Source organism: Physella acuta, unplaced genomic scaffold, assembly GCF_028476545.2.
Source record: "Physella acuta isolate Inbredline_101_S28 unplaced genomic scaffold, ASM2847654v3 ptg000465l, whole genome shotgun sequence".
NCBI lineage: Eukaryota > Metazoa > Mollusca > Gastropoda > Physidae > Physella > Physella acuta.
The window spans coordinates 189,363-325,000 of NW_026731984.1; the positions used below are offsets into that span (position 1 = coordinate 189,363).

The window sequence follows — 135,638 nt, forward strand, 5'->3', positions numbered from 1 at the left end:
TTCTTTAGCATAACCCCCAGAACATAATATTGGTTTATTTTTTTCTGGATACAAGATGATTTAATACTAATGAGTACTTACACTACCCCCCCACCCCTATCCCTTCCACCCAACCTCTACTGCACACACACACATCATAGGTTTTCATATTGTACCAAAACATATTCTTTAAATTAAAAAAAAAAAAGGTTTTGTCAAGTTACTGTCAAGTTTCTCCACTAGTGGGGCAGATGAATCACTGTCTACAGGTAACGAGATAAGGAAACGGTAGTATAACAGCTTGATGACAATACAGGTAGCATGTCATCAAATGTTGGCTGTGAGAGAAGGTAGTGCTACATTATTGTTCTTCTAGGTATTTATCTTTGGGCTTGTTGTTCTACGTGTTTCGCTGTGGGCTTGTTGTTCTATGTATTTCTCTTTGGGCTTGTTGTTCTATGTATTTCTCTTTGGGCTTGTTGTTCTATGTATTTCTCTTTGGGCTTGTTGTTCTAGGTATTTGTCTTTGGGCTTGTTGTTCTATGTATTTCTCTTTGGGCTTGTTGTTCTATGTATTTCTCTTTGGGCTTGTTGTTCTAGGTATTTGTCTTTGGGCTTGTTGTTCTACGTATTTCTTTTTGGGCTTGTTGTTCTAGGTATTTCTCTGTGGGCTTGTTGTTCTATGTATTTCTCTTTGGGCTTGTTGTTCTAGGTATTTGTCTTTGGGCTTGTTGTTCTATGTATTTCTCTTTGGGCTTGTTGTTCTATGTATTTCTCTGTGGGCTTGTTGTTCTATGTATTTATCTTTGGGCTTGTTGTTCTAGGTATTTGTCTTTGGGCTTTTTGTTCTACGTATTTCTTTTTGGGCTTGTTGTTCTAGGTATTTCTCTTAGGGCTTGTTGTTCTATGTATTTCTCTTTGGGTTTGTTATTTTATTAATGCTGTTTTGGCTGTTTCAAGGTTGTCATGATTTCTGACCTTAACGTTGACATTAGATTAATGTTGACCACAAGGATGACATTAATGCAGAGGCATAGCGACCCTTCCCGGCGCCCGGGGACAAAATTTTCGATTTGCACCCCCCCTCGAGATTTCGATTTGCACCCCCCCTTCAAACTTTCGATTTGCACCCCCCTCGAGCTTTCCATTTGCACCCCCCCCCCCTCAAACTTTCGATTTACACCACTCTCAACCTTTCAATTTATCTTTCCAACCCATTTTGGCGCCCCCTAAGGTCGGCGCACGGGGACATATGTCCCCCCCCCCCCCTCGCTACGTTACTGCATTAATGTTGACCACAAGGATGATATTAATGTTGACCACAAGGATGATATTAATGTTGACCACAAGGATGATATTAATGTTGACCACAAGGATGATATTAAGGTTGACCACAAGGATGATATTAATGTTGACCACAAGGATGATATTAATGTTGACCACAAGGATGATATTAAGGTTGACCACAAGGATGACATTAATGTTGACCACAAGGATGATATTAATGTTGACCACAAGGATGGTATTAATGTTGACCACAAGGATGATATTAATGTTGACCACAAGGATGACATTAATGTTGACCACAAGGATGATATTAATGTTGACCACAAGGATGATATTAATGTTGACCACAAGGATGACATTAATGTTGACCACAAGGATGGCATTAATGGCCAGAAAGGTGAAATCAATACTGACCTTTTAAGCTGACATTAATGCTGCTCATTAGCCCTGGAATAAATGCTGACATTACCTGAAAAATATGCTGACATCAATGTTGCTTATTAATTAGGCTGACTATGCCGTTGGTAAACAAACTACAATGGTCTAGACTCACCAGCAATGGAGCTTTGGGGCGTCTCTCCGGGGGACGGAAGGGGATAGTCTCCCCTTGGTCACGTCCACCGCCCCTCACCCTGGACGAAATAGAAAATAATTACATTTATATAGAAAATATATACTTTTACCATAATCCGGAAGTTTTAGGTGCCCCACCCGGAAGTTTCCAGCGCCCTCCCCTCCCACCCCCAAAAGAAAAATATCTGAAAGAAACCTTCCTCTCCACGCTAATGATTCATTTAATGAATGTAGCAAGGAACATAACTTACAACCCCCCCCCCCCCCCCTCAAGACGAACACATGTAACCTCTAAAATTCATTTAATAACAAAAGTATTTAAGACCATCGTTTCAATATGCGCGCTGTATCAAGGAGTGATCATAAATACAATGTCAGCCGGTGCGCACCCTCTCCTTCCCCACCCCACCCCAGTGACGCCACAGTTTATGTTTAGCCTTCAAATAAACAATGGAAGAATTTCAAACATTTTTGTCCAGCCTTTCAGTGCACGAAGTTGACCCGTGGTCTTTACAATCAACATCTGGTGGGACAGGTCGTGCAGGTGGGCTTACATTTGTACCCTGTGTGGCTGTGCCAAGGTATGTAAGAGAAACGCTGTAGTAAATGTAATAATACACCAGCAGTAATTTTGACTTTGGCACCACGTATTGACAGACACGTAGCCTTTTAGACAGAATGTGATTATTCCAGACGTTTGCAGTACTCGTAACTAAGTAAAGTATCCTTTCAAGCCTAAAAAACAATTGGGCAGATGAAGTAGAGTTCCGTCTGTTTTTGGTGACTTGGGCATATGGAGGAGTAGTGTGGTCAGCGCTAAGCCCAACCACATTTGCTTTCCCTAACGTGATACAGGTACCCATAGCTGGGTGGACACAGACGTTGTACTGACACAAACCGGATTTGAACTCGAGACTTTCGGGTTAGCACTCGAATACTCTACAATCCGACCACGCAGTCCATTCCAGCAACCTATATTGTATTTTCAAGTGATCTCAAATTTAAGACATTCTCTTAAGGCACCAGAGTTATGGGTAATTTTTTTTTTTGAAATTGTATTACCACTCACCCTCGTCAGAGGCGTAGCGACCCGGGACAAACTTTTCAATTTGCACCCCCCCCCTCAAACTTTCGATTTTCAACCCCTCAACCTTTCATTTTATTTTTCAACCCATTTTGGCGCCCCCTAATGTCGGCGCCCGGGGACATATGTCCCCCCGCCCCCCCCCCCCCCTCGCTACGCTACTGACCCTCGCTCAAGTTTGTTAAAATCCGCCTTCCAATGCTCGCCCTATAACAAGGCCGACAGAAACGATTTATCTACTGATGTAATAATATTTATTGGGTCTCAGGCGCAACGAAAAGCGGACATGCACAACACGGTGCAACTAAATTAAAAACGATCGATCTAGTGTTTTGGTGCGCAGTCGTGCGCTATCGTTAACACGAGTGTGACGTCATTACCAGATTATCAGATGGGAGATAACTTTTGATTGAAAATGCTGTTAAAAATAGTTTCAAGGCTGAATACATTCACGTGGTGATAGATTTTTTTCTTATCTGGGCGAGTGTAAAGAAAATTAGGTCTGTTTTATCAAAGGGGAGTAAATGCCGGCGTTAATTTACAAGAAATCAAAACACCTGTGCGTAATTGGCAGGTAAGTTCACTACTTTTTTAGAAGTTAAATAAGACAGCATGGAGCAGCGAGGCCTAACAGTAGAGCGCTACACTGCTAACCAGGGTTCAAGTCAGTAGAATGTCCCTGAGTCCACCCAGCTCTGATGAGTACCCAACTCACGTAAGGGAAAACAAAGGCATAGTGCTGATTAAACTATCCTTTCTTATGCCGAGGTCTCTGTAGCAGATGAAACACGAACGTGAAAAAATGATGATGATTATTGTTTCTGTCTCTGAGCTGTAAACATTGTATGAATATCGTGTATTGTGATTGTGTGTTTTAGCGGTGGACATCTGAATATAATGAGTTGTAGTTTGTATTTTTATTGTTTTTGGTTGTAGACGTTTTATCAACATCTTTTGCTGTGGGTTGTCTGACCCTGTGTATTCGACCCAAAGTACATGTTCCTATCTAAACTACATGTACTGTTGACCTAACTACCTTACTGAAGGATGGTAAACTCTTATCTTAAACTGAAGTGTACCCCTCACTTAACTACATGTAGTGTTCACCTAACTACCTTACTGAAGTAGTGTAAGCCCTTATCGTAACCTGAAGTGTACCCCTGCCTTAACTACATGTAGTGTCATTGTAACTGCCTCTATTATGTGTTCCCTTAAAAAGATAAAATGCCTCAATCATAGTGAGAATAGTAAATCCTATTTAAAAATACGTTTCGATGTAGATGGCAATTAAAATGTGGTATGAAGTACTCTTTAATAACATGTTCATTCAGAATATTAGATGACAAGTTCAAAAGGGTTGGGAAGAAACTTTGTGTTAATAGCCCATGATTGACTGTAGTAAATTGTCCTTTTGAGAAAAAAAAACATTGCTTATTTAGCAGCTTTATCGGCAACCTAATCCTAAACCTCATACCCACAACCCGAAACAAACACCCCCTAAAAAAAAAAAAAAACAACAAACAACAAATCCCACTTAGCCCCCAGACATATTCTGCTCTAAAACAAATATAATACCCGCATCTGTACAGTGATACATTTCATCTAGCCATCTCTGCTTTGGATCGTGCACAATAATACCCCACACCACAATCCCACCCTATAGCGACAACCTGCCTATATGAATATATATATATATATATATATATATATATATATATATATATATATATATATATATATATATATATATATATATATATATATATATATATTGTTACGTACCCCCTCTCTAATCCTTTCCAACTAGTCAGGGGATCGTAAACAAGAAGAAGAAAAATAAAAATAAATAAAAGCCAACTTCAGTAATCTCTATTTATTCGCCACAAAATACAACATCTAACATTAACCCGCCACCGAAGTACAACAATCAGAAATATACACAACTAAGTACTACAACAACTAAAGTCCTTAATACGACTGCCCTACTTGTCCCTAACTGTCAAGCCTAGCCTAGGTCTAGTACATCTCGTGGCTTTCCACTAGCTCACAGAGACGACCCATGTCTCCTCTAAACCTAGCTATCCGAGACGTCCGTCCGTCTCCGTGTGTGTGTCCCGAGTGTCTGTGTCGAGAGTGTCTCTAGTCTCCGGTCTACCCTCCTAAAGTACTCAAGTCGTCCCTCGCTAGTGTGGGAACCTTGTTAATCGAGCCTGACCCCCAGGTCAGGTCAGGTCAGGACATGACCGTCCATCTCGGCCCTGTGCGATCTGGAAGGTTTTCCCAACCGTAAATCACGAGTTCTTGGCCACGTTAATAGCTCGGACCCCAAGACACCAGGTATGCATCGCCCACAGCGTGGTAACCAATCCGGTGTGGCCGTCACGGCCCAAAGGTTCTCACGGCCTGTGCTGGCCAGTGCATTAACATGCCTAAGCATTTCATTTTAATTACCTGGCCCTCCTCGATGGGACCAAACCCAGGTAAAGTTCACTTGGGGTCGTAACACCCCCACCCTTCAAGAAATTAATTCGCCACCACATGGTGAATTAATTGAACATCTCTTACTAGACAACCATCCCAATCTCACAATTCCTCAAAAGTCCCAGAATAAACCTAAATGGGACTAAATCCATTTAACATAATCATTACTAAAAAGATAAGAAACGTGGATGATTTAGTCACAATAACAAGTTTGACCAAATACCCCAAACACAATGTCATCAAACATAGACATCAAAGTAAATAAAACCGCAAATCTGCAACACATATGTCACTGTCGCAAATAATCTCAATGTTGAAAACAACAGTCTTCGTTTTACTGATAATTACGTCATCAGTCAACAAAACCTGTCAATACAATTAAAAACTGTCACGAATTCATCATCATGTAAAACATCAATAACAATTTTTTTTTCAAACAAGACATGTAAAAGGTACATTCTTTAAGCCTAAAAACAGTTCATTTTGATTAGAACACTTGCATCCTGGGAAAACATGAAACAGTCTATCTTGGGAACAGTTCTAATAGGTTTGAAACACAAAGGTACACATTGTCATTATGTTTCCGTCTTGCGGGTCATCATGAGTCCGTAAATATAAATCTTTAGCCGAACTTTATACCGGCGCAGCACAATTTTAGTGACAGAGTTATTGTCCGTCCACAACAACAACAACTCGCACATAAGGCGTGGTTTCACAGGACTTCTTGCAGTGTAGCCATGTTTTGACACGATGTTAATCCTGAACATCGGGTCACACAAAGAGGGAACGATTACCCGCCCCGTCTCCATGAAAGCGATGGGGTATGCGCTCGCATGTACGCACCCTCGGTTGAAGTGACCCGCTGAGGTCACCGTCTCCAGGTTGTTGGTCTTGACCGGGTCGGTCAGAAAACCATAAATCACCTCCGTGATAAGGGGAGGGAAGCCTGAGTTAGGCTCAACTCCTAAACAAAAGGTAACGACTTTGCGCGTCACCGCTGACAAAAGATTCACCGTCTCCACGATCTCTGGATGTAGAACACCATCCACGTGACCTCCAGGTGAGGTCATGGCCTCCAGGTTGCTGGACTTGGTCGGGGAGAAATCAAATACTGCTGGGATCATGGGAGGACAGCCCGTGTTAGGCTCACCTCCAAGACAATGGGTAACAATTTCGTCTGTTACCGCGGCTGGCAGAAGATTCGTTGACTCGTCTAACTGAAGGTGTAGGTCACCATTCACATGACCTCCGGATAAGGTCATGACGCCATCAAGATGACAAGTAGTAAGGTCTTGATCAGATGCAGTTACTGGTTCAGGTTCAGACGAGGACAGCCTGTTCTCATGGGTATTCACTCTCTCGGTGGTTACCGTGATTTCAGCGGTGGTTGTAACCACTGGTTCTGATATTGACTGCCCCTTTTCATGACTGGTCAACATCAGAGTGGTTGCCGTTATATCATCGGTGGTTGTATCCACTGGGTCAGATATTGACAGCCCCTTTTCATGACTGGTCAACACCAGAGTGGTTGCCGTGATTTTATCTAAACCAATAACTTGCTGAATGCCTTCAGTACTTGTCGGCACACAACTCTCAACTCGTAAGCTATCAGCACGTTTTGACGTTTGTGCTGGTTCTGCTAGGTTAGAGTCGACTTCAGGGACTGAGCCAAAGCTAGTGGCAGCCTTAGTCTGAGACTGACAAAACTCACTACCTACTCTATCAGACAACAAACTATCTTCATCTCTATACCGATTCTCGGAAACTACTACACTAGCCTGAGGGAAAACAGAGACAGATTCTGGAAAGTCAAACAATCCACTAAGATGCGCCTCCTCCCATAGCCTAAGTAAATCCCGTTCCCTCCTGATCTCTAATAGTTTCACTTCATGTCCGAACAGTTTCTCTAAACTTTTAATGTCAATTTCCTTCCAAGATTCCGACATGAATATATCCCTCCTGATCTCTAACAACTTATCCTCTTTTTCTCTCGCGATCTCTAACAACTTAGCTTGAAACTTCCTCTCAATTTCTTCAACCCTAACACGTCCGATCTCATAATATTCTATCGAGTCTAGACACTCCTCCTCTAATCTACCTGTATTCACTAACTCAACACAAATATGATCTCGTAGAACTCTATCTCTATCCGACACATCAACCTCTAGTCCTAGCTCCTCAACTAGACGCAACAACTCTACGCGACAAAACCTGTCTAAAACTTCTAGAGTTGGACACTCCATAAAACTCATTACGTCCATGATTCACACTTACGGAACTTATCCAGCTAAATGGTGGCGGTTAACTACAAAAAATGTGGCTTACAACAAAAACTTTAACTTAAACATTAAAAGTAGGGCTATCACCTTTGACACTTGAAATAGGTAGACACCAGCTATACTGGGCCAACCAAACTAAATATCCAGCTATACTGGATCACAAACGATTTACTCACGTATACTGGGAATTGACCCTCCAGCTATACTGAGCAAACCAAACAAAAATTACGAATTTATTCACGTACCTGGGAATTGACCCTCCAGCTGTACTGAATAAACCCGAACACTCCAGTTCCACTGGACCAAACAAAAAACATTCAAGTATACTGGGCATTAATCCCTCCAGCTATACTGAATAAAAATAAAAGTTCCAGCTCTACTGGACCAACATAAAAAGTGTCAATACAAAGGTGATAAGCTCGCTACTTACTCAATGTTTGGAAAACTCTCCTGATTCCGTGAACAACTTTACTCTCACTACTCCTAAAACTTAAAACTAAAACACAAGCTCGTGAGCCCCCAACTGAAAATGGCATCAAAAGAAACTATTCAACTCGTTGTCTGTCCTATCCCGGACGAGCCCCCAATTGTTACGTACCCCCTCTCTAATCCTTTCCAACTAGTCAGGGGATCGTAAACAAGAAGAAGAAAAATAAAAATAAATAAAAGCCAACTTCAGTAATCTCTATTTATTCGCCACAAAATACAACATCTAACATTAACCCGCCACCGAAGTACAACAATCAGAAATATACACAACTAAGTACTACAACAACTAAAGTCCTTAATACGACTGCCCTACTTGTCCCTAACTGTCAAGCCTAGCCTAGGTCTAGTACATCTCGTGGCTTTCCACTAGCTCACAGAGACGACCCATGTCTCCTCTAAACCTAGCTATCCGAGACGTCCGTCCGTCTCCGTGTGTGTGTCCCGAGTGTCTGTGTCGAGAGTGTCTCTAGTCTCCGGTCTACCCTCCTAAAGTACTCAAGTCGTCCCTCGCTAGTGTGGGAACCTTGTTAATCGAGCCTGACCCCCAGGTCAGGTCAGGTCAGGACATGACCGTCCATCTCGGCCCTGTGCGATCTGGAAGGTTTTCCCAACCGTAAATCACGAGTTCTTGGCCACGTTAATAGCTCGGACCCCAAGACACCAGGTATGCATCGCCCACAGCGTGGTAACCAATCCGGTGTGGCCGTCACGGCCCAAAGGTTCTCACGGCCTGTGCTGGCCAGTGCATTAACATGCCTAAGCATTTCATTTTAATTACCTGGCCCTCCTCGATGGGACCAAACCCAGGTAAAGTTCACTTGGGGTCGTAACAATATATATATATATATATAATTATATATATATATATACCTCCCCATATCATCTGCCTGTCTAGGAGATTATCACCCCCCCCCCACCCAACAACACATACACCAACATCATAAAACAAAGGTCCATTTCAGCTCTATCCAAGATTACAACCTTACATGTTTACACAGAGGTACCAGCGCGTGGTGTCTGGCTATTACAAGAGCTATGACGTCTGATGCTTGGACCCAGGTGTATTTAGAATAAAATCTGATACCCCCCTCCATCCCCAGAACGTCTTAGGGACATTATTTTTACATCAATGTAACACGTATTTATATATAAAAAAAATAAAAACATCATAGGGTGGTGGTAGTGGGGAGGGGTGTGTATCTAACCCCCCTCCCTTCCTTCAAAAAAAAAACCCAAAAGAAAAAAAACAAAACAACCAACAACAACAACAAAACCCACGGTGTTTCTTCTCTACCACCCACCAGAACATGGTGACATTGACTAATTACCAAAAACACAAAAAAAACAAAATCTAAATCAACCAAGCAAAATATATTAATTAGGGAAGCAGCACGTATTAATTAATTATCACAACAAAACGTATTAATTAGCACAGCAAAATATATTAATTAGTACCAAAGCTTGCATGCAGAAGAAACAAAACCTACAATGCAACAGTAAACAGGTAGGCTTAGAGACTTAGAGACGGCTTAGAGACGGAAGCTAGCTGTAAGCTGTCCAACACAGTTCTACAGAACAGCTCTTGTTTGTTCTTATTTTAAGCTTGTTGATGGGATTTTTCATGTGTTTATGGGGGTTTTTTTTGCAGCATAATCTTTGGCATACTTGGGAAAAATAAAGCATGATAAAATTAGAAAAAAGCAAAACCTTGCACGACGTTTCGTTAATCAGACTTATCAGAGTAATCAGGAATGGAGGTCATGTGGCATCATGATTAAATGTCATGTGGCATCAGGACTGAATGTCATGGGGCATTAGGGCTGAATGTCATGGGGCATTGGGACTGAATGTCATGGGGCATTGGGGCTAAATGTCGTGGGGCATTTGGGCTGAATGTCATAGAGCATTTGGGCTGAATGTCATGGGCATAAGGGCTAAATGTCATAGGACATTAGGGCTGAATGTCATGGGGCATTAGGGTTGAATGTCATGGGGCATTGGGACTGAATGTCATGGGGCATTATGGCTGAATGTCATGGGGCATTAGGACTGAATGTCATGGGGCATTATGGCTGAATGTCATGGGGCATTAGGACTGAATGTCATGGGGCATTATGGCTGAATGTCATAGGACTTTAGGGCTGAATGTCATAGGAAATTAGGGCTGAATGTCATGGGGCATTAGGGCTGAATGTCATGGGCATTAGGGATGATGTCATAGGGCATTAGGGCTTAATGTCATGGGGCAATAGGGCCGAATGTCATGGGGCATTCAGGCTGAATGTCGTGTGCCATCATGACTGGATGTCACGTGGCAGCAGTACTAAATGCCACAGGGACGTCAGGGCTACGAGTCATGTGACATCAGGACTGTATGTTTTGAATTAGTGAAAAATTAACATTTCCCAGTCCACGACAAAACTTTATTAGTGAAAACGGTTTTACTTATAAGACACACCTTTCAAACCCGACACTCATAGTTGAAGTAGAGTTGATAAGTTTATTTTACCAATGTGCTAAACTATCAATTTCTCTACAGCCAGCGAAATATATTTTACGAATTTTATATTTCTATATCCACAGTTTGGACGGCAACAACGTGGACGGCAACAGCGTGGACGGCAACATAGGGGGGAAAAGGTTGAATAAATCAATATCTGTGGTTGTTAAACTGATAGTTCACCCAAAACGCCAAAGGAGATTACCACATCTTTAGAACCAGCACTTCTTTGCTCTTTGAGAGAAGAAAAAAATCTAATGACGTAGTGGGCGTTGTCACGCCCACATGTTACCCTATTATTTTGTTTTTCAGGAAGGAAAAAAAAAGAAGAAAAGAGAGTTACGTCCCCTTATCTAAGTAAAAATTATGACTCCCGTTTGACCTACATTCGTTGTTTTGGTGCAGGCGGTGAGTACTGAACTAGGTCACGGAACGGATATTGACCCAGTTACATTTTTTTTTTTGCTGATAGTATTTACATACAAGGTTTGCTAGAACCATTTATCACACATTGCTCGCCCCTTTTCGATTACCCATTCGAATTTTTTAAAAAAGATTTAGAAACACATATCGTAATAATCGAATTGACTGTATGTTTTTAAAATGTGATGCATAAATTATTACATTATAATAATATGAACAAGTTAAAGTGAAGCAGTTTTCCCTCAAATTTATATAAAAAAAGACCGTATATACCACTTTTTAAAGTCAAAGAATGGCAAGAAGCTTGGGATTAACGAAACAATACATTCTTTTGCTTCTTAATTTAAAAAAGTATAAATATGTACAAATATAAATTTTGAACAAATATCATACTAATGAAAAAAATGCACAGCAAATTCTAACAACAAAGGCATTGTATAATTAAGAAAATTCAGAAGTTTTTTTTATGGTTCACTTTAGCTATTGATAGAAAAAGAATGCCTCTACTGTGTCTAAAAAAAAATTGAAAGTGTAACAATATGAAAAAAAAAGTAGTACTTGTTACTCAAGGATAGCTAGTCCGATGTCTTAAGTGTCTTGGTTATGAAGACAGCTTTAGTTTAAGGGACATTGAAACTGTATTTTATACCAGTAGCGTAGCGAGGGGGGGGGGGGACGGGCGGGGGGGGGACATATGTCCCCGGGCGCCGACCTTAGGGGGCGTCAAAATGGGTTGGAGAAATAAATTGAAAGTTTGAGGGGGGGGGGGGTGCAAATCGAAATCTCGAGGGGGGTGCAAATCGAAATCTCGAGGGCGGGGGGTGCAGATCGAAAAGTTTGTCCCCGGGCGCCGGGAAGGGTCGCTACGCCTCTGTTTTATACTGCTACGATACCGAGGGCTACCTCTACACAAATATTCCCTATAATATTCCCATCTGTATCAGAGAGACAGCGAGGTACCCTAAGCAAACATAAACATCGGGTGCCGAGCGAAATTCGACTCTGGGAATAATTCCGTAGAACAGACCACGGCCCTGATTTTGTTCCCCCAGTTCGATAGAGTTCTCCTTTCTCCTGCCTTGACCTTGACCTAGAAATACGCTCACAAACAACGCCATTTTTCATTCCTCTTTTTGTATTCGTATATTTTTTTTCGTACAGATTTTTTTCCCCAACGGAAACTTCCAAAATAGAAGTCGAGGATGACTGATCTATGCAATTATTAGTGCAGTAACGTTCTAGGTTTTATATGGGACAGTTAAATGTTCAAATTCAAAAAGTAATAAGTTAAGTACCATGTCATTAAGTGGTACAGCCACCATTATTCAGTTAGTAAATTATAGAGTGTACCTCCTAAAATAAATGTCGAACAGTACACTGCTGTAGATGGAACGGCGTGGCCTAAGCAGTAGAGAGCTAAGCTTCCTAACTCGAGTTCAAATCCGGGTCCAAGTCAATAGAACGACTCTAGGCAAAGTACTGACTAAACCCTCCCTTCATATGCTGAGGTAAAAAAACATGAATTCTACTTTATCTGCCCAACGGATCGCTAAGGTCCTAAAGAGGATTCTTTACTTTTACTTTTTACGCCGTTGTAGGTTACGGCAGAAGCGTAGCGAGGGGGGGGGGGGGGCGGGGGGGGGGGGGGGGGGGAGGACATATGTACCCGGGCGCCGACCTTAGGGGGCGCCAAATGGGTTGGAAAAATAAATTGAAAGGTTGAGTGGGTGCAAATCGAAATCTTGAGAAGGGGGGGGGGGGGCGTGCAAATCGAAAGTTTGTCCCTGGGCGCCGGGAAGGGTCGCTACGTTTCTGGGTTACGGAGGAGATCTCACGTCGTAATGCAGCTGTGGAATGGTTTACATCGTAGTTCTTGGTAAGTGGTTCCATGTCGTAATGGAGTCGCAGAATGATAGTTTGTGCGGGCGGTGCAGCGAAAATAATAATTTAAAAGGAAGATCTAAGTCAAATAATGAAAAAAAGAAATGTTGTTTAGTAGTGCTTTAAATAGTGTGTGAATCGTGCATTAAAATTCTGTTTTAAATATGAGAACAAAAAAACAACAACAGTAAAGTTCTGTGTTTTAAGTGTGAGAAAAAAATCAGTAAAGTTCTGTGTTTTAAAGAAGAGAACAAAAAACAGGAAAGTTCTGTGTTTTAAAGGCAGACAATTTACTTGTGCCCAAAGATGAGCACAAAAATCATGTGCCGTAAATGAGAGCAGCCCACTTTATAATGGTACAAACAAAAATGACGTAAGCTCGTGCGGGCAGACTCCAGTACCGTGCCTTGTACATATCCACAACAACAAAGGAACATTAAATCCGTCGGTCACAGCTGTTGTTCCCGTGTGTGTGTTTGTTTTGTTCTTGTATGTATGTGTGTTATTTCCGTGTGTATGTGTTGTTCTTGTGTATATGTGTGTTGTCCCCGTGTGTGTATGTGTGTTGTCCCCGTGTGTATGTGTTGTCCCGAGGTCTAGCTTAGCGTGACCCATCTGGTTTATGGTGTAGGCCTACACACACGGAGAACTATTTTCGATTTTATTATTACCACATCTTTCAAACAACAACTTTTACAGCACAGTTACCTCGCTTTACAACATATTTACCTCACCCTACAACAGTTAACTCACCTTACGATACATAATCACATCGCCTTAAAATTAAATAGTTAACTTACCTTGCAATAGTTATCTCACTTTACAAAACAGTGCTACCGCACATTTACAACTCACAATTACCCTACCTTACACAAAAAATCTACATCACCTAACAAAACAGAGTTACATCAATTTCCTAACAATGTGCGCAGTTGTCAGTCATATTTCGCCATAACTACTGGTGTCCATAAACTTATTTTTTCATCTGCACTCTACTCTCATATGCTTAGGGAATTCTATACTGCTAGCCTATTGTTCACTGTGTAGTTAATCAAAAAAGTTAACTTCCCCTGCAGAACAAAATATATGTGAGGATAGAAAAAATTAACTTCCGCAAACAAAACACATGTATTTGGATCGAAAGAGTTAAAATTCTCTTGCAAAACAAACTTTTCAGTGCTCCTAAGCAAGGCCAAATAGTTGGAAGGTTTGGCGGCAATGCTGAACGATAAACAATCAACAACATTTTAAACGAAACGTGATTCTCAAAAGTGCGAAAGTGCGAAAAGATGAAGAGCCTTCTCAGTGTGTGACGTCACAAGATATTCCGGCCGAGCCTTGCGGAGAGAGGTTTTGCTTGTACCTACGAGTAGCGTATGGAGATGAGCAGTGCTAGAGTAGGAATTTTGTTTGGCACCGATTACACGTGAAGTCTAATGTTGGCATAGGTAGGGCTAGAATTAGAATCAACAGTTCCTAAAATTAGCAAAGCTATTTTGGTTAATAAAAAAAAACAACGCAAATTTTGAAGAAAAAAAAAATAGTTTTATTGTTTTCAGATATTTTTTTTTCTCACAGATAGACTTGAGAGGTGGATTAAGAAAATTAGAACAAAGTTCAAAGTTCACACGGAGGTCATTGGTGTTTACCTGTTCACGTCCCGGATGACGGGTCACGTGTCAGTGCCGGAGCCAATCCGTTAACCCCCCCCCCCTACACACACACACACACACATACACACACAGGTTTAACTCTGAATCTTTCCATTTGTTTTTTCCCTTCTGACACCTTTGAGTTCTCCAGCAGCTGGGGACTCTACCATTGCAGGTGTATATGACTTGGTTTACCCTGTATGGATGATCTGGTACCATTCAGTCATAAGTCAAGTGTAGCCTGTTGTGGTAACTCAGGGTGTCTCTCTCTCTCTCCCCCCCCCCCCCTCAACGTTTAAAAAAAATTCAATTTGAAAGTTGTGTAGGCCTATATTATAAAACCGAGAATCACCATTTTTCAAAAAGTTAAAGAATGAATAACAGCAGTTACACGGCTTAAACAAAACACATATAACTCTCGATGAGAAGACAAGCATAGTTAGAAAACAAACGTATAATTGTGCCATTCAAAAAAATCCAATTATATAGCATGGGGCAGGTGAAGTAGAGTTCACCTGTTTCTGTGACCTAGACATATGAAAGGATAGTGTGGTCAGCACTATGCCCAGCCGACTTTGCCTTCCCTAACGTGAGTTAGGTACCCATCAGAGCCTGGTAGACTCAGGGATGTTCTACTGACATGAACTCGGATTCGAACTCGATCTTTCGGGATAGCAGTCTGGCTCTCTACCGCTAAGCCACGGATTAACTCTTTACATGGAAAATGGGCCTCATTGCCTGATCAAAATGGGCCGTATAGCCTGATTATTACTTCTCTTTGGTGTTTTCTTATGGGTGTCTGCGGTCCATTTTGGCAGGCGCCGCCCCCTCCCCCCACCTCACCACAAATCCAGATAAAGCCGTAGGTAAAAAAAAATCAGCCTTCTAATTAATTCAGAGACAACGCCCTCCCCGATAATTAATGATAAGACAGCCAATCAAGCGCTGACCTAGGGTAATATGATCTCGTTGATGACCCAATGACGTGAATGTTCCAGAAACTCAGATCTAGACCACCCAAAACACCTGGCACTTCCGGTGTGTTAAAACGGCGCAGTGTCTACTTCACACATACTGTTTTCTCTCATTAAGGTCATTAAGCTTAATGAGCCAATCAACACCGAACGTTCGAGACAAACAGAACCAGACGGGTTGAACCTGACAAACAAAAGTTGGAAAACCCAAAAATAACAACCCGGGTTTTTTTTGTGGGGGGGGGGGGGGGGAGGGGGGTCATCCAGCCAACCCCCATCTCCCCATTTTTATAATAAAACCTAAAGTTATATAGCTATTGCTATAAGTAATACTTATCAGGGTTTGTTTCAGCCATTTTTCTATGTACATTTTTTCACTTTCTATTTCGTCGAAGTTGGGAGGGGGGGGGGGGGGTAATACTGTACGGAAACAGTGTACATTGATATGATATAGCAGTAGCGTAGCCAGGATCTCATGGATGGGGGGGGGGGGGTCAAATTTTTACTCGGAGACAAACTTTTGATTTGCACCCCCCCCTCAAACTTTTGATTTGCACCCCCCTCAAACTTTCGATGTGCACCCCCTCTCATACTTTATATATATATATACCGAGGGGTCTATGGGGGGTTATGACCCCCCTGCCTACGCCACTGTGATATCGTTCTTCTGATACAATATTCAAAGCCCCGTGTCATGTAGCGATCAGTATTTTGATCTAATCCTGTTAATACTAACGTAGCTTTAAGGGTCCTATGTATAAAATAATCAGCCAGGGATCCCCCCTCCCACGTTCAACCTTAACCCGCCTCTATACCCGAGCTGAAACGAAGAACAATTAAATACAGGTAACTCTTAAATACCAGGGCATGTCAATGTTAAAACGCAATAGGCTTTTGACCCTTATAATCGTTTATGTTGCTTGAACGCACCCAATCGATCGGCACACACAACTCGTCACTTCATTAGCCGCGAGAAGGCAGAAACAACACGGTCGGAGGTTGAACGCGTTAAGACCACGTGGGTATCTGGTGTGAAAGCTTTTGTCGGTCAACGCCTTTAGGGGTCAGCCAATCAAACACGTCGACGTTACAATGTCGTATTGCGTCGGACGTGTTGAGGCCGTGACGTCAGAGCGTGTCACCTGGACTGGACGTGATACCTTGTGACGTCATGTTTGAATGGTGTGTACTTTTCCGTTGTGAAAAGCCTTTAATTAACTTTATGGGATCGTGTGTGGGCAAGAATGTACGAGTATATTTTAATGATATTATTTGAAAGAATACCACAGGCAAATATTTTTATTTTGTTTGGTGTAAAATATGGTGCAAGTGTAGGCGATAGAAGCATTAGGTTTATTAATGGAACGGTGTGGTCGAATGGTAGAGCGTCGGCTGCTAGCGCTAAGGTCTCGAGTTTATATCCCCAAGGCTGAAGAACATACCTGAGTCCACTCAGCTCTGATGGATACCTGACCCACGCTAGGGAAAGTAAAGGCGGCTCAGTAAGAACCGGAAGTGGTCATCATTAAAGGAATGTTGGGGAACTTTAATCACACGACCACTGACCACGTGCGTCACGTTAATCCACGTTCACATGACTCCGCGCTCACATGACTCCACTATCTCATGACCTCAACGCCACGTGATTTTACTATTTTATGTCGTCACTATGTAATGACGTCATTGACACAGCACGTCACTACACAAAAAAACCTACGTCATCAAGTAAATTTTCAAAAATATCCCCCCCCCCCAAATCAAACTTAATGTCTAATGCAATGTTTTAATTTCTGCACACACGCATGCCAAGGTTACCATAGCAACCAGATCCCCAAAGTCTTCCTTCGTGACGCTACAATATGGAAACAAATTGTAAATATGGATTTCTATTGCACTGCCCTAAAAACGTGTTCACTTAATTAATTGAATACATTTAGTCCTGCCTGATGGAGCTGCTATGATTACTCGATTAAACTCCACGTGAGGGTTATAGAATAACTGCCCATGCAATTAGTCAGGGTCTATGTTTAGATGTTTTGGATCCTTGAAAATATTGTTACACTTTAATTTTGAGAACAACAAACGGAAGTTCGTGAAAAGTTAGGAGAAAAAAGAATTAAAAAAGACTAGGAGTTATAATAGAAAAGTTAAAATAAATCAAACACAGATAGTACAGTGTATGCCTAATATGTTAAAAATATTTAAAAACTTTGATTTTAAAATTTTAGCCAAAAAAGTAAAATTTAAACATTATAAAGTACTAAAACTTAAAAGTATACAAATTTAAAAGGTGGCAGATAACTAACTAGCCCCATTGAAAAGTTTGATGTAAAAAAAAAAAAGCAACAACAATTAAAGTAAACATTAGGGGCCATCCATAAATGACGTCACGCTTTTTTGGACGATTTTTACCTCCCCCCTCCCTTCCGTCACACGCCGTCACAAAAAGCCAGAACCCCCCTAAAATGACGTCACACCTCAGCCTACAACCCCCCTCAAAATTGCAGTTGAATCAATTCCTATTATAATTTATTAAAACTGTTTTCTAAAACGCTAAATAACGTCTAAAATTCGAATTCTAACATTTCTTATCTATAAAGCAAAAGTGTGACGTCGCACCATCTGAACCCCCCCCCCCCCTCCCCCTCATCACACATCGTCACAAAATTACCGACGTCATTTATGGATGACCCCTAATATAATTGTAAAGTACAAGTAAATAAGACAAACAAAACAAATGAATCCCTGCTAAAAAATCTTCACACTACAAATCTTTGACACGAGAGGTTAATAAACAAAATATTAACAGAACAAACATGTAAAATTTAACGAGTATCCCAAGAACTACCACTAAATAACTCTGAAGCCGATACATTAAAATAAAAAAAAAATTAAAACACTCTACTAATGAGCTCATGTCTAGCTTTGAGTTCATGAATTCGTACTCACCGCGCCAGTCTTATTACCTGCATGTACAAGTAGCAGCATTTAGTGGGCGGTTCATTCATCTCTGCTGGATGCCATGGGGAGGGTACGGGGGGGGGGGGGGGGGTACTGAGAACTGGCGTAGGAAGAGCAACCATCAATGACGTCGTTTAAGGTTTAAGGGCACCTGTGGCTTCGCGAGGCGCGGGGGTGGGGGGCGATGACGTCACGACGGCGGTCAGTCTATGCGAGGAATTAAAAACATGCATACCTGGGAATAGAGTTTGAGGGGGGGGGGGGGCTCTCGGAATTGACATCAAGCATGATGGGAAGGTTCCGACTTAGACTACAAGTGTGTGTGTGTGTGGGGGGGGGGGGGGGGGGGAGTGTGGGAATTATCGTGATGTTTTATACCTTTAGTTTTAGTATTGCTAAAAATAAAGAGAACCATAGTATTAGGGGATGGGTAAGCAGATTTATGACGGATCAAGTTGGGGATGGGGGGGGGGGGGGGCGGTGTTTGACTTTTTGAGGTGAGTTATGATAAGAAGGAGGTAGGGGTGGGTGAAACTGCATTATATCGGTAGACACATCTGAGTCCGCGCAGTAGTTTCGCACTTAATATGCTCATGTGTGTAAATATTACCCGTATGTTTGTATAGTTGATGATTTGTCTTGCTCTAGATCAGGGGTCTCCAAACTTTTCAATCCGAGGGTCGCATTAACTATCATATTTCAGTTCGGGGGCCAGTTTCTTCCAGGCATGTCTTTGATTTTTCTGGGCAAAGTTCCTCAGCCATCACCAACAATTTTCCTTGGACAAAAAGATCTCCGCGGGCCGGATGAGAGGACTTCGCTGGCCGCATCCGGCCGGTCCGCGGGCCGTAGTTTGGAGACCCCTTCTCTAGATTATAAGTTTGGGGCCATTAATTTATGACTTGGCCAAGCATTTAAAAAACTAGAACCTGCAGGTAAATAAATGTGTGGCCGCAGTGTGCAGGTATGAGCAGAGTTTAAACATCGGGATGGGGAACATCCTCTACAGATGTGCACATCAATCGTGCAGAGTTTCTTTCAGGCATCTCTTCGGGAAGGCAGTACTTGACTCCCTTGAACTAATTTGAATTTTTTTTTTGATATAGGAAATAAATAATTAACCAGCATTCGCCCTTCCCCCGGGAAATATATATCAGCCCCTTCCTCAAAAAGTTTCAAGGACCTCCCCAACCCCCTATAAAAATGTCTGAAAGAAACACATCATTCGTGTACCCTGGAGGTGGCTACAGAAGTGGCCACCCGGAAGTTACGTATCAGGATGGCAGCGCTTTGAAGTTGGATGGTTTATTGACCTAGTACGCTTGGTAGAAAGTCGTTTTATCAAGCAATGGTTGTAGGTTCGGATCCGGGTCAAACCGAGTTTTTTTCGCTATTCAAAACGAACATAACGACAATATAAACATACCACAACATCTACCCACTTCACAATGGTATCGTAGACATGTGTACCTCTGCTGTCTGTAGCCAACGCATTTACACTCACACGTGTGCTCGAACACACATCCACGCATCTACACACACAACCACAAAGATACCTGAAAGACATTCCACCAAACATTCAACCCCATAACCCCTTATCCACCAATCCGGCATGCCACAAAAAAATAGAATCAAGCTCTAATCAACAACGGCCATAACTAAATTATATTCTAAATAGACACCCCATGTCACTCCTCTAAGATATATCCGCTTTATATCAACATACCGATATTCAAATAAAACACAAGAATAATCTCTAAACCAAAACGCTTTGCTTATGCCGCCATCAAAATTTAATAAACGGTGTTTTGGCGAAAACTTTTTGGCGCGATAAACAATCTCATTTCTGTAGGTAAAGTTCTGACGTTTGCAATGCTCGTTTTTTTGCGTGTGTCAGATAACTCACACCGTTATAAATTCAACTCAGCAATATGAGCCTCGTTTGGCTGGGAGAACGTGCGGATCCCCACGAAAACCCGGGGTGAATACATTTTAAAAAGCGCCGCAGGCACTGATTAGAGTGACAGGTCGTGTATCATTTCTAAAGAGCTTGCTGGTTGGTTGGTTTTTAATCCTGGCGTGCTTTCTAGTCAGTGTTCTTTTTAAAAAAAGTAAAGCTGGTTTTTAATTGTTTTCTTACAGTACCTGTACGTTGACCTATATGTAGACCAACTATAACCTTGACCTCAAGGCCGGCATCTCACCTTAACCTAAATGTAATGCCAGACAGCCTAAACAACGGTAAATAGGTTGTAATTAATGAGCTCGGGTGTTGTTACTTTTAATCAGAAACGCGTGTTAGAAGAGTCATTAGTATGTCATGGTTGATTAGCTAAGATGAGGGTGGGTATTTAATAGACATGTAGGCATAATAGACATCACTTTCAATGAGGGGTGAAACAGGTTTGTTTATCCGTGTTTATCTGCTAAGGGTGGTAATTCGGGGTTCACAGAAAGATGCGCAACGGAAAAAAGAGCAACGAATAAAATACTTAAAAAAAAACTTTTTAAAAAACCACGTTTTTCTTGTGGACTAAAAAGTAGAAAATAAAATTTTCTTTTGTGCTTCCTCGAGCTGTGCAGGTTCTTGTGATGACTGACAAAAAACGTGGGTACGTTCACCATCAAATTTCCCGATCCATCTGCCCGACCCACGTTTTTTGTCAGTCATCACAAGAACCTGCACAGCTCGAGGAAGCACAAAAGAAAATTTTATTTTCTACTTTTTAGTCCACAAGAAAAACGTGGTTTTTTAAAAAGTTTTTTTTTCAGTATTTTATTTTCTCCTTTTTAGTCCGTTGCTACACATGAAAAACGTGGTTTTTAAAAAAGTGTTTATAAATACACGGACTAAAAATCTTGAGCGACCAGGATTCGAACCTGGGTTGTCGCGGCCACAACGCGAAGTACTAACCACTATACGATCACGGCCAGCGCGCTCACATCGATTGGGGCCGAAGTAACTGGGTCAATAGGCCTCCAGTCTTGTCGGTATCTTTAGAAATCATGTCCTCAATTTTATGGTCCTTGGGGCGTAATTAAATTATGCTAATTACGGTCACTAATTGCTAGTTTTTATGATTGCATCTGAAATTGTTAGGCGAAAGTAGCATGCATGCCAAATTTCAGGTCTCTAGAGCAATCAGAAGTGGGCTAATTTTCGATGTCAATTTTAACAACAAACATCCAAACAACCAAACAAACAAACAAACGCGAAGCTGAGTTAAGAAAAACGTGTTAAAAAAAGAGCAAACAGAAAAAAGCGCAACCAGAAGACTTGAAACATACAGGGGCTGACGAGGACGAACGCTGGTTAGCCTTCTTTATAATTTCTATATTTTTCCTCTGCCACTTAAACACCCCAGTCCACCCCTACCGGGCCACTTAAACACCCCAGTCCACCCCTACCGGGCCACCCCTACCGGGCCACTTAAACACCCCAGTCCACCCCTACCGGGCCACTTAAACACCCCAGTCCACCCCTACCGGGCCACTTAAACACCCCAGTCCACCCCTACCGGGCCACTTAGACACCCCAGTCCACCCCTACCGGGCCACTTAAACACCCCAGTCCACCCCTACCGGGCCACTTAAACACCCCAGTCCACCCCTACCGGGCCACCCCTACCGGGCCACTTAAACACCCCAGTCCACCCCTACCGGGCCACTTAAACACCCCAGTCCACCACTGCATCGGACACTTCCAACAGAACTAGGATTAACGCAAAGGTTAGGGTTAATTTGGCGTTAGTTTTATATGGATGAACCCAATATCACGCACTAGTAAAAAATGTAAAAAATAAAAACAATCTTTAAAATATAAAATACAATACCGCCATTTTTTAATATATATATCTGCTCCACTTATAGCCGAGACGTCCTACTTAAAACTCTATTGTGTTTTAGCCTAACCACTCAGATGACAAAAGCATCGTGTTTTGTTTACAACGTCACGCACTATAAAACAAATCGGTTTGGCTAAGTACCGAAACGAACACAATACTCTTGAAATGACACCGGTCTATTTTTAGTCTAAACCTTGCAGTTCTTTTGTCGACAACACAAAGACTGCTTATAATGACAAATTCGGATCAAAGCTTCTAACACAGACCTCTGCTGTTTTTAAAACATTTTAAAAAGTTATAACAAATCAGAAACATTACACTACCACTTAACTCAAGGGTGTACAAAAATAATCTTTTAATTAAAAATTGAAACCTTGATAAGTATTTGTCATAAAAGAGCCCACCCCCACCCTAAATACAAAACACACAGCTAATGGGCGCCCATAGTAGTGGCAGAAGGCGGTGAGGAGTGGTAGGTGGTTGCGGACGGAACCGGGTGACTTACGCATAAGCGACATCACTGATCATCCTTTATTGTAACGGAAGTCATTGTTAGCTATAAGACTAAGAGAGGGGTGCGGAAAGCACCAGGTAACACCCCACCTAGTGACGCCACGGGCGTTAACCATAAGCGTTGATCGCTCTGTGATCACCAATATAAATTGATAAAATCCCCAATAAAATATTGATCCAGATATGGTTGATTAGCGTTACATCGATCTTTTCGTAATTGATCACCGCTAATTAAATGATCGGGTTTGATCGGGCCTTAACATAGCATTGTCTCAGGTAGGGTTGATCACCACTAATACACTGATAGGTCTCTGATTGATCTCCAATAATACATCGATCTGCTTGCGATCGATCACCAACACTTCCTGTTGAAATCTACACTCGTGTAGTGTGTAGTAAATCGGGGCCAGGATTTTTGTGGCGTGGATTTGGAGGTCACCCAAGTAGAGTAAGGGTACCTTGTTTGTTGGAATAATCAACGGTTCTAGAAGTATTCTATGGGTACCTTGTTTGTTGGAATAATCAGCGGTTCTAGAAGTATTCTATGGGTACCTTGTTTGTTGGAATAATCAGCGGTTCTAGAAGTATTCTAAGGGTACCTTATTTGTTGGAATAATCAGCGGTTCTAGAAGTATTCTATGGGTACCTTGTATTGGAATATTCAATGGTTCTAGAAGTATTCTAAGGGAACCTTGTGTATTGGAATATTTAACGGTTCTAGAAGTATTCTAAGGGTGCCCTCGTTTCTTGGTAGTCAACGGTTCTAGAAGTATTCTAAGGGTACCATCGTTTAATGGTATTCAACGGTTCTAGAAGTATTCTAAGGGTACCATCGTTTATTAGTAGTCAACGGTTCTTGGGGTTGCAGATAAGTTCTTTGGTTTAGTGGTGAAGTAGAGCAGATAACTGTTATAGAAGTATACAGTGAAGGTACCCACATTCAGTGGCACTCGATGAGCCCAAATGTTCTACACTACACATAGCACATGTAAACCTAAACATACCTTGTACTTGTTCTATCTAGTTTATCGAAAGGTCATGACGATTTGCTAGTTGATATAAACAATCACAGTGTCAATGTACTAAGATGACGATTTTAATACATAGTGTTGAAACTTTAAATAAAAGAATCTTTTTTTAAAATATAGATAATTCGGTGTATTAGTGGACATAAGTTGTCGTAATGTAGGATAACTGATCATAGATCTTGATGTACTCAACACTGAAGTGCAGCTGACTAGTTAAAATAAACTTATTTTACTCATCCTGCGATGGTTCAAGCAAAATCTGACCTTTGAAATACAATAATGGCGTTCAATGTTTGTCATTAAGTAACCTTAGTTCAGAGTTTAGGGTTGTGGCTAAAGTGGGTAGTAGTTTAGAGTAGCAGCATACCATTCAATATTAATTTAGGGAAATCCAGTTGTTCTATAAATAGGAATTGAAAGTATGGCCTTATTAGTGGGTGGGTCAACCACAACAATTTTCGGATTTAGGAAATTACTCAGATTTTTTAAACAACAAGGGCCAAACTTTGATCCATGATCACATTTGAGAAGTTTCCTAGATTTTAAAAATAAGCTTTTATGCTGTTAACAGTGTATGTTTGTTTGTTGACTTGTTTGTGAATTTGAGGCAAATTAAGTAATGCAATTTTATCCCGCTTTAATTAAAATCTCTTACATAATTTAGCCAAAAACGTTTTTATCAAATACCTTTAAAAAAAATTCTTTTTTTCCGTGCATTTAAAAAAAAAAACCTTTTTATTATAAATGGTTTTTATATTAAAAATTCGTTTTATCTAATAACGCATGTTTTATCTTGATCTTTGATCAAATTCGAGGAGTTAACCAGATTTTTTTCTAACAACACAGGGCGTATCTTGATTTTTGATCACGCCAAATCTGGACACAGGTTTTTCATCGGTGTAAAAATAGTTTCGCCATCAAAATAAGAAATAAAAACTGGAAACAAAACAAAACTTATCTGATTGCATTGGCGAGCTTGTTTACAAAACATGTTTTAGTTAGGCTTTGTTTTATCACAAACAAACAAGTTTGTTGATAGTTTAAAATGTAACAGTTATATAACGAGAGTGGGCGGAGGTCATTCGTGGGATGTGGGGGTTGAGGAGGGGGGTGGGGGTGGGACGGAGTTGTCTGACCCAAAGTTCTCTATTATGCTGTTACCCTTTCTACACTGTTAGAAGAAAGTTATTTCACATTTAAATTTTTTATAATTAACTTTAGTGTTAAAGCGAAAATCTATTTTTAAATAAGCCCAAAGAATCATATTTAGACCTGGCGATTCATCGGGCAGATGAAGTAGAGTTACTATGTTTCTTGACTTCGTCATATGAAGAAATAATGTCGTTAATACTTTTCCCAGCCCATCAGAGCTATGTGGACTCACGGACATTTTACTGATTTGAACCCGGATTCGAACTCGAGACTTTCGGGTTAGCAGTCTAGCGCTCTACCGATTATGTTACGCAGCCCCATCATACTTATAAGTATTACGCTTTAAAACAAAATGAAAATAATGAAACAATAGTAAAGAAATTTTTATTTGAAAATCTGTACGTGGTTATGTTCTTGGCTTCGATGGGTTAAGGATAAAATTTGACGCTACAGTTAAAAGAAAAATATATTAAAATAATTGTCGGTAGGCCTACATATTATAGATACATAATGAGCTAGAGATCTGAAAATGGAACTTTACTTTTATAGTGACTTTGTGGTGTGGTAACCTAGTCAGGCAATGCTTAAAGTTTTTTTTGCAACTAACTATTATAATAATATATCGTTAGGCGTTATATATGCAGCGACTGTGGAGTAACAAGAAGATGTTGGGGTAGGGAGGTGGGGTATTTATGCGTATACATGTAGGCCTATATGGATTGTGTAGTCCCCCTCCTCGATAACATAATCCTTTCTACCCCACTGTACAGCTTTGCTTTAAAAAAAATACATAACTAATCAACGAGTGTCCACAGGAAACAAGTGTCCAGCTAAATCTTAGGAAACAGGTCAACAGTTTTATCCTTACCGATTTAGCGTTTCTTCTTCATAAGTGACTTAAGGACACTTTCCAACCCTTGACCTTTCCCCTCAGCATACCCACTCATAAACATTTGAAATAGCCCTCCCCCAACGCTAAATACCCCCCCCCCCCCAAAAAACAAAACAAAAAAAAACAACCAAAACAACAGCAAAAAAAAAACAACAACAAAAAAAAAACCGAAAATAACTCTACCCCTTCTACTATCACCGATAAACGTGGCTTTGGTATCTGTCGACATCTTGTTGTAATCACGTGACATGAACCATCTGAGCTAAGGGCACACGTGGCCACTTCATGTTTGTAAACACAAGCCTCGCGACAACAGCCAACGGCTAAAGATGATTGGACGAATTGGATGTAACAATAAATAAACAGCCAATCATAAATGCAGGTTTTGAAAACAAACAAAATTCATCGATTAAATCTGAACTTTTAAGCCAGTATGTGTTTAGCTGCTGTATTTGTTACACGCAACTAAATAACAAGTAGTATCTTAACAAGTAGAAATATAAAAATGGATGCCTAGTGGACGCATTTGTTATAACAGTGTTCAGACCAGAGGCGGCGTTAGGAATACGATGATCCAAGCGGGTGGAAGTTTTAATCCAAATGGGACATGAAGCCAATAGTCCACTAGGTGTATAGAACCGATAATCTTCACCGGTCATGGAACCGATAATCCACACTTAGGAACGATAATCTTCATGGGCCTAGGAGCCGATAATCTGCACTGGTCCTGGAATCGATAATTCCCACTTAGCCTTAAACGATAATCCTCACGGGGCCTAGTGTTAGTTCGAGTATCAGTGGGCCATCCCCATCTGGCCCGATGCCGTATTTTTCTTTATACACAGGCCAGATAAATTTCGCGAATCTGCGCATGAATTTAGTCCGCAATATTTGCTTTTTTGTGATCGATAAAGTTTTTTTTTTTTTTTGTTTTGTTTTTTATTTATTTAAACGATATATTTTATCGACGATGATAATAATAGTCATAATGAGTTACTTACTTTGATTTTATCCTCTACTCCTTGTGGAGCATAATACCTCACCATAACCTTCCAATTTGGCCGGTTCATGGTTGTTGATTGTGCAGACTTCCAAGACATCCATGCTGTCTTCAGTTCTTCAAGAAGACTCCGCCTCCAGGTCTGTCTTGGGCGCCCTCTCTTTCGCTATCCCTTGGGGTTTTAATTCAAGGAGACATGAAAAGGCTTTAGATAAAGATAAATTTAATTTATAAGGTAACAAATTAAAAGAAAAAAATTCGAAAAATATTTCTCCATGCGTTCATTTTTAAACATTACAGTTCAGAATTTGGAAAAAAACAACAACAGAATTTAATATTCTAAAGTTTTCCAAATGGCACCATTAAAGTACAGTTCGTGATATTTTAAAATTTATTCATCGTTTAAAAATAAAATCCAATTTCAAATTTCATTTGTCTGAACGTAAACAAAATACGAGCAAAAAAAAAAAAAAAAAAAAAAAAAAAAAAAAAAAAAAAAACAACCATGTGACGTCATTAAACCCGATACTGCCAGATTTACTCGCGTTAAATTTGTGTTGATATTCCTGGAACATCTTTATTGTCTACCGAAATAGACACATCGTGTCTATCACAACCACAGTAAATGTTCTTTTATTGTATAAAAATAAATACATTTAAAAAACAAAAAGACCAGCGAGTTAATATTTGTTTCGTTTGTTTTTAAAGTTCAACATTCTAAACTAATTTTTAATTATTGATGTCATTGTCTTAGTATAGCTACGTGTAATTTCACTTGTGCTGATCAGCTTCATCGTTATATACTTCGTAACATGGGGGCCAGTGTTTCTTTCACTTTCAACCATCTCTCCGAGAGAGGGCGGGGGGGGGGGGGGGTAGTCTGAATAGAAATATATACTTTAACCAGTGTCGTCGTCCACCCCCCCCCCCACGGAAATTTTAAGTGGAGCTTCCCCGGAAGTTTCTAGTTTGACGTGTAGTCCATAAATAATGCCACACAACGTTAGCTGTTTTTTTACCCCCCCCCCCTGTTTTTTCTCTGTATAGACACATGACATCGAATCTTTTCAATACCCATCACCCCACTTACCTAAAATTACAATAGTTATAAAAAAAAACACCAACTTTCTTTAGGTTTGTCCATTAAGAAGAGGCGTAGCGAGGGGTGCAAATGGAAAGTTTGAGGGGAGGGGTGGAAATCGAAAATTGAAATTTTGTCCCGGGAATGGTCGCTACGCCTCTGGGGGGTGACACCATTAAGTGCCGCACCGGGTGACACCCGACCTCGCTACGCCACTGCCATTAAGTATACTAAATTGTTGGTAAGTCCCAATTATCATAGCACACACACGTTACCACTTTGTCAGAAAAGTGTACCCCCCCCCCCCTCAACTACTTTTACAGTGTGACGCGATTGATGGACTCGTACGTTCAAATATACATTCAAACCCGACTATAAAAAGTGTAATTCAATGGACCACAAAACCTGGAGAAATAAAAACATGCTGTATCTGAACACCTTTGCCAATATGAAATGTTTCATCTGCCCATATAAAACCACATTCCATTCATTTGAGATTGCCATCGCGTGCACAACAAAGCGCGCCCCGTCTGGCGGTCAAAGTCTAACACACAAAAACAAGCACCGGAACAAGCCCATAAACCAAAATATTTTCGTCGGTAAAGTAGGTCAAAGTTCGCGTGTGAACGCGCTACCCAGCCGTGTTCAAGAGGCGGTGTTGTTGTTTTGAAATATCCTGCTGTGCTTGCAGTTATCCGCCCTTTGTTTACACAGAAACTAGGTCAACGGTGAACTGTATTTGATAAGTCAATAACATTTCGTTAAACAATATTTGCTGGTCGTATCTTGGTATTGATTTTTAAAATACTGATTTTCAAAAATACCCTGTTTTGAAAGCAGTAATTATACAATTCAAACATACTTTCATACCGCTGCACAGAGAAGAGATTGTGAACATATTAGATCTACTATATGGAATTAAAACGAAAAGGCTGTGTTGGTGGTTTATCGTTAAGTGATAATTAAATTGTGTTATATTACGATAGCGGGTTGTTCAGTGTATTTTTCAGCCCCCCCCCTTCCCGAGTCACGAAGCACGTCTCCTCCACCCCCCCCCCCTCACGAACGAAATATAATTTTAAGGAAATAAAAACTTTTACCAGTGTCCGCTTCCCCCCTCCCCCCGAAATGTTTTTGCTCCGCCAAAGTTTCATGTGCCCCCTCCCTCCTCCGCAGAGAAAGTAGTTAAAGCTGTTGCTAAGTTTGCTGAGCTCAATCTAGTCCTCCAACCGACAGTGTGGTACGGGTTGGCCTAGTCTACCAACCAGCAGTGTGGTATGGGTTGGCTTAGTCTACCAACCAACAGTGTGGTATGGGTTGACCTAGTCTACCAACCAGCGGTGTGGTATGGGTTGGCCTAGTCTACCAACCAGCAGTGTGGTATGGGTTGGCCTAGTCTACCAACCAACAGTGTGGTGTGGGTTGGCCTAGTCTACCAACCAGCGGTGTGGTATGGGTTGGCCTAGTCTACCAACCAGCAGTGTGGTATGGGTTGGCCTAGTCTACCAACCAGCGGTGTGGTATGGGTTGGCCTAGTCTACCAACCAGCAGTGTGGTATGGGTTGGCCTAGTCTACCAACCAGCGGTGTGGTATGGGTTGGCCTAGTCTACCAACCAGCGGTGTGGTATGGGTTGGCCTTGTCTAACAACCAGCGGTGTGGTATGGGTTGGCCTAGTCTACCAACCAGCGGTGTGGTATGGGTTGGCCTAGTCTACCAACCAGCGGTGTGGTACGGGTTGGCCTAGTCTACCAACCAAACCAACAGTGTGGTATGGGTTGGCCTAGTCTACCAACCAACAGTGTGGTGTGGGTTGGCCTAGTCTACCAACTAGCGGTGTGGTATGGGTTGGCCTAGTCTACCAACCAAACCAACAGTGTGGTATGGGTTGGCCTAGTCTACCAACCAAACCAACAGTGTGGTGTGGGTTGGCCTAGTCTACCAACCAAACCAACAGTGTGGTGTGGGTTGGCCTAGTCTACCAGCTAGCGGTGTGGTATGGGTTGGCCTAGTCTACCAACCAGCGGTGTGGTATGGGTTGGCAACAGTGTGGTATGGGTTGGCAGCAGTGTGGTATGGGTTGGTCTAGTCTACCAACCAGCGGTGTGGTATGGGTTGGCCTAGTCTACCAACCAGCGGTGTGGTATGGGTTGGCAACAGTGTGGTATGGGTTGGCAGCAGTGTGGTATGGGTTGGTCTAGTCTACCAACCAGCGGTGTGGTATGGGTTGGCCTTGTCTAACAACCAGCAGTGTGGTATGGGTTGGTCTAGTCTACCAACCAGCAGTGTGGTATGGGTTGGCCTAGTCTACCAACCAGCGGTATGGTATGGGTTGGCCTAGTCTACCAACCAGCGGTGTGGTATGGGTTGGCTTAGTCTACCAACCAGCGGTGTGGTATGGGTTGGCATAGTCTACCAACCAGCGGTGTGATATGGGTTGGCCTAGTCTACCAACCAGCTGTGTGATATGGGTTGGCCTAGTCTACCAACCAGCGGTGTGGTATGGGTTGGTCTAGTCTACCAACCAGCGGTGTGGTATGGGTTGGCCTAGTCTACCAACCAGCGGTGTGGTATGGGTTGGCAACAGTGTCGTATGGGTTGGCCTAGTCTACCAACCCAACCAGCGGTGTGGTATGGGTTGGCCTAGTCTACCAACCAGCGGTGTGGTATGGGTTGGCCTTGTCTAACAACCAGCAGTGTGGTATGGGTTGGTCTAGTCTACCAACCAGCGGTGTGGTATGGGTTGGCCTAGTCTACCAACCAGCGGTGTGGTATGGGTTGGCATAGTCTACCAACCATCGGTGTGGTATGGGTTGGCCTAGTCTACCAACCAGCGGTGTGGTATGGGTTGGCCTAGTCTACCAACCACAGTGTGGTATGGGTTGGCCTAGTCTACCAACCAGCGGTGTGGTATGGGTTGGCCTAGTCTACCAACCAAACAGTGTGGTATGGGTTGGTCTAGTCTACCAACCAGCGGTGTGGTATGGGTTGGTCTAGTCTACCAACCAGCGGTGTGGTATGGGTTGGCCTAGTCTACTAGCGGTGTGGTATGGGTTGGCCTAGTCTACCAACCAGCGGTGTGGTATGGGTTGGCAACAGTGTGGTATGGGTTGGCCTAGTCTACCAACCAACAGTGTGGTATGGGTTGGCCTAGTCTACCAACCACGGTGTGGTATGGGTTGGCCTAGTCTACCAACCAACAGTGTGGTATGGGTTGGCCTAGTCTACCAACCAGCGGTGTGGTATGGGTTGGCCTAGTCTACCAACCAGCGGTGTGGTATGGGTTGGTCTAGTCTACCAACCAGCGATGTGGTATGGGTTGGCCTAGTCTACCAACCAGCGGTGTGGTATGGGTTGGTCTAGTCTACCAACCAGCGATGTGGTATGGGTTGGCACGTTAACACGACAGTACCGGTGACACAGATCTTCTTGGGCTACGTGCTGACACGTGATACCCGCCACAGTTGCTCGCGACAGCTGCCATTGTTCGTGCACTTGGTCGGTTGAAAGTCGTCTGCAAGCGACTAGGTCAGACTATCGGCTTGACCTTGAAAATCGGTACAACATAAACACCAGGTGACCTCAATAGCTTTGTTTTTATTTTTTTCTGTCGGTCGTTGTTCTGGGTGCTTAAAGCGGCGTCATGTGCAGAGGCGTAGCTAATGCAAAACTGCAGCTATAATGAGCTTTTAATTTTTTTTCAAACCCGTTTCGCCGCCCCCCCCCCCCTCCCCCCCCCCCCCGGGGACATTTGTACCTCCACGCCCCCATTCGCTACGACTCTGGTTATGTGTGTAGAACGTTTGATGTAGACAGTGTAAGACTGATATTAACATTCACGATATTGGCTTATGTAGATTTGTTAGAGTTTACGGAATAATGCGATTTGCGAGACGATTTGGGACCAGTGCATTTCTGTCTAATCCAGGTATGGGCCACCAACTACAGCTCTCCAGAGTTCTTTGTCCTGCTGTAGTATGGGCCACCAACTACAGCTTTCTAGAGTTCTCTGTCCTGCTGGAGTATGGGCCACCAACTACAGCTCTCCAGAGTTCTCTGTCCTGCTGGAGTATAGGCCACCAACTACAGCTCTCCAGAGTTCTCTGTCCTGCTGTGGTTAGGGCCACCAACTACAGCTCTCCAGAGTTCTCTGTCCTGCTGGAGTATGGGCCACCAACTACAGCTCTCCAGAGTTCTCTGTCCTGCTGTGGTTAGGGCCACCAACTACAGCTCTCCAGAGTTCTCTGTCCTGCTGTGGTTAGGGCCACCAACTACAGCTCTCCAGAGTTCTCTGTCCTGCTGGAGTATGGGCCACCAACTACAGCTCTCCAGAGTTCTCTGTCCTGCTGGAGTATAGGCCACCAACTACAGCTCTCCAGAGTTCTCTGTCCTGCTGTGGTTAGGGCCACCAACTACAGCTCTCCAGAGTTCTCTGTCCTGCTGGAGTATGGGCCACCAACTACAGCTCTCCAGAGTTCTCTGTCCTGCTGTGGTTAGGGCCACCAACTACAGCTCTCCAGAGTTCTCTGTCCTGCTGGAGTATGGGCCACCAACTACAGCTCTCCAGAGTTCTCTGTCCTGCTGGAGTATGGGCCACCAACTACAGCTCTCCAGAGTTCTCTGTCCTGCTGGAGTATGGGCCACCAACTACAGCTCTCCAGAGTTCTCTGTCCTGCTGGAGTATGGGCCACCAACTACAGCTCTCCAGAGTTCTCTGTCATGCTAGAGTATGGGCCACCAAATACAGCTCTATAGAGTTCTCTGTCCTGCTGGAGTATGGGCCACCAACTACAGCTCTCTAGAGTTCTCTGTCATGCTAGAGTATGGGCCACCAAATACAGCTCTATAGAGTTCTCTGTCCTGCTGTATAGGCCACCAACTACAGCTCTCCAGAGTTCTCTGTCCTGCTGGAGTATGGGCCACCAACTACAGCTCTCCAGAGTTCTCTGTCCTGCTGGAGTATGGGCCACCAACTACAGCTCTCCAGAGTTCTCTGTCATGCTAGAGTATGATTACCATTATCTTTAAACTAAAACTAACACACCTAAAAATAATTTAAAAAAAAAATGAAGTCTAAATTACAAATCTTCACTATACAACTAGACAGACTTTAAAACTTACTTTTTTCCAAACTCTTTTAAACAAAACCCATACCATTTGTATGTACCATTTCATCAGAGCCACCCGATAAAAGAGCATTGCACAATGACACAGGTAAAGAGAGTGCGATTGACATTAGAAAATTACCTGCAAAATGTTACAGCTATTCCAGATTCAATCGATGACGATTTGTTCGTGTATTTTTTCAGCCACCTGATGTCTAAAAATAGGTTAGCGTTTCACAAATAGATTAATAACAATAATAATGCTCTATTTGAGAACAAGGGTAAATAACGCAGGTGTTTGAAGAGGTAGATGTCCTGATCAAGTTTAACTTGATGTATGAGTTATATCGAGTTTATGAGTGATATCAAGTTTATGAGGGATATGAAGTTTGTCACATCCCTTTTGTATGACTGGGTTCATGGCACAAACTAAAGGCAAATGCAAACCACATTATTGGTGATTTTACAGTCTTTTATTGATATCAGATAATATAGCAGCTACACTACTAGAACCACGACTTCAGTTTCGTCATCTCCTCGCGCTCTATCTCCCTCTCTCTGCTTCCTTTCCTTAGCGCATGCGCACACCCATTCTATATTTTATATTCATATCGCCTTTTTAAGATACACACTCGAAACATACATTCATCTACATTTAACTGTTACAAAGTTTATGAGGGATATCAAGTTTTAAATCCGATGTATGAGTGATATTAAGTTGTGGGTGATATCAAGTTTTAAACTTGATGTATAGGTGATATCAAATTTTAAGGTTGATGGTGTGTGGGTGACATCAAATTTTAAGCTTGATGTTAAAGTTTGTAACTAATAGCCCCATTTAGTCGCAATTAGTCACTTTTAGACACCATTCATTACAGTTCTAAATCTTTGTCACAGTTAGTCACCATGTATCACAGCTAATCACCATGTATCACAGTTAGTCATCATTTGTCACAGTTAGTCACCATTTGTCACAGTTAGTCACCATTTAGCACCATTTGTCACAGTTAGTCACCATTTGTCACAGTTAGTCACCACTTGCCACATTTAGTCACCATGTATTACATTTAGTCACCATGTATTACATTTAGTCACCACTTGCCACATTTAGTCACCATGTATTACATTTAGTCACCATTGGTCACATTTAGTCACCATTTGTCACATTTAGTCACCCATAGTCCCCCACCTAACCCCATAAGATGCTATGCTACTTAAAAACCAGGTTAAAATATGTCAACTTGCCGCTCCTTGCCGGAAAAAAAAAATTCCCCACGTCTATAAATCTTAGAACGTAAGACATAATAAAATCTCCCAGTAAGTTTTGTCCAGTAATAAGGCTATGGCTATGACCCGTAGACCGTAGTTCTGGGGTCGGGGTTATATCACCGTGTTTCGATTTGAAGACAATAAAATCTAGGCCTGTCAACAGCCCTCACCAACAGACACACCCCCCTCCACAATCACCCCTCACATATTTGAATGCTACAACCACAATACCAACAGTTCAACAATTGGTGCTATTTAAAAAAGGAATGAAACCAACCGGTTGTGGTCGGATTAAACTCGTCACACGTGTGACGTCACGAATGGTATGCTGAGTTAGCTGTTTTTAATATTTTGATGAATGGCCTGTAGGAGGTTTGGGCCTGGGTAAGGGGGGGGGGGGGGTAATCAACATTTGCTGTGATATATTTTAACTTGAATTGGCTCTAGAAGGGTTGACTAAGGGGAGGCGACTACGGTTGGCATGATATGATATTTTAACTTGAATTGGCTTTAGAAGAGTTGGCTAAGGGGAAGCGACTACCGTTTGCTGTGATATGATATTTTAACTTGAATAGGTTTCAGCAGGGTTGAAAAAAGAGGAGTTCACCACCGTTTTCACAGTGATACGATATATCAACCAAACAGTTTCTTACTGGCAAATCTTCGGAGGGGGGGGGGGGGGTAAAGAAAGCCTATCTCCTCCCCCCCCCCCCCCCCGAAAGAAATGGAATTTAGCACTGTCCGCGCCTCCCACCGGAAATTTTAGTTCCCCCCCCCCCCCCCGGCGAAAAAAAGTGTGAAAGAAACACTACAATTAAACTTGCATAAAGTCCATAAAGAAGGGTTGAAAGATGAGAGGCTAACCCCGTTTGTAGCATGATCAGATATATTCACTTAAGGAAAGGGAAGTTTAATGTTGAATAGAAACGTTTTTTTTCCCTTTACAAAAGCAAACACGGTGTTGAAATCTGGGTCACCTGTGTGAGGTGTGTCCACGGTGTGTCCTCTGGAATGGGGTACTAGAAATGTAAATAGTGTAACGCACATCGCTACATGACTGTGAATATCCAAAATACGTAAGCTTTTATTTCGTAGTAGCACACAGGAAAGGAAGGGTTAAAACCAGAAGCTATAAAAGGGGATTTCATGGGTTGTAGAGTAAAGGGTTACGGTACGGTGGTGGGAAGGTCTATGGTACAGTTTTAAAGGGTTATAGTCTAGTTGAATTTAAAGGGTTATTTAAAGGGCTATTTTCCAGATAGTCTATTATAGATTAGTCTATTTCAAGGGCTATGGTCCAATTGACTTTAAAAATTAAAGGTCTATGGTACAGTTTTAAAGGGTTATAGTCTAGTTGAATTTAAAGGGTTATTTAAAGGGCTATTTTCCAGATAGATTAATAAAAAGGCTATTTACATGGCTATTTTCAGAAAGATTAATAAAAAGTCTATTTCAAGGGCTATGGTCCAATTGACTTTAAAAATTAAAGGGCTATGGTCCAGTTGGATTTTTACAGGGCTATGGTACAGTTTGATATAAAGGGCTATGGTCCAGTTGGATTTTAAAAGGGCTATGGTCCAGTTGGATATAAAGGGCTATGGTCCAGTTGGATTTTAAAAGGGCTATGGTCCAGTTGGATTTAAAGTGTTATTTAAAGGATTACAGTTACTCCAGTGATATATTTGCAAGCAATGACGTACGTCTAAAAAAAGTCATTCTGAAAGCCAATCTTACTGAAAACTCATGTAATAAAAATATTATAGACGAGTCGTGTTGGGTTTTCTTTACGAACACGTCGCGACTAGTCGGCGAAACTGGAATGTTCAAACTAAATTAGAAACAGTACATTTTTAATAATAGTAAAACAATTAACTTGTCAGCAGAAGCAGCGCCTTCCGGATTGGGGGTCTATATATGGGCATGCTTAGTTCGTGTCTATTTCCCCCTACGCCCCCCCCCCCCCCCCACCACAAAAAAATTTAGCTTCACTAAAACTTGGAATTCAACCTAACCTTTCCCCAAATGTCCATAAAATTAATTACTTTTAAAATTCTATAACCCCTTGACCTTAACTGATAACCCACATAGCGCTGATGTGTTATATTTATTTTCTATTTCATAAAACAAACACCGAACATAACTTAAAACAATAAATCAAGGAGGGAACGCTGTTTCGCTGGGTGAAGTCTTGTTGACATAAGACTTACTAAATCATTAACTTGCTTGTTTTACATACTGAAGTATGCGATAGCGGGTTACACAATTTTTCCGGAGTTTTTGGGGTTCAAGGCTATGGGTCAAGTTCAAGGCTAAACGTTAGTTTGAAAATGTTCATAAATTTATTGCACAAGTTTTGACTTAACCGATTTCAGAGCGGCGGAATGTATGTGCAAACAAGGGAATGTAGACATAGGGCATAAATCACAAGTCACAAGATGGAAATACCAGGTTTTATTAACGTGGGTTATGAGATGTAACAGCGTGGTTGATTGGTTGGGCTGTTGACACGTGACACAATCTCATGACAACACGACATGGTATTGTGCAATATTCGCAACATTTAAAAAAAAATTAAATAAGGGGTTATCCATAAATGACCTCACGCTTTTTTAACGATTTTTACCTCCCCCCCCCCCCTCCCATCCGCATTACGTCGTCACAAAAAGCCAGACACCCCCCTAAAATGACGTCACACCTCAGCCTACAACCCCCCTCAAAATTGCAGTTGAATTTTAAAAAAAACAGCTAAATTTTTCCAAAATCTTGTCTGAACTCTGTCAAAATAGAGTATTTTAATCAATTGTTATTACAATTTATTAAAACAGTTTTCTAAAACGCAAAATAATGGTTACAATTCGTTTTCTAACATTGCTTTTTTATAATGCAAAAGTGTGACGTCGCACCATCTGAACCCCCCCCCCCCCCCCCCTTCCCTCGCCCTCATCACACACCGTCACAAAATTACGGACCCCCTCCCCCCTACGAGTGTGACGTCATTTATGGACGACCCCTAAAGAACCATTAAATAAATCATCAAAACAAACACTTTATGTCTTAGCTGAACTCTTTCATACCGTAGACCAGGGTTTCCCAACCCCGTGCCCGCGGGCGCCATGGCGCCCGCTGAACGATTCGTATGACCCCGCCTCTCACTATTCGACAGAGACAGGATTTTTTTCATAAACATTATTTTAAAATATGATTTATTTTTATTCATTTGTTACAGTTTTAATTTTTTTTTGGACTGCCTAGGTGTATTAAATATGTTCAATACTTGTCCCAACTTGTCTAGTGGCAAGCCAGACTGCACTATTTACGCTAGCCTGGAACGGCTAGTGCCATTTGCACATCACACCTTGTACATGCAGAAAACCTTTCTTTACGTTTTATAACTACATTTCTCTGTGTGTATGCAATTTGAAAAAATGCCAAATAATTTTATTATTTTGAAACATTTTTGTTTATTACTTATTAATACATTATGACTATTAGAAAATAAGAAAATAAATTATGGGAAAATGACAAGTTATGGAAGGAGTTTGTCGATTTAAAATAGGTGGTGCCCGCCACCCTACCGATATTTTAGAATGTGCTCTAGAGTAAAAAAAGGTTGGGAACCCCTGCCGTAGACTTTACATCAAAACGACCATGTACTTTACAAGCCGTCGGCCACACTACAGTCGAAGACTTAAAATTTGCGATCAAAAGTCAACGAAGCCAATAAATCGACGGTAGCTTGCTGTTACACAACTCCTGCACATGTCAGTGCGCATGCGTTAAAATCTACTTCCTCTGTCCACTAACCATATCAACCTGTAGTCATTATTATGTATACATTTAATATCTGTTGTCTTTTTTTGGAGAAAATATTTTAGATTGCAATAATTACAAGTGAATTTCCTAATTAATTAAGCTTATAAAATATTAACTAATTTAATTAAGCGAGTTTTTTTAATTTTTAATTTTTTTTTTGTTAAATGACACATTTTCCTTCTCCTTTTCTCGGTCGGAAATAACGACGAAGATGCAAGTTAAAATATCGTGTATGCCCATGCATATCAATATATTCACATAACTAATATCGCCAATAACATTATTTCAAGCAAAAACCTAACCTTCACCCTTACCCAATGTCCTAGCCTTAAACTCTGAGCCTAAGCTGTTACCCTAAACTTAACCCTAAGCCTTAACCCTGCCTTGTTTTTAAATCGCATCAGGTTCTGTAAAACAAATGTGTGAAACAAACCCAACGATAACTATCACACCTACACTCTAGACACATTTCAAAGAGACCGTTGCTATGGTAACGGTCAAGAGCCAATTAGAGGTAAGCCTTTTGTCTCCGTCAAAAAATCAATAAAAAATTAAATAAAAAAAAACTGGTGAAAAATCTACTCCAACGACTACCTGTGTTGAAAGCCACTTTTTGTAATCAACCTCAATCTGACTTGTAGAAATAAAAAAATAAAAATAAAAATAAAATATAAAGCCATTAGTGGCACAGAACGTATGAATCACGCACGGTGGGTTCATAACAAGGCTTTTGGTTGTTTTTGTTTTTTTGTGTCTTCAAACTACGTAAATCTTGCACGGTAAAACATCAGCCTAGTTAGAGTACAGTTAAAATGTCATTCTTCTTCGTTAGGAAATAATATCCCCCCTCCCCCCACGGGAGATTAACTATCAATTTAATTTCGCTAGGTAACCATAGAAACTAACTCTTCTTAAAAAAACGCATTCTCAAATAATTTGACAAAAAATAATATTACATTTTTTTACCTTTTATAACCTTTATTAAGGAGTAGGCATACAATGGATTCCTTCGTTAATTTAATATTATCACTTAATTAGGTAATCTATTATCACAATCTTCCGCATGCCTTGGCTAGTATTAGGGGTGGGCTAGCGGGGGGGGGGGGGGGGGGGGGGGGGCAGGGGCGGTGGTGCAGCTATTGTTTACCCTGTAATAAATTATATTTTCTTCCTTACAGTGCTCACCTTGTGTCACGTGCTCACCCATGTTATGACACCACAGATCTATTTTTAACCCTCGATGTTTCACGTGAGTGGTAGATAATGGAAACCATCACAGAACATTTGAGATCGTCACACACGGTCTACTTTCACTTAATTAACGTTGATTAGTTAAATATTAATACGAATTCTTTAATTGAAAAAAATATATGCTTCAGCCCATGATTAATTACATTTGCATTTGAAGAAGAAAATGCTTACAGAAATTTTTTATATATTTCGTTAATCGTTTAATTTATTCCACCTTCCAATTCTTTAAGAACAAAAAAAAATGTACATTTTACATATTCAACAGTAAATAAAATAATATTTTAACCTAATACGATTAAAATAACAATATTTTTTTATGAAAAAAATTTATGCACATTTTCCGTGGGCTTTGTAAAACTTTTATATTGTTACTTAATTCTGCTATAAATTACAACGCGGAAAGACTTGACCTGTTATGACGTCAGCGCATGCGCCCTGAGGTGACGCATCCTTTTGAGGATAGCTTATAAATGAAAGTAATGTATTAGTCTGCCCAACGAAAAGGATAACTCAGTTTAAACCTCTGTCTCATGGTTCTGATAAGAAAGGGCGTACGTTTGCACTTGCTGGCCTGATCACAAAAAAAAAAGAAAAACAGCTTAAAGTATATTTTATAAGATAAATAAAAAAGCAAATTTACATTAATTGAACAGTATATGTTAATAATATAAGAAGATATTGGAACAATAAATAAATATAAAAAAGCCTAGAATTACAAATATTTTTCTATTTGTGTTTATACTTTAACTACATTTTATAACCTACATAATAAAAAAAAGAAGGCCCAGTACTGATAAAATCAGGGGAGGTAAAAATGTTAATATTTAATTTTTTATTTTTTTTCCATTTATTCAATAATTTATGTATTATTTTAGATTTTATGATCCGCTGTAATAAACATAAAATAGGTTAAATTAGAAATTGAAAACATTTTTCAAAATTAAAGATTGCCGAATATATAATTAGGGTGTTATTTAAAAATTATTTAATAAATTATAACCTAGCCGATTAAATGTAAGTTACTGGATTAGAGATTTTCTAACCCAATATATCGTCCAGGTACTCATTAGAGTATAAAATCTTTACTTTACCCCAAAAAAACTTTATTTGAGGGCTTTCTTACATTTGAGAGCCTAATTTTCAATATCAAATCCTAGGGAGAAAAAGTAGGTCACCGGTGGGGCGGCGGTCTCTGTGTATCTAAAGTCGAAATAGCACTATACAGTATACCTTAGTGGCGCGATTAACACGCCCGGCGATATACTTTAAAATAAGCGCAGCAGTTCCTATGTATTGTGTTTGTAGCTAGTTAAATTTGAAACAAATGCATGTTCTATTTGACAAAAAATAAATCTTAACAGCTAAATGTTGAATAATTGATGAAAAATGTAGTCATAATTTGATTAATTTACGTAAGTTATATCAATCCACATATAATTAACTTTCAAAAAGATTCAATAATTTGCTAACATTTGAATTTATAGTATTTATTTTCATTACATCATGATATAAAAAAATGCATAAAATATAAGTGGCATCATTTCGTGGCATATACCAATATATAAGTGATCTAATGCATTGACTTTAAGTTAAAAAAAAAAAATTAACGTCATTTCTGCTGTATTACACAATCGATCCCAATTTCAGTGACCTAACCCCGTGGGTCTGTAACAGAACCAAAGCAGACGATTAGCATCAGGCCCAACACGTTAAGCGTACCCAAGCAGACGACAAAATCAATAAACCTCAGCCTCGGGAATATTTGTTGCCGGGCGTGCAGGAGGCCGACCCAGACGACATTACAGGGCGGGAAAAAAAAACAACAAACCAAAGCAGCAATTTTGAGTAGCTTGGTCTTTTTGTGTGTGTGTGTCGGTTTTCATTTCTAAAAATTGTCATTTTGACTTGAAGAACTAATCTAAGTGTATGTATTGCAAATAATCAACTTGTATAGAAATACGTGTATGATCATATATATATATATATATATATATATATATATATATATATATATATATATATATATATATATATATATATATATATATATATATATATATATATATATATATATATATATATATATATAAAGTAAATTTCAGCTGAAAAGCAATTGTAATGGTTATTGAGACATCAAACTTTGCCAAGTAAATAACAATGTTTACCCCCCCCCCCCTTCTTACATGGCGACACATCGAGCTGGGGGGGGGGGGGGGGGAGGACGAAAAAATAGGAAAGAAATAGGAACCGCTGAAAAGAGGGAGCAAATAGGAAAAGCTGAAAAGAGGGAGGAAATAGGAACCGCTGAAAAGACTGAGAGTATACCGTGGAAAGGGGCAAAACTCTGACAGAGACCTTAAGCTCCTCCAGCACCCTTCTCAATACGACTTCTGAATTTATCTACATCTCATTGTCCAAACTTTCCTTCAGTATGGTGGTCCTAGAAGGTCACTGAAGATATGGTGGTCCCAGAAGGTCACTGGTGGTCCCAGAAGGTCACTGAAGATATGGTGGTCCCAGAAGGTCACTGACGATATGGTGGTCCCAGAAGGTCACTGACGATATGGTGGTCCCAGAAGGTCACTGACGATATGGTGGTCCCAGCAGGTCACTGACGATATGGTGGTCCCAGAAGGTCACCGACGATATGGTGGTCCCAGAAGGTCACCGACGATATGGTGGTCCCAGAAGGTCACTGACGATATGGTGGTCCCAGAAGGTCACTGACGATATGGTGGTCCCAGAAGGTCACTGACGATATGGTGGTCCCAGAAGGTCACTGACGATATGGTGGTCCCTAAAGGTCACTGGTGGTCCCAGAAGGTCACTGACGATATGGTGGTCCCAGAAGGTCACTGACGATATGGTGGTCCCAGAAGGTCACTGACGATATTGTGGTCCCAGAAGGTCACTAACGATATGGTGGTCCCAGAAGGTCACTGACGATATGGTGGTCCCTAAAGGTCACTGGTGGTCCCAGAAGGTCACTGACGATATGGTGGTCCCAGAAGGTCACTGACGATATGGTGGTCCCAGAAGGTCACTGACGATATTGTGGTCCCAGAAGGTCACCGACGATATGGTGGTCCCAGAAGGTCACTGACGATATGGTGGTCCCAGAAGGTCACTGACGATATGGTGGTCCCAGAAGGTCACTGACGATATGGTGGTCCCAGAAGGTCACTGGTGGTCCCAGAAGGTCACTGACGATATGGTGGTCCCAGAAGGTCACTGGTGGTCCCAGAAGGTCACTGGCGATATGGTGGTCCCTAAAGGTCACTGACGAGGTCCCATTGTCCGATCATGAAACAGTTTTCGTCTTTGTTTGTCGGGGCACGGATTTATGATAATTAATTCAGTCATTAATTAGTGCTGCTGATAGAACTCTTCAGTGTAAGAGTTTATTCACACCTCCGGATCACGTGATGGTTACGTGACAAAATGAAACCGGAACGCCATTGTAATAATGGCCATGTAATTCTGACATTTTTGTGTGTGTATGTGTGTGTGTGTGTGGTGTGTATGTGTGTGTGTGTGAAGTTTTAATTAACTTTTCACTGTTTTTCATTGAAACAAGTGTGAGTGTGTGTGTGTGTGTGTGTGTGTGTGTGAAGCTTCAATTAATTTTTCACTGTTTTTAATTGTAACATGTGTGTTTGTGAGTGTGTGGCGTGTGTGTGTGTGAATGGGAAGTTTCAATTAATTTTTCACTGTGTTTAATTGTAACATTTGAGGTGATTTTTTCCAACTAAGTACCATATTGTTTTACGACATATGGCCCGTTGCCTTTGACCCCAGCCTGCTCTTTATTTATTCCTGATGGTTTCCATAGAGAACACCTCTTTAGCCAAATCTTAACCCTATCTTTAACATCCAGAGTTTCTTCCATGCATCTCTTCGAGGGGGCGGAGGCCCCCCCCTCCCCCCGAATGAGATGGAATTTATATAGTAAACATATACTTTTACTAGTGTCCGCCCCCCACCTCCCCCCGGAAAATATCAAGTGCCCCCCCCCCCCCTGAGAAAAAAGTCTGGAAGAAACACTGTTAACATCTAATTGTACGTCTAAACTCAGCTTTTACATAAATTTAATATATAAACTTTCATAGTTATTTCGGATCCTTTTTTACGTCTAAGTCGTGCACAACCTTAAGTCAGAGACGTTCGAAGCCTGACTAACAAGACGTCAACTACCTCATTTTCAAGACGTTCACAGCCTCAGTAACCGAGATGTCTGTAGTCTCACTAACAAGACGTCAATAGCTTCATGAATTAGACTTGCATAACATCATCCCAAAGACGTCCACAACCTCATATTTAAGACGTTTAATGCTCAAAACGTCCATAGCTCCATATACAAGACGTCCATTCCTTCATAAACAAGAAGTACAATCTCCAGCCAATAACGCCCACAGAAAATTTCGCAACCTAAAAAAAAACGTTTCCTTTATTTTTCCTGCAGATATTTACTCTGTTTACTTTCAAACGTGTCAAAGAAAAACAAAACTTTTTTTTAAAGTACAGGAATTAATTTGTCGAATGTCATGAATTAATTAACTGGCGACAACGGATAGATCAAATCATCTTTTGTTTACAGCGGTCTGTAATGTAGGTCATGATGTCATGCACATGACTATCCATGTTTTTTGACGTTATACGTCAAACTGAAGGGGTTGTATGACCCCCATGTTTGTTGGCTTCATATGTCAAAGTGAATGACCCCCCCCCCGCCCCCAACATCCTTGTTTGTTTGCATTATATGTCAAAGTGAAGTGGTTGTATGAACCCCCCCCCCCCTCCCAACATACACGTTTTCTTACATTATATGTCAAAGTGAAGGGGTTGTATGACCCCCCCTCCCAACATACACGTTTTCTTACATTATATGTCAAAGTGAAGGGGTTGTATGACCCCCCTCCCAACATACACGTTTTCTTACATTATATGTCAAAGTGAAGGGGTTGTATGAACCCCCCCCCCTCCCAACATACGCGTTTTCTTACATTATATGTCCCCCCCCCGCCACCCATGATAGTTTACATTATATGTTAAAGTGAAGGGGTTATATGACCCCCCCCCCCCCGCCACCCATGATAGTTTACATTATATGTCAAAGTGAAGTTGTTGTATGAACCCCCCCCCCCCCTCCCAACATACACGTTTTCTTACATTATATGTCAAAGTGAAGTTGTTGTATGAACCCCCCCCCCCCTCCCAACATACACGTTTTCTTACATTATATGTCAAAGTGAAGTTGTTGTATGAACCCCCCCCCCCCTCCCAACATACACGTTTTCTTACATTATATGTCAAAGTGAAGTTGTTGTATGAACCCCCCCCCCCCCTCCCAACATACACGTTTTCTTACATTATATGTCAAAGTGAAGTTGTTGTATGACCCCCCCCCCCCCCTCCCAACATACACGTTTTCTTACATTATATGTCAAAGTGAAGTTGTTGTATGAACCCCCCCCCCCTCCCAACATACACGTTTTCTTACATTATATGTCAAAGTGAAGTTGTTGTATGAACCCCCCCCCCCTCCCAACATACACGTTTTCTTACATTATATGTCAAAGTGAAGGGGTTGTATGAACCCCCCCCCCTCCCAACATACACGTTTTCTTACATTATATGTCAAAGTGAAGTTGTTGTATGAACCCCCCCCCCCTCCCAACATACACGTTTTCTTACATTATATGTCAAAGTGAAGTTGTTGTATGAACCCCCCCCCCCCCCCCTCCCAACATACACGTTTTCTTACATTATATGTCAAAGTGAAGTTGTTGTATGACCCCCCCCCCCCTCCCAACATACACGTTTTCTTACATTATATGTCAAAGTGAAGTTGTTGTATGACCCCCCCCCCCTCCCAACATACACGTTTTCTTACATTATATGTCAAAGTGAAGTTGTTGTATGAACCCCCCCCCCCCCACTCCCAACATACACGTTTTCTTACATTATATGTCAAAGTGAAGTTGTTGTATGACCCCCCCCCCCCCTCCCAACATACACGTTTTCTTACATTATATGTCAAAGTGAAGTTGTTGTATGACCCCCCCCCCCCCCTCCCAACATACACGTTTTCTTACATTATATGTCAAAGTGAAGGGGTTGTATGACCCCCCCCCTCCCAACATACACGTTTTCTTACATTATATGTCAAAGTGAAGGGGTTATATGAACCCCCCCCCCTCCCAACATACACGTTTTCTTACATTATATGTCAAAGTGAAGGGGTTGTATGAACCCCCCCCCCCCTCCCAACATACACGTTTTCTTACATTATATGTCAAGTGAAGTTGTTGTAATGACCCCCCCCCCCCCTCCCAACATACACGTTTTCTTACATTATATGTCAACGTGAAGGGGTTGTATGAACCCCCCCCCCTCCCAACATACACGTTTTCTTACATTATATGTCAAAGTGAAGTTGTTGTATGAACCCCCCCCCCCTCCCAACATACACGTTTTCTTACATTATATGTCAAAGTGAAGTTGTTGTATGAACCCCCCCCTCCCAACATACACGTTTTCTTACATTATATGTCAAAGTGAAGTTGTTGTATGAACCCCCCCCTCCCAACATACACGTTTTTCTTACATTATATGTCAAAGTGAAGGGGTTGTATGAACCCCCCCCCTCCCAACATACGCGTTTTCTTACATTATATGTCCCCCCCCCCGCCACCCATGATAGTTTACATTATATGTTAAAGTGAAGGGGTTATATGACCCCCCCCCCCCGCCACCCATGATAGTTTACATTATATGTCAAAGTGAAGTTGTTGTATGAACCCCCCCCCCCCCCCTCCCAACATACACGTTTTTCTTACATTATATGTCAAAGTGAAGTTGTTGTATGAACCCCCCCCCCCCTCCCAACATACACGTTTTCTTACATTATATGTCAAAGTGAAGTTGTTGTATGAACCCCCCCCCCCCCCCTCCCAACATACACGTTTTCTTACATTATATGTCAAAGTGAAGTTGTTGTATGAACCCCCCCCCCCCCTCCCAACATACACGTTTTTCTTACATTATATGTCAAAGTGAAGTTGTTGTATGACCCCCCCCCCCCTCCCCAACATACACGTTTTCTTACATTATATGTCAAAGTGAAGTTGTTGTATGAACCCCCCCCCCCCTCCCAACATACACGTTTTCTTACATTATATGTCAAAGTGAAGTTGTTGTATGAACCCCCCCCCCTCCCAACATACACGTTTTCTTACATTATATGTCAAAGTGAAGGGGTTGTATGAACCCCCCCCCCCTCCCAACATACACGTTTTCTTACATTATATGTCAAAGTGAAGTTGTTGTATGAACCCCCCCCCCCTCCCAACATACACGTTTTCTTACATTATATGTCAAAGTGAAGTTGTTGTATGAACCCCCCCCCCCCCCCCTCCCAACATACACGTTTTCTTACATTATATGTCAAAGTGAAGTTGTTGTATGACCCCCCCCCCCCCTCCCAACATACACGTTTTCTTACATTATATGTCAAAGTGAAGTTGTTGTATGACCCCCCCCCCCCTCCCAACATACACGTTTTCTTACATTATATGTCAAAGTGAAGTTGTTGTATGAACCCCCCCCCCCCCACTCCCCAACATACACGTTTTCTTACATTATATGTCAAAGTGAAGTTGTTGTATGACCCCCCCCCCCCTCCCAACATACACGTTTTCTTACATTATATGTCAAAGTGAAGTTGTTGTATGACCCCCCCCCCCCCTCCCAACATACACGTTTTCTTACATTATATGTCAAAGTGAAGGGGTTGTATGACCCCCCCCCCCCCTCCCAACATACACGTTTTCTTACATTATATGTCAAAGTGAAGGGGTTATATGAACCCCCCCCCCTCCCAACATACACGTTTTCTTACATTATATGTCAAAGTGAAGGGGTTGTATGAACCCCCCCCCCCTCCCAACATACACGTTTTCTTACATTATATGTCAAAGTGAAGTTGTTGTATGACCCCCCCCCCCCTCCCAACATACACGTTTTCTTACATTATATGTCAACGTGAAGGGGTTGTATGAACCCCCCCCCCTCCCAACATACACGTTTTCTTACATTATATGTCAAAGTGAAGTTGTTGTATGAACCCCCCCCCCCCCTCCCAACATACACGTTTTCTTACATTATATGTCAAAGTGAAGTTGTTGTATGAACCCCCCCCTCCCAACATACACGTTTTCTTACATTATATGTCAAAGTGAAGTTGTTGTATGAACCCCCCCCCTCCCAACATACACGTTTTCTTACATTATATGTCAAAGTGAAGGGGTTGTATGAACCCCCCCCCCTCCCAACATACACGTTTTCTTACATTATATGTCAAAGTGAAGTTGTTGTATGAACCCCCCCCCCCCTCCCAACATACACGTTTTCTTACATTATATGTCAAAGTGAAGGGGTTGTATGAACCCCCTCATCATCCATGTTTGTTGGCTTCATATGTCAAAGTGAAGGGGTTGAATCAGGGTGTTGTGGTGATATTGGATGTTATATCATTTAATATAAATAAACGACTAGGCTGTACCCGCCCATTGACCGCTACTGTATATTGTATAATGGAAAACAATTGTTCTGACTTTTATTGTTTTACTCTCCCTGGCCATTCCGGTTGACTTCAAGAAGAGGTTGAGGACGGTTTTGAAAAAAAAAAATTGAATTGATAAAATAATTCTAAACGGCTTGTCAATGGCTTATATTCAATAAAAAAATATAAAAGTGAGTGTAGTCAGGGGTTCCCAAACTGTTTTAATGCTTTAAAATGTAAATATAATTTTATCGCTTTCCATATTTTTTTTAAAGATATAAAAAGAAATGTATTATTACCTAGTCGTTTCAAGCGTATTATAGGAAAGGCTATTTTTAAAAAAAAAGTAGTTAGATGTACGAAGCATTATATGAGTAAGTTGGAACATTTTGAGAAGCGCTGACCTAATTTAAGGATTCCTTATAAGTGCATCTTAAAAACTCATCTGACAAGTTTAAAAAGGTTAGTGGCTTGTCGTAACGTCTTAGGCTTATGGGAGATAACTTAAATACATTTTAAATGACACAAACGCTGTTTAAAAAAAAACAAAAACAAAACAAACGTCTTGATGATAAATTTTGTTGTAGTAAAACGAGGCTATGACGTCAGCATGGTATGACATTGTCGAAAAGATGGATGGTGTTTGTGTGGTTTTTAGCAAGGGGTTTTTAAGTGTAAGTAATGAAGGAAATATGTGAAGTAATTAGATCTAGAAGCTATGGAGGAAGTTGTTGTTTCTGGGGATCTGGGGGGGGGGGGGGGAGTATAGGCAATATAACTATTAAAAGACCGTCTAAAGGTTGAAATGATCTTTTCGGACATTATGAGGAAGAAATGGAATGGGCGAAAAAGAAACTGGAATGGACACGTTTAAAAAATGTTTGCATTTTTGCCGATGTCCAAATGGTTATAGTAATATTTATATTAATTGTCAAGACAACCTATTTGCTACCAAAAAAGCGAGATAACAAAGATAATTGACACTGCAAATATAGTTTATATGAATGATAGTAAATGGAAGAGTTTTTAATAAACTCAAGCTTTATACTTTACATCATCACCATCACCTTTTCCTGTTTATGCCCAAGACTCATGGGGCAGATGAAGTAGAGTTCATTTGTTTCAATGACCTCGGCATATGAACTGATAGTGTGATCAGCACAGCCGCTTTATTTTTCCTAACGAGAGACATTCTAGTGACATGAATCAGGAATCGAACTCGAGATTTTCGCTTAGCAGTCTAGCGTCTTTCCACTAGGCCACGACGTTTTCTTTAAAACTAGCTCTAATAATTTTGTTAGTTATGTAAATAATTTGAAATTTATTAATTAAGTTATGAGGAAATTTTAAACCAGAGTTCAAACCGTCCTGATAAACATAAATAATCAGAAGTACGTCATAAACTTCAAATAGGTCACAAAGGTCATGACCTCGATTGGTTTGATCTCTGATTTTGTTTGTTTACTTTCAATCAGATAAGATAAAAAAATTATTTCTACGCTGTCTAATCAGCTTGTCTGAGTTGACACGTGATCAGCCGACCGCAGTCAATGAGTGGACGCGGATGGAGTCACGTGTCTTGTTCTCGTGACGTCACACTTCTCAACAAAAAATATAGTTCACGTGAACAAATTTGGGTTCACTTAAGCACACGTTCATAAAATACCCACCTCCTATTTTACCTACCCTTGCAGACCATGGTGATCGAACTTAGATGATAAAACATGACAGAGACGTAGCTACCGATTCCCGTCGACCGGGGCGAATCATCAATGTTGCGCCCCCCTCCCCCACCCCCTTTGGATATAATTTTTCCCCGCCCCTCTCCATTAAATTTTTTGTTATGGTGTAACACAATTGATGTATAAAACAGTTAAATCTATCTGTAGAGCCATATATTATTCTGTTTTCTCAACTTCGACTGTGTATATTGCATAATTAATGCAGCTCCGATTGAGCTTTTTTTTTTTTTTTTTAAATTACCGTTTAACGCCCCTAAGTGTCGGCGCCCGGGGCGGCCACCCCACCCGCTCTCCCCCTAGCTTCGCCTTTATCACGTGACTGCTACCTCGTAAATTTTGAGTTCCGGGGAGAAGTTCGTTCAACGTGAATTAGTCAGCTCACTCCGGTCTAATGGATAGCAGATGTAAGGTGGGGAAAGTAAAACAAAGATGGGCATCTCACTGACCACACTACCCCCTTCAGATGCCGAAGTCAATGAAACAGGAGCTCTGTGATCGATATTCTAAACATTCCACGTCATAGTAATTTGTTCTCAAAGGGGGGGGGGGGGGCATCAAATACTAAATAAAATCAAAATAAATTCTTTGATAAATCCCCCCCCCCCCTTTCCTGCGGGTAGCGTGGTAGAGAAAAGGGTGGCTTAGAAAGGGATGGCCATTTGAAGAGGATGGTGTTTAGAACAAGTTGGTCATTTGAAGAGGATGGTGTTTAGAACAAGTTGGCCATTAACAGAAGGTGGCCATTAGAAGAGGATGGCCTTTAGAAGACGATGGCCATAAGAAGAGGATGACCATTTTAAGAGGATGGCCATTTTAAGAGGATGGCCATAAAAAGAGGATGGCCATTTTAAGAGGATGGCCATAAAAAGAGGATGGCCATTTTAAGAGGATGGCCATTTTAAGAGGATGGCCATTGTAAGAGGATGGCCATTGTAAGATAATGGCCACAGTAAGAGGATGGCCATTTTAAGAGGATGGCCATTGTAAGAGGATGGCCATTGTAAGAGGATGGCCATAGTAAGAGGATGGCTATTGTAAGAGGATGGCCATTGTAAGAGGATGGCCATTTTAAGAGGATGACCATTGTAAGAGGATGGCCATTGTAAGATAATGGCCACAGTAAGAGGATGGCTATTGTAAGAGGATGGCCTTTAGAATAGGATGGCCTTTAGAATAGGATGGCCATTTTAAGAGGATGGCATTTAGAAGGTGGTCATGAACAGAGGAAGGCCATGAAGAACAGGGTGGCCATGAGCAACAGATGGCCATGAAAACAGGATGGCCATGAGTATTGAATGCCCATCCTCTCCCGTCCACGCAGGCTACAGTTGTATCCCACTCGATGATCAACAAGGGACTGCACTCCCCCCAATCGATGAACGTCATCCCATGAAAACAAAAACCCACGCATGCGTGGCTCACACCCCCGCGGGCAAACACACCCACTTGACACGGTCCTAACATTACCGTTCGACCCGTTGATTGATTCTATTGATTAGATTGGGTCAGTCAACACGAGGGCATGGAACGTGTTATTCATCCCATCTGATTTATATCTAAAGTGACCTTTGAACTCCCACCACCAGTACGCAAAAAAACCCCCACACAAATCCTAGCCTAATTCCTCATTAAACAAGGAGATGGCGACGTTAATCCACGGCTTAAAACAAAACATTTGATAAAAACAAAATGACATTAAACATAATAAAAATAAATTGGATTTTGCTAATTACTTTTATACCTCACGAAATACTTCACAAGTAATAACGTATTTCAAAGAGCGCGCAATAATATTTAACAGTGCCGTCCCCTTTTAAATTAACGCCATGAATTTCTACCCTAGGGCGACCCCCCTCCCCCCCCCCCTCTCTCTAAAAAAACCCCGTTGGCGTAGAACCGAATAGATAAATATCAACCTTTAAAAAATAACAGAGATAGCAAACTCCACTCTAGACCATAAATATTCTAATAAATATTTATAGTTGTCGAAGGGGGAGGGGGTGGGGGGTCTACATAACTGGCGTAATTTCAGTTAAATTTTACCCCCCCCCCCCCCCCTCCCTCCGACATTTCCCTCTACGTTAAACATGTATCAAAAGGGAAACAAATTACCCTATATGTGAGATGCCTGGGGTCATAATTAAGGGACCCTGTGGGTGGTGGGGTGGGGGGAGGGGGCATTAGGAAAATCAGTGTTCGAATATTAATTAAGTAATTGCAATCCTAACAGAAAAAAGCCTAATTTAAAAAAACAAAATCAATAAAAACGTATAAAATATGTAAAAGAAAAAAAACAAAACAAAATACAGAAGTTGATGCTAGTGGCGTCACAAGGTCGTGTGTCACCCGGTGCGGTAAATACAGATGTCACCCCGTCAGAGGCGTAGCGACCCTTCCCGGCGCCCGGGGACATACTTTCAATTTGGCGCCACCCTCGGGAGCAAATTTTCGATTTGCACCCCCCCTAGAACTTTTCATTTGCACCCCCCCCTCAAACTTTCGATTTGCACCCCCCCTCGAACTTTTCATTTGCACCCCCCCTCAAACTTTCGAATTGCACCCCCCCCCTCCTCGAACTTTTCATTTGCACCCCCCCTCGATCTTTTCATTTGCACCCCCCCCCCCTCAAACTTTCTATTTGGCGCCCCCCCCTAAGGTCGGCGCCCGGGGACATATGTCCCCCCCGCCCCCCCCCCCCTCGCTACGCCTCTGCACCCCGTCCCCCTTCTAATAATTGTGCAGTTTTGGGTTGGTGTCTCTCCTCTGCCTTAATATTTATTTTATCAAAATTAACCATTGTTTTGACAGTACATTTTAAGATAATTCGATTTGAAGTCACCCCCTAACTTATGTCATTGGTACCCCCCCCCCCCAGCATCTGGTTGACGCAGCATAATCCTATCTCACCATCCACATATTTTCCAGAAATGATCATTTGTTTCAATCCTAAACCCCGCCTTTCTTAGTTATATATGGATACCCATCCATCATCCCATCCCAAATCCAGAATCAAGTAATCTATTTTTAAACACTTTTGTTTACATTGTTCTGCCCCTATGGACATTGACCTTTCCAACATTCATCACACATGTTCCCCCCTATTTACAACCTCAATATGTATGCACCACGCTAATTACATCATCGGGAATTTCCGATTTGAAAAATAAAGAAGGCGTTCACGCAATAATAGTTTGTTTTGTTGGGCGCGTTTTTTTTTTTAAAGTGCGAACCAATCAAATCTTCAGATCGCGAAGGGAAAAAAAACAACAAATCATGTGATTATGACTAAGAAAAACAACAAAATTGCCGATGGCGCAAACCATTCAATAACAATATAACATATGCATGTCATTATCATAAATTGACCTACTTGTATCATCAGGGCTGGCTGATGGTTGTGATGAAGGCAGCTGTGTTGGACATTGGCGTAGGCAAGGGGGGTTAGGGGGGTCATAACCCCTCCCATGGACCCCGACTCCTATATATATATATATATATATATATATATATATATATATATATATATATATTATAATATCTAATATATAAAGCTCAGTTCTGTATGTAATGCATTTGTATGTCGTTGGAATTGTACGAATTTAAGTGTTAGAAAATTATCGTGCGCATTTGTCTAAATTTATGAGCTAAAAAATTACCATTGAAAGTGTTGGGAAATTATTTTCATTTTTCAAATTACAGTAATAATTGTCGGCATGTTCATTAAACACAAGTTTTAAAAAAATATCATCTTTTACTAAAATTCTAATTATGTCTTTATTTAGTCCTATAGCACTTACTTCCCTTTGATAAATTAGGGAAAACACAATTACTTCCCTTTATAAAACCATTGCATTCCGTGAAAATAATTTACTTTTTAATTACTTTGTTTTGGTGTTGGGAAAAAAAAATAATTACATAATTAGCGGGGATTGATCAAGTGCAAATGTTGTAGGTATTTTACGGATAAGCTTGGAGTATTATAATTGTTCATCAAATTGAAACAGGCGCGTTCGTTTAAGTGAATGCAAAAGACTATGAATAAGTTGGGGTACTATAGTCGTTCATTAAGCTAAAACAGGTGATTCCGCCCCGGGCGTTTATGTTCGCGTTAGTGTTTTCTTTGTGTTTAGGTGGGTTTGCGTTAGTGGTTGCGTTTTGATTTGGTTCGTTTTTGTTCTTTCTTTTTTCGTTTTTGTTTGTGTTTTTTTGTTTGGGTTTGTATTTGTGTTTTTGGTTGGTTTTGCGTTTGGATTTGGTTTGTTTTCGTTTGCTTTTTCGTTGTTTTTTTGTTTTGTTGGTATTGGTGTTTGTGGTTGGGTTTGTTGTTAGGTTTTTGTTTTCGTTTGCTTTTTTGTTTGTTTTTTCTTTGTGTTTGTATTGGTGTTTGTGGTTGTGGTTGGGTTTGTTGTTAGGTTTTTGTTTTCGTTTGTATTTGTAATTGTGTTAGCGTTATGTTTGCGTTTTGTTGTTTTGGTTGGTTGTGGTTTGGGTGGGCAATGCCGGGTTTATGATGATTACTAAACACACAGGTAATGGTCTTTAACAGAAAGGTTTTTCACAGAAGCCAGAGCAGGGCCTGGCCGGGACGGCTAGTATATATATATATATATATATATATATATATATATATATATATATATATATATATATATATATATATATATATATATATATATATATATATATATATATATATATATATATATATATATATTATATGTATGGAAACATTTTTGAACCCCTCCCATGACAAATTCCTGGCTACGCCACTGTGTTGGATCAAAGAAAAGGAATTCGTCTTGATGTTTTGTAAAGTGCACACTTTAAAGAAAAATATCGAAGAAACGGTCGAGGTTTCCGTCGGTCGGAAAGAAGTGACAAATGACTGTCTTTTAGACATTGCAAGCTACTGATCACATTTTAACGTAGTCTATTCGGTGTCAACTTCATTTTGAATGAATTACGAAAAAGTAGAAAATCAAACACATATTTTAAAAATCTTTGTAGTAAACAGCTTTTAAATGTACTGTTAAAAGTTTATTATTACAGAGATTTCTTTTTACAAGCTTTTATTTAACTCACTTCCTCGTCAGTCTGTCTGTCTAGACGGAAACGCAGGAGTGAAAATTCGGACAGTTCTACTTGACCGATACGATTCACAGTTGGCACGTGGGTCAAGACATGAAGACAATGCAATCTGAAACTAAATTTGACTTAATTGGATGCCTAATTAATTTTTTATGAATTAATAAAAATTTGGACCGAATTAGTAGGCATGTCTAGCCAACCACACCACACGCGTCATCACCTTCAATAGCTGCGCCATCACGTAATGGCTGCGTTCAAAAACCATTGCGCGCCTACTGAACGTCATGTTCAGTAGGCGCGCAATGGTTTTTAGTCATGTAACTCTATTGTAAATAAAACATGTAAAGTACTGAAAAAAAATTCATAAAAAACGTTTTAATAACAAGCTTTTATGTAATGATGCACTAAAAAGTAGAAAATAAATTATAGACTACTATTTAAATAACTATAAAGAAAAGCGTGGGTGTCTTCCTTAACATTAGTAAAGGTATCCAATAGATACTAAAGTGACCCACGCTTTTCTTTATAGTTATTTAAATAGTAGTCTATAATTTATTTTCTACTTTTTAGTGCATCATTACATAAAAGCTTGTTATTAAAACGTTTTTTATGAATTTTTTTTACAAGCTTTTATTTAACTCACTTCCTCTGTCTGTCGTAAGTCTAGACGGAAACGCAGGAGTGAAAATTCGGACAGTTCTACTTGACCGACACGATTCACAGTTGGCACGTGGGTCAAGACATGAAGACAATGCAATCTGAAACTAAATTTGACTTAATTGGATGCCTAATTGATTTTTTATGAATTAATTAAAATTTGGACCGAATTAGTAGGCATGTCTAGCCAACCACACCACACGCGTCATCAATAGCTGCGCCATCACGACCACGTAATGGCTGCGTTCAAAAACCATTGCGCGCCTACTGAACGTGATATTCAGTAGGCGCGCAATGGTTTTTAGTCATGTAACTCTATTGTAGATAAAACATGTAAAGTACTGAAAAAAAATTCATAAAAAACGTTTTAATAACAAGCTTTTATGTAATGATGCACTAAAAAGTAGAAAATAAATTATAGACTACTATTTAAATAACTATAAAGAAAAGCGTGGGTGTCTTCCTTAACATTAGTAAAGGTATCCAATAGATACTAAAGTGACCCACGCTTTTCTTTATAGTTATTTAAATAGTAGTCTATAATTTATTTTCTACTTTTTAGTGCATCATTACATAAAAGCTTGTTATTAAAACGTTTTTTATGAATTTTTTACAAGCTTTTATTTAACTCACTTCCTCGTCAGTCTGTCTAGACGGAAACGCAGGAGTGAAAATTCGGACAGTTCTACTTGACCGATACGATTCACAGTTGGCACGTGGGTCAAGACATGAAGACAATGCAATCTGAAACTAAATTTGACTTAATTGGACGCCTAATTAATTTTTTATGAATTAATAAAAATTTGGACCGAATTAGTAGGCATGTCTAGCCAAACACACCACACGCGTCATCACCTTCAATAGCTGCGCCATCACGTAATGGCTGCGTTCAAAAACCATTGCGCGCCTACTGAACGTGATGTTCAGTAGGCGCGCAATGGTTTTTAGTCATGTAGGCCTAACTCTATTGTAAATAAAAAACATGTAAAGTGCTGAAAAAAAAAATTCATAAAAAAACGTTTTAATAACAAGCTTTTATGTAATGATGCACTAAAAAGTAGAAAATAAATTATAGACTACTATTTAAATAACTATAAAGAAAAGCGTGGGTGTCTTCCTTAACATTAGTAAAGGTATCCAATAGATACTAAAGTGACCCACGCTTTTCTTTATAGTTATTTAAAATAGTAGTCTATAATTTATTTTCTACTTTTTAGTGCATCATTACATAAAAGCTTGTTATTAAAACGTTTTTTTATGAATTTTTTTTATATTTGTTTTTGTTTTAGTTTACAAGTCCCATAGAACAAGGTCTTAGACCGTCCCTGAGTCCACTCAGCTCTGATGGGTACCTAACTCACGTTAGGGTAAGTAAAGGCGACTGGGCATAGTACTGACCACACTTTATATGCCGATGTCACAGAAACAGGTGAACTCTACTTCACTTTCCCCGTGAACCGTCAGGTTTGAAAAGCAACTTTACATACTATAGAACAAGGTCAAAATGTCCTTGGGTTTATGATCAAATCTTGTAACTCGATTTCTACCCACTTATAATGTAGCGATTTGTTTTAACTAATCAGAAAAATCCATTTCCAATGACAAAGCAAGAATATCTAATTTTTAATCTAATTAAAAATTAAATTAGTCCTTTAAAAAAATTAACTTTGTTTAATAAAAAAAAGGAAGCTAACAGGATTAAGTACAGGTGATCGCTTGACCAGCCAGGTGATTAAGGTAAGATGTTGTTGACGTATGTTTCCACACCTGATCATGGACGTTAATAAGATGCAGATTATTGTTGATTGGAGTTGATACCGCAAGCTACTGACCCTGTATTATGGGACGGTGTGGTCGGGTGGTAGAGAGCTCAACTGCTAGCACGACAGTCTTGAGTTCGTATCTCTGTAAGGACTCGTGACTGAATGAGTGCGCCCAGCCCTGATGGGTATCTGACTTACATTACGGTAAGTTAGGGCGGCTGCGCAAATTACCATACAATCATTCATTATCCGTGGCCAAGAAACATACATCATCTACTTAGATGATCCTGTGTGTAATAAAGGGGAACTTGACGTGTTTTTTTTTTTACTTTAGTGATCGGTTTTAAGTCGTGTGAATTTTCGATCGTCCGTCTGTCTGCCAGCCTGTCCGCCCGTCTGTCCTTTTATTTGTCCGTCTGTCCGTCTGTCTGTACTTCTGACATTCCTTTTGTCTGACCTTTTGTCTGCCTGTGTGTCCATCCGTCAGTCCTTTTGTCTGTCTGTCCACCCGCCCGTCTGTACTTTTAACTGTCCTTTCGTCTGTTCTTTTGTCTGTCCTTTTGTCAGTCTGTCTATCCGTCCGTCTGTCCATTTGTCTGTCTGTCAGTGTGTCCGCCCGTCTGTCTCCTTTTGGCTATCTGTCCGTCTGTCCTTTTGTCTGTCTGTCTGTCTGTCCGTCCGTCAGTCCGTCATCTTGCAGCCCGTCAATCTGTTGTAACAGTCACGTGACAAGAGATCCACACCAGCGATAAAAGTTCTAACGTCTTCCCGGATCGTCTTTCATAAATTAAAAATTCATCATCGTCATCATCATCGTCATCATCATCGTCATCATCATCTTCATCATCATCTTCATCATCATCGTCATCATTATCGTCATCATCATCATCATCATCATCATCTTCATCATCATCGTCATCTTTCCTGTGGACTCCCTATGACGCTCTGGGACTCAACCAAACCTCTCCATCAGACTTGTGTGTGATTCTTCCAAGTTGGATCCACGTCTTTCCGACAGCTTATACTTTACTGGTAACTGATTTTTTAATGGTGTCACCCCCCCCCCCCAAAGGCGTAGCGACTCTTCCCGGGGACAAATTTTCGATTTGCACCCCCCTCAAACTTTCGATTTGCACCCCCCTCAAGTTTTTCTCTATATGTTTTGCTATTTTTTGCCTTGGTGTCACCCCCACCCCCTAAATGGTGTCACCCGGTGCGGTCCCCCCCCCCCCCCCCCCGCTACGCCTCTGGTTTACACACATAGTTAATATAATCTGTTTCTAATCCAGCCTCATTTGCACCATTGTATTTTTCCAATGGTATTTTGCAAGATTTTTCTCCATAATTTGGTATTGTCATTTTTTTCAGGACACTTAATGTTTATAATTAGCTAATACATATTGTTAACCTCTAATTTGAAATCATTATCCACCGAGTGTATCAACTGACAGAACAGGTTTCAAGGTATTGCACCACAGGTAAGCGGTCACAACAGGTAACCCCCCTCCCCCCACCCCTACCCCGAATACCCGTTTAACAAAAGTTAACAAAGGCTACCCCCTTGCAGTCGAGCGCTAGGCCGAATTTGCACCCTACATTTTCTTTTATTAGAGTCAAGCCAAACTCAAATACCCGATTCTATAATTAGAATTGAAAAAAAAAAACTCGGATTGAAACGCAACGAAGCAAATAGTGTCAGCATTTAAAACTAGTTTTGGCCACCCTTTTGTAGCTATCGTATATGTTTTTGTGTGCACTGTGTATGTGTGTGTTTATGTGCCATACGATTTTTGATCTTGAGTCGTTAGGACGCCTTGATTTGATTTTTTTTTACTTAAATGTATGTAAAAAACTGTTTTTAGGATACAAGGCTACGAGCTGCAAGTGACCTTTAAAGGTCATAGACGTCACGAAGGGTGAGCAAATATTACTTAACATTCGTGTTGTAGTTATGTAACTGGTAGGCCTCGAGGTTCGATCGCTATGCCTCGAGATTCGATCCACGAGCTTCGCGGATATTAAAATTAACTTTCATGTTTTAAAACTCTCATCTTTACTAGACCCCCCCCCCCCACTCATCCAATCATACAAGTATTTCACGTCGTCACTAAACTATATAATAAAGTAAATTATTAATGTAAAGTGTAGATGCGATTGTTCATATACTACTACTTAGTTACTGATTAGGTTTAGGCTTATAGTTAGGTTAAGTGTTGGTGTTGTGTTTGATGCTAAGCTTTTAGTTAGGGTTAGGATTAAGTTTCGGTTTCGGTTTCATGTGTGTGCGTTAAGCTTAAGCCTGGATATAGCTGTGGATTTAGATTAAAGACTTAACTTAGGATTATGTCGGCGTTTAGCGTTATAATGAATGTGGATAGGGAAGTGGTTGGTGAACCAAATATAACGGTTTCATTTTGCAATGTGTCGAGATGTGTACGTGTGTGGTAGTGTCCGTAATGCCTCGATGTGAGAGTGTGTCCAACGGTTACTGTGTGTCCTTAGTGTGTCTTTATCTGTAAAGTGTGTCCAGATGTGTCTCTGTCTGGTAGTGGCAAGTGTGTCTCGGTGTGATCGTGTGTCTCAGAGTATCCTAGTCTTGAGCTGTGTCCTAATGTGTCAAGCGTGACGGAATCTTGAGGTGTCCCGATTTGTCGTAATGTGTCCAAGTGTGATTGTGTCAAGAATGCCACGGTGTAAGGGTGTACAGCGGTTACTGTGTGTATTAGCGTGGCTTTATGTTTGAAGTGTGTCCAAATGTTTCCCTGTGTGGTTGTGTCAAGAATACCTCAATGTGAGGATGTGTACTAGAACGTATGTCTCAGTGTATCCATATATATATATATATATATATATATATATATATATATATATATATATATATATATATATATATATATATATATATATATATATATATATATATATATATATATATATATATATATCAATAGTGTTGCTGTGTCCTTGTCTATCAAGGTGTGTCCCAGCTTGTGTTTATACGAAGTCATCTTTTGAACAGCTAAACTACCAAGTTAATTTATTTGAACAAATAAAAAATCTATCCCCTAAAATTCGTACCTGTCTTTCTCATACCTGAGTTGTTTACTTTTAATTCAGGCGCCCGTCCCGTGGGCAACTACCACATAAAACCACCCCCCCCCCCCCCCAACGTTTATGAGGTCAGGGACAACACAATGTACATAATTTTTCTCTATACTCGATCACAAACCTCCTCTAATAGGCCTAACTGTGTACACGACCGACCACCCCTCCTACCACCCATTTTGAGCACTTTTGATGTTAGGTACAGTGTGTAACGTTGCCTCCCCATTGATTCACAGCTGTCCACATACATTCTATCCACCTATCCACAAATCTCTTTACCCCAATCCACTTTTATTCATAAACATTTCACTACCCATCCACCATTATCCATATACCTTCCACCACCCATCCATCGTTATCCACAAACTTCCCACATCCATCCACCATTCTCCACCAACTTTATCCACCTATCCACTGTTATCCACAAACTTCCCATATCCAACCACCTTTATCCAAACCCTTCCCCTTTCCATCCACCATTACCCACACCTCCACCATCCATTTCCACCTACCACATTATACACATTATCCCAACAACACCAGGTTTCTTCAATCCGCAACCCCACTCCTCACCATCCCACCCCACCCCAGCCCTCCCCGACCCCAACCCCTCTCCGCGTGTCACGAAAGCGGAATAACTCTGGCATCTCCTAATTTCACGCTTGACTGAGCACTGTCCTCCTCATTAGCTGTCTCTTATTTATGGCTTGATTTCTGGAAAGTTCCGCCATCTTGACCGCCCCCCCCCCCCCAACACCCAAGTAGTTTCTCCACGTGACAATACCTGTTATCCAATCATTCTGGGATTCGTAATTTAACTTTTTAGACAACCAAGGACACTAAGTACTCTAATGTGTCACATATTCAACTAAGCACGTGACATTACGTCATGTCTGTCATTAAATCTGTGAAAATATGTCATGTCTGTCATTAAATCTGTGTCATTAATTTTTTAAGGTTGTGTCATTGTAGTGTGTTTTGTGAGGTTGTGTGATGATAGTGTGTCTGTGTGTGTGTGTGTGATGGATGGTTGTCAATATTTGATTGGTGTGCGGGTTTGTGTGTGTTTGTGCGTGTTTATGTGTGTGTGGGTGGGCAATTATTCTGCCAGTTCAGACACAACGTGTTTCTTTATGTTTTCTTTTCAAAATTTCAAGAACATAAAAAAAGTCAAGTTCCCGATGAAGATTATAAATTGCTTGCACACGATTTCAAATATTTCTTCATGCTCTGGTTAGCTTGTGTAGAATGTATATGTCAAAACTACGGGCTATTTAGGCAGAGGCGTCACTAGGTTGCGGTGACACATGCCGAATTTCAGATAAATTGGTCGGTTAGAAGTGTTCGAAATTTCGCTCGCCCGTTTTGATCTATGACAACAGAAATACAGACATGACGGTGAAGCAAGTTAAATAAAAGTTTGTAAAAAAATCGAAAAAAAAAAATTATAGAAATTTTGTTTTGGTGTCACTCGCTTAGATGGCGTCACCGGGTGCGGTCTGCACCTCTGCCCCGCCCTTTGACGCTACTGAGTTCAAGGTTAAAATGTCATGTCATATGACATCGTAGCACACGACATGACATATCCCAATACAGCTAACCAAAATGACATCCGTCCTAAATTCCGTACTCCCTTACAAATGACATGTTAAGGTGTCGACCTCAGGTTAATCCTAGAGTGTTTAACGTTAACCCCCCCCCCCCCCCCTTACACTTTCGGCTAACCTCAAGGTCAACTACCTTATCCACTAACTTGAAATATCTTACCGATGACTAATTAGAGACTAATCGATGTGGGTTGATTAAAGTAATTAGGTTTTACCTCGGTAAGGCCGGGGGGGGGGAGGTCCTGGCACACGTAGGTTCATTAGCAAGGGGCGGTGACCACAGTGTGACCTGTTATCGATAGCGCTAGACGATTCATCACTCACCTTTAACGTCCTTCGGCTGTGAGCGACATTTAAGTAGTTTCATTATTTATTTACCAGACCCCGATTTTTTGCAATCAACCTCCCACTGTTTACGCGTGTTAACATAATTTAAAATACAATATGGAGTTTAACTGTTTATCAGATAGGAAAAATAACTTTATATTATATTTTTTTAACCGTTAAACTTATGGTATGGTATTGCTCTGGTTTAGCACTCATGGTATCGTGTATGGTACCTTTAACCTCAGGTATTGTCCACCTACTCATATAGCATACCCACACAAATCCACACACCCCTCTCACCTACACACTACATCGTCTTTGATGCTCTGGAATACTGGACAATGGCTGTCTTCGGCGCCTCAATCCATTCAATCATACCACACAATCCCCTCATTCTCTCTACAACCCGCACATTCAACACTCACCACCAATCAATCCTACCCTAACCCGCCCCCCTCTCTTTACAGCACCAGATTCTACAGCCTTCCTTCTAAACCCCACCCCTCCCTTTACAACCAGACCACCACCCTCCCCACACCTTCTGACCATCCCACCACACCCTTCCTTTTCCAAAAACCCAACCCCACACCTTATCGTCCAACCACCCCGCCCGCCCACCCTCCCATCCACCCCATCCCAACCACTTACCCTCCCATCCACCCCACCCCACCCCATCCCAACCACCCACCCTCCCATCCACCCCCACCCATCACACCCCTTCTAATCACCCCACCCCTCCCTTCCCAACCACCCCACCCCACATCACCCAACCACCCCTCCCTTCTTTTTCCATCCACCCGAGCCCCTTCCAACCCCCTCCCCTTCCAAACAATGACCTCATCACACATCTCCCAACACCAAACACAGGCTGTTTGCCACTCATTCACTCACACCATCCCCCCCCGCCCCCCACGCACTTGTTCAGGTACCACTGGCCGTCACTGCCAAACAGGAAGTGACGTCGCTGATCAGGCCACTTGATCGCGTCAATCACGTGGTGTAGTCCAACCGGAAACAATCACCTAATGGTGACATCACACGCCGAATGGTGACATCACACGCCGAATGGTGACATCACACGCCGAATGATCTCATTACAACCCAATTACTTCTTCAAACCACACTCCATGACACTGAATTTTTGTCATGACGTCATCAAAATAAAAATAAAATTTCGATTAATTTTCCCAATCTATAGCGCTTGACTCTAAGGGGTTGTCCATAATATTAAAATGAACTCACGGAGCAATAGTCCCAGATTAAGGCATACACTAGCTAAGTCGTATTTCTTGAAAATCTAACATCACCCATTATCACAAAGTCTAGACCCCCTTTCCCCATTAGTGTGTTACGTCATTTATGGGCAACCCCCTAATTCCGAGTATTGAAAAAAAAACCAACTATTTGCAATAAACACACCGACTGCAAACAGAGGTCTCCAGACGGTAGAAAACTCAGCTTTATTTGGTTCAATGCTTCTTATTGATTTACTAGAATCGATCTACTTAGAACAAGATCAAACTTCTTTGTTAGAGACACGTTACGTAAAAACTCGAATTGATCATTACTTAAACATTACTTAAACATGATCTAAATATTACATAAACATCACTTAATTAACGTGAAGTTGTGGTGCGATGTACCGTTTTTCTGCTATGGGGGGGGGGGGGTAGTAGTCAATAATTGACGTCATACTTTTTACTCTGTCTCTCTCCTCGTTGCATATCATTACAAAAATCCGACCCTTACTCTTCACACACTGGTGTGACGTCATTTATGAACTCTTCGAACCCCCCCCCCCCCCCCACCACCCCGTAGCTGATACCCGAGGTTAATTTCATAAGTCATGTGAGTTATGAGTGTTGTGAGTCATACGTTTTGTAAATCATAAATCATGTATGTCATAAGTCATGTATGTCATAAGTCATGTAAGTCATAAGTCACGTATGTCATAAGTCATGCGTGTCATAAGTCATGCGTATCATAAGTCATGCGTATCATACGTTATGCGTCATAAGTCATGCGCGTTATCACTGCATGGTATAAAGTTTTGTTTTTAAAGTTTCATCACAATAAAATGTCAATGTGGTCAAGTTTGGTCAGTATTGTCAGACTTTAGGAAATAAGAAAACATTACCAACATCACAAATGTTATAGTTTAACTGGAAAATGACTTGAACTTCTTCTTCTTCGTTCTCTGTTATTATATTCAATTTGATTCCTCCAATATAATTATAACGTGTCAACATTTTTGTGTCAAATGGCCCGTTGAAGCCAACTTTAGCCTGATTTTCTTTCTGATTTGCTTTCATTGCTTTTGTACAACCAAGAACAAACTACAAGACAGCAGTTGTTTGATTTTGGAGTTTTCTCTCCTAGATTAGTCGCGAACGAAACTCATCTGCATGGGGATCCGAACTCGGGGCTTTTGGAACTAGGAATCATACGCTCTCACTCCCAACGACACCATCACCATGGGTGTTGAACAACTTATTAAAAAAAAAAACAACTCCGAAAAAAAATACCTGCTAATTCCGTACCCCCCCCCTCCCCACCATAGCTAAGGGCTCCATGCTTAAGGTGGGTGGTGGGGGTGGGGGAGAGATCTTCAGGTTCTAGAGAGATGGACGGGGTTGTCTTTTGATCTTCCAGACGGTCGATATATTTCTGGAAGATAAAAGGAACTAATTAGTCATATTGTGACATACGACTATCACGTTCCTGACATTCAAATGTCACTGTATTGATTACATCACGCGTGGCATAAATCAATAACAGGGGGAAAAAATTTGTCTAAAAATATAATCCATGCCCCAGCTAAATTCTAAACTAGCTTTTGGAATGTGTGTTTCGTTATGTAAATGAGGTACGCTGAAATCTGTGTGTGTGTGTGTGTGGGGGGGGGGGGTTGGGGTTGTAAGAACTGGGTACAAGGTGGTCGATGTTTTCAAGGGGGGAATACACCTCGATTTAAAAAAATAAAAAAATAAATAAAATACAAAATTTTATTATTTATTGCAGTTTTTATATTTTTTATTTTGCAGGAAAAAAAAAACGTTTTGAAGATAAAGAAAAGTCCATCTAAACAGTGATAATATAGTTCTTGTGATATTTTGTTTTGAAAAAAAATCGCCAGGATATCAGAATAGAGAGAAAAATTTGAATTGAATCAATTGTTTGTAACTAGAACAGCAAGGAAATCAACGTCAATTTTTGCCATGAAAAGTTTGGATTAAAATTACACGAAAACAATATTGTAAGACAACAAGAATCATCGATTAGAAGTTAATGACCAAAAGAAGAACACCTGTTTTTTTTATAGGGATAAGAGTTGACTTCTGGACTTTGTTAAAAAAAAAAACTACAAATCTGTTACAAACTTTGACCTCTGAACTCTAGTTCAGTATGTTGCTGAATGACATCATTGGATAATTTCCCCCAACGTTGAATGTTCATCTGTTTAGCTCAGCGCTGTTTACATATAAAATGTTAACTTTTGTTACTTTTCTGTTTCCATACTGACCTTACGGACAGGTCTCAAGAACTACTCAAATAAAGCTGCATGTCAAAATACGAGTGGGAAAAGAATAAAAAAAAGAAATAAAACAAACCTTGACCCTAAACACACAGAATGTGTAACTTCAAACCGGTTTTTCACGAGTTTTGCGGGTAAGCTTTTGACATTTGAAACTTTTCAGTATAATCTAAGCATACATTTTAAAGCTGTATTTGATGAAGACATATATTCGAAACTATTGGCGTAGCCAGGGGTTTAAGGAGGGGGAGAGGGAGTAAAAAGCCCATATATAACCTTCAGACATCTGTTTCGTATTACAGTAGTTGGCGATTATACGTTCGTGCCTTATCTTAATTGTCAACTAGCTTACATTTTTAAAATTATTATGATATATATATATATATATATATATATATATATATATATATATATATATATATATATATATATATATATATATATATATATATATAATATATATATATATGTATACATATATATATATATATATATATATATATACATATATCATATATATATATATATATATATATATATATATATATATATATATATATATATATATATATATATATATATATATATATATGAGTTCCAAAAATACATGTTTCGATGTAAAGCGTCAACGAAGCATGTTGACTCTTAACAAATTCGTCTGACTCCTTACAATGATTTTGTAATAAGCAACTTCTCACTCTCTCCACTTCCCCCCTCCCATCCCCACACACACCTCCAAAAACCGTTCTACCACTAGTCAACAGGGTGTGATATTTACACAGCCAGACAGTTCAAATGTAACACAACTCCAGTCGAGGTCAGAAATTGAGGTAGAGAGGGGTGCATGAGGGGGGTGTACAACTTAAACTATATAAAGTGGGTCAGTTTTTTCCGTAATAAACAACTTGCTTTCGTAATGCACAATTCAGTTTGGTATTCGATTCCGCGTTTTATAAAGATCGGCTCATGATGATTACAACAGATGAGGATTGTGTGGAAAGTTTTCAGATCTTGAACACACCCCGTTCGGCCGTGGCGTTCAACAAATAAGAAAAAAATATATCATCTCCTGAAGATGAAAAGTACATTTTACTTCTAATACTTTACTTGTCTAATTCTATTTTACGTGAGTATTATGTAGGATATTACTGAGGACGCAACCTGTTCTAAATCAAAGGATCGATATCTGTTTTCTTAAAACTCGGGCGCCGAGTCGTCGAGTACGGATGTGTTCAAGCAACGGAAACGTTTATTTAGGTCATATTTTGGGATCGTGTTTTTTCCTTTGACAACTTGAACGCATTTAAGGATACGAGACAGTGGCGTATACTGTTGGGGGGGGGGGGGATTAATCCCACTCCATGGACCCTCCCCCCAAATAGTCGCAGTCTACTAAAGTTATAACTATTGGTGGCATCGCATTGATTTATAGACCAATGTTAGGTTCTTAAACTCGTTATGATACAAAAAATAATTGAAAACACGCCCACACAACAAAATCTTTACTTCGCCACTGGTAAGACATAATTGTTGTCGGTTAATTACTAAATCTAAAATATCCTGTTGACAGTTTTAGTACTTTGTTTATGTACTGTTTTGCCCTGGTTAAAAATAGCATAGAATACTGGAAAAAAAAATTCATAAAGAAAATTTTGATCTATGATCAAGATTGGGGGGGGGGGGGGAGGGGTTCTTTTGAAAATTTTCCGGGCCTCTTGGACACAAGCAGTCAACCCTTTATTGTAGCATTGTAAAACAGTTCCAAAACACTGTTTCATAACACAATCACTTGGATAAAACAAATCATAACACAATAACTTATATAAGCTAAACACAATGTTCGCTCTCTATTTTTAAAAGTTTACATAAGTTGAAGAAAATTCTCACTTGATGTGATTTACTTGAGGGTGAGTCACGTGGTCATATGCTAGCACGTGAGGGCATGTCAGCGAAATGGGCTAATTTTAGAGTTGACGTTTTTTTTTCTGTGTCCGAAGGGAGGGATGGTGAGGAGGGGGGGGGGGGGGGGGGGTTCGGGGTGTGGCGATATCGTTCAATCAAGATTGTGGGGACAACAGAAATGTATCAGTGCCAGTCGTGGTGGGATGGACGAAAGAACGGTGTAATTAATTAATTAGTGGTGATTAACAGGGTGATTAGGTGAGGGTGTGGCGTGTGAGAGAATAGTGAACGACACACTGACGGGTAGGATAGGAGGGATAGGTGGGATAGGTGGGGATGGGGATAAGTGAGATAGTTAAGGATAAATACATTTTACGTATCACACACCACTGTAAGAACCCAAATCACCAACCCCACACACCGATATAGAAACCCCAGACACCAATATAGAAACCCCAGACACCATTATAGAAACCCCAGACACCAATATAGAAACCCCAGACACCATTATAGAAACCCCAGACACCAATATAGAAACCCCAGACACCAATATAGAAACCCTAGACACCAATATAGAAACCCCAGACACCAATATAGAAACCCCAGACACCAATATAGAAACCCCAGACACCAATATAGAAACCCCAGACACCAATATAGAAACCCCAGAAACTCCAGATGATGTAGAAGCCATAGACACCAATAAACCATATACCAGACACCTTTTAACAATCTCGGTCAACAGCCATATTTCCCCATTAAGTTTTATAAACACGAACTTGTAACTCGGTCAAAGATGTGTCACCTCAGTCGCTCATCGATCTCGTCATCGATCAATGTCAAGGATGCGCAGAGAAGTAGAGCTGTAGGTATGAGTGGGTTTGTGTTTTAGTAACCTCCTGCTAATAAGCTTGAGTGATTTTGTCAAGGATGCAGTGGCGGAACTAGAAAAAAAGGGCCACCCCGCAAAAAAAAAATTCTGGGCCCCCCTCCTATATATATATATATATATATATATATATATATATATATATATATATATATATATATATATATATATATATATATATATATATATATATATATATATATATATATATATATATATATATATATAGCCTCTCTCTCTCTCTCTCTCTCTCTCTCTCTCTCTCTCTCTCTCTCTCTCTATATATATATATATATATATATATATATATATATATATATATATATATATACATACATACAAACACAGAACACAAACATTGGATACTTATTTTTGGTTTGATCGGGTTTGAAAAAAAAATGTCTTTTTTTTTTCAATTTAAACTAATTACAACATGTCATGTGTGTGCGTGCATTAGTCTGTTTTGAATTTTTTTTTTCTGTAATACAGCCGATTCTCTAGTAAACTAAAGGTTATGCCGGTCAAAAAAAAAATATATATATAAAATGTGAAAACTTTGTATGTGAAATGGTTTCTCGTGATATGTTTATTTTTATGTTTTTTCGTAGTTATATTATTTGTTTTAAATATATTTCCTTTTTATGCCATGTTAGTCTTTAGTTTGTATTTCTTTTAAAATAATAATTAAGAGGAGTAATTGCTTTTTTATTTGTTTAGTACAAATATATTAAAAGGAGCTTATGAGCACCCCTATTTAACTATTTAAAAAAGGGAAATAAGTCATGGAAGTGTTTTGAACGTTTCCTATCTTTCACTCTACAGCCCAGGCATATTTTTTTTTTACGCAACAGCATGTGTTAGCTATTGTATAACATCACAAGTCTAGTAGATCTGTTTGTAATTGACAAATGCTATTACCGTCAAGTCAAAAATGCAAGAATTTTTTTTTATTTGTAACTATAAGATTTTTTTATTATGGTCGGCTATGGGCCCCTAAAGGCGTGGGCCCCCCCGCATTGCGGGGTCTGGCGGCACTGTAGTTCCGCCCCTGCAAGGATGCGCAGAGAACTAGAGCTGTAGGTATGAGTTTGTGTTTTATTAACCCCCTGCATTGATTGAGTGATTTTGTCAGATAGTGTTACGCAAGGTCTGCACCAGGGGTTGTTTACAAATGTCGTTGGAGGGGGGGGGGGGACTTGAAACTTTTGGGGGAGGGCGGACAAAATTTTCCGAAGTAAAGCCTGAAAAAAAAACACAGTATATAATGAAGTCCACGAAATGGGACGAGACGAAGATTATGTATTTCTTACGGTAAATATGACAATATTTATATTTTCGTTGGAGTTGAGACGATCTATTGTATTAAACATGAGTTAAAAACATATCTGAACTATTTCAATGTTTGCTATTTTTATAATATATTGAAAAACATCCATAGACGCGCATGCTAAAAAGATCAAGATTTCCTGACATTTTACTATTTTTAGCCGAAGGGAAGAACTGCGAGGAACCAAGAATCCATTACTGCGCATGCGCATTAAAAGATAAACAAGGATCCCCCCCAACCATTCAGTGAATGATCGAAACGTGTCTAGTCGCGTCACGTGAACCGTGACGTCTGCACCAGCTGACGATATATAAACAACACACTTTTTTTTCTTCCTTTTTTCCGGAGTTGTTTTTTGACCTACTTAGTGGCACACTCAGCGCGTGCTGAAAGTGCTCACACTTTTATTGTTTCGTCAGCGATGTTGACACGCCTGAAATAGGTCAATACCAAATATAGATGTGTTGTTGCTTTTTATAGAAGGCTTTGTTAGGATTTGTCATATTAGATCCACCTAAAATAGACAAAGACAATGGAGAGATAAGCAGACATTACTCAATCTGGTTCTGTTTGGTTAGCCGTACCCGCAGAATGGATTAGCTGGTTCAGCCGATAAGGTCGGATTTAGGATAAGGGTGGATTAGGGTATATGGCTAATCCAAAAGCTTAATACACAGCAATCAACTTCATTGTAATACGCAACAACACAATCAAGTACATTGTAATATACATCAGCAACACAATCAACTACAGTATATACACAACAACAACACAACCAACTACATTGTACTACACAACAGCAACAACACAATCAACTACAGTGGAATACACAACAACAACACAATCAATTACAGTGTAATCCACAACAACACAATCAACTATAGTGTAATACACAACAGCAACAACACAATCAGCTACAGTGTAATACACAACAACAACACAATCAACTACACTGTAAATTACAACAACATAATAATCAACTACAGTGTAATACGCAACAGCAACATCACAACCAAATACATTGTAATACACAATAACTACACAATCAAATACAGTGTAATACACAACAACAACACAATCAACTAAAGTGTAATACACAACAGCAACAACACAAATCACTAAAGTGTAATACTGAACAGCGAGACAATCAATTACAGTAAAATGCACAACAGCAACACAATCAACTTCATTGTAACACACAACAGAAACACAACCAACTACAGTGTAATATACAACAGCCATACAATCCCACCATCCCATGTCTCACCGCCTCCCCCCCCCCCTCCCACAGAAGTAAACAATCACCTAGCAATCCCGTGACACTGTTTACCATTACACCATCTTCCCTCAACCACACCACAAAAATAACAAACCCCAATGTCAATAATACCACGTGATCTAATGCACCAACACAATATATTTACTTACCCACGTGTCATATTTACTGCACGACTTCTATTGTTTATTTTGTTAATTACGACATTAAGAAAACGTCTCACCATCAGTCACGTACTAACCTGTCATGTAGGCGTCGGTCATTCAACTCATGAAAGTTAACTTAATTTTTTTTTCTGACATATTTTATGGTGAAAATTAACACAGGTCAGTAACTGTAACTGTGGACGCAATTTTACCCAACCTAAAGCCCCCCCCCCCCTCCTTCCCAACCCAAACCAATTCAAACATTCAACGAAGATTCTTTTGTTTGAATTTTTAAAAAAAATGAAGATTACTCGTCCCAATTTGATAGGTGCGTCATATTTATTTATAGGAAACTAATTCTGTAATCATCTAAACTTAACTACTAGCACTAAGCCTAACCCTAAACAAACGTATTACTGTAAAACCCGATCGTTAACCTCTAACTTAACATAACTCACTTATCTTTCAAATCTGAATAATAAAAATTAACTTGACTAATTAACCCTGACTGTTATTTATAATTTTGAAGTGCGGATTGTTTTTCTTCTTCTCTAAAGCTGGTAGTTACGGAGCGTCATCAACATCTTATTTTCCAAGCACACCTTCTTGTTTTGTAGAAACAAATGAATGCAGGAAAGAAACAACCTTCTGTGAGCTGCCGCAACTTCCCTTGTTGCATCATTTTTGCATGTTTACATACGCAATGCACCAAAAATAATAATAATAAACCGACGCTACTCTCTAACAAAATGTTTACGTTCAGCACAGTACAACTAGCTGAACTTTGTCACTCGCGGCGTCGGGAGCATTCGGTTATTTCCGTGAACGATATCTCGGTCGCCGATCTCGCCTGACCCAGATTAAAAAAAACAAGAGGTTGCACAACGCATGCGTGTCGTTTGTTTGGGTCGCCATGTTTGGAGAGATTAAAGCAAACAAACATGTATACGGTTGGGGATCTTGACGTATTAAATAACACAAATTTGATACATTTTTATATCCACCCCTACTCTATATCAAATTACATAGTACAAGCGGCTTATATTAGAGATTTCCATAGGCCGCCGTCTCTCGTATTATGGCAAACTTCAACACAGTTTTGTATTACTAAACATGTGGTTTTAAGAACAACAGAGGGTACTTGTTGTAAAGACTTATTTTTGGTCTAGAACGCAGATTATGAACGCACTGTTTCAACGTATTGATCTAACCATTCTAGTTTACAAAAATAAAGAATACATAAAAATTCATTGTCATGGTTATATTATTTGAACCTATATATTGGCATATTCAAAGTGTGTCCCGGAAAGGGGGGGGGGGGGGGGGGAGTTAGGGCTAGGTGTTAGAAAATCTCGCTCTACTCTCAACCCCCCCCCCCCCCCGAAACGACAGCTGCTTCACATTATCCGGCTGCTGTTGGCGAAGTCATGTCACTTTGAAAGCTTTCAGTTTCAATATTTGTATTCCCAAAATCTTTAATATATATATATATATATATATATATATATATATATATATATATATATATATATATATATATATATATATATATATATATATATATATATATATATATATATATATATATAATTAAAAAGTTAACAGTTTTTATTTATAAAAATTACAAGATGTATGCTTCGTCACGTTCCTTAAGGCAATCCCTCCCCACCCCGCGAAAACTCATCGAACCCCCCCCCCCCCACCCCTCCATTTCAACCAGATGTGACTTCATTTACTGACGACGCCTAAACACAACACACCACCTTGGTAGAGAGTTAAACACACCACGCAATTAACTGTGTACAATTTAAAAAAAAAATGTTTTTGAGTGAGAACAGAACTAGGGGAAACAACTTCACACACAAAACATTTAACAACGGAAACACATTTCTAAAAGCCCTCGGCGACCTTCTACCTCTTAATATTAAATACACCCCCACCGTATACACACACACACACACACACTTTCCCATCCCCCCCCCCCCCCCCCCCCAATGAATGTACCCAGACAAGTGGCCTTGCACTTGACCAGATTTTTATCCCAGTACTCATCTCTGTACTTGACCAACAACCAGTTTAGTTCAAGTTGTTTGTTTTTCTTCATTACAAGATATTTTGGTGACGAATATTTTGATTGACACATCTGTTGTTTAAATTTAAAGAAATAGAACCATGATGTTTATTTTTATACTGCCTTCTCTAATAAAGATGAGTTGACGTGGTTGCACGGTAGAGCTCACGGCTAATATACCGTAAGTCTCGAGTTCGATTTCCATCATGTCGTCCTTTTGAGCTGACATGGTCGAACGGTAGGGCTCACGACTAATATACCTTAAGTCTCGAAGTCAGTTCCTGTCATGGAGTCCCCCCCCCCATACATATCTTATAGGTGCCTTACTTATAAGGGGAAGTGACAGGAGGCATGGTCGACAGCTAACCATATAAACTTCGCATATGCCATATGGTCCCAGAACCAGATGAACTCTACTTCATCTGCGTTATCGACTCTCGGTGGATTCCCTTATCGGCTTAGATATCCAAATAATACATTTCATAACACAAAAGAAAAATAACCTTAAATAAAAACACAACGCATATTGGTTATCATAAGAGAAAAAAAAATCGATAACAACAAAATCAACAACAAAAGATATTAAACTTACGATTTACATAACTATAAAACATAACATGCATTTATTTGCGGGAGATCGTATAAATAAGACAATATCGTCATAAAAACACATGTTGGTTATAATCAGAGAAAAAAAAAACAATTCGAAAAACAAACAAACATCAACAACAAAAGATATTAAACTTACGATTTACATAACTATGCAACATAACAGGTATTTATTTGCGGGAGATCGTATCAATATCGTCATAAAAACCTACCACATGGCGCGCTGGAAACCCGCATCCATGTTTGTTTACACACGGCCCCTCCCACTTATCATGCAGGTAAATCGCCATCAGATAAACACCAACTCACTACCTACAGCCATACAAAAACACTCAATACGTAAACATCAATATTTTAGGTCGGCGTGGTCGAGTCGGTATAGCTCATGGTTGCTAAACCGAAAAGTCTCGAGTTCGAACCCTCGGGCAGATGAGGCTCGTTAGCTGGGGACAGCCACTCTTCTAGGAGAGACAACTCCAAAATTAAACAACTGCTGCCTTGTAGTTTGTTCTTGGTTGGACAAAGGCTATGGAAGCAAACCCAAAAAGAAAAGCAGGCTGAAATCGGAGTCAATGGCCTTAATGGCGCATAACCAGTTGAACAAAGTTTCGAACAAACCCACTGGCAGATAAATCTCGACCCCCTTCAACACTAATAAATAAGAACGAAGAAGAAGAAGAAGAAATATTTTATGTGGAGTTGTTGATTTAAATTTAAACAATCACTAGTCAAGGGAAATAACCAAGTTAATTTTAATTTAAAAATAATTAAAGTTTTATTCTTCTAAAAATCAATTAAGTATTAAATTAACGTGAAGACTGGAAATTGAGGGATATATAATGAATTGGTTATTTTGCAGGTTTTATTGCACTATTTTTTTCTAGTTTTAAACAAACAAACAAACTGTGCTACCTCGTCAATGTAAAGAGCTTTAAAATGAGAAACTTTTTATTTAAAAATTTACTCCATAAAACATCTATTTTGGTGAAACTTTCAAGCAGCTAATATAAGCATTCATTTATCTTAAATACTGTAATATTTTCAACCATAAATACAGTACACATACACCCTCCCCCCATACATTACAGCTATACTGCCGAATCCACATACGCCACACATCTTCTTCCTTAAAGGCATTAAGTGGTCACTGCGATATCCTTTACATATCTTTATTATTTGAGTGGATTTCCTCCATTTTCTCCCATGATTTTCAACTTCCTCCCCCGCCCTCTTTTAACACCCATCCATCAACCGCCTCCAGGTATTCTTTTATTACGGGCGTCTGGACGTGGGGATTAGGCCTGGGGAAAATGGCTTTATTTAAAAGGTACCCACTCAAGGTCATGACGGGGCTAAGGGACGTTCAGTGCTAGACCCATAAAGATCACCATCCTATAGGTCTCAGTGGTTCTCACTACTGGTACCCTGGACCTTACACAAAGGTCACCATCCTCTAGGTCTCAGTGGTTCTCATGTCTCAATACTGGTACCCTAGGCGTTATAGGGATGGGGACGTTCAGTGCTAGACCACAAAGGTCACCATCATATAGGTCTCAGTGGTTCTCACTACTGGTACCCTGGGCGTTATAGGGATGGGGATCATTCCTTGTTAGGCCACAAAGGTCACCATCATGCAATAATCAGTGGTTCTCAATAGTGGTAGGCATACTTGCGGGGTCATAACTTGCATGGTATTTGACATAGTATAGGTATGAACCGCTTAAGGCTGGGGTAGAAGCATAAATAACATCTGTTTTTAAACAAAATAACATGCGCTTTAAAGCTGAAATAACATGGGCTTTAGTTTTAAAATAACATGGGCTTTAATGTTAAAATAATGTGGAAACAGTATGGGCCTTGAAGCTGAAATAACATGGGCTTTGAACGTGAACCAATGGGAATTGAAGCTGAATTAAAATATGATTTGATGGGAAAAAAATGGCCTTTGGAGCTGAGATAAAATAAGCTTCGAAGTTGAGAGATCGTTAAAGTTGAATCTGTGTGAGCCTCATCCCAGATAAACTCTACTCGACCTGCGCTATCCTTTCCTGCCTAGTGTTTGACTTGTTCTCATCATTCAGGATAAAAATGATAAGAACTCTGTGAATAAAATCATCAATGTTTTGGAGTACTTAAAATCGCCCCACCGAAACTTTGGGGTTTCCCAAAAAAACCAAAGAATTTAGAACCTTCCCTTTAGAAGATCACTGATTACCAAGCTAAAAATAGATTCCGCGAGATCACGAAAAGAAGGCGTTTTCTGGCAGATGCTCAGGGCGGATGAAAAGATAAACACACGCCCCTATTGTTTTAATTTGGACTATTTTTAGAGCGATCTAAAAAAAAAAAAGACATTTGGTCCTCATAAATATCTCTTGCCGTTTCTATCCAATTATGTCTAAGCAAGGGGCGGAACTCGAGGTCAACTATTTGAATTTTATTTTAAGTAACGAGGAAGCTACAATAATAGATTTTATATTATTTTAGTGGAGTATTTTTCACGACGGTAATTAGCTGGCATTAAGCCGGTATTTGCTGGTACGTACCCAGTTTGTGGCATGTAGCTGGACTCTTAAAGTCTTTATTTAACCTGTATTTAGCTGGTATATAAAATATATAAAAGTGTTAAAAGTGTACATTTTCTAGATAAATTCCATTTCGTTTGTGGAGGGGAAGGGGGGGGGGGGTTCAGTTCAGCCAGTATTCAGCCAGCATTTAGCTTATATCCAGCTGGTATTTAACTGGTATGTAGTGGTAGTGCTGAAGGTCAAGGAAAGAGCTGATCTAAAGTTTCACCGTGGTTGGTCTAGCTAGACGGAGATGGTGATATCTGTCACGTTGTTGTCTAGACAGTCGTGTGCTGTCTCTCTGCTGTCCGACAGCACAGAAGCTGTATCTAAAATTTGTGACAGCTCTGTCTGGTCAATCAGAAATCCATATTTTTAAAAATCTTAATTAAAAAGAGCTGTGATAATTGATAAGATGGGAACTACTTACGGTTGGGGTGCGGACCTTTGATTGAGCAACCTTCTGTTTATAAATATACATACATATATATATATATATATATATATATATATATATATATATATATATATATATATATATATATATATATATATATATATATATATATATATATATATATATATAAGATAGTGCACCAAAGGCCCCTCGCAACTAGGGTTTCTTTCAACAAATTTTCTCCATGTGATGGAGGTGTGAGGAGGAGGGGAGGGGGGTAGACGCTGGTTATAAAAATATATTTACTCTTTATAATGTATATATTTTTTTCATTTCACCCGAGGGTGGGGAAAGCGGGGGTGGGGAAGTGGGGGGGGGTAGACTTGCTCCGGGGAGAGAACGGGCAAACAGCCACGGCACGTGACTCGAGATACATTTACATACCGTAGATAAACATCAGACACACACCGATAGACCCAAGGACAAAGGTAAAGTCTACACCAGCCGTGGTAGACAGTCGGTCGTTACGACCTGGGTCTAGAGGTGACTCAACCCAACACGTGACCGTACAACGTGAGCGCTTGTGTTATTGAGGCGCACGTGCTGGGTGAGCGGTCCTCACGAGGATGTCCGCGGTGGTTCTTTTGATCGGTGGCAGAGTTTCTTTCGGGTATTCTTGGGGTAGGGGGGTGGTCTGGAACACGTCTACCGCCTCCTACGGAATAAATGAAAAAAAATATTATTTATATAAAACAAAATATATTAACAAGCGCCCCCCCCCCCCCCCCAAAAAAAAAAGAAAAAAAAAGAAACTTTTATTACCCCTTTCACTGAGAGAAATGTCCAAAGAAACCCCGGATCGTTGGTTCTGGAACCTGGCAGGTCAGTCTCTTATCTGTCTGGATCTGGACTTTGGTCTCAGTTCCAAATGACATCCTTCCAACTTTTGACAGAGGCCCTGCTTTCATTTCTACCGAAATTATTTTTTTAACCAAGTGATTAGGCTATCCATCCCCTGCAAAATCAAAAGGTCTTTGCAAAAAGGAATGTGTCAAAAGGTCTTTGCAAAAAGGAATGTGTCAAAAGGTCTTTGCAAAAGGAATGTGGCAAAAGGTCTTTCCAAAACGAATGTCTCACAAGGCCTTTACCAAAATTTTTTATATCGAAAGGTCAGTATTAAATAAAAAGTCTGTATCAAATTGTCTTTATCAAAAGGTCTATCTAAAAAAAAGTATCAAAAGGTCTCTTTCAAAAGGTCTTTGATAAAAAGTCTTTGTCTATATAAAAAGAATTTGCTAAAAGATTTATATCATAAGGTCTATAGTCTATGTGAAAAAAGTAACAAGTTACATTGTAATTTAAAACATTTAAAAATCAGCACTAAGTACTTAAAACAGACTGGCTAATTTAACCTGATTTGAAATATCAATTAATTAAACTTTCAAATAATTGTTAATAGTTTTTGAAGTGATAAAAGTTTACCGTGAAAACCAAACATACTGGGACCCTTGTAATATGAGAAAATGTCGGCCTAGCCTGTGGCGTTATTCAGGTCCATATTATTGAACTGTCCCCATTTTCCATATTCGCATACACGAAAAGCCAATGCGTATAACTGAAAATCTGAATTTGTGATATATATATATATATATATATATATATATATATATATATATATATATATATATATATATATATATATATATATATATATATATATATATATAGTGTATTTTGATATGCTTATGAGACTGACTATTCCTATAACCAATGATGTTTTAACCGGCTTTTGCCTATAACCGTTAGTATATCCTTATGATTCATGAATTCGATCCTACTCCACCAGCAAGTTTAAACTCAATACGAGACAAACCTAAAGTCGGTAAAATGTTAGGGGTCGGGGTAGAGTTTCTTTCAGGCATCTCTTCGGGCGCGGAGCCAACCCCAGAACAACGTCTCCACCCCCCCCCCTCCCCTCTGAACAAAGTAGAATTTCTATAGAAATCTACTTTTACCAGTATCCCCCCCCTACCCAGAGAATTTAAAAAAATGTTCCCCCGAGAAAAATTTATGAAAGAAACACTGGTTGGGGGTGGGTCTTAAGGAGTGGGGGTCTATACCTGGGGGTGGGTTAGACGTTGTTGATGGATTAAAGGACATGTGACAGTAGCGAGGGGGGGGGGCATATGTCCCCGGGCGCCGACCTTAGGGGGCGCCAAAATGGGTTGGAAAAATAAATTGAAAGGTTGAGGGGTGTCGAAATCTCGAGGGGGGGGGGGTGCAAATCAAAGGTTTGAAGGGGGGGGGGTGCAAATCGAAATCTCGAGGGGGGTGCAAATCGAAAGTTTGAGGGGGGGGGGTGCAAATCGAAATCTCGACGGGGGGGGGGGGGTGCAAATCGAAAAGTTTGTCCAGGTCGCCGGGAAGGGTTGCTACGCCTCTGATGTGACGTCACATTCTGTGCGGGGTCTACGTGGACTCCAACACTCTCGCGAAGATTAAGGGGAGAGAATGACGGCGTGTGTGGGGGAAAAATTAGCCGTATCAAAGATAAGCTTGAGTTATGTGCCCTTTATTCGACCCTCGACATTAGAGTTTTGGTTAACTTTTGACTAGTGGTGGGCGTGGGTGTGGGGGGGGGGGGGGGGGGGGGCTAATTGTTTTCTACCGCCATTTTCAAATATTATTATCCAGCGTAATTATTTGACTGGCTTATTTTTTTGTCTGGGGGTTTTGGGCGTACCCGTAAAATATTTTGTTAGCCGATAATTGCACCATAGCAATGGACGCTGATCAAATTAACTCACATTTAAAGGTAAAAAAGCAAAAACAAAACGAGGAATATGTTTTTACTTTCTCGTATATACGTAGTATAGAGAAAGTATTGTAATCGTGCAAAAAAAAAAAAACGAGATTTTTACAAATCTCGACGTTTTACACCTCACTGATACGGAAAAACATAATTTTGCAATCTTGTCCGTATGTCTGTGTGTGTGTGTGTGTCTGTGTGTGTGTCTGTCCGTGTGTAAACACGATAACTTGAGTACCGTTACAGCTAGGTTGATGAAATTTCATATATAAGTATTTTATCAAAATCGTAGATCCGTATCAACTTTTGAGCGATTTCCGATAACCGGAAGTGGTACTTTTCCTACTTTGAATTTTTCAAAAGCCTATAACTTGAGTACTATTTCAGATAGATAAATGAAATTTCATACGTAAGTAAAAGATCTAATTCTCTACCTTCTATTAAATTTTGAGTCATTTCCGTTGACTGGAAGTAGTACTTTACGCTACTTCCGATTTATCAAAAAACTAATGTAAATTTTAAAAGTAATAATAATATTGCGCACTATTATGCGCTTTTTTATTTCGCGTTCACTTGGTGTGCAATTAATTTGTCTACGAGATTTTATTCTATTTTTAAAACTTTAAGTATTTAAAATGGATTAAAAATCATGTCTATAGCCCGAGTTCCCATCCCCTGTTGTTTTATATAAGAATATTCGAGAAAGTTTAGGGGAGATCACTCCCGGTTTATTTTTGTGACATACAACAAATGGAAATAATTGAAGGAGAAGTTGCATAATTTAAAATATTTAGAGAACATTACTTTAAGAGAGTTAATTTATACGGAAAATAGTAATATTTTAACACACGTTAATTTGTTTGTAGAACTGATAGTAAAATTGATATATTCAGTGCATTTAAAAGCTTAATGCTATAAAGGTTTTTTTATATTTATTTTATTTTCTGATTTTTGGTGATTCCTAATTTATGAAGCCAAAACGACTAAAATATTTGCTTTAGAACACCATCGGTAGCTCGCAATACCTATAAGACGATTTTCTGCTCCTTGAAAAGCAGCCGTTCGGGACCATATTTTACCAGCGATAGCAAGTTCTATCTATATTGTGTGATTATTTAACGATTTTTTAATTTTTGAAAAATAAAAGGTTATAAATAATATAGATTCCAGCCTAAAATTGTTATATATAAATCCATTAGGAGAGGGTGAAAAATATGAAAAGACAATTAATTAGATGTTTAATTTACGACTAAGACTGTATGTCTACTAACATTAAGCATAGGAATCTATATCGGCTACTGATGTATTTGTTTTTCAACTTGATAATATTAAAAAAAAACCTACCAAACTATTTTGTTTAGAACTAAAGCTCTATATAATTTTTACAATAGCAAATAATAACTTAAAGTTGTATCTAATACTATAATGGGCCAAGTTCGCACATCTCTCTCTCTCTCTCTCTCTCTGTCCGCAAAAAATTTTCGCCGGACATCACGTCAGAAACGGCAGCGATATATGGAGAACTTTATACGGACTTTTGTTGAAAATAATATGTTAGATGTTTTAAATGTATAACCACAATTTTATTTCAAGAAGAAAAAATAGGCTTAGGCTTTCGAAAACATTGAGAATGTGAATGCTTAATTAATTCGCCCGAGGGTCGGTCTACGACCTCAAGAGTTATGAAGAGGTTCCTCCGTGGACATTTTTTTTCGATTTATAGCTCATATAAGGTACCGGTCAGTCGAGGTCAGTTCTGACCCCCTCATCGTAGACTTTTCGGCCAACCGGCCCCCGTGCTCTGTCGCCCCAAGGCAAGATCCTGCCAAATTCGAAGCGCCTGCGGCGCCGGGAAGTGCCCTATCGGACACCCGACAATCTAGATCTAGATCTAGAATCCTAATTAAATTTTTTTTTTTTTTAAGTTTAGTCCGAGCAAAATAAATAAAAAAAAATACATTAACCAAGTTGACTTGGTGGGTCTCGAACCCGCACCACCTGCGTGGTTTATAGTACACTAACATCTCCGCTATTTAGGAACATTATAAAATACAGAGAATGAAAGACGTATTTTAAAATCTTAACTTACGCGAATATGCCTATTCTTTCAAATTAATTTTTTTATCCCAAATTAGCCAGTTCCAAACAAAGATTTTGTATAAATAAATGTTATGAGTTTAGGCCAGAAAAATTGTATTGTATACATTTCATAGTGTACGTAGATCTAAATCAAATTTGAATGAAATAGTTCATTTCTTTTTTATTCTAAACACGGCAGATGACGTCATTAGTAAGCAATAGTGTCGTCACAGTTTTATGCGTTCTTTTACACATCTATTAATGCTTTTCCGGTTGCATAAATAATACTGTTTCTCTACATTCGAATACGCCTTGATTTTATATTTTTCTTCTTGAAATAAAATTGTGGTTATACATTTAAAACATCTAACATATTATTTTCAACAAAAGTCCGTATAAAGTTCTCCATATATCGCTGCCGTTTCTGACGTGATGTCCGGCGAAAATTTTTTGCGGACAGAGAGAGAGAGAGAGAGAGAGAGATGTGCGAACTTGGCCCATTATAGTATTAGATATTAATACTTTAAAAGAGGTAATATAGATTCCTAAAAAAGTAAGCATTTTTCAACTAGAGAACGCCCACCTATCTTTGTAGTGTGTTCCGTACTGAATTAAAATCATCTAATTTACGATAAACTCGACTACTAGATATGCTCTACTACATTTACTACACATATCAAACTTCGATACCTAAACATAACTAGACTCGATACTCCAGAACTTCGACACCAACTCGTTTAACTTCACCAAGCTCTACAAACGGTAATCCCAATCAACAACGATTTCACTGGACTTACTACTACACCTTAACAGTCAGTATAATTCGATACCTTAATAACACAAGAATCAATACTCCCGAACTCCAGAACTACGATACTTCATCACCTGCATTTTCATTTCTCTATTACCTATCAGATTCCACTAGATTTTTAACTACACAACAGCCGAATAAAAATTATAACACTTTAACACTTCGATACTTTATACCTACGAAACCATATCAGCAACAGCCTTCCGCCGTTACTCCCAAATCTAAACGATTCATCAAAACTTACCAAACAAGTGACAATACTTTGGACACCGCGACATTACATAACTATGTACACCAGACTTATTTCTAATTCAAAGTCAGAGAAAACGAGACTTAAATAACCGTTTGAAATGTTCGAAATTTAAATAGCGAACTTATTTAATCGTTTTCTACATCAATTATGTGACACCAAATTAAAAAGGCAAAGTGACTGATAAAAAGCGCCCCGACCTTTCCAAATTAGGGATGTGGGGTTGCATTTTCACCATCGCAAATAAAAATAGGCCTACATAGACCTAATTTTGGGATGGGGGTGCAAAATTGATAGTTCGTCCTGGGTGCGTAATAGATCGCTACTCCTTTATAAAAGTTATTAACTATTAGGTACTTTTTGATAATGGCGATTAAACATTTTGCGCCCTCCTAGGGATGGCGCCCTAGGCGATCGCCTAGTTCGTCTTATGGGTAGCGCCGGCACCTGAGTATCTGGGGAGATTGAACGAAATCGCTGTATTAGAAGTGGGTCAAAATTGAGTTTCAAGATTTGTAACAACCCACAAACAAACAAACAAAAAAGCAAACAAACAGACTATGCGAACTAAAAAAAGCTTGGGAAAAGAAAACTGCATAAAAAGAAGACAATTAAGTTAAAATTTCACAAGAGTCCAAATAAAATTTTCAATTATGTTCATTGTTGCATGTTACCAAGCTTTTTACGTCATACGTTTTTAGACAATTTGCATAAGATATTTTGTAGGCTAGGGTACAGCGTGGTCGGATGGTAGGGCTATCGACTATTCACCAGAACGTCTAGAGTTCGGATACCGGGCTCAAGTCTGTAGGACGACACTGAGTTCACTCAGCTTTAATGGGTACCTGACATATCAGGGAAACCATGACGTCTGGGTATCGTGGTTGTAGTTAGATGAGAATTTACAGAGGTTACACAATTTCTTTCAAAGTTGTTTGCGACCTGAGTAGTCACTAGTGCGCAGGTTCCCAAACGTTTTCGAGTGGCGACCCCGTTTTATAAAAGCCAAGCACCCGCGACCCGTACACAATTTAAAGAAAAATAGTTTTGTTCAGTTTGGTCTACAACTCGGCGACCACCCAAAATAAAAAACCTTTGCAACCCCTATGGGGATCGCGACCTGTAGATTGGGAATCTGTCAGTTTCTTTCAGGTATCTCTTAGGGGTGTGCGGAGCCCCACTCCCACCGAAGAAAGTCTACCGCCCCCCCCCCCCGAAATAAACGGAATTTATGTGGGAAATATATACTTTTAACAGTGTCCGCCCCCCGGAAATTTTATTCCGCACCCTCCCCCCTCCCGAAAATTTCAAGTTCCCCCCCCCCCCCCCGGAGAAAAAAGTATGGAAGAGACATTGGAATCCGTGCAATATGGTGTTTAAAAGTTGCAACAAACTAACTTTTAACACGGCAACTTAGAAGTTGCAATAGGGCTGGTAATTAGGTCACCAACCAGTTCTACGGCTCATTAAAACCTGCATGAGCCATAGAACTGATTGTTGACCTACTTACCAGCCCTATTAGCTTCCACACTGTCCAGCAACTTCATGACAAGACGAAACTGTACTAAACTCTCGTATCCAGCTTGTATGCTGACCTAGGCAGCGTCAATTGGGTTTGACGCAGGGGCGTAGCGAGGGGGGGGGGGCTGCGGACCGCACCGGGTGACACCTTTTAAGGGGGTGACACCAAGGCAAAAAACAGCTAAATATATAGAGAAAAATTTGAGGGGGGGGGGTGCAAATCAAAAGTTTGAGGGGGGGGGGGTGCAAATAAAAATTTTGAAAGTTTGTCCCCGGGAAGGGTCACTAAGTATCACCCGACCTCGCTACGCCACTGGTTTGACGTACCCTAAGTCAACCTGACACAGACATGACAACAAATCCTCCTTGATTACACCATTACAACATTGCCTAATAACATTTCAACATTGCCTAATAAACCGGATACAGAATCTTCTCGAATAAGACCGTGATTGAAGTTCAAGGTCGAGCTTGCTCTTTTGTGCCAGCGGTATTCGTTTTGCTTGACAACACAGCTCAAAGGTCAAGGTTATCGGTTGACCTTGTTTTTGCTCTCCGCGTTGGTCGACGGGTAATGAAAAGGGGCGGGGCTAATGTATAGGTTTATGTAGGTCAGTAGAGAGTACTTCTGGACCCTTCGATCAACTTTTTCTCACACTCTCAGAAAGTGGGGAGAGGGGGGGGGGGCTGGTCAATGTTTACATCGCTACATTTTAGCAAGTTGACGTCAGCAGTTGATTAGTTCAAATAATTAATGTCATAGGCTTAGGTCGAAAGGTCACTTTGGCGATCGCTGGGTTAGGTCATGCACTATATGCCACACGCTTAAGAGGTTTTACACTAGAGGTCTTACATATTATGTCATTCAATATAAGGTCATAGTTTAGAGTCATACACTTAATGCTATACACTAAAGGTCATACAACTTAGGTATAGACTACAATTTATAAACTTAGATCCTAGTGATCATACATGAGAGTCTTAGACTAAAGGTCATACACGTGAGGTCATTTGGGACGGCGTGACCTAGCGGTAGAGCGCTGGACTTCTATCCCGTAAGTCTCGAGTTCAAATCCGGGTTCGTCAGTGGAAAGTCCATGAGTCCACGCAGCTCTGATGGGTACCCAACTCACGTTAGGAAAAGTAAAGGCGGCAGGGCATAGTGCTGACCACATTATCCCTTCATGAGCCGGAAGTCAAGAAACATGAACTCTACTTCATCTGCTCAATGACTCGCTAGATCTAAAGAGGAATCTTAATTTTTTTTTTTTTTAATCTCATACATTTAAAATCATACACTAAAAGTAACACACTCAAGGTCATACACGAAAGGTCACAGAGCTAAAGTTTGAAAACTTAAGCTCATCTCTTCAACGCAAAGGTCACCCTCATAACAAAGATTTACTTCTAATGCTAATTAGCAGTCGGAAAATTATAACACTAATTAGAACGTTCTAGACAGTATACCTGTCATCGTGGAGGTAAATTTTATGTGAGAACATTAGAAACTGGCCCAGCCAACAAGGAACTCTTGTTTGTTTACAGACGCTACCTTGACCTACTTAAACAACCTTTCACCCAATTAATTAAAATCCGTTTTTATGGGTCTGTTTACGAGCCGTCTGAAATCTTATAGCCTGTTGTGATTCTAAGCGCCTCGTTTTCTTACCAGTCATTTAAAAATCTTCGGATGTCAAGTTAACCCATAGCAGACGAAACTTGTTGGTCAAGGCTACGTGTCGTTTAGCAATTAGCGCGGATTTTGTAGTCCCGCAATGAGATTAAATTAAAGGTAAAATTAACCAGGAGTGATCTCCCCTAAACTTTCTCGAATATTCTGATATGAAACAACAGGGGATGGCAACTCGGGATATAGACACGATTTTAAATCCATTTTTAATTACTTAAACTTTTTAAAATGGAATAGAATCTCGTAGAAAAAAGTGAACGCAAAACAAAACACACACATACAGACACACATACACACACACAGACATACGGACAAGATTGCTAAACTATGTTTTTTCGACTCAGGGAGGTGTAAAACGTCGAGATTTGCAAACATCTCAATTTTTTTTTGCACGGTTTTAAGGCTCTCTGTACTTCGTAAATCCGAGAAAGTAAAAACCAACCAAACGACAAAGTATTCACACGCAGAAAAGAAGCTTCCGTGTGTGTATTAGCTGGGAGAACTCTCTACATTTGCCCTACTTCATACTTAAAGATATATATATATATACATATATATATATATATATATATATATATATATATATATATATATATATATATATATATATATATATATATATATATATATATATATATATATGTGGGTGTTCGAGCTATATAATCTACATATTATCATATACACAGGCGCAATGAACATGCAAACACACATGTGTATGTAAACGTACACGTACGCGTACATGTACACGTTTGTGTGTATGCATATCTTCAGGGCCGCTACGCAACCCCCTAGAGCCCTTATGTTGTTAAACATATAGGTGGTTGTTTAAGACCGACCCATTCTCCGTCCCAACATCCCAAGCATTGATGAGACTTCGCGATACTTATTAGTGTCCCCAGGCTCAGCCTTGACCGATGAAATATGCTGGAATTGTTTACCAATTGTCCGAAAAGGAAACGTGCCCTCAAGTTGAAATGAAGGTTGCGCATTGAACTACCTGCATCCACACACATACCCACATACCAAACATAGTAGCACACATACACCAGAAAGTACATAGAAATGTAAAAAATTACATTAGTACCAGTGGCGGATTAAGAAGGGGGCTGACGAGGCAGCATGCAAGGACCACCTTCTTTTAGACGTACAATTATATTTGTTTGATATCTATAACAAACATAAATAGACCTGTTGGTTTAATTGTTACATTGGGTGTAGGGATATTTTCCAGACAGTGACTCCTATCAGCCCCATCCCCAACTCTACTTAGGTCATAATAATTGGTTGCCTTCAATATTTATCGTTGTCTTTAATATGTTGTTGTTGCTGTTTTTTTTTCAGCGTGGCTAGTACGTGTATGAGTACCATCGGTCTAACCACAGAGGTCATAGTTCAGCAGGTCAACGACGCCCAGTTGACCCCTATCTACGCACTGATGCAGCGAGTCACATGTGATGAAGGTATTTTAAATTCTTGCTCTATTCACCCCCCCCCCCCCCCCCCAAGTCAAACCTTTTCTCGCGTGAGTCGTATTTTACCTGTGTCATATTAAATTTTTTCTTACTTTAAGCACTCGTGTCTCAATTAGCACTTGTGCCACTTAAAGTACCTGTGTCACATTGAGCATCGGTTTCACTTTGAGAACCTGTGTCATTTCCAGCACTTCACATTAAGCACCTGTGTCATTTCGAGCAACTGTTTCACTTTTATAATAAAAGATTTACTATCTGAGCCTTGGACCTTTTACCAACCACTACTACCGCTAAGAGGGAACATAGCTCACAAGACACCTTGACAAATGTCTTTTATTCTTGTTGCAGGTGTTGGCTTTGACGTGTTCGACTCACAAGACACCTTCACCAAAGACTTGAGAGAGCACTACAACTACATCATAGCCCAGAAGTCGGACAGAAAAAACATGGCGTCCGTCATCTTAAAACGGAGCCGGTTTTACCGGGGCGTGAAGACGGCGGACCTTATCATCGTAGTGGAGCCGGAATTCCGGGGGTTCGGAATACCCATAACGGAATACTGCATCCGGTTGTCGGAAATTCAGGCCGTGAGAAACGGATTTGTTGGGGTGTATGTGGATACGTTTGAGGAAAACGAGGCTCTGGTGAGGGTGTTTAAAAAACTGGGCTATTCTCAAGTTGCCAGGTTGCCTGGGGATAAAAGTGACAAGACATTTGTCATGAGTAAATTATATTTCAAAAACCTGGCCAGTTTAACGATGGAGCGGCAACGAGTTTAAGAGATACGGAAGCCACGTGATTATGATTATGTTAATTAGTGGGGATGGCCGTTTTTAATGCTGTGATATAATTAGGTTAATTTGCTTCTGACGATATTTGTTGAGTTATCTGCGCAAGGTGTTAAAATATTGATGTTTTGCAACGGTGATTACGATCCTTATATTAGAAAGATAGAAAGAAAGATATATAAGAAAATATAAAGAGAGAGAAAAGGGGGATGAATATGGGATGTTTATTTTGTTATACTTTGTCCAAAAGGTTTATTTTATATTATAAATATAGTTTTTTTTACAAACAATTTTTAAAACCTTTTTTACATTTCATTGCTACTATTGCTCCATGTTGATGCATATTATCTCAGATCTCATAACTACATTGACAATGTTGCTGCTTTCGTTTCTACTGTCTCAAAAACAAAACAAAAAACTTCCATTGTTTTTTTGGTCTAAGGGAAGATACAACATGATGTGATCTGATATATGATCTGATAAGTAACAGTTTTTTGTTTTTGTTTTATGCTGATTCGTTTTAACTCAGGTATTCTAGGCCTATATGGCGCGTGTTTATGTGTTGAGGAGGCGGAGACATACTTAATGTACTCACAACAGGAAGCATAGTGTACCACCTGCTTTAAGAAAGTGGTACAAGTTGGTCGAACGGTAGAACAGACGTCCAAATTAAGATCGAGCTAAGGTTTTTGTCTTCGAAACCAATCCATCAAATTGGAAGAGGAAAAATAAGTACACGATCGCTATGATTACAAACCTAACCGTTAACTATGTTCGCTTGTGGAAATAGACAAACAAATCCCATTATCAAATTCGAGAATTTAAAAAAAGGGCTGCCCCCCCCCCTTCCCCAAAAACACACCACCTAGCTACGCCACTGCTCATCACATGAAACACACCTGTCATTGTCGTAGATACGTGTTCAACCTCAAACTATTCTTGGCCTCGTTTGCAATGGAATGTTAGACGTTCAACTTTAAATAGCATGAGTATAGACAAAGGCGCAGCTGATGGGGGTGAGAGGGGGTGTCCACCCCAGGCAGCACTATTTAATTAAACAATATAAGTTAGAATTTCCAGCTCAGAGGCGTGTATCATCGCCATTGAGTTTATTCTATGACTCTAAAAGCCGGTTCTATTCATGGGCTTGTGAAAATTGTTTCTGCACCTGTTTGTTGATGTGAAAGATCACTAGCTACTCTTTGAAAGATATAAAATAATGTATATAGAAACATTGTGAATAGAAAAAATATTTGATATTTGACTATGGTTCGCTGCACAATTTATTGTTTTTGAGAATTAAAATATATTTTTTATAATTTAAACGTGTTACATGGAAACTTTTTTTTAACATTAGAATCATCATGACTAGCACCTCTATCCCCTTTCCCACTGACGAATGATGTGTTTTCACTTGAATATTCTTAGCTTCGTCCACTTTCTCTCCAGATTCTCTTCTCATCAAACCATTGCTGTTCTTGAAATAAAGCCAGGTGCATATATATATATATATATATATATATATATATATATATATATATATATATATATATATATATATATATATATATATATATATATATATATATATACATACATGACTCAATGAATGTTAGGCAAATGCTGCTTACGCCATGTTTTACAGATGTCTGGAATTTTATTATCCGTCCACTTCCAAATCCTGTTCCTTGTAATAAAGACAGATAACGAGACAGATAATGGGACAGATAATGAGACAGTAATTGAGCTCTGCTCTTTACCACGTGCAAACAAAGCTCTCAATGTTAGCGCCTCTTGCTACACGTCAAGTGTGAGCTAAATATAGCAGCGCTCGAGTGCGTGTTGACATTTGTGTATTTTAGCACTGCTGTCTACACAAATCCGTTTTCTTAGTGCTAGAGAATGTATATATATATATACACACATATATATATATATATATATATATATATATATATATATATATATATATATATATATATATATATATATATATACATATATATACATTATATATGGATATTAAAACTTGCAAGCGAAGAGAACTCCTGAACGATTTCCTTCTATTTAGTTACTTTCTTCTTCCTAAACCATCTAATTACCTACTCCTATTTTTAGGTCAAAGTATAAAACTTAACATAATGATACACGTTTTAACGATTTCAGTCCTTTAACATTAATGAATGCTTGGTGATCATTTTAATTGGCGTAAATGACATTTTTCTTTTAAAAAAAAATTAATTTATTTTTTCCATTGAATCTGTCAAAGTAGCGTACCTTTAATTATTTAATAGGACGCTCACAGCCAGATATTTAAGTGTTACCGGAAGTTGTGTAACGTGGAAGGGGAAATAACTCCGAGTTTCCACTATCTTATATCCTGTTCACAGATATACATAAACAACCAAGGCGAGATTGGGCAGTTAACAGAAACCCTTAATTCGTCCTTGAACTTGGATATCTGCGAAATTTGCAGCTAAAGCGTTTTTTTTTAATATAAATAAAACGCGGGAAAGGAGAGAGGGGGTAGGGGTTGAGTATAAATAGTTCACATCTCATGTTACAAGGGCCGATGATCTCATGGCACGGAACTGGTGAGTGGTCACTTGAGTGTGTGGGTGGACACATACCAATTGGTGTGTCGGTTTAACATTGGAGTGGTAGGTCAAATGTTGACACTACAATACGAAAACAGATGTACAAGAGTTCGGTATAAACATAGAGTTGGCAAAATTGTACTTGTGTGTATGAGTTTGTATGTGAAGGTTAGTATGTGTGTGTTAGTGTGTGTCTTAGTGTGTGTGTTAGTGCGTGTTAGTTTGTGTGTGTTAGTTTGTGTGTTAGTGTGTATGTGTTAGTGTATGTGTAAGTGTGTGTGTTAGTGTGTCTATGTATCAGTGTGCGTATGTTATTCGGTGTGTTAGTCTGCGTTTGTGTGTTAGTGTGTGTGTGTGCCAGTGTCTGTGTTTGTGCGTGTTAGTGTGTGTGTTAGTCTGCGTTCGTGTGTTAGTGTGTGTGTTAATGTGTGTGTGTGTGTCAGTGTGTGTGTTTGTGCGTGTGCTAGTGTGTGTGTTAGTCTGTGTTTGTGTGTGTTTTAGTGTGTGTGTTAGTGTGTGTGTTAGTGTGTCTGTGTATCAGTGTGCGTGTGTTATTCTGTGTGTTAGTCTGCGTTTGTGTGTTAGTGTGTGTGTTAGTGTGTGTGTGTGTGTGTCAGTGTGTGTTTGTGCATGTGTTTGTGTGTGTGTAAGTGTGTCTATGTTTGTTTTAGTGTGTGTGTTAGTGTGTGTGTATGTGTGTTAGTGTGTGTTAGTCTGCATTTGTGTGTGTTAGTGTGTGTTAGTCTGCATTTGTGTGTGTTAGTGTGTGTGTTAGTGTGTGTGTATGTGTGTTAGTGTGTGTGTGTGTGTTAGTCTGCGTTAGTGTGTGTTAGTGTGTTGGTGATGGACTGCAGCAAGCAAGAATTTCACCAACTACCAACTACCCTCTTCTAATGGGATCAGGATAGAAACAGGTCAACTCTAACTCCTCTGTTCCATAGACAGCATGATCTGACATGAGACAAAACTTTACTATCACATTTTTACAAACATATCACTTTTTACGATAAACGTGTTTCTAACACTAAAAAAAATAAACCGGGAGTGATCTCCCCTAAACTTTCTCGAATATTCTTATATAAAATAACAGGGGATGGGAACTCGGGCTATAGACATGATTTTTAATCCATTTTAAATACTTAAAGTTTTAAAAATAGAATAAAATCTCGTAGACAAATTAATTGCACACCAAGTGAACGCCAAATAAAAAAGCGCATAATAGTGCGCAATATTATTATTACTTTTAAAATTTACATTAGTTTTTTGAGAAATCGGAAGTAGCGTAAAGTACTACTTCCAGTCAACGGAAATGACTCAAAATTTAATAGAAGGTAGAGAATTAGATCTTTTACTTATTACGTATGAAATTTCATTTATCTATCTGAAATAGTACTCAAGTTATAGGCTTTTGAAAAATTCAAAGTAGGAAAAGTACCACTTCCGGTTATCGGAAATCGCTCAAAAGTTGATACGGATCTACGATTTTGATTAAATACTTATATATGAAATTTCATCAACCTAGCTGTAACGGTACTCAAGTTATCGTGTTTACACACGGACACACAGACACACAGACACACAGACACACAGACACACACACACACAGACATACGGACAAGATTGCAAAATTATGTTTTTCCGTATCAGTGAGGTGTAAAACGTCGAGATTTGTAAAAATCTCGATTTTTTTTTTTGCTCGATTACAATACTTTCTCTATACTACGTATATACGAGAAAGTAAAAAAACAAAAAAAAACCCAAAAAACAAAAACAACAAAAATATTTTTTTTATAGCGTATGTTCATTCGGTCAAATATTTGCACAACTTGGATTCGAGCCTGGTACTTTGAGATTACTTTCTGCACAGGAATATATCTGTGTTAGGTTTCAGAGAGTAATATTATCACGAGACTGAAAACGAGGCTAATCTCGCCTAACGAAATGATAACGAGGCTAGCCGTCTTATCTTATCGTGTGCACGTGTCTGGTGCGTGTTGTGGTAGTGAAGTGGTCAGTTTGGTGATGCTGTATTGACCAGTGTGGTGGCGTTTATCTTTGGCGGGGTTGTTAGTTTAGTGGATGTGTGTGTACTTGGGTACCCGTTTGGTGGTTGAGGTATGCAGACAAAGTCACGTGAGAGGTCAGCCGATCTTTGATTGGTTAGCTAAGACGTGGCCGTGAGATGTAAGCGGGCACGTGTGCGTGTGTGTGTGTGTGTGGGGGGGGGGGGGGGGTGGATGAGGTAGAAAAACCCCAGGGGAACATTTTCAGGAAACAGTTTTAGGAAATAGATGTGACTAAAATACAAGAGTACAAACAAACACATTTCAACAGCTGATGTTAAGCAGTGATCTTACTTGGACACAGTGGCGTAGGCATGGGGGGGGGGGGGTTAGGGGGGGTCATAACCCCCCCATAGACCCCTCGGTATATATATAAAAGTATGAGGGGGGTGCAAATCGAAAGTTTGTCCCCGGGTAAAAATTGGAACCCCTCCCCCCCCCCCCCCCTTGAGACGATCCTGGCTACGCCACTGCTTGGACATAAGATGTTGAGTGTACATGTGGTGTTGATGGAGTGGAAGAATCTCAGGGTTTAATACTAGTTCCATTCGTGGCGTCACTAGGGAGCGTGAAAATTAGTATAGCGCCTGGGGATGGCACCCCACTTGTAAAAAAAGAAAAGTGTAAAACAGCGTAACTATCATACTACATTTCTCATTAGTAACTAATATAATTCGCATGTTGTAATTAATAAAAACTGTAATTACACGTGATCCTCAGCCGTTACCTTAAAAAGCTTTGTATCATTTTCTAAGATGCCCCATCACCCCCCCCCCCCCCCCCACACACACACCCTTGTAATAACATATCAACCATGTACATGGTGGCGGTCACGGTACTAGTCAGGTGAGCTGGTGTTCACATTTAATGTTTACAAACACACTAGGATGACGTTTCTAAAGGCGGGTCTGGTTGGTGAATATTTTAGATTTCTTTTTATTTTTTATTTATTTTTAATTTAATTATATATTTTATTTTGCCGAGTGGCCTTTTTTAAAATGGCTTTTTCTAAATACCCATTTTGGCGTCATTTGATTTTCGAATGGCCTTTTACAGTTGCCTTATTACTTGAAGTTATGGGGAGGCGCGGTCAAATGTTAGAGCGTTTGGTTGCTAGCCATAAGGTTTCGAGTTCGGACTTGTGACTGTAGGACGTCCCTGAATCCACCATGCTCGGATGGGAACCTGACTTACGTTGGGGAACGTAAGGGCGGGGTATAGTGCTGACCACACCATCCCTTCATATGCCCAAGTTAAGAAACATATAAACTCTACTCTATCTGCTCCATTTATCACTAGTTATAAAGAATCTTTACTTTATTACCTGAAGCTATACACTACGTTAAAGCTGGAGTTATGCTTAGAATGTGTACATCAATGTTTACCTTTTATCATGCCCACTGTTATACCTGTATCTATGAACACAATTGACTGTTTGTTGTAGCCTTGTATGCTCACTCTATTTATTCATGTATTGTAAGTTACGTTCAGTAATTTGCTACGTGGATCTTCTTTTTTCTTCTTCTTCGTTCTTAATTGAGATTGTGGTGGAGGATTAAGACAACAAGTCCAACTTCGTGAACAAACCGGACTGTGGTCTCCAGTTTGGCAGGTGCCCCATATAATTTTTACGTGGATAAATAAGGCAAAAATTAATCAAACTCTGAATGAAACAATTGAACCACTATCGAAAACTTCACAATCAGTCTATCAGTGCGTTATGGCATGTGGTGATGTAATCAGTCAATCACAAGGACAAGTTCGATAGTGTTTGACGTCATATACAGGGTCGTATCAGATATCGATGATATCGATTGGGTTCAAAGTATTGACTGACTCAAACAGTAATTAATAACTCGAGTAAAACACTGATTAGAAGATAAGAGATTATAATTATAACTTTTTAGTTAATTAAAAAAGTAAATGGTGTTTACGTCAAATATTTACTAACGAGCCGGCCCGCGGCATAACATACGCCGCTATTGAGTTGTTGTTTTTTCTACTTTTCAGTAATTCATAGTTTGTGAATTCGATAGTACCAACGCTGCCACTGAAAATATTTCTTTAAAACACTATAAGTAGCTCGTTAAGGACCATAACCCGCCCCTCCCCCCCCCCCCCCCTACGTTTAAAATCGTTTTAAACTAAATTATCTGCCCCTAATAGCCGTCACAAAACCCGGCTCTGCTTGTAAACATTTAGAGTGAACACAGCTCACTAAGACCATGTAGGGGTGGGGAGGTAGGGAGCGCGTTTACAGCTTGCTTTCTAGCGTCTCCCAGAAGAGAATTATATATATAGATATTTAAGACTATGTAACTTAATAAAGGGAAGAAACTACTCACGCAGAGTGATCTTATTAGGGAATATTATGTTTTATTGATGTACTGAGCTCATTTAAATCCCCATCAATGGGGATCAGTTCCGAGAAATTTAGGTTTAAAGTTAGGTCAAGGCCATGACCTTGTATTATGTGGCCAGCTGATATTTGATTGGTCCGGTCAGGTAAGGTCACAAACGTTAGTGACGGGGTGATATGTAAATAAAGTGTAGGTCAGCTGGTCTGATCCATCTGATTTTCATCGTGTTTTATTGAATGGCTCTTCTTAATGACCTTTTCAAAAAGACTTTGACATTTATAAAATGTTATTTGGGTGCTTATGTGTATGGACTTTAGAGTTACCTTAATAAAAAAAAAAGAATTTGTGAATTGATCATATTATGTTACTAATGAAAAAAAAAACCCAACATATTTGTTATTTTCCTGGATAGGTTATTTGTCCAATAAAGAATAACATTTTTAAACGTTTTTAAAATGCAATTATATTCTCTGTATTAATTCTATTTTATATTGGGGAAGGGGCATGTGATAGGGCTGCCACCGCTCCCCTGAAGGTCTGCTCTTGTTTTGGAATCTAAGAAAAATGACTTACATCTCGATCGCAAGAGAGCTTGACATATATCATCTATCTATAACCCTTATGTTCTGTTTTAAAATTAGTGTTTACAGTTAAAAATATTTAAAAGAATATTTAATATATTTAAAACAATGTTTCGAGTTAACAGATTTTCAAAAAGTTCTCTGATTTAATATACTCAAGTGCTACAACCTCCTCCTCACCCACCCTCACCTACCAACCTTTAACAGCTGGCTGTGGGGAAATGAAAAGCTCACGATAGATTTACCTCCCTTTCTCCGACCTTGTTTACAACGAAAGAAAAGGATCGATGGGCGTGTATATTTTTAGTAACAACCAAGGGAAAGAACTCTAATCAGACGAAAATGTAAACATTGAGCAGAAAATTAAGGCTCACGTTGTGCTGCGGAGGGAAAGTAGGCCACGATTTTGGAAATAAACAGCATCTTGAGGATAATCACGTGACACGTGTCAAGGTCAGACCATAACCTGAGACAACGACAGCCTTACTTTCTTCAGTACGATATTTATCGTGCTTGTGCATGTGTGTGTATATCAGGGGTCTCCAAACTTTTCAGCCCGAGGGCCGCATTAACTGTCAAATTTCAGTTCGGGGGCCAGTTTCTTCCAGGCATGTTGTGATTTGTCTGAGCAAAGTTCCTCAGCCATCACCAACAAAGTTTTTTCCGTGGACAAAAAGATCTCCGCGGGCCGGATGAGAGGACCTCGCGGGCCGCATCCGGCCCGCGGGCCGTAGTTTGGAGACCCCTGTCTTAAAGCAATAACAAAGCTGATTTTAATAGTGAAAACTAATTCCTGACTAATTCGAGTTTAATCGTTAACGTATACAGAGAGTGATTCTGTGATATTTCGAATTCTTAATTATAACAATCATACAATGTAGTTTGCTATTTAAAACAAAATAGTTGTTAAAGTTGGAACCGAAGCGTAAATGGTGATGGATTGGATACCAATTGCGCAAACCAACAAACACAATCATCAGAGGGGTTAGATTGGAACGTAAGGGGGGAATATCTAGGCCTAAGGAAACTATAAAAATATCAGTTGTCAGAAAAGCCAAGGCAGCCTGATTATCGTGGACGGAACTTGAAGGAATCGCCAAATTGTGTTCGATGGAGAGGTGTGGTATGCTCTACACCAGGGGTCTCCAAACTTTTCAGCCCGAGGGCCGCATTAACTATTACATATCAGTTCGGGGGCCAGAATTTCTTTAAGGCATCTCTTCAGGGTCGTGGCGCCCCCCCACCCCCCCCCCACCCCGGAATAACGTCTACCACCCCTCCACCTATGAAATATAATTTATATAAAAATATATATATATACAAATATCAAGTGTCCACCCCCCCACCCCCACTCGAGGTCCACGTTTGCTCTCAAATTGTTCTTCGCGTATTTCATTTTTGAAAATGTTTGTTCACACACGTATGATGTTCGAAAATTTGAAAGATACTTTGATGCAAAAGTTTAATAGTTTTTAACCCATCCGCCCTTCTTTGAACGTGTCTCTAAGGAAGTCATGTTCTTGCAATTCAATGACTTCCAGCTGCAGTTCATCTTTGCAACTGGCCACATTTGCTTCAAATGGGTTTTGAAACAGTCTCACTTCTTCTGCCTTTGAATCCAAGTCAGAAAACCGCTACTGAAACTGCAGCTGGAGGTCTTTAATGATCTCGTATGTAAATGACGTGGGGAACTAAGTGGTTGCTTCAGCCGTAAAGACCTTGCACTGTTGAAAGTGTGTAAAGTTGTTAGCCTGTACTTGTTCCAAAAACAAGACAAGTTTGTATCTGAAGGCCTTTAGGTGGGTGTATAGATCAGAAACTAGATTTCACTCTCTCTTGCCGTTTTAGGTTCAAAAAATTTAAATGACTAGTTATGTCTGCAGCAGAGGCTAATTTCTATACCCACTCTTCATCAGACAATAATGGCTGTGACTTGCCTTTACTATCAGGAAGGACCTATTTCTTATCTTATATACTCTGCTGATAATTTTCTCGCAAAATTAGCAATCTTACTGATGTGAAATATGGTAAATCTTGCGATTTTGTGTTTGTTTCTCAACTGTCTATATCCTCTTCGGTAAACGTGTCATACATTATATGTAGGGAAGCCATCTCTGTTGTTATGTTCATGTCTTCGTCCACATTTCTAATGAACACAAACAGTTGAGAGGTGGAACAGCTGCCCAACGACTCATCCATTGCAATTGAAAAATTGCGAAACTGGCTTGCATTTTTCGCTATTTGAATCACAATGTTTTCACCAATGTCTGCAACACGGCGAGTAATTGTATTTGCACACAAAGCTACATTTTCAAATAGTTTTGAATTTTTTGTGCAAAGCTCCTCAGCCACCTCCAACAAACATTTATTCAGTGGACAAAAAGATCGTCGCGGGCCGGATAAAATGACCTCGCGGGCCGCATCCGGCCCGCGGGCCGTAGTTTGGAGACCCCTGGTGTATATGAATGTGTGTGTGTGTGTGTGTGAGTGATAGAGAGTGAAAATTGGAGATAGGGGGGGGGGGGGGGTAGGGAGAGGGTGGAGCGTCTAGAAAGTAGGTAAATTGTATGACACAAGCTATAATAGTATGATTGTATGTGTGTGTGTGTGTGTTAACGTGTGTGTGTGTTTGTGTTAACGTGTGTGTAAAGACGGAAAAGAGAAAGAGAGGAGCTACTCGAAAATATGTAAGATATGTGACTGTGTATATGTAAAATATGTGACACAGTATATGTAAGCTGTGTGACGCAGTATATGTAAGATATGTTACACAGTATATGTAAGCTTACATATACTGTGTCACACAGCTTACATATACTGTGTAACTTATCTTACACATACTCAGTCACACAGCTTACATATACTGTCACACAGCTTACACAGGGGCGGAACTACAGTGCCGCCAGACCCCGCAATGCGGGGGGGGGGGGGCCCACGCCATTTAGGGGCCCACGGCTGACCATAAAAAAAATTGTTATAGTTAAAAAAAAATTCTTGCATTTTTGACTTAATGTTTGTTTTGTAAACAAGATTACCGTAGCTGCGGTTGGATTATCTTTATTCTATATACACCACCCCACGTTCATTTTTCCTTCGTTTTTAAACCACTGTGAAAGCCGAGTCCTCTTTCTCCTACAATCAAACTTCTCAAAGATAAGCAAACGTTTAAACAACTTCCATGACTTATTTCCCTTTTTTAAATAATCAAATAGTGATACTCATAAGCCTCTTTTTAATCGATTTGTACTAAACAAATTAAAAAGCAATTACTTCTCTTTGTTATTATTTGTTTATAAATTACTTACTAAAGAATGACACTGTATAAAAAGAAAATGTATTTAAAATTAATAAAACAAATACAAAAAAACATAAAAAATAAACATGACACGAGACACCATTATTTACAGAAAGCTTTCATGTTTTATATTCTTTTGACCGATATGTTGATAAAGGACTTACGACAGACATAATAAATAACTGCTTTTCACAAAACAGACTAATGCACTTACACACATGACATGATGTTGTAATTTGTTTTAATTAACAAAAACCCACGTATTTCTCAAAACACGAACAGGCCAGCAATAAGTATCCTATGTTCGTATTTTGTGTTTGAGTATATATATATATATATATATATATATATATATATATATATATATATATATATATATATATATATATATATATATATATATATATATATATACATATATAGGCCTATATATTTGTATGGATGGGGGGACCTAAAAAATTTTTTTGCGGGGTGGCCCCTTTTTTCTAGTTCCGCCACTGAGCTTACATATACTGTGTAACATATCTTACATATACTCAGGCACACAGCTTACATATACTGTGTGTGACACAGTATATGTAAGCTGTGTGACAGTATATGTAAGCTGTGTGACTGAGTATATGTAAGCTGTGTGACTGAGTATATGTAAGCTGTGTGACTGAGTATATGTAAGCTGTGTGACACAGTATATGTAAGCTGTGTGACACAGTATATGTAAGCTGTTTGACACAGTATATGTAAGCTGTGTGACTGAGTATATGTGAGATATGTGACAGTATATGTAAGATATGTGACATAGTATATGTAAGATATGTGACAGAGTATATGCAAGCTGCGAGACGTATACTAAAAAAAAAATTAAGACTGCTGGCATGAGTTAGTATGATGTACGTACATATTTCACCGACGGTTCAATGTGCAGAAATGTGCGTGTTTATTGGATAATGTGCAGACAAGTGTTTCCAATGGTAACACGTAAACACACATGCCAATAAAATCTGAAAAGTACAAACTCCATTTCCTTTTTTAGCTTATTGAGTCAAACACATACATTTAGAGTCCTCTGTTCGAACATAACATACATGCCAAACGGAGTATATGCGTGTTTTTTTTTAATTTGCCATGCCTCACCATGACTGTGGACGTCTGTCTGACGTTTCTTTTTATTTCAATCTCTCTACCATATGGAGATAAGCCAGAACCTAATCCATACCATAACCCTAAGTGTAGCTAAGTTAAACCAACCCTTTCATCGATCAGTATAAATTGTTTTGAGTTATCGAATGTTGATACTAACGTGCGTCATAGTTTTTGATGTTTTGAAACCAATTTCTTTTTTTTTCAGTTCAAGGGAAATAACTTCGTTATATACAGAGTATTTAAATAAAAACGGTTGTTTCCCTTTATTTGTAAATCTGACATTCTGAGCTGGCTGATCTTTTCCCATATGTGACCAGAAAGATGCGCAACGAAAAAAGAAAAAAAATATTCCCAGTGTCAAACTACGTAGGATGTTTTTTTCCCATACAGAATAACGGATATACCTTATCAATTTATTAAATTAAGATTACGCACTATTATATAATTTTAAAAGTATAATTTATGTTTGGTCACTGTTTATAAATATTTTTTTGCTATTAATACGGGATTCATTTAAATTTTTTCCTTCGGGATAAAGACATGCATCAACTACGATACGAGTAGTACAAAAATTAGCTTCAAATACACATTTAGGTATCATGGGAGGCAATCCTAATCGGAGGTTCAAATAGTAATTTCATTTTTACTTCCCTTCTTCCGCTAAAATGTGGTGGCAAAAAAAAATTTAGTTAATTAAAACTAAATGAATTAAAAAAAAAATGACTTACGTTGATACCAGCTTAGTCCTAGTATTTTAATTAATTAATACACATTCACATAAAAAAAATAAATCACAAAACTTGTTACTCCTCATAAACGTGAGATTTTGCTCCCACCTCCCTTAAAGACAATATAATGAACGAAAATAAGACACGGTCAATCGCCCTTACATTAAATCAATCAGGGATTCGAACAGAAACATACAGCGGTTTTGTAGCGGTTTTTAATATATATTATATCTGATGCTTCTCTTAAAAATGTGATTGGACTAATAGATTTACGCCATTTATCAATTAATTATTAGAATAGCTTTTTCTCACACAAGCTATTAAAGCCTTGATATCAATTATTTGCAAAAAAATCCAAATGATGCTTTCAGTCATCGAATAAGACAATACGTTGACCGTAACATCGGACAATTGACCCGGACAATAGTTGACCGTAACATCGATGGCAAAGAGCTCACAACCGATGAAGTCTTTTGCTCGAAACCTCATGTAGACCTACTCACCAAATGAGTTGCCTCACACAACGTAAAAATATTATACGACAGCATTTTTTTTTACGAACTTTGATACAGTTGATGAAAAAATACAAATTTCAATATTGAACACGATCGGGAAAATGGGAAGGTATTGTCGAATGGTAGAGCATACGACTGCTAACTCGAAAGTCTTATAATCCGGCTTCAAGTCCGTAGAAACTACCCAAGTCCACCCAGCTCTGATGGGTACCTGACTTACGTTGGGAAAAATAATGCCAGCTGGCCATCAGAGGCGTAACGACCCTTCCCGGGGACAAACTTTCAATTTGGCGCCCCCCCCCCTCGGGAACAACCTTTCAATTTTCAATTTGCCCCCCTCCACAAACTTTCCATTTGTACCCCCCTCCTCAAACTTTCAATTTGCACCCTCCCCTCAAACTTTCCATTTGCAACCCCCCCCCCCCCCATATATTTTTTATATTTATAATGCAAAACTGCAGCTAAAATGAGATTTTAATTTGTTTTTCCAACCCATTTTGGCGCCCCCTAAGGTTGGCGCCCGGGAACATATGTACCCCCCGCCCCCCAAGCTACGCCTCTGCTGGCCATAGTGTTGACTACACTATCCCTTCATATGCCGGGGTTATAGAAACAGGTGAACTCTACTTCACTTGCCCCATAGACCGTCAAGTTGGTTTTAGGGTAATTGAACCTACGATTATAAACAAAAGCACCAGGCCTTACATATGCAACAACAACGTTACAAACTTACAGCAAACTCCCAATACTTGCAGCAATACTTGCAGCAATACTTGCAGCAATACTTGCAGCAATACTTGCAGCAATACTTGCAGCAATACTTGCAGCAATACTTGCACCAATACTTGCACCAATACTTGCACCAATACTCGCATCAATACTTGCAGCAATACTTGCAGCAATACTTGCAGCAATACTTGCAGCAATACTTGCAGCAATACTTGCACCAATACTTGCACCAATACTTGCACCAATACTTGCACCAATACTTGCACCAATACTTGCAGCAATACTTGCAGCAATACTTGCACCAATATTGCACCAATACTTGCAGCAATACTTGCAGCAATACTTGCAGCAATACTTGCACCAATACTTGCACCAATACTTGCAGCAATACTTGCAGCAATACTTGCAGCAATACTTGCAGCAATACTTGCAGCAATACTTGCAGCAATACTTGCAGCAATACTTGCAGCAATACTTGCAGCAATACTTGCACCAATACTTGCACCAATACTTGCACCAATACTTGCACCAATACTTGCACCAATACTTGCACCAATACTTGCACCAATACTTGCACCAATACTTGCACCAATACTTGCATCAATACTTGCACTTTTACGTACACCAATACTTGCAGCAATACTTGCAGCAATACTTGCAGCAATACTTGCAGCAATACTTGCACCAATACTTGCACCAATACTTGCACCAATACTTGCACCAATACTTGCACCAATACTTGCAGCAATACTTGCACCAATACTTGCACCAATACTTGCACCAACACTTGCACCGATACTTGCACCAATACTTGCACCAATACTCGTTCAGACGTTGCAGTGTTGGTTTTCCTACGCGCGGGAAACATAAGATCGCATGTCGTCATTATTGGCTTGTATGACGTCGTTGCAGAAGATATATGACGTAAATGTCTGGGGAAACAAAAATCGATGAATGTTGTGTGGGTGGGGGGGGGGGGGGGTCAGACTTGCCAATCCAAATATCAGATAACGTAGAGTTTGTTTTATGTCAATGACCTCAGTAATAGGGGCGTCATCACTATGACACTACCGCCTTGACTTTTCCCCGACTCTAGCCAGGTACCCGTTATAACTGGGTGAACTCAGGGTCAAAGTGAGGACTCAAACTCCAGATCTAGACACTTACGGGTCTACCATTACGCCACCCACTGATAAGACCATTAGGTAAACCACCCACCCTCCTCACTAAATGGACATTCAAACAATTTTTTTTTCAAAATTTTTTTTCGAGAAAAAAAAACCAGTTAGTGGGTTGGGGATGGAGACTGAACATGGATAAGTTAACATTGTACAGGACACCTTGGCTGACTGTTATCTACTTGTTGCCAGAACCTTGTGTCCTTGTGGAAATTATAACAATGTGATATCTGTTATAGTTGTAAGAAAACTGTAGGGTCCCACTATAGAATTTAGGACCCGACTGCATGATTTGGGACCCACTACATGATTCGGGCCCCCACTACAGGAGTTGGGTCTCAATATATGATTTGGAGTCCCACTACTTGATTTGGGGCCCACTGCATGATTTTGGGACCCCACTACAATATTTGGGTCCCAATATATGATTTGGAGTCCCACTACTTGATTTGGGGCCCACTGCATGATATGGGCCCCACTACATAATTTGGGCCCCACTACATTATTTGGGCCCCACTACATTATTTGGGCCCCACTACATGATATGTGACCCCACTATATGATTTCGGGCCCCACTACACAAGTGAGGTTTCCACTATACGACTCACGACTCCACTATACGATTCACAACTCCACTATATGCCCGTATACACCCCACAACTGTCCACATTTTAGCGAATACGTCTCTGTATTCACTAGTAACAACACAGCAGTCAAATATAATGTAAATATTGTCCCAAACGAACGACTGCTAACCCGAAAGTCTCGAGTTCGGATCTCGGTCTTGAGACAGTAGAACGTCCTGAGTCCACCCAGCTCTTATGGGTACCTAACTCAGGTAAGTCAAACTATAGCTGCTGCACCACACTATTCCCCTGTATATCGAGATCATTGAAACAGATAAACTCTACTTCATCTGTCCCATGTACCCGCACGGGGAAAAGATAATTATCTCAAACAGACACAACAAAATAATTTAATAAAACATTTAATTATTTCCCTTTGAATGATCTTTTATAAAACTTTTAATTATTTCCCTTTAAATGATCTTTTATAAAACATTTAATTATTTCCCGTTGAATGATCTTTTATAAAACATTTAATTATTTCCCGTTGAATGATCTTTTATAAAACTTTTAATTATTTCCCTTTGAATGATCTTTTATAAAACATTTAATTATTTCCCGTTGAATGATCTTTTATAAAAAATTTAATTATTTCCCCTTGAATGATCTTTTACAAAACATTTAATTATTTCCCGTTGAATGATCTTTTATAAAACATTTAATTATTTCTCTTAGAATGATCTTTTATAAAACATTTAATTATTTCCCTTTGAATTTTTTTATAAAACATTTAATTATTTCCCGTTGAATGATCTTTTATAAAACATTTAATTATTTCCCTTTGAATGATCTTTTATATAACATTTAATTATTTCCCTTTGAATGATCTCGACACACCATTTTTATTTCTTTTGTCCAAGTATGCTTGTAAACTGCGCCAACTGCAGCATACCCCACCCCCGTCTGCCTCTCTCTCCACCCCCACCCCCACTTCCTCACCCCAGGCACCAAGACTGTCGCCCCACTCCAATTCTTTTTTTTCCCCTCCAAATACTCCAATCGTGTCTGTTTATAGACTTTTCTTCACCGAGTTACAGCCCCTTGCAGTCCCACTCAGTGGCGCTCGTGTGGTTCAGGTCACCCGTGACGTCATCGCGTGGCAGTGTGCCATAATTAATCGATCACCATAGAGAGAGAGGGGGGGGGTTAAACAAAAATAAATGGTGGCGTGGAGGGAAGGAGGGGAGGGGTGGGAGGGTGGTGGTCATTTCAAGTCTGGCGACATTGGGAAGTACAGGGGTGTTGTCAGTGTGTTAGGACATTGTATAGGACATTGGTCAGTAAGGTGGTGTGTTAGGACATTGTATAGGACATTCGTCATTATGAGACTGTGTTCGGATACAAGGTATCAAATCCTGAAAGGTTCATTGTAGGACAATAGATAGCTAGAAGCGACATTCTATTGAATGCTAATATAAGCTAAAAGGTATACAACTATAGCATAACATAGCACAATTATAACTTACCCCACACACATCACACAATTATAACTTACCCCACACACATCACACACATCACAAAATTATAACTTAATCCACACACATCACACACATCACACAATTTTAACACCCCACTTCACATGATTGTATCACACCCCATACTCTCCAATCACGCAATTAAAACCCATCCCACTTTTCCCAATCACATGATTGTAGAACACAACACTCCCCAATCACTACACAACACGCCCCAATCACTACACAACACGCCCCAATCACTTCACAACACGCCCCAATCATAACACCCCCAATCACTACACAACACTCCCCAATCACTACACAACACTCCCCAATCACTACATAACACTCCCCAATCACTACACAACACGCCCCAATCATAACACCCCCAATCACTACACAACACTCCCCAATCATAACACCCCCAATCACCCCCAATCACCACAAAACACTCCCCAATCACTACACAACACTCCCCAATCACTACACAACACTCCCAAATCACTACACAACACGCCCCAATCACTACACAACACGCCCCAATCATAACACCCCCAATCACTACAAAACACTCCCCAATCATAACACCCCCAATCACCACAAAACACTCCCCAATCACTACACAACACTCCCCAATCACTACACAACACTCCCAAATCACTACACAACACTCCCCAATCACTACACAACACTCCCCAATTACTACACAACACTCCCCAATCACTACACAACACTCCCCAATCACTACACAACACTACCTAATCATTCAACCACCACCAACTCTCTGTCCATGAGTTTCAAGAATTTAATGGTGTCACTCTTAATTGGGGGGGGGGGGGGGGGGGGTTGAGATTTAAAATTATTCTATCACATATGACGGTGAGAACGGTAAAAAGGTAAAATTCGTAAAAAAAAAGGGAAGACCTTAGGTACAACTGTCTGTCATTGGGTTGATCAAGCATTTAGTTTCTAACATGATTTGTTGTCGATCAAATTTTTGTTTTACATTATTGACTTTATCAAATGGCATTATTGCCATTATTCCATGACAATTAGTACCAGAGCAAAATTAGAATTTTATCTGAGTTAAAAGTATTAGAAAACCAGCAAGTAAGTAGCGAAAAGTTGTGTGTTATATATATATATATATATATATATATATATATATATATATATATATATATATATATATATATATATATATATATATATATATATATATATATATACATATATATTTATATATATATATATATATATATATATATATATATATATATATATATATATATATATATATATATATATATATATATATATATATATATATATATAAATTGATATGAGATTATTGGCCTATAATGTGGAAACCCGTACCCAAGAACGACGGGCAGACTGCTAGTATTAAACAAAGCTGTTTCCTAGTAATGGCCCCCTCCTCCATCCCACCCCGCCCCTTCCTCAGGCAGGTTGATAATTCGGTCAAGCGCCATTATTGATAAGAGATTTTCGAAATGGAGCAGACACAGAAACCCCTATCTCTCCCCCACCCCACTGCTGTGGTAGAACCCGTATGTCGCTTAGCCTCGTTCTCGCCCAAAAAGCTACTCTTTTTATGAGCTACCATTTAACATGTTTGTTATTGAATATTGAATAATTGAAGTAGTTAAAAATTTATTGACGCATAAATTGCGATGTATTAATTGGCTTTTAGAAAAAAAATAGACTATGTAATGATGAAAGAATATATCAATCTGATGAAATCTGTGGCGTAAGCAAGACGGGTGTTACGGGGCTAGAGCCCCCCCCCTCCCGCCATAGACACCCAAAACAAACATTTTTTTCATGAATCTCTCCAGCGAGGGGAGGGCACTGCCCCTCAGGAGAACCCCCCCCCCCCTCTTCCTTCTCGCACTCCCCGGTCAAAATAGAAAATTTTAAAAAATTTAATAGAAAACAAAATATAAATTAACCATTGTACCTTTCCTCCCGGAAATTTAAAGTGCCCCCACCCCTCCCTGCTCGAAGAAAAATGTCAGAAAAAAATCCTAACTAACAAGGTTTCAGAATAGAGGAAAGCGAAAGTTTTTTTTTCCCCTTTATAGTGCGAATGAACTACATGTTATAATTTTTAACGCACTATATCTAAAATACGGTTAGGGTTCAGTTTCGGGTTAAGTTTCACTTTAATGTTACAAAACAAATAATAATGATATTTATCAGAGTTTAAGATTAAGAATTTAAAGTCTTAGCTTATTTGGTCATACACGCCTACATGTTATATAGGAGTTTTTGTTTTTACTTTAGAGTTTTTGTTCATTGTAGAGAAAATAGACAAATGTAGTTACTTACTCTAAGCTGTAAACGGTGGTTATTTCTGGGATTTAATGACCGAAGCAGTCACAGCATTAGTCCTAAACCTACTGCACTAACCTAAACCTTAACCGTAACTCTAGGACTGTAATCCTTATCAGATTCTTAAACAGTCATACATGTCTGGCATCATGTCTGGCATCATGTCTGGCATCATGTCTGGCATCATGTCTGGCATCATGTCTGGCATCATGTCTGGCATCATGTCTGGCATCATGTCTGGCATCATGTCTGGTATCATGTCTGGCATCATGTCTGGCATCATGTCTGGCATCATGTCTGGTATCATGTCTGGCATCATGTCTGGCATCATGTCTGGCATCATGTCTGGCATCATGTCTGGCATCATGTCTGGCATCATGTCTGGCATCATGTCTGGCATCATGTCTGGCATCATGTCTGGCATCATGTCTGGCATCATGTCTGGTATCATGTCTGGCATCATGTCTGGCATCATGTCTGGCATCATGTCTGGCATCATGTCTGGCATCATGTCTGGCATCATGTCTAGCATCATGTCTGGCATCATGTCTGGCATCATGTCTGGCATCATGTCTGGCATCATGTCTGGCATCATGTCTGGCATCATGTCTGGCATCATGTCTGGCATCATGTCTGGTATCATGTCTGGCATCATGTCTGGCATCATGTCTGGCATCATGTCTGGCATCATGTCTGGCATCATGTCTGGCATCATGTCTGGTATCATGTCTGGCATCATGTCTGGCATCATGTCTGGCATCATGTCTGGCATCATGTCTGGCATCATGTCTGGCATCATGTCTGGCATCATGTCTGGCATCATGTCTGGCATCATGTCTGGCATCATGTCTGGCATCATGTCTGGCATCATGTCTGGCATCATGTCTGGCATCATGTCTGGCATCATGTCTGGCATCATGTCTGGTATCATGTCTGGCATCATGTCTGGCATCATGTCTGGCATCATGTCTGGCATCATGTCTGGCATCATGTCTGGCATCATGTCTGGCATCATGTCTGGCATCATGTCTGGCATCATGTAACTGTTATGGGCCCGAGCAACATGTCACATTACCTTTTTCGCGCACATTTTTTTAAAAACGAAACACAAAACAAATCACAACAAACCATAACACAACATCCCCAAGTGTATCCCCAACACAAACAGACAGACACACACACACACACACACCAAACACAATCATCTCTGCCTACAAAACACACGACCATTCCTACCTACACACGACCATTTCTACCTATAATACTCACGACCATTTCTTCCCACTACTTACAATACACACGACCATTTCTACCCACAATACACACGACCATTCCTACCTACACACGACCATTTCTACCTATAATACTCACGACCATTTCTTCCCACTACCTACAATACACACGACCATTTCTACCCACTACCTACAATACACACGACCATTTCTACCCACTACCTACAATACACACGACCATTTCTACCTACAATGCACACGACCATTTCTACCTACAATACACGCGACCATTTCTACCCACTACCTACAATACACATGACCATTTCTACCTACTGCCTACTATAAAAAGACCATTTCTACCTACACACGACCATTTCTACCCACTGCCTACAATACACACGACCATTTCTACCTACTGCCTACAATACACACGACCATTTCTACCTACAATACACACGACCATTTCTACCCACTACCTACAATACACACGACCATTTCTACCCACTGCCTACAATACACACGACCATTTCTACCTACAATACACACGACCATTTCTACCCACTACCTACAATACACACGACCATTTCTACCTACAATACACACGACCATTTCTACCCACTACCTACAATACACACGACCATTTCTACCCACTACCTACAATACACACGACCATTTCTACCAACAATACACACGACCATTTCTACCCACTACCAACAATACACACGACCATTTCTACCCACTGCCTACAATACACACGACCATTTCTACCTACAATACACACGACCATTTCTACCCACTACCTACAATACACACGACCATTTCTACCTACAATACACACGACCATTTCTACCCACTACCTACAATACACACGACCATTTCTACCCACTGCCTACAATACACACGACCATTTCTACCTACAATACACACGACCATTTCTACCCACTACCTACAATACACACGACCATTTCTACCCACTACCTACAATACACACGACCATTTCTACCAACAATACACATGACCATTTCTACCTACAATACACACGACCATTTCTACCCACTGCCTACAATACACACGACCATTTCTACCTACAATACACACGACCATTTCTACCCACTGCCTACAATACACACGACCATTTCTACCCACTACCTACAATACACACGACCATTTCTACCCACTGCCTACAATACACACGACCATTTCTACCCACTACCTACAATACACATGACCATTTCTACCCACTGTCTACAATACACACGATCATTTCTACCTACAATACACACGACCATTTCTACCCACTACCTACAATACACACGACCATTTCTACCTACAATACACACGACCATTTCTACCCACTACCTACAATACACACGACCATTTCTACCCACTGTCTACAATACACACGACCATTTCTACCTACAATACACACGACCATTTCTACCTACAATACACACGACCATTTCTACCCACTACCTACAATACACATGACCATTTCTACCCACTGTCTACAATACACACGATCATTTCTACCTACAATACACACGACCATTTCTACCTACAATACACACGACCATTTCTACCTACAATACACACGACCATTTCTACCTACAATACACACAACCATTTCTACCTACAATACACACGACCATTTCTACCCACTGCCTACAATACACACGACCATTTCTACCTACAATACACACGACCATTTCTACCCACTGCCTACAATACACACGACCATTTCTACCTACAATACACACGACCATTTCTACCTACAATACACACGACCATTTCTACCTACAATACACACGACCATTTCTACCCACTACCTACAATACACACGACCATTTCTACCTACAATACACACGACCATTTCTACCTACAATATACTCGACCATTTCTACCCACTGCCTACAATACACACGACCATTTCTAGCCACTGCCTACAATACACACGACCATTTCTAGCCACTGCCTACAATACACACGACCATTTCTACCCACTACCTACAATACACACGACCATTTCTACCCACTACCTACAATACACACGACCATTTCTACCCACTACCATTTCTACCCACTGCCTACAATACACACGACCATTTCTACCCACTGCCTACAATACGCACGACCATTTCTACCCACTGCCTATAATGGCACCTATTTCTGGCACCGGTCGATGAATACCAGAGTCGCAAATCGCCCAGCATCAACGTGCACAGCAACCCAACCCCACACAACAAGCCAGCTCAAATAAATACCCCCACACCACCCCCACATCCACCCCACCCCCTACACACACTGACCCTACAATCTCCGCATTCCAAAATCTAATAATAAACCACCCGTCCAATTCTATTTTTAACATATTTACTCAACTTTTCTAAAAATAGAACTGCTTCTATTTTTAAGTACTTAAATGTCTTAAATATCCTTTTTTGTGTCTTTTTAAGCTTTAAGACAAACAGTTTAATTGTTACGAAAATAATACGTTTTTTGTTTTGTCATTTAATAATAAACAGGTTGCCAAGGGACATGTTAAAAATAATAAATTAGAGCTACACTTTAAAAAAATAATTAAAATAAAATAAAAAAATTAGAACTTTTCTTAACGAAAATACTTAAATTTAATCTATGTAAACAGACTTCCATGATTAGTTTGATTTAATTAGCGATTTAAAAACGCCTCATTTCCGAGGCGAGCGGGACAGCTGGCATGCTTTATGTCACACGATTGAGGCCAGACTGCTCACACACTCGGCGCGAGGCGCCGGCCAGCCCGTGACGTCATTCCGTTGCGCAGCTCCGATTGGCTGAAAGGAAATCGATTTCATTACGTCGTAAAGTGTGTTTTTAGTTGTGAAATTGTTACTGCTACTGTCAGGGATGTTTTTGGGTAAGTTTTAAAATGTATTTTGCTACGAGCACTGTCAAGTAGCTGAATTGAATTTGATTGGACAAGCATACTTTAGAACCAGTGTTTCTTTCAGGCATCTGTCAGATGGAGGCGGATGCGTGTGACTGCCCTCATCTCTTATCTCGACCATTGACTATCCCCCCCCCCCGCCACGATGAAATAAAAAAAAAACCTATACCCATTGTCAACCACCTTCCCCGAAAGTTTCAAGTGCCCCCCCCCCCCCCTCCCTCCTCCTGGTGCCTAGAAGTCTGAAAGAAACCCAGATTTGAAAGAAAACCACATCATACACACATGCATACAGAGCCAGGCTTGAGCGCGAATCTAATAGCACACCGCATAAGCTCAATTAAAAACATCTTCAGATGTATAAATGATACATTTGTAGTATAACCTAATATTTAATGTTAAAAAGCACTTCGGGCCGGTGTGGTCGTATAGTAGAGCTCACGACTACTAACTAGCCCAATAGTGCTTTATCTAATCATCCCTCCTTTTATGATTGAATAATTTAAAAGTTAATTTGACTCTCTATTTAGATTAAAATTGTGAAATCTAAGCCGGCCGCCATACAAAGTGTATTTTCAATTAGTCAATTATTATTAATAAGTTAATTAATTATTCACCACTTTAGTTCTAAGATCGAATTGTGGATAAGATGAAGGAGCTTATCAAATGCAAATCGAGCAAAATAAATATCCTGTTTGCATCTCTCCTATATTTAATAAATACAACATCTTCGGTCAACACACATCTACATCTGTTTTGTGCATCCAAACTTTTATCAAAAAAAAAAAAAGAATCCACAATGAAAAACGAAGTCACTTTTACAAAAAAATTTCTAAATTCTCAAAATGTGTCACCTGTACATAGATCTGCCTTGCCTTCTTAAAATTATAAAACCACCCACCCATCCCTAAAGCGTCAACATCATTGGTGACTTAACTACACGTGCTCAATTAAAACCTATGAAACATTGAACAGTGTTTAACATTTATATTTTTACGTTTAATTAAAGCTTAATCTTTTTTGTTATATAATATGTAAATATTAAATAAGAAAGATATATTCTTCCTTAATTGTAATGTTGGATGTGATTTCCTTATATACAATTGAGTATTACATGTCAACATGTTATGCTCATAATGCTTGTTGACAGTTGCGTCGTTAGGTCGGGTGTTAATTTATTACTAATGATATTTATCTATACTCAGTTGTTAATACAGCTGGATGTAGCATCCTTTTTTTCTTTAGTTTGCATGTTGAAGTCAATGTGCCACCCCCCCCCCCCCCACTCCCTTCCTTGTCGAAATCGTCATTATGTACTTAAAATGCTGTTTTAGCTCAAATAAACCATTCATTAAACTGGCAAAAATTTTTTTTATTCTGTTTATCTTGCAGTTTTGGTTTTGTTGGCGTCACCACCTGAATGGTGTCAGCCGGAGCTATCCGCCCCCGCCTGGCTACGCCTCTACTCGCTGACTCCCATTTCAGTTTGCTGCTTAGGGGTCATCCATGAATGACGTCACACTTTATTTTTTACGATTTTTACCTCCCCTCCGTCACACGTCGTCACAAAAAGCCAGACCCCCCCCCCCCTAAAATGACGTCACACCTCAGCCTACAACCCCCCCCCCCCCCTCAAAATTGCTTTTGAATTTTTCTTAAAATATCGATATTTTTCAAAATTTTGTCAGAACTCTGTCAACATAGAGTATTTGTTTAATTTCTGTTACAATTTATTAAAACGGTTTTTCTAAAACGCGAAAGAACGGCTAAAGCTCGTTTTCTAACATTGCTTTTTTATAATGAAAAAAAGTGACGTTACATCATCTAACCCCCCCCCCCTCCCCCTCATCACACACCGTCATAAAATTACGGACCCCCTCTCTCCCTAGAGTGTGACGTCATTTACGGACGACCCCCTTATTTTCTGGGTTTGCTTCCCTAGCCTTTGTCCAACCAAGAACAAACTACAATGCAGCAGTTGCTTTATTTTGGAATTTTCTCATCTGCCTCATGAGCCTCATCTACCCGGGGGTTTGAACTCACGACTTTTTGGTTTAGCTACCATGCGCTTTACCGACTCGACCACGCGATTCTTATCTGCTTTAGAGTACTTCTTTGGGAACACGCAAGAATCACATTATGTAGCAGTAACAATGTGGTGTATCTCACGATGGGAGTGTCACTGAGCACGCACACGGCCGCCACTGTCCTCGGCGAGTTGTAGGACGCGCGAGTTACCGGTGGTATTTTGGGACCGAGGAAAAAAAAACCCTCCGAGTTTTTTATTTAACTCGCTCACTCTCTAGGCGAGATCGGCCTCTCTGTGAGGGAACCCAGTCCTCCCAGCGTCCTAGCTCGCGCTGTGCGTGTGTGTGTGTGTTCAGTGACGTCATGTAGGACACCTTCGGATAAACATTTTGGGTTTTCTGTGCGGGGTGGTGTTGTGTTTTTTTTTTTAGAAAATGTGTGCGAGTTGGATTTAGCATACCGCGAAACGTTCCGATGTGATTTAGGAGAAGCTTTTCGTTTCTGATGGTGATTTCGGCGTTAGGATGTATTAGCTGGAAAGCTGTTTTAGAACTAACCAATGGAGCTCAGTCGACGATGTGTTTTTTTTCCTTAGCCAATTTTCTATAGGCCTTATTGGATTCAATGATAGGTCCTCTTGGAGTAAAGCCTAGCTCTGCATTTAACATCGTTGAATTGTAAGTTGGGTTAGATTTTTGTTTATTAATTATCAAATTAAATTTATTAAGGGTTACAAGCTGGATATGGTTTAGATTAGGGTTTCATAGTTTCGGGGTCGACTCAGTATTCTCAAATTTGACGCATCCACATAATGAGCAGATTCCGTCTTCGTTGCGGATCTTGGCGTACGCTCAAGAAGACTCGCATAATGGAACCAGAATTAGCTAGCCCGGCATCGGGAAAAAAAAATAGTTCATTATATTTTAATACCATCCGTATTTGCGCGATACAAATCCCCCCTCCCCCCACACTACAACCGCTCGCTCACCCACCCGCCACTGTGCTGTGTGGATGTTCGATCCGACCAAACTATTGATAAAGGCGTCAGGAGAAGGGAACCCTTCGAGATACTGATCGATAAACGTCGCTGGTTCAACCGCCTTGCCTCCCCTTGGTCGGCCGAGTTCAGGCAAATCGATAGGCAGAATGTGATTAACTTTTTCTAGCAGGCTACACACGCGGACACGCTCTTACACACACACGGACACGCTCTTACACACACGGACACGCTCTTACACACACGGACACGCTCTTACACACACGGACACGCTCTTACACACACGGACACGCTCTTACACACACGGACACGCTCTTACACGCTCTTACACACACGGACACGCTCTTACACGCTCTTACACACACGGACACGCTCTTACACACATGGACACGCAAACACAGACACACTCTTACACACACAGGCTACACACACGGACACGCTCTTACACACACACGGACACGCTCTTACACACACACGGACACGCTCTTACACACACACGGACACGCTCTTACACACACACGGACACGCTCTTACACACACGGACACGCTCTTACACGCTCTTACACGCTCTTACACGCTCTTACACGCTCTTACACACACAGACACGCTCTTACACACAGACACGCTCTTACACACACGGACACGCTCTTACACACACACGGACACGCTCTTACACACACACACGGACACGCTCTTACATGCTCTTACACACACAGGCACGCTCTTAAACGCTCTTACACACACGGACACGCTCTTATACACACAGACACGCTCTTACACACACAGACACGCTCTTACACACACAGACAGACACGCTCTTACACACTGACACGCTCTTACACACACAGACACGCTCTTACACACACAGACACGCTCTGACACACATAGACACGCTCTTACACATACAGACAGACACGCTCTTACACGCTCTTACACACAGACACGCTCTTACACACACACAGACACGCTCTTACACACACAGACAGACACGCTCTTACACACACGGAAACACTCTTACACACCCTTACACACCCTTACACACACAGACACGCTCTTACACGCTCTTGCACACAGACACTCTCTTACACACAGACACGCTCTTACACACCAAGACAGACTCTTACACACTCAGACACGCTCTTACTGTTCTCGTTTTGAGCGGGTAAAATACAATGTATAAATCAAATGTCCGTGTATAGCATGTAAAATAAATGTATAAAGTAAATATCCGCGTCTTTAGCTGGTAGAATACATCGTATCAAGGAAATGTCCGATTCTTTATGTAGTAAAATACAATGAATAAAACAAATGACCACTTCTTAAGTTAGTAAAATAAAGTGAAAAACGTAAATCTCTCAATTTGCTTGTAAAATACAATGCTTAGCAAATATTCGATTCTTTACGTGATAAAATATAACGAATAACGTTAATTTCCCCTTAGCTGGTAAAATACATTAAAAACCGCAAATATCCGCTTCTTATGTGGTAAATAATGTCGAATACATTATGTAAATGGCTATTTCTCATACGCTGTAAAATATAAAAGCACATCAAAAGTCCGACTTCATTAGGTAGTGAAATACAATCTATATAACTCATGCTTATTTGTGTGAAAAAACACCCTTAAGAAAAACAAATATATAATTTTCGAAAAAATCCAATAGCCCTTTTCTATAAAAGACAAAATCGTTTGAAAGATTTCTGATTATTATCTAATAAAAATACGATAAACTAACACACATTTATCTGATGTGTTTCAAAAAAAGCTAAATATATTACAAATATTAGCTGTAGTTAAACTAATTTAGGATATACTATTGTGGAAAAAATTAAAAAGATGAAGCTAATAAAAATGTCACATAAAGAAATGATAACATCACAAATGGCCTATTCATTTTACCAAGGGGTCACCCATGAACGACGCCACGTTTTACCCCACTTGCCAATCGTCACACACCGTCACACATCGTCACACGTCGTAACAAAAAACGGACACCCTCTAAAACGACGTCACACTTCAGCCTACAAAGCCTTTTAACTCAACATTGTAGGAATTCTAACATTACTTCTTAAAATACCAAAGTGTGTCGCCCCCCCCATACATATCGTCACTTGTGTCCGACCTCCCGACCCCCCCCCCCCCACCCCCTGTGAGTGTGGCATCGTTTATGGACAATTCACAGGAATCAATACGGGCCTGAGACACCGTCAATAAATTAAGGAAACATTTGGGTAGTTTCCCTTCTAGTAACAAGTATGAAAAAGGGAAACGTAAGGGCCCGTAACCATTCTAATTGTGTTTGTTTTTCATTGAAATTAAAAACTGCAATCCAAAGGTAAAAAAATGTAGGCAAAAATTCGCATTTAGATTCAGTTTAAGCAGACTTTAAATTCAGCTCAATGTTTTTGCCTTTTAATACATATATATATTTATTCGCTATAGTTATAAGTATTGCAAAAAGCTGTAAGTATCTGTATTTACTCATTCTACGTATTTGTGTTAAATTAATTAACGAATGATTGGCAACCGCTTTGTTTGTTATAACATTATTTTTAAACATTACACCTTTAAACAAAAAAACATTAAATAACGTGTTTTATAAAAATCTTCCATCATCGACTTTTATAAAACTTTTCAAGCTTGCTGACACTTTAGGTAATGAACATTTACACGTTTTTTATTTAGAAAATTTTTGTTTATAAAAAAAAAAATACAAATATTCAAAATGTCTGACTTGCTAAAATAGCCAGAATGTTAAATTCCGAATTTACTACAATGCCCAGTTGGTAAAAATGCCATATTTATATCAATGAATGCCCAATTTTTATATGCCCAGTTTGTTGAAATGACTATTTAGCTAAAAAGCCTAATTTGATAAAAAAAACTTATTTATTAAAATGCCTAATTGTTAAAATGTCTTATTTATTAAAATGCCTGATTTCTTAAATTTCCCAATTTGATAATTTGTTAAAATTACCAATTTGCTAAAAAAGCTTATTTGTTAAATTTCCCAATTTATTAAAATTTCAAATTTGTTAAAATGCCTAATTTGTTAAAATGCCTACTTTCTTAAAATTCCCATTTTGTTAACATTCCCAATTTCTTACAATGCATACTTTGTTAAAAAAACTTCCAATTTGTTAAAATTCCCAATTTGTTAAATCGCCTACTTTCTTAAAATTCCCAATTTGTTAATATTCCCAATTTGTTAAAATTCCCAATTTATTCAAATGCCTACTTTCTTTAAATTCCCACTTGGTTCAAATGCCTACTTCCTTTAAATTCCCAATTGGTTCAAATGCCTACTTTCTTTATATTCCCATTTGGTTCAAATGCCTACTTTGTCGCCCAGGTACCCCAGCATCAGACATGAGGCGGAGGTCTAAGTTGAAAGCTGGGCACGTAGCAATGAACAATCTACCCCACTACTCGCCACCAAGCCTTTCCAACTCCGTGAAAAAATATTCTCTTTGGATTCTTAAAGGATTGTGGATTACCAGTGGATAACTCATCGTGGATATATTTTTTATGGATAACTAAACGAAACCGGAAGTCATTTTTTTTCCTCTCTGTCGCAGGAGAGTAGAAAAAAAAAATTTGATCGTCTGCCAGGCGGACGCAGGAGGATTCGATCCCCTTCTCTGAGGAGAAGTGGAACGACCGAACCGGCACCATTGCTAGCACAATGACCTCCCGGCGCCCCTCCCTCCCTCCCATGCCTGACCTCAGCCACCTGACGGAGGACGAGAGGAAGGTCATTGAGGACGTCCTGCGGCGCCAGAGGGAGGAGGAGGAGAAAGAGCATGAGGTCATCAGGTCAGTGAACTCATTTTTTTTCACGTTCAGTAGGTCAGGTCGCGAATCTAGGTCAAAGGTCATCGGGAAAGGGGGGAGGTAAACAGGTCGTGATGCAACCTGATGCCAAACGTAAAGCTACACCCGGGTGTCATTAATTAAAATCAATTAATTGAAACATTCATTAAGGGAAACTACTGTCACTACTACAAACGTAGTTTTACAAATGTAGCTTCAACGTTGTAGGTCAAAGTAGTACGGTCGTCAAGTATGTTAGTAGTTATATATACACACATATATATATATATATATATATATATATATATATATATATATATATATATATATATATATATATATATATATATATATATATATATATATATATGTACCTTAATACCTGTGTATATATGTGTGCAGTCTGCGATTTGAGCATGTTGAAATGCTGTGAAGTATATTTATGTCCACATTTTTTTGTATACTACAAAACGTAGTTTACCATTGATTGTTGACCAATTTTAGTGTGACAGAAAATGTTTGTCGACAACACTTTGGTCATTTGACCACCTTTAACATGAAAACCCCCCCTCACCCAATTAACACCATTATCTTTACACCCTGCTAGGCTATAGGTTAACTACCCACGTTATGATACGCATCAGCTAAACCTGAGGGGGGTGGGGGTCGATTTCAGCGTAGATCAGTGTCATAGGGACCTCTCGGGAGGGTTGTAAACAATACAGGCTGAGTCATAGGTCAAGAGGTCATCTGTCCACCTCACGAGGCTAATTCCCTTCTGCGCGTGACGGAATCGCGCGTAATACGTCGCGGGGTGGAGATGACGTCACAAATCACGTGATGGTAGTAGGGTCAATCACGGAGGGTGGATGCTTTGGGGGAGGGGGGGGGGGGAGTTAAAAAACAACCGGAAGTTGTGGGTGTAAAAACATGAATGCAATAATGACCAGTCGAAATAGAAGAAATATAAAGTACGCGACATAATTAACACATTCAATAAAAAAAATCCACACATTTCAGCTCTATATTTGAATGACATTGTTACGACCCCAAGTGAACTTTACCTGGGTTTGGTCCCATCGAGGAGGGCCAGGTAATTAAAATGAAATGCTTAGGCATGTTAATGCACTGGCCAGCACAGGCCGTGAGAACCTTTGGGCCGTGACGGCCACACCGGATTGGTTACCACGCTGTGGGCGATGCATACCTGGTGTCTTGGGGTCCGAGCTATTAACGTGGCCAAGAACTCGTGATTTACGGTTGGGAAAACCTTCCAGATCGCACAGGGCCGAGATGGACGGTCATGTCCTGACCTGACCTGACCTAGGGGTCAGGCTCGATTAACAAGGTTCCCACACTAGCGAGGGACGACTTGAGTACTTTAGGAGGGTAGACCGGAGACTAGGGGGACTCTCTCGACAGACACTCGGGACACACACACGGAGACGGACGGACGTCTCGGATAGCTAGGTTTAGAGGAGACAGACATGGGATCGTCTCTGTGAGCTAGTGGAAAGCCACGACATGTTTTAGACTTAGGCTAGGCTAGACGGTTAGGGACAAGTAGGGTAGTCGTACTAAGTACTTTAGTTGTTGTAGATAGTTGTGTATTTTTCCTATTGTGTTCCATGTGGTGGCGGGTTAATGTTAGATGTTGTATTTTGTGGCGAATAAATAGAGATTACTGAAGTTGGCATTTATTTATTTTTATTTTTCTTTTTCTTGTTTACGATCCCCTGACTAGTTCGAAAGGATTAGAGAAGAGGGTGCGTAACAATTGGCGGCTAGAGTCCGGGATAGGACAGACAACGAGTTGAATAGTTTCTTTTGATGCCATTTTCAGTTGGGGGCTCACGAGCTTGTGTTTTAGTTTTAAGTTTTATGAGTAGTGAGATAAAGTTGTTCACGGAATCAGGAGAGTTTTCCAAACATTGAGTAAGTAGCGAGCTTATCACCTTTGTATTGACACTGAGTTTATTTTGCTTGATTGTTATGTTGGTCCAGTAGAGCTGGAATTTTTATTTTTATTCAGTATAGCTGGAGGGATTAATGCCCAGTATACTTGAATGTTTTGTTTGGTCCAGTGGAACTGGAGTGTTCGGGTTTATTCAGTACAGCTGGAGGGTCATTCCCAGGTACGTGAATAAATTCGTAATTTTTGTTTGGTTTGCTCAGTATAGCTGGAGGGTCAATTCCCAGTATACGTGAGTTAATCGTTTGTGGTCCAGTATAACTGGATATTTAGTTTGGTTGGCCCAGTATAGCTGGTGTCTACCTGTTTCAAGTGTCAAAGGTGATAGCCCTACTTTTAATGTTTAAGTTAAAGTGTTTGTTGTAAGCCACATTTTCTTAGTTAACCGCCACCATTTAGCTGGATAAGTTTTGTAAGTGTGAATCATGGACGTAATGAGTTTTATTGAGTGTCCAACTCTAGAAGTTTTAGACAGGTTTTGTCGCTTAGAGTTGTTGACTCTAGTTGAGGAGCTAGGACTAGAGGTTGATGTGTCGGATAGAGATAGAGTTCTACGAGATCATATTTGTGTTGAGTTAGTGAATACAGGTAGATTAGAGGAGGAGTGTCTAGACTCGATAGAATATTATGAGATCGGACGTATTAGGGTTGAAGAAATTGAGAGAAAGTTTCAAGCTAAGTTGTTAGAGATCGCGAGAGAAAAAGAGGAGAAGTTGTTAGAGATCAGGAGGGATATATTCATGTCAGAATCTTGGAAGGAAATTAACATTAAAAGTTTAGAGAAACTGTTCGGACATGAAGTTAAACTATTAGAGATCAGGAGGGAACGGGATTTACTTAGGCTATGGGAGGAGGCGCAGCTTAGTGGGTTGTTTGACTTTCCAGAATCTGTCTCTGTTTTCTCTCAGGCTAGTGTAGTAGTTTCCGAGGATCGGTATAGAGATGAAGATAGTTTGTTGTCTGATAGAGTAGGTAGTGAGTTTTGTCAGTCTCAGACTAAGGCTGCCACTAGCTTTGGCTCAGTCCCTGAAGTCGACTCTAACCTAGCAGAATCAGCACAAACGTCAAAACGTGCTGATAGCTTACGAGTCGAGAGTTGTGTGCCGACAAGTACTGAAGGCAGTCAGCAAGTTATTGGTTTAGATAAAATCACGGCGACCACTCTAATGTTGACCAGTCATGAAAAGGGGCTGTCAATATCTGACCCAGTGGATACAACCACCGATGATATCACGGCGACCACTCTGTTATTGGCCAGTCATGAAAAGGGGCTGTCAATATCTGACCCAGTGGATACAACCACCGATGATATAACGGCAACCACTCTGATGTTGACCAGTCATGAAAAGGGGCAGTCAATATCAGAACCAGTGGTTACAACCACCGCTGAAATCACGGTAACCACCGAGAGAGTGAATACCCATGAGAACAGGCTGTCCTCGTCTGAACCTGAACCAGTAACTGTATCTGATCAAGACCTTACTACTTGTGGTCTTGAAGGCGTCATGACCTTAACTGGAGGTCATGTGAATGGTGACCCACATCTTCAATTAGATGAGTCAATGAATCTTTTGCCAGTATCAGTAATGGACGGAATCGTTACCCATTGTCTTGGAGGCGAGCCTAACACGGGCTGTCCTCCCATGATCCCAGCAGTATTTGATTTCTCCCCGACCAAGTCCAGCAACCTGGAGGCCATGACCTCACCTGGAGGTCACGTGGATGGTGTTCTACACCCAGAGATCGTGGAGACGGTGAATCTTTTGTCAACGTCGGTGACAAGCGTAGTTGTTACCTCTTGTTTAGGAGTTGAGCCTAACTCAGGCTTCCCTCCCCTTATCACGGAGGTGATTTATTGTTCTCTGACCGACCCGGTCAAGACCAACCACCTGGAGACGGTGACCTCAGCGGGACACGCTACTTCCTTCAACCGAGGGTGCGTACAAGCGAGCGCACACCCCATTGCTTTCAGGGAGACGCAGCGTGTAATCGTTCCCTCTTTGTGTGACTCGGTGTTCAGGATTAACATCGTGTCAAAACATGGCATTCCTGCAAGCAGTCCTGTGAAACCACGCCTTATGTGCGAGTTGTTGTTGTTGTGGACGGACAATAACTCCGTCACTAAAATTGTGCTGCGCCGGTATAAAGTTCGGCTTAAGTTTTATGTTTACGGACTCATGATGACCCGCAAGACGGAAAACTAATTTGTGTTTCAAACCTATTAGAACTGTTCCCAAGATAGACTGTTTCATATTTTCCCAGGATGCAAGTGTTCTAATCAAAATGAACTATTTTCAGGCTTAAAGAATGTACCCTTTTACATGTCTTGTTTGAAAAAAAAAATTTGTTATTGATGTTTTACATGATGATGAATTCGTGACAGTTTTTAATTGTATTGACAGGTTTTGTTGACTGATGACGTAACTATCAGTAAAACGAAGACTGTTGGTTTCAGCATTGAGATTATTTGCGACAGTGACATATGTGTTGCAGATTTGCGGTTTTAATTACTTTGATGTCTATGTTTGATGACATTGTGTTTGGGGTATTTAGTCAAACTTGTTATTGTGACTAAATCATCCACGTTTCTTATCTTTTTAGTAATGATTATGTTAAATGGATTTAGTCCCATTTAGGTTTATTCTGGGACTTTTGAGGAATTGTGAGATTGGTATGGTTGTCTAGTAAGAGATGTTCAATTAATTCACCATGTGGTGGCGAATTAATTTCTTGAAGGGTGGGGGTGTTACGACCCCAAGTGAACTTTACCTGGGTTTGGTCCCATCGAGGAGGGCCAGGTAATTAAAATGAAATGCTTAGGCATGTTAATGCACTGGCCAGCACAGGCCGTGAGAACCTTTGGGCCGTGACGGCCACACCGGATTGGTTACCACGCTGTGGGCGATGCATACCTGGTGTCTTGGGGTCCGAGCTATTAACGTGGCCAAGAACTCGTGATTTACGGTTGGGAAAACCTTCCAGATCGCACAGGGCCGAGATGGACGGTCATGTCCTGACCTGACCTGACCTAGGGGTCAGGCTCGATTAACAAGGTTCCCACACTAGCGAGGGACGACTTGAGTACTTTAGGAGGGTAGACCGGAGACTAGGGGGACTCTCTCGACAGACACTCGGGACACACACACGGAGACGGACGGACGTCTCGGATAGCTAGGTTTAGAGGAGACAGACATGGGGTCGTCTCTGTGAGCTAGTGGAAAGCCACGACATGTTTTAGACTTAGGCTAGGCTAGACGGTTAGGGACAAGTAGGGTAGTCGTACTAAGTACTTTAGTTGTTGTAGATAGTTGTGTATTTTTCCTATTGTGTTCCATGTGGTGGCGGGTTAATGTTAGATGTTGTATTTTGTGGCGAATAAATAGAGATTACTGAAGTTGGCATTTATTTATTTTTATTTTTCTTTTTCTTGTTTACGATCCCCTGACTAGTTCGAAAGGATTAGAGAAGGGGGTACGTAACAACATGTTTAAACGAAATTAATAAAGACATTATAGTCTAATAAATTACGCACTAAAACCGTTATAATAAAAATTTAAGTGCAGTAAAAATGAGAAAATCAACACAAACATTAATTTTATAATCTGTAATAGAAACGATCTGATCGCTAAAAATAGATTAAAGTGATAACAAAACTGAGTTAGAAGGCACATTCCCAAACAGACAGACATACGGAAGTTATAAACAGAATACAGTCTAGGTGTTAAGGCTATAAGACCATTGGCTAAATAGAGGTCCTGGTCACATTGAGGCTGTAAGACTATTGGCTAAATAGAGGTCCTGGTCTATAGCAGGTCACATTAAGGCTATAAGACCATTGGCTAAATAGAGGTCCTGGTCACATTGAGGCTGTAAGACTATTGGCTAAATAGAGGTCAGGTCACATTGAGACTGTAAGACCATTGGCTAAATAGAGGTCATGGTCTATAGCAGGTCACATTAAGGCTATAAGACCATTGGCTAAATAGAAGTCATTGTCACATTAAGGCTATAAGACCATTGGCTAAATAGAAGTCATGGTCACATTAAGGCTATAAGACCATTGGCTAAATAGAGGTCATGGTCACATTAAGGCTATAAGACCATTGACTAAATAGAAGTCATGGTCACATTAAGGCTATAAGACCATTGGCTAAATAGAGGTCCTGGTCAAATTGAGGCTGTAAAACCATTGGCTAAATAGAGGTCCTGGTCTATAGCAGGTCACATTGAGGTTGTAAGACCATTGGTTAAATGGAGGTCAAGGTCACATTGAGGCTCTAAGACCATTGGCTCAATAGAGAACCTGGTCTAAAGAAGGTCACATATTTTACCGTTTGGGCCCAAGAGACATTGCGACAGATGAAGTAGAGTTCAGCTGTTTCAATGACCTCGTAGTGCATGAGGACATCACCATGCCCAGCTGCTTTATTTTGACTAACGGAAGTCAGGTACTCATCAGAGCTGAGCTGACCCAGGGGATTCCTACAAACTCCAGCCCAAAACGAGGATACTTTTATTAACATTTTGTGTGTGTTTATTTTGACAATATCTCAAGGACTTCATTTTAGTTTCTGTTGTAAAGTTGTCTTTTTTTCGAAGTTCTCTCGACAATTTCTTATGTACATTGAGCTCCTCTTGTAGTACGTGGTTTTGTTTTCTCTGAAGAAATCAGCTGTTCACATATATGGTTCTACTGTTTTACAAACCAACACAACACAACAAACGTAACCCCCCCCCCCCCCCCCCCCCCACCCTTCCTATTTGTGGTTTCCATCAGGATCGATACCAGTGAATACTCGTACTCGCGCCAGTCAGCTGGTCCGGCAACAGCCCGGCCATCTATTGTTGCGGCGCGGCCGTCCATTTTTCGGACCACAGCTGTTTGGGGGGGGGGGGGGGGGTCAGGGCGCGCAGCTGTCGTCTAGGCTCACAACGGTAACTCAAGGGGGGGGGGGTCACGTGACGGGAACACGTGAGCTAAAGTTGTTGAACATTAGAGGAGGTTGAGTGGGCATATCAGGGGCATAAGACGGCATTTTGAGTTAGAGTTTGATGTTATTTTACATTTTCTGACATGTCTGTACCCCCCCCCCCCTCCCACACTCACACCCCTGATAGTACAAGATAACACAGTGTAAGCCATCCCGTCCCCCACCGTCATGTAAAATATCTGCCCGACCCCGAAAGGGAAAGGGGTCTTTGTCTGAGAACTGTCAGTTGTCATTTTACAGCTTTCGCTTCTCATACAGGAAATATTAGTTGTCATCCGGGAACCATTAGTTGTCATCTACAGCTGTCATCTATGTGGAAACTATCAGCTGTCATTTACAACTGTCATTTGTCATCTAGAAACGATCAGCTGTCATTTACAACTGTCATCTATGTGGAGGCTATCTGCTGTCATTTGCAACTGTCATTTGTCATTTGGGAACGATCAGTTGTCATTTACAACTGTCATTTGTCATCTGGGAACCATCTGCTGTCATCTACGGCGGTCATATGTCATCCATGTGGAAACTATCAACTGTTATATTGAAACCAACTGAAAACGAAAACTGCGTGTTTCTTTTGGGGCACGTTTGGTCACCTGGGAAATATTAGCCCTCGTCTACTGTGTTTCTTCCAGACTTTTTTTCTCCGGGGGGGGGGGGGGGGAAATGGGGGACTTGATACCATCGGCTTTCCGGGTGGGGGGGGGGGGGGGCGGACATTGGTAAAAGTATATGACCTATATAAATTCCATTTCGTTCGGGTGGATGTGGGGGGGGGGGGGGGGGGGGGTGGTGGGGGGGGGGGTGTTGGGGGGGGGGGGGGGCGGAATCTTCCCGAAGAGAATGCCTGTAAGAAATTGCTCGTCTGTTATCTGTAAGTTCACAGTGCTCTATGTGAAATGACACTTAAAATTGTGCACCTACTACTTCTGAGAAAAACTTCCGGTTATAGAAGAAAACAAAAAGAGGAAAGGATAGTGTACTCAGTGCGTATATCGTGTACCATCCTCATCAGGCCAGTGCTAAAATGGAACCCTCAATTCGAGCTGAAAATAACCATCTAAAACACAAGGCCACAAGAACTTAGATTAGAAAACTTCAAGATTGGTCAAAATAGTAATAGGTTAGACGAACGGAGCTTTGAAGAGAGTTGTAGTTGGCGATGGTATTCCAGAGAACTCTGGAGAGCTGTCATTTGAGAACAAAATAAACCCTAACACCAGATAAAAGAAACAGTACCATAACACCGGATAAAAGAACCCTAACACTGGATGAAAGAACAGGTACTCTAACAGTGGATGAAAGAACAGGTACTCTAACAGTGGATGAAAGAACAGGTACTCTAACACTGGATGAAAGAACAGGTACTCTAACAGTGGATGAAAGAACAGGTACTCTAACAGTGGATGAAAGAACAGGTACTCTAACACTGGATGAAAGAACAGGTACTCTAACAGTGGATGAAAGAACAGGTACTCTAACACTGGATGAAAGAACAGGTACTCTAACACTGGATGAAAGAACAGGTACTCTAACAGTGGATGAAAGAACAGGTAGTCTAACACTGGATGAAAGAACAGGTACTCTAACAGTGGATGAAAGAACAGGTACTCTAACAGTGGATGAAAGAACAGGTACTCTAACAGTGGATGAAAGAACAGGTACTCTAACACTGGATGAAAGAACAGGTACTCTAACACTGGATGAAAGAACAGGTACTCTAACAGTGGATGAAAGAACAGGTACTCTAACAGTGGATGAAAGAACAGGTACTCTAACAGTGGATGAAAGAACAGGTACCCTAACTCTGGATAAAAGAACCGGTACCCTAACACCGGATAAAAGAAACGGTACCCTAACTCCGGATAAAAGAACCCTAACACCAGATAAAAGAACCCTAACACCGGATAAAAGAACCCTAACACCAGATAAAAGAACCCTAACACCGGATAAAAGAACCGGTACCCTAACACCGGATAAAAGAACCCTAACACTGGATAAAAGAACCGGAACCCTAACACCGGTTAAAAGAACCAGTACCCTAACACCAGATAAAAGAACTGGTACCCAAACACCAGATAAAAGAACCGGTACTCTAACACCGGATAAAAGAACCCTAACACCGGATAAAAGAACCGGAACCCTAACACCGGTTAAAAGAACCAGTACCCTAACACCAGATAAAAGAACCCTAACACCGGATAAAAGAACCCTAACACTGGATAAAAGAACCCTAACACCAGATAAAAGAACCCTAACACCGGATAAAAGAACCGGTACCCTAACACCGGATAAAAGAACCCTAACACCGGGTAAAAGAACCCTAACACCAGATAAAAGAACCCTAACACCAGATAAAAGAACCGGTACCTTAACACCGGATAAAAGAACCGGTACCCTAACACCGGATAAAAGAACCCTAACACCGGATAAAAGAACCGGTACCCTAACACCGGATAAAAGAACCCTAACACCGGATAAAAGAACCGGTACCCTAACACCGGATAAAAGAACCCTAACACCGGATAAAAGAACCAGTACCCTAACACCGGATAAAAGAACCCTAACACCGGATAAAAGAACCCTAACACCGGATAAAAGAACCAGTACCCTAACACCGGATAAAAGAACCCTAACACCGGGTAAAAGAACCCTAACACCGGATAAAAGAACCCTAACACCAGATAAAAGAACCCTAACACTGGATAAAAGAACCGGTACCCTAACACCGGATAAAAGAACCCTAACACCAGATAAAAGAACCCTAACACAGGATAAAAGAACCCTAACACCGGATAAAAGTACCCTAACACCAGATAAAAGAACCATAACACTGGATAAAAGAACCCTAACACCGGACAAAAGAACCCTAACACTGGATAAAAGAACTGGAACTCTAACACCGGATAAAAGAACTGGTACCCTAACACCGGATAAAAGAACCCTAAAACCGGATAAAAGAACCGGTACCCTAACACCGGATAAAAGAACCCTAACGCCGGATAAAAGAACCGGTACCCTAACACCAGATAAAAGAACCCTAACACCGGATAAAAGAACCCTAACACCGGATAAAAGAACCCTAACACCGGATAAAAGAACCGGTACCCTAACACCAGATAAAAGAACCCTAACACCGGATAAAAGAACCCTAACACCGGATAAAAGAACCCTAACACCGGATAAAAGAACCCTAACACCGGATAAAAGAACCCTAACACCGGATAAAAGAACCGGTACCCTAACACAGGATAAAAGAACCCTAACACTGGATAAAAGAACCCTAACACTGGATAAAAGAACCCTAACACTGGATAAAAGAACCCTAACACTGGATAAAAGAACCCTAACACTGGATAAAAGAACCGGTACCCTAACACCGGATAAAAGAACCCTAACACCGGATAAAAGAACCGGTACCCTAACACCGGATAAAAGAACCCTAACACCGGATAAAAGAACCGGTACCCTAACACCGGATAAAAGAACCCTAACACCGGATAAAAGAACCGGTACCCTAACACCGGATAAAAGAACCCTAACACCGGATAAAAGAACCCTAACACCGGATAAAAGAACCGGTACACTAACACCGGATAAAAGAACCGGTACACAAACACCGGATAAAAGAACCGGTACCCTAACACCGGATAAAAGAACCCTAACACCGGATAAAAGAACCGGTACCCTAACACCGGATAAAAGAACCCTAACACCGGATATAAGAACCCGTACCCTAACACCGGATAAAAGAACCGGTACCCTACACGCAGCAACAGTTCCAGCCTGCTGGTGCCTGTGGAGACTGCTGCTATCGATCTATGGCCTCGTGACGAGATGTGTGGCGCTAGAGACCATTCATCGATTCTGGCATTGACTCCAAAATCTCCCCCGCCCCTTCCCCCAACACGCTCTAGTATTTTTCTTCCATCCTCCTTCACTCTCCCTCCCCCGGGCCTCTCTCCTTCAGTTGTGTCCATGCCCCACATTTATCTTTGGCGAGTCCGCTGTGACATGCCCGTGTAGTATGTCCCATGGTTCTGTTCCGTTCTGTCATTTAGGCCCATTCTCTAGGCAATACGGCTCCTGTTCTTTAAGTCCTACTGCTCCTGTGTTCTTTAGCCCCTACTGCTCCTGTACTTTAAGTCTTACTGCCTGCTCCTGTGTTCTTTAGGCCCTACTGCTCCTGTTCTTTAGGCCCTACTGCTCCTGTTCTTTAGGCCCTACTGCTCTTGTGTTCTTTAGGCCCTACTGCTCCTGTGTTCTTTAGGCCCTACTGCTCCTGTGTTCTTTAAGTCCTAAAGCTCTTGTGTTCTTTAGCCCCTACTGCTCCTGTGTTCTATAGGCCATGCTGCTCGTGTGTTCTTTAGGCCCTACTGCTCCTGTGTTCTTTAGGTCCTACTGCTCCTGTGTTCTTTAGGCCCTACTGCTCCTGTGTTCTTTAGGCCATGCTGCTCCTGTGTTCTTTAGGCCCTACTGCTCCTGTGTTCTTTAGGCCATGCTGCTCCTGTGTTCTTTAGTCCCTACTGCTCCTGTTCTTTAGACCCCACTGCTCCCGTGTTCTTTAGACCCTACTGCTCCTGTGTTCTTTAGGCCCAACTGCTCCTGTTCTTTAGGCCCTACTGCTCCTGTGTTCTTTAGCCCCTACTGCTCCTGTGTTCTTTAGCCCCTACTGCTCCTGTGTTGTTTAGGCCCTACTGCTCGTGTGTTCTTTAGTCCCTACTGCTCCTGTGTTCTTTAGGCCCTACTGCTCCTGTGTTCTTTAGACCCTACTGCTCCTGTGTTCTTTAGTCCCTACTGCTCCTGTGTTCTTTAGGCCCTACTGCTCCTGTGTTCTTTAGGCCCTACTGCTCCTGTGTTCTTTAGGCCCTACTGCTCCTGTGTTCTTTAGACCCTACTGCTCCTGTGTTCTTTAGTCCCTACTGCTCCTGTGTTCTTTAGGCCTTACTGCTCCTGTGTTCTTTAGTTTCTACTGCTCTTGTGTTCTTTAGTCCCTACTGCTCCTGTGTTCTTTAAGTCCTACTGCTCCTGTGTTCTTTAGTCCCTACTGCTCCTGTGTTCTTTAGGTCCTACTGCTCCTGTGTTCTTTAGGTCCTACTGCTCCTGTGTTCTTTAGCCCCTACTGCTCATGTGTTCTTTAAGTTCTACTGCTCTTGTGTTCTTTAGCCCTACTGCTCCAATGTTCTTTAGGCCCTACTGCTCCTGTGTTCTTTAGTCCCTACTGCTCCTGTGTTCTTTAGGCCTTACTGCTCCTGTGTTCTTTAGTTTCTACTGCTCTTGTGTTCTTTAGTCCCTACTGCTCCTGTGTTCTTTAAGTCCTACTGCTCCTGTGTTCTTTAGTCCCTACTGCTCCTGTGTTCTTTAGGTCCTACTGCTCCTGTGTTCTTTAGGTCCTACTGCTCCTGTGTTCTTTAGCCCCTACTGCTCATGTGTTCTTTAAGTTCTACTGCTCTTGTGTTCTTTAGCCCTACTGCTCCAATGTTCTTTAGCCCATACTGCTCCAGGGTTCTTTAGCCCATACTGCTCCTGTGTTCTTTAGTCCTACTGCTCCTGTGTTCTTTAGTCCTACTGCTCGTGTGTTCTTTAGTCCCTACTGCTCCTGTGTTCTTTAGGCCCTACTGCTCCTGTGTTCTTTAGGTCCTACTGCTCCTGTGTTCTTTAGTCCTACTGCTCGTGTGTTCTTTAGTCCCTACTGCTCCTGTGTTCTTTAGGCCCTACTGCTCCTGTGTTCTTTAGGTCCTACTGCTCCTGTGTTCTTTAGGTCCTACTTCTCCTGTGTTCTTTACGCCCTACTGCTCCTGTGTTCTTTAGGCCCTACTGCTCCTGTGTTATTAAGGTCCTACTGCTCCTGTGTTCTTTAGGTCCTACTGCTCCTGTGTTCTTTACGCCCTACTGCTCCTGTGTTCTTTAGGCCCTACTGCTCCTGTGTTCTATAGGTCCTACTGCTCGTGTGTTCTTTAGGCCCTACTGCTCCTGTGTTCTTTAGCTCCTACTGCTCCTGTGTTCTTTAGACCCTACTGCTCCTGTGTTCTTTAAGTCAAACTTTAAGTCCTACGGCTCGTGTGTAAGTCATACTGCTCCTGTGTTCTTTAGCCCCTACTGCTCCTGTGTTCTTTAGCCCCTACTGCTCCTACGTTCTTTAGACCCTACTGCTCCTGTGTTCTTTAGGTCCTACTGCTCCTGTGTTCTTTAGGCCCTACTGCTCCTGTGTTCTTTAGGCCCTACTGCTCCTGTGTTCTTTAGGTCCTACTGCTCCTGTGTTCTTTAGGCCCTACTGCTCCTGTGTTCTTTAGGCCCTACTGCTCGTGTGTTCTTTAGGTCCTACTGCTCCTGTGTTCTTTAGGCCCTACTGCTCCTGTTCTTTAGGCCCTACTGCTCCTGTGTTCTTTACTCCCTACTGCTCCTGTGTTCTTTAAACCCTACTGCTCTTGTGTTCTTTACTCCCTACTGCTCCTGTGTTCTTTAGACCCTACTGCTCGTGTGTTCTTTAGGTCCTACTGCTCCTGTGTTCTTTAGGCCCTACTGCTCCTGTTCTTTAGGCCCTACTGCTCCTGTGTTCTTTACTCCCTACTGCTCCTGTGTTCTTTAAACCCTACTGCTCTTGTGTTCTTTAGACCCTACTGCTCGCTTGTTCTTTAGACCCTACTGCTCCTGTGTTCTTTAGGTCCTACTGCTCCTGTGTTCTTAAGGCCATACTGCTCATATATATATATATATATATATATATATATATATATATATATATATATATATATATATATATATATATATATATATATATATATACATATATATCTCTTTACTTATATTTATTTATTTATCACAGCAAACTCAAGTATTTCAGCACGCAAATAGTCGGGGGTAAACCACACATTATTGTGATGTTGAAATTTGAAATACAAACCAGTTGGTCGTATCGTGTGAAAAAATAATTGTTTCGTAAAGTGTATGTTAATTTATTAAAACAATTTTTTGTGTGCGATGGAAAACGCATATTGCTGCTCCCGATAATCGATAGGATTAGACTAGCTCCAGCGTTATTGTGTGTTCCAGCAATAATTTAGGCGACATTTCCAGGTTACATGTTCAGGCGACATGTTACAGCAACATGTTCAGACTACATGTTCAGACTACATGTTAAGGCTACATACTCCAGCAACATGTTCAGGCTACATGTTCAGGCTACACGCTCCAGCAACATGTTTAGGGTACATGTTCAGACTACATGTTTAGGCTACATGTTTAGGCTACATGTTTAGGCTACATGTTCCAGCAACATGTTCCAGCAACATGTTATAGCAACATATTCAGACTACATTTTCAGGCTTAGTAAAAGATTTTAGTTTATCGACCTACTTCTAAAAGATGATCAACATGTTTTGGTTAAAGTATCATTTTAGTTCGTTGGGTCGCAATTATCGTTGTCTTTAGGCTTTAGATTTGATTAACGCTGGCTAGATCCTCATCTGTCCGTCTTTCCCTAAGCAGACCTTGCCTGTTACTGAATATATATATATATATATATATATATATATATATATATATATATATATATATATATATATATATATATATATATTACCCTAAGCAGACCTTGACCGATGCTCAAACCAAAATAACATAATCCTAGTTTTTGAACCCGGGCAGCCATCTTGGAACCGCCATACGTTTGACGGCCTATGACAGGTTAGATTGACATGTCATTTCGTCATCAGTTTTTTGTGCTTTGCTGAAGGGGAAAACCCGCTAAGGTGTACACTCTTCAAGCACGCGACAAACAACGCACGTGCATGCGGATGTTTACCTGGTTGCCGTGGATGAGGGGCATTACATAATTACTAGACATACTGTGACGTCACGAGGGGGGAGAGGGGACCATCTTATATTAGGTCGTGACAGTGAGCTCTTAGGTGACCGAAAGGGTAGTCTCTTATTGAGGCTTAGGTTATTGTGTGTTTGGACGTTTGTAACCACCCCCTCAATGGAATATATATATATATATATATATATATATATATATATATATATATATATATATATATATATATATATATATATATATATATATATATGATCGAGCCTGCTACATAGTAGGACCAAACCGCTGATTGTAAAACTGTGAGAGACAATTTTAGCTCCAATTAAATGAATGAGATTTTCTTTCTACGTTATTTTTGAATACGTTTATGTCATTACTTACCCCCACAGCACCCCCCCCCCCCCACCCAACTCCGTGATGGTGAGTGTTGTTTTTTTTAAAAAAACTGATTCCCCCCCCCCCCCCCCCTCAACCAACCATGTAGATTCTAAAAGCACCTACCCTTCCATCGCTGTACCATTAAATCCCCCCCCCCCCTTGTTTCCACTCACCTATTTGTCTTTGTCTATTCTTCAACAATACAATGTACGAATTACTGACTTCCCATAAGGCTTAAACCTCTGCTTAAAGAAAAAAAAAAAACAGCAAAAAAAAAAAAAAATCCGGGTATACCGCTGTCTGACGTCATCCTTGTTCCGTGACCGCGGTGAGTTCAACCACAACTCGACCCCCGCCCGGGTGAGCAGGACGTAAATAGTGGCCGAGTGCTCACACGGTGTCAAGAAAACTGGTCTCGCTCTGCAGCTATAAATAGAGCTATACAGGGAGGGAGGGATGGGGGATATCGGATTTATTGACTAGGGTGGAGTAGTGGGGCGCAATATTTGTTGACTAGGGTGGAGTATTGGGGCGCAATATTTGTTGACTAGGGTGGAGTATTGAGGCGCAATATTTGTTGACTAGGGTGTAGTATTGGGGCGCAATATTTGTTGACTAGGGTGGAGTATTGGGGCGCAATATTTGTTGACTAGGGTGTAGTATTGGGGCGCAATATTTGTTGACATTAGAGTATTGAGGCGCAATATTTCTTTACTGTGTGGGAGTAGAGGCGCAAAAAGACCGACTCGTGTGGACTGAATGAAAGAGTGAGTCGAGTATTTGTGTGTGAGAAAAGTGTGCGTGAGACACACTGTGGTGAAACAACTCTATTTGTGCGGGAGGGGATAAATGGTGTTATGATTTTAATTGACTTGTTTGCTCCAATATGTGCAGTAATTGGTTGGTCTAAGTTGACACGTGACATTTTGCTAGATGTGATTTGAGGCAAGTTTGTTGAGGTTTTGCAACCTGAAACATCTAGTTAAGTTTTAGACAACTGCGCAGCGTTGCTCCCCCCTCCTTTCCACCCCTACAAAACCTTGATTTTACATTGTAGTTGGGGTAATTATTCTTATATGTGGTGGGTTCGTGGTTATGCACCTAACCATGTTTATCACATTTACTATTAACACCTCTCCTTAAAGCCGCTCTCCACACCCATCTTACTGACCAAAACCCTCCATCTCTGTACAAAAAACTAAAATTCCACGAGGGCAAGTGAAGTAGAGTTTACCTGATTCTGTGACCTCGGCATAAGAAGGGATAATGTGGTCAGCACAATGCCCAGCCGCCTTTACTTTCCCTAACGTGAGTCAAGTACCCATTAGAGCTGGGTGGACTCAATCAAGTCACTA

At 40.3% G+C, this 135,638-nt stretch overlaps 3 protein-coding genes and 1 long non-coding RNA gene across 4 annotated transcripts in view; 2 read left to right on the forward strand and 2 right to left on the reverse strand.

Moving 5' to 3' along the window:
- Nucleotides 1–59,049: 59,049 nt before the first annotated feature.
- On the forward strand, nucleotides 59,050–87,696 carry LOC131943704 (uncharacterized). The gene is made up of 3 exons (XR_009386933.1): nucleotides 59,050–59,240; nucleotides 65,408–66,032; nucleotides 87,584–87,696. It is a non-coding gene; the product is annotated as an uncharacterized LOC131943704 (long non-coding RNA).
- Nucleotides 87,697–98,158: 10,462 nt separating this feature from the next.
- LOC131943708 (uncharacterized) lies at nucleotides 98,159–103,688 on the reverse strand. Its single transcript, XM_059303921.1, has 4 exons — nucleotides 103,678–103,688; nucleotides 102,799–103,320; nucleotides 102,515–102,709; nucleotides 98,159–98,249 (listed from the first exon to the last, which is right to left on the reverse strand). The coding sequence occupies exons 1-4, from the start codon at nucleotides 103,686–103,688 to the stop codon at nucleotides 98,159–98,161; spliced, it is 819 nt and encodes a 272-aa protein (XP_059159904.1).
- A 4,553-nt stretch (nucleotides 103,689–108,241) lies between these two features.
- On the reverse strand, nucleotides 108,242–109,162 carry LOC131943709 (spore coat assembly protein ExsA-like). Its single transcript, XM_059303922.1, has one exon. The coding sequence runs from the start codon at nucleotides 109,160–109,162 to the stop codon at nucleotides 108,242–108,244; it is 921 nt and encodes a 306-aa protein (XP_059159905.1).
- Nucleotides 109,163–114,601: 5,439 nt separating this feature from the next.
- LOC131943710 (regulating synaptic membrane exocytosis protein 2) overlaps nucleotides 114,602–135,638 on the forward strand; it is a 75,986-nt gene continuing 54,949 nt past the window's right edge. Inside the window, exons 1-2 of the mRNA XM_059303924.1 lie at nucleotides 114,602–114,989; nucleotides 118,663–119,126. Of these exons, the coding sequence (XP_059159907.1) occupies nucleotides 118,996–119,126 (131 nt within the window). The 5' untranslated portion in view covers nucleotides 114,602–114,989; nucleotides 118,663–118,995. The remainder of the gene's footprint in view (nucleotides 114,990–118,662; nucleotides 119,127–135,638) is intronic.

Coding starts and splice junctions, on each gene's coding strand:
- LOC131943709 (XM_059303922.1), bottom strand. CDS start 109,162: ATGCCAGACATGATGCCAGACATGATGCCAGACATGATGCCAGACATG.
- LOC131943708 (XM_059303921.1), bottom strand. Junction 102,710..102,798: donor ATATTGGTGCAAGTATTGCT/GCAAGTATTGCT, acceptor TATTGCTGCAAG/TATTGCTGCAAGTATTGCTG. Junction 98,250..102,514: donor GCAAGTATTGGGAGTTTGCT/GTAAGTTTGTAA, acceptor TGTGTTCATTAG/AAATGTGGACGAAGACATGA.